Source organism: Lytechinus variegatus, chromosome 5 (genome assembly GCF_018143015.1).
Source record: "Lytechinus variegatus isolate NC3 chromosome 5, Lvar_3.0, whole genome shotgun sequence".
Classification (NCBI taxonomy): domain Eukaryota; kingdom Metazoa; phylum Echinodermata; class Echinoidea; order Temnopleuroida; family Toxopneustidae; genus Lytechinus; species Lytechinus variegatus.
Window position 1 is genome coordinate 28,913,684 of NC_054744.1, and position 144,179 is coordinate 29,057,862.

The 144,179-nt window shown below is 36.5% G+C and overlaps 7 protein-coding genes across 8 annotated transcripts; 3 read left to right on the plus strand and 4 right to left on the minus strand.

Annotated features, from left to right (window-relative positions):
* Nucleotides 1-8,009: 8,009 nt before the first annotated feature.
* Nucleotides 8,010-21,614, minus strand: LOC121415884. Its single transcript, XM_041609260.1, has 14 exons — nt 21,482-21,614; nt 19,422-19,590; nt 18,915-18,958; nt 18,174-18,273; nt 17,633-17,721; nt 16,920-17,034; nt 15,893-16,036; nt 14,892-15,125; nt 13,844-13,933; nt 13,040-13,105; nt 12,279-12,367; nt 11,174-11,232; nt 10,551-10,642; nt 8,010-9,822 (listed from the first exon to the last, which is right to left on the minus strand). Exons 2-14 carry the CDS (start codon nt 19,560-19,562, stop codon nt 9,550-9,552), a joined length of 1,536 nt encoding a protein of 511 aa, XP_041465194.1. The 5' UTR covers nt 19,563-19,590; nt 21,482-21,614; the 3' UTR covers nt 8,010-9,549.
* Nucleotides 21,615-23,120: 1,506 nt separating this feature from the next.
* LOC121415886 (probable 39S ribosomal protein L24, mitochondrial) lies at nt 23,121-36,433 on the plus strand. The gene is made up of 6 exons (XM_041609264.1): nt 23,121-23,194; nt 30,183-30,399; nt 31,590-31,685; nt 32,249-32,352; nt 33,887-34,023; nt 35,636-36,433. Exons 2-6 carry the CDS (start codon nt 30,205-30,207, stop codon nt 35,770-35,772), a joined length of 669 nt encoding a protein of 222 aa, XP_041465198.1. The 5' UTR covers nt 23,121-23,194; nt 30,183-30,204; the 3' UTR covers nt 35,773-36,433.
* Nucleotides 36,434-38,085: 1,652 nt separating this feature from the next.
* Nucleotides 38,086-47,161, minus strand: LOC121415885 (protein pygopus-like). Of its 2 annotated transcripts, none has more exons than XM_041609262.1 (3): nt 46,994-47,161; nt 45,029-45,132; nt 38,086-42,991 (listed from the first exon to the last, which is right to left on the minus strand). In XM_041609262.1, the coding sequence occupies exons 1-3, from the start codon at nt 47,028-47,030 to the stop codon at nt 42,443-42,445; spliced, it is 690 nt and encodes a 229-aa protein (XP_041465196.1). In that variant the 5' UTR covers nt 47,031-47,161; the 3' UTR covers nt 38,086-42,442. The 2 variants fall into 2 exon arrangements, with proteins under 2 accessions (XP_041465196.1, XP_041465195.1); XM_041609261.1 differs by having other exon boundaries at nt 45,029-45,135.
* A 14,675-nt stretch (nt 47,162-61,836) lies between these two features.
* LOC121414867 (monocarboxylate transporter 12-like) lies at nt 61,837-68,627 on the plus strand. Its single transcript, XM_041607920.1, has 4 exons — nt 61,837-62,054; nt 62,401-62,541; nt 65,678-66,634; nt 67,889-68,627. Exons 1-4 carry the CDS (start codon nt 61,853-61,855, stop codon nt 68,014-68,016), a joined length of 1,428 nt encoding a protein of 475 aa, XP_041463854.1. The 5' UTR covers nt 61,837-61,852; the 3' UTR covers nt 68,017-68,627.
* Nucleotides 68,628-73,321: 4,694 nt separating this feature from the next.
* On the minus strand, nt 73,322-78,518 carry LOC121414868. Its single transcript, XM_041607921.1, has 6 exons — nt 78,216-78,518; nt 77,204-77,376; nt 76,279-76,354; nt 75,498-75,713; nt 74,257-74,351; nt 73,322-73,422 (listed from the first exon to the last, which is right to left on the minus strand). Exons 1-5 carry the CDS (start codon nt 78,349-78,351, stop codon nt 74,266-74,268), a joined length of 687 nt encoding a protein of 228 aa, XP_041463855.1. The 5' UTR covers nt 78,352-78,518; the 3' UTR covers nt 73,322-73,422; nt 74,257-74,265.
* Nucleotides 78,519-87,448: 8,930 nt separating this feature from the next.
* Nucleotides 87,449-110,363, plus strand: LOC121415887 (T-complex protein 1 subunit alpha-like). Its single transcript, XM_041609265.1, has 12 exons — nt 87,449-87,660; nt 96,096-96,181; nt 97,246-97,374; nt 97,894-97,991; nt 99,448-99,558; nt 103,073-103,254; nt 103,732-103,858; nt 104,798-104,973; nt 105,842-105,965; nt 106,991-107,183; nt 107,667-107,830; nt 108,294-110,363. The coding sequence occupies exons 1-12, from the start codon at nt 87,591-87,593 to the stop codon at nt 108,529-108,531; spliced, it is 1,698 nt and encodes a 565-aa protein (XP_041465199.1). The 5' UTR covers nt 87,449-87,590; the 3' UTR covers nt 108,532-110,363.
* A 3,496-nt stretch (nt 110,364-113,859) lies between these two features.
* On the minus strand, nt 113,860-137,044 carry LOC121415888. The gene is made up of 7 exons (XM_041609266.1): nt 136,715-137,044; nt 125,933-126,106; nt 120,829-121,106; nt 118,549-118,630; nt 117,262-117,381; nt 116,414-116,501; nt 113,860-115,630 (listed from the first exon to the last, which is right to left on the minus strand). The coding sequence occupies exons 1-7, from the start codon at nt 136,797-136,799 to the stop codon at nt 114,133-114,135; spliced, it is 2,325 nt and encodes a 774-aa protein (XP_041465200.1). The 5' UTR covers nt 136,800-137,044; the 3' UTR covers nt 113,860-114,132.
* Nucleotides 137,045-144,179: the final 7,135 nt, after the last annotated feature.

The window sequence follows — 144,179 nt, forward strand, 5'->3', positions numbered from 1 at the left end:
TTAAGTCCAAACAAAATGGCTGTAGTGTATTTTACATGTCATATAAAAAATGAGAGATGAAAAAGAACTTATCAGTTTGTCTTTGTACCCCTAAAATCAATCAATATTTTTCTTCTGATGTTTCATCTTTTTCTTCACCATCCTTGTGAATCTTGTGTTTAACTAAGATAATCAGCCCATGGGCTGTGCAGACACAATTTTTGTTGTTTCGTCATTGTATTAGAAATCCATTTTTAATTTTTGAGTTAAGTGGATTTGGCTCCTGATATTTTCATTTTATGTTGGAATGAAAAGTTTTTCGTCACCTGACACTTGAAAATATGGATGATATTTCTATTCCTTTCTCAAAGAAATCTGTTGATTTAAAAGTTGTTGCATCAATCTCACTCCCTATTTCTTTTCATGTTTTACATCTTTCTTGCACCCCTCCCATGTCTCATTCTTTGTATCTTCCCCTTTCTCTCACAGTTTCTTGTCAGTTGACATTATCTCAGAACTGTCTTTAGCTCGTATATGAGTAACCCATTTTGTGTATTTTAACACTTCTGAAGAAAAAAGAAAATCACACAATTGTAATCCTTTCTTCAAATATCTAATTCTACTTTTAGCTTTATGCATGTGCAATCATGATTTGGGGTGTCAGACTCATCCTTTTGTTAATTCAACTTGTATAATTCTATTCTTCTAAAGATTTAAATACCAATGATCATGATAAGAGATTGTAGAGTTTTGCTAGGCAAGTGCAGTAAGGATATAATGAGGAGTTTTGATGAAACACTGGTCATCAAAAGCATCAGGTTGAAAGTTCATTAATGAATATGTATTGTTCAAGCAAATAATTTCAAACATGATATCTACAATTTTTTGGTAGTGTCGACTTCATTTGATGATCATGCTGACTGAGTGTCACCGATTTCACAAAGTGTTCCAACAGCCTTAGATATTGAATGATTTTTGTTAATGTCATGGGGTGTTGTGGCAGAGTAAACTAGTCTATGGACTTTCAAACAGAGGGTCGTCGGTTTGAATCACACCCATGGCGTAAATTTCTCTGCCAAGAAATTGATTCATATCGTGCTGCACTCAATCCTGGGGGGTGTTTCACAAAGATTAAAGTATGACTTAGAGTCGCACTTAAATGCCTAGTTGCATGCATTATAAAAGGCATATCATGGAAGGAGGATGGGCACTAGTGTGTATTGATCAATTAGATTGCATGTTGTACTTCAGACACGTGCTGGCGATTTAAGTCATACCTAAATCTTTGTGAAACACCCCCCACGTGAGGTAAATGGGAACCTGACAGGGAGTTATTCCTTAACATTCCCGCGTGGGCTGTAAAATGCTTGCTGGGGTAAAGCCAGAGTATTAAAAAAAAAGAAGTCCCTTTGAAAGGGCATGGAGACGTTAAATGGTACATATACTATTCTAAAACTGAATATCATTATTATTATTATATTAAACTTCAGTAGGCTGCCTTATGAAATCATATTGCATACTTTTGGCCGCCTTATTAGCTCCAGTACAGAAGCTATTAAAAGCATTTACCTGGTATTCAATAATTTATTTCTTTGTTTTCTTGGACAGATGCAAAAACAGTGACTGACAACAAAATGATTGGCCCAGAAAATGTGTTTTGCTTTACTGTTAGCAAGCACATTTTGACACTTCGTGTTACACATAAATCCCATACATTCTGTATCTCTGTTTTACTGAGTCATCAAAAGTAAAATCTCAGCTTGTGAGGACATGAATCTGATGAAAAATGTTCTACAAAAACTATTATATTAATTTGTATTAATTTTTACGTATGACTTTGAAAGTAAAAAAGTGTAATGCAAGACTTTGTGTAATATTTGATACTTGTAATGCAAGTGTATTTATTTTTACATATTTCTTGCCTATAACCATAGTAGTTACATATGACATCATTTATCCAGCCAAAATTGAACTGGCACAATCTAAGCTGCAGTATTTATAGGCACTGCCAAAAACAAAAGTATAACTTTAAGGAAATAAAGTTTGTCTATTAAGAATCCCATATTGTATATACATGATATGAATGACTACATGTAGGTTTCTACATGTATTTCATATATATAAAAAAATCATACTTAAATTTTTTGTTTGTATTACTATAATTTTGTTAGAGCTCATTTTAAAGTGGCAGTTATACTGTAAGAAACCTGAATAAGATGTATATAATTTTGTTCCATTTATTTACAAGTTGCTATATTTATTTTCATTTTTGTATTCCCGTGTAAATTTTGGCCCATACAGTGTACCTGGTAAATGTACTGGTATATCCCTGTAATATGTTCAACAATCTACAGATAGAATAGAATGTTGAATTCAGGAGGAAATTTTAATTTGCTTGATGGTCACACCACAGCTAATTTTCCTATTATCACATTTGATTCCTTTTTTTCCTTTGATGATCGGTGCCCATTTAAGTTGGACCATTGACCATGTTAATGGTTGAACACTCAACACTATGGCTGTACACGATCGTGACCACAGGTTTTAAAAGATTATTCATAGTTCAACATAAAACTCTATTCACTCATTTCCATATGTTTCTTGTGTATATTTTTCTCCCCAAACAACTGTAACATAAGACCTATAAAATAGTCCCCTAATTTGGGAATTTTAGATCACGCAAAAATCCACACCAGGTTCGGGGAAATGATGTTCAAATATAGATTAATCATCTTCAGAAACACTCCTTTCCCTTCATTTTGCTTTTCTCTTTTGAAAACACTCATTTGGGTCATTATTTTTTATGACACAGATTACAATTACTGCCCTTTTTTATGTATGCAAACAGACTTTGATACGAAAGATGTTGAAATTAAAGCAGTTCTTGATACCATCATACTATTTCAAGATTTACAAGCGTTTTCATGAGTTTTAATAAGTTTTCCTCCATTAATATGAGAAAGGTGGCTTTGCATTAAAGAAATTATTGAAAGATGTGTTTTACTTTTTTTTTAAATCAATATATTTGTTATTGGTACTTCAGTGTTAGCGGTGATATTATCATTAATTTATGATTGGAAATTCTTAATCTTCTTGCCCTTTAAATAAGTCTGATATTGGAATTTGTGTTCTTGATGTATTTTTTTCCCCTTCGTGTTGCGATTGTGTGTTTTGTTAATGTTTTTGCTGTTGTGTTCTCTTGACCAAACCCTTAATTTAAGATGTTGACCTATGTTTTGAAAAACATGTTGCTTACTAATTGTAGGTATCAGAAAACTTGATTTTCTCTTTTCAGTGTATTTTTTTAAAAGTAATTCCATGGAATTTGCTAATTAATTCTTGACCTCTGAATGATATCCTTAATCTGCTTTAAGGCCACCACACACCTTACGATTGTCCGGGATCCGATTTGGAACAAATCGCATTTTGCTCATTTTCTGAAAAAGTGAATGGAACATATCATTTTATTTGAGGTTAAAATTAATTGAAATAATACTAATATATAACCATTTGAAAGATTGCAAGCCTTTATTTTGAAACAAAGGCCAAATTAGTTTCAAATTGTAGCCAACTGCTATGACGTCATTACGACTAGATATTAAATTCGCTTTTATTCTAAGAAGGATGATAGCATAGTCACAGATTTGAACATGGGTATTTGTACGATGATATAGAACATTACACAGTGAGATATTCCATGATTCAACATTAGCATCAAATTCTACTACATTTTATTCTGAAATCGGGTCGCAGACCAATCGTAAGGTGTGCGGTCGCCTTTAGGATCTTTATTTTCATTATTTATACACATAACCTATTAAGTCCATGTCACTTGCTCCCGTGCAAGCCTTGCAGGCGAGTTGCTGGCAATCACCCGCTACTCACCTGCAACAAAATTTTGAGCATGTTAAACACTTTTCTGCATGCAAATCAGACTTGAGTGCGCCTCTGTGGGCAACTGCTTGCGAGATACTGTCAATGCCTGTGGGAAGCAAAAATAAGTCACACGAAAAGCTTGCACGGAACAATGTGACAGGACCTTGACTCTGTTGTACGTATATTGTAAAATCTAAGCCGACAATCATCGTAATGAAGATAAACATATGTGGGACAGTTTATATCTATTGCTTGGAATGACTGGACATTTGGCTGGAATGCAAGAATTTTGTCTGCAATTACACTTTTTCTTCCAGAATCTGTAAATTTTTTTTGTTTTATTGGATTCTGTTCGAAATCATTTTGAGATTTTTACCACAACTGGCATTTATCTTTATTAAATTAATATAATATTCTTCAACCAGGAAACTACTTTTGAACTGATTGTAGTCATCAAATGTAAGATGAGATTCCTTTTGATATTTCCTCATGAACTCGATACATGTACTTGACTTCACAGCAATTTGAAATATTCCTGTATAAATGAGGTAGAGGTTACTAGGCCACGTGCTAGCCATTTTCTGGCATTCTTCCTGTTAGATCTATGCTACATTCAAACCAGTGAAACCGACCCCTTTCAGGACTCTACATGTATATGCTGTGTGTTAAATGTTAGAGTGTAGGGCTGGTAACACAAATCTTGAGGATCGATCATACAATTGATTTGTATGCTTGATTGCACATAGAGATCAATGTTATCAGTCAATATTAGCCCTGTGATCAATTACTAAGCTTTGTGTAATGTAGCCCAGGTTGTGAAACATTTGGATTGCTGTTTTGCACTGTGTAGGGATGGCTTGGAAAAAAAGACACAATGAACAATAGATAGGAATACTTGTACATGTATAGTACAATACCTAGAGCAATTATCATGCTGAGGTAGAATGCGTGTGAGCTTGTATCGGTGAAATGTCTTCCGCACAGCCTATTAGAAGTAAGCTTGGAAATGAATGTCTGGAAACGCGTTTTGAATGTCTAAAAAATAAAAACAAGAAGCAATAATTTGGATGGTAAAAACCCATCAATTTGTTTGTTCAAGTCATGTAGACACTGTAAGGCACATGATTTCCAATGTAGAATGGCTATGTTTTTATTTTTCAATATCCTTTGCTTTCCTACCATATAAAGTGAAAATTGTGACAAAATGTTAATGTATTATTTGGGTGATTTGATGAGACCAGTGTGAATTTGTTTCCAAAGTGAACATATAATTTATATGTTGGGGAAAAAGCTTATAATTCCCTGCATGCATATCCTTCATATATTTATAGAATAAAATGGCATGCATTGATTTTATGCTAGTATTGTCTTGTGGGGGGGGGGGATAAAGTTATGTACCCGAGTTGATGAGTTATTTACATTTGAAAAACATATATATTAATGACTGTATTTATTTCTTCAAACACTCTATATATATATATTCTGATCAGAAAAAGCTGTTATTTTGCATACCTAGGGTGTGTTTCACAAAGATTTAAGATTGTGAAAACTTAAGTCCCAATTGTGTGTTGTGTGTGATAAATGTACATCACTCCACGAAATCGGATCATGCACACAGGATGTATTCAACGTAGTGTATCCATCAATCAGATTGTGCGATGAATAGTAGGTGTGCATTTTTGTTTAAGCACGACTCCAGGTCATACTTCACTCTTTGTGAACCCCCCCCCCCCCCCGGTATTCCAAACTTTTAACTACAACAGAACCTTTGATGTGCATGTTACCAATGGATAATTAATGTATATGATCTTTTCCCAGTAAAAGAATCCTAGTATATTCAACTCTGATCTTCGTTGGATTGTTAAAATACTAATCAGTGTTCTTGCCTCATACCATGCGGGTAGATCATTAGTAACTTACATAGGCTTTTCAGAGTATCGTAATTTCTAGACCATTTGAGGTGAAGTTTAGCTCGTTAGTGAGGTTGATTTAGAGTGAGGAAGATTTTTATCCGTTTCTGTTTTTGAAAAGTGAGTTAGAAATTCTGTAGAAGAAAACTGACTCAGTTTGGCCGACAATCACGTAAACTGGACATGGGAATGCATGTATGGGACAACTTTATTTTGCCTGAGGCCCTGTCACAGCATAATGTTTAGCATATCCACTGTAATGTCTGGTTTTCATTTGATATCAAAATTTTGTGTTGGGTCCGGTTTCATAAAGACCTGTTATCATAGCAAAAATATCACCCAGTTCAAGGATTTCAGAAGCTTTCAACTAATCGCAAATAATTAGTCATTATAACAGGTTTTATGAAACAGGGCCCTGAATCATAAATGTATAGCCCCACAGCTGCTATTTCAGTATATTTTATACCCATCAAACTCGCTTGTCTATATTTATATTCCTAACTGGCTTGATATATTTCTCATGGAGAACTTGAAGCCATTTCTCTTACGTTAAACAATGCTCTACACTATTAATCTGGTGACACAGTTCTGTAAGTGTTGGTGAGAATGTGAAAGAATTAAAAAAGGATCATGTGGAGTTAAATATCTTTTGCATATGCATAAATGGAAAATGGGGCAATTTTTTTGCCCCTTTGAATATTGTAAAGTATATACATGTATAGACAAAGCATTGAAAATGTACAGATATTTTATGTTGACGAGATAAAGACCATGTATGTACATGTACATACCAATGTTTTGGGGTATACTATATGCTGTACCCATATATGGTTTTTTAGTTTGGTTTTAAGAAAAGAAACCTAATATATACATGTATATCATATCAATGATTAAAATTGTTATAGCAATGTGTCTTTGAGTGTATAATTATTTGTTTGACAGTATGAATAAAGGAAAAAAAATAATCCCTTCAAACAACAAAAAAGTTCTAATGTGATTATTGGTGTACTCAAGGCTTTCTAAATTCAGAATGATTTGAGTTGTTGTTTTATTGAAATAAGTTCAGGCATTAAGAGGTACTCTAGGCTGAAAAAAAATATCTAGATGAATAAATGAGCAAAATGCTGAAAATCCCATCAAAGTCTCTAAAACAATTTATATTTCTTTAATTTGGAAATTTATCAATATATTGTGAAAACAGTTATGTAATAGACCTACGTGATAAAACTGAAGTACAGAAATAATGACAAATTTTCAAAACATATTCCTTGAAGTTTTCAGAGTTTTGTCTGATTTCATCTGTTCAAATCATATAATTTTTTCAACCTGGAATATATCCTTTAATATGAATTATAATGATTGAAGGTATATCACAATGCCTCACCCAATTATTACCTTTTTTTAGTTTCTTCACCTGTAAACATTAAATTTATCTATTTAAAGATTACATGCGACTCTGCCTACAAGACAAATCATTTGGGATCACTTTGGAAGTTAAAGACTTGATTGTATTCGTAATTGCACCCAAACAAAACAAAAAAGACAAAATCACTTTTTCCAAACATACATGTATCTGAATTTTACACACTTTCTTTATTCAAAGTATCAGTATCCAAGTATATAATTCTATACAATTAGAATAATATTTTTCAATTAGCATCAATAACTCAACTGCATATAAAATCAAGGCTTAAATCTGCATGTCAGTAAGCTGAGAAGAAATGTTATTCAAAGATTTTTAAGTACTAGATATTTCAAAAATCAGATGCATTGTAGAATAACAAAAGAGAATCAATTTTACATAATGAGAATGAATAAATTGCTGAGAGAATAATTTCATCAAGCAGGAATGCCAGTTTTCAAGCAAAAGCCTGAATTCAGGCTCTGGCCTTTTATTTTCAGGCCATGATTTTAGTACTTTTGTGTTCAAAATATTGTATTCTAGGTAATTTTCAGGCCCTCTGATCAATTCCAACTGGCATCCCTAATCAAGACTTTGAACAAACGTGAAAAAAGTTTCCTAAATTGTGTTAATGCTATTACTTCTGAAACGACTGGACTTGTACATACCCTCAACTATACATTTTTGGTTATATTGTAGAATCGATCATTAAAAAAAATCAAACAGAAACCAACAAAACGGCAATTAATTTTTTTGAAAGAATAATAATATACTGATTTTGTATAGCGGAGAAATCTTTGTGCATACATTCTTCTGCAGTGTAATAACGAGCTCCTGAAATGCTTTTAACAGAAAGGGAAATAAAAAGTTTGTATGGAAATTAATTGAAAAGATACTGTTTTAGTCTAAGTTTGAACATTTCTACTAATGGAGAAGATCTAATTACATATGGCAAGCCATTGTACAATATTGGGGCTGCGCAGGCGTAAGCATGATTCTCCCGAAGTTAGCATGATTCTCCCGAAGTTATCTTTGGGACATTGTGAAAGAAAACACATATGTGCCAAATAAGTCTGGTTGAAAATGGGTAATCAGCCAATGACCAGCAAAATATAAGCAAAGTAATTTGAAATTAGTCATCTTACAAATCAATATCTTTCCCAAAGACTTGTGGCAGAAAAGAGTTGCAACCGATCGCAGTTGATATAAAAATCAATGGCAACTTGATTTTAAACATATCAGAAGTGCATACTTGGATCTTCTGTTTGATTTTTTTTTAAGTTGCATTTGAAACATTTATCTTTTTGCAACTGGCTGTAGATCTTGCACTTCATTTAATTTTTGGAAGAAGGGCAATCTGCTTTCTAATAAAATTATCTTGCAATATGAAAATGGATTACTCATTGCTTTAGTAAAAAAAAATCAGGCAAAGTTTGTATCACACACAGGTTTTACATATTCTACATTCATTTAGAAGATAAACATACAAATATCTTTGTGACTCATTTTGAATGAGGCCTAAAAATATGATATTAATTCAAAGTTTCATACTTTATCTACACCACTTGTTTAAGGCAATAAAATGCAGGAAATTCTGAGTAAAAAATATATTATTGCCCTTGTCACTGCAAAAAGATGGTATTACTTACACATTTTGCATGCTGATACATACATGTAGGCCTATATTTCCCTAATTTTGAAGGGTTTTATTTTCCCATATCTGCTATGTATTCAATATCCGAGATGGTAATGCAACATTTGCTCCTGCCACAATTGCTCCTCTGCTAATTTCCCTGAAGTAAGTTGGTCCTTGTTGTTATGTTCAGAATAAAGCGAGGATCAGGGTTAACCGGTTTGAGGTTAGGATTTATGCTTGGCTTGATGAGTGGATATTCTGTAGAAACAATCATCGCAGGAGTCATGCCATGGAACCATCAGAGACACTCTATCAAAGTGAAGGGGTAGGCCTAAATACCTAGTTGTAATGAAAACTTTGATTATTTTTAAAACATAACAAAACATATATAATAGTTATATTTATATAACACTTAATTCAGGAAGGGCTTTAGATTATAATCGTTATCACCCCAGTCATCGGATCTTTGCTGCACGCAATATATGCTATTGTGCTCCCAAGGGAGCATTCCAAGAAGAGTTCCAAGACTTGATTGCTAGGCACACTACATAGGCTTTTTGCATCCTACCAGGTGCCCATTTAACACCTGGGTGGAGAGTGGCAAAGTATGGATTGACACCGTGCCAAAGAACACTAGACTGGAGTGAGATTCAAACACACAACCCTCTATTAATAAGGCGAGAGTCTGAACTGCTACACCACAACGCTTCCATATATTGCACAAATAATATTTAAGTGGTCCTCTGTCAACTCTTCTTTTCTCTATTATCCATAGCTTCAGATCCATTCCCAGCTGATTCCTCTTCGGGTTTAGCGACCCTTAAAACCTCCATTCCTTCCATGAGATGCTGATCTCTCATTCTCTTGACTTCCTCCAGCTCTTCAGCCAGCCGGTCCCTCTCCTTGGCCGTCTTCTCGGCTACTGCTTTGACAGCATCCAGGAACTGGTCTCCGTGCTCGGATATGGCTTCCGCTCCCTGCCCTCGAGTCTGTGTCAGACCTTCAACGGCCGTTTCCAACTGATAACACAAAATAGAATGTGGATCATTTAGAAAATAGTTCTCACCCTATTACCATGAACCAAAACACAATATATATAACTTGCAATAGAAAAATGATATCAAGATTATGTTTATGATGATTAAAGCATATTACATGGTACCATACATATATATCTGATTAAAAACATTCAAAGGTAATAATTTTCCAACTTTATTGTAATTCCTTATTTACAAAACAAATCACAATTCAAGTAATCTTGGAAAATTAGCCAAAGCCTAAATATAGCAAATGGAATATAAAAAAAATCTTATACATGTACCACATATGAAGGAGACTGAGACAAGTATTCATCTAAAAATAACTATCCAGACCTATTCAAAGGCACATCAGGGCCCTGTTGTACAAAGAGTTGCAATTGATCCGTTCAATCGCAACTATGGACGGCCAGCAACGTCAACATCTATTATGCATGTTTGTTCAAAATATTTTCTAGCTGTGATGTATATTCATGCATTCATTGTTTTCTTGAAAATTCACTGCGCTTCTCTTTGCAAAAAGAGGACATAGTGCAAATTTTTGTAGAAAAAATTATGACACTGATGGATTTCCATATAGTTACAATTGATCGGATCAATCGTAACTCTTTGTACAACAGGGCCCTGATATGAACCTCCAGGAAATCTGTTACACGATTAGAATAATGACATCCACAATTTTACGATTGCACACATAACAGAATACTCACTTGTGATTTGTGGAGCTTGAAAGATGTCAAAAACTCTCTCAAGGCCTCCTCCGATGCGGTCTGCTTCAACCTCTCAAACGATGACATAACTTCTGAAAATATGAAAAGGGAAGAAAGTGGTAAGAACTTCCATTAGAAAGACATTTCCTCTGGCTAAAATGTGACTGACAATTTCAGCATCAAGGAAGTCTCACAAAATATTGCTTAAACAGAGCTAATTAGTTACCGTGGTTCAGATCTAAGAAGCTGAGAATAATATGAGCCTGGAAAGTTTCTGACAATTTTTGAACAATATCACTGATTTTTACATAAACCATGGCAAATAATGATGAAAACGAATCTTAATTTCAAGATACTTTGATAACTGATTCCATTACAGTGGCCCACCATTATGCATGTAACTGCTAGGTTTTCAAAGCATATCTACGAGGCCTATGGCAGGAAAAGTTTCAAGATCATTTGAAGTCAGACCGAATGGATGATCATTGTCAGGACTTTGCAGACTATGAATATGAGTGTATAACAGTAGGAACTTTAAATAAATAGCATACTCCTGTCTTTCATAGAGTCACACAAGCTATTTTACAAAATGCTTTAAAAGACAGACCCCTGAATGGACTTACCTTTCATTGGGTCACACAATGTCTTCTGAATACTGTCTTCAAACATCATATATGCTTCTCTGAAAAAAGAATAGAAAAGGGAAGTTAGTCAGCATTCAATTTTTCATTTTGACAAAGTGTAAAGTGCTAGGTAGATATTAAATAAGTTGAAACTAGACCATCTGAAAAAATGACCAAATGGCAGTTAAGCTATGAAGGTATTAGATCAAGTAGAGTATAGACAAAACAAAAATTAGACAACATTAATAGTAGACCAAATGGGTTTGCCCATGTGGTATTACACTATCTGAGATAGGTATAAGACTGAGTGTAGTGTAGACCAAACAGCAACTGGACCAAATTTATTGTTTACCACACGGTAATTAGATCCAATAAAGATTAAACCAAACAGCTGTAGGCCAATGGTTTTGCCCTCGTAGTATAAGACTATCTGAGGTGGGTATTCAACCAAGTGTAGTGTAGACCAAAAGGAAAATAGAACAAATTGAGAGTGGACCAAATAGCTGTAGGCCATTGGCTTTGCCCTCGTAGTATAGGACTATCTGAGGTGGGTATTCAACCAAGTGTAGAGTAGACCAAAAGGAAAATAGACCAAATTCAGAGTAGACCAAACAGCTATTAGACTGATGGCTTTGCCCTTGTAGTATATTTTATCTGAGGTGGGTATTCAACCAAGTGTAGAGTAGACCAAAGGGTAATTAGACCAAATTTTCTTTTTCATTTTACTTTATACAAGCAGTTATGCTTTCTTTGACCCCTCCACGTGTAATATATCTTTTAATGTCAATGATTTGTACATACGTATATTTTTAATTGTGGAAATAAATTTGAATTGAATTGAATTGTTTCCGCAACTTTTCAAATACAAAACAACAAAGAAAATACATACTATATAACATAACATTTAACAATAAATAATATGAACAAAGTTGCATTTTTTATAACAATTTTAAGAAGGCTGTAGGGATTGCCACTATAAGCTTAGCCTGACAGTAGACCAAAGGATTATTAGACACAATTGATGGTAGACCAAAGGAGTTTAGCCCATGTGATATCAGACTATCTAAGAAGTGGGCCAACTGGGTGTAAACCGAGTGAAACTCACCTTACAGCAGCATAGAGTGAATCCATGTACTTAAACTGAACATCATAGAGGGCTTGGTGGAATCTCAACTCTTCTACACAAGCCTTCGCCTACAAGAATAAAAGTCATTCAAGGTCAAGTCCACCCCAACAAAAATTTCATTTGAATATTAAAAGGGGTAAAAAAATAAACAAGCATAACACTAACAAATTCATCAAAATCAGATGTAAGAAGAGAAAGTTATGAAATTTCAAAATCTTGTTTATTTTCACAACACAGTTACACTAAACACAAAGATATTCAAATGAGAAAGTAGATGATTTTCATCACACACTAGTTTTTTTTTTTGATGAAATAAACTATTATTTCAATATTTGCAGCAGAAATTAAAAAAAAAAACCTTTTCATTGGGGTGGGCATCAATCCAAGAATAATTTCATGCAGCGTACAGTCAGTTCTTTTCATCGATAAATATAGTATAATCATAAGCCATTACTTAAATAGCATCCACGTATGTGATTCAAATATTATTATGAATCATTAAATAGAAAAGAAAAGAATGATTCTGACCACAGGTCCCTCTTTGTAATGATGGATCACTAATCTAATCTAAACTAATCCCCCTTTCTTACATGAATAGTACAAAGGGCTCTTAATGCAAAGATGGCAATCAATATCTATGAAAAAACACCCGAAAGATTATTAAATTTCTGTTAGCACTATTTTTTCACTCTGTTTATATGTAAAGTAGATACAAAATGAAAAGCTTTCACACTTCATACCTCCATTTTGGAGACTCTTCTCGAGTAGTTGCTTGCCTTGATCACTGCATCAATCACAGACTTCACCTGAATATAATAAATACATATGTGCCATTATTTACAACTAATTAAACATACATTGCATTGTATGTTTTCCACTATGATAAGACTGCAACTAAATTTAAAAAAAAAGAAAAAAAACAAAACAAACCATACCAATCAAAAGGGATAACCCATGTCTGTATTAACTATACATACATGTAGCAAACAATTATTTATAAAATGTCAACATTCAAATTTTCAATAGACCAGTAGTCCTTCTACTAGTTATATGTGTACCTAATTTGGAACTTCAGGGAATAATGAAAAAGGAAAACCAAACATATTTGAATAAAACTACAAGAATAGTATGGAAAAGCTGAAGGATTCTACTTAAAAGACATGTGACTGAATGATGTGAGCATCATAACATAAATCTTTCCTTGTCATTTTACGCTCAATATTACACAAGTAATCACTCTACTCCATGACAGATGAAGAATACACTCCCAGACATAACGGGATGGAATTGACAAGGTATTTCATGTATTGCTGGTTACAGGAAATAGCTTTCCTTCACAGCAGAGTACACATGAAATATACAACAGATGATATGAAAAGAGGCCCTTCACACAAAGCTTACCAACGATCTTAGAACAATTTTCTATGATTGATTCCATTGACTACAATGTACAATCAATCGTGAAAATCTAGGGTACGATTAATCGCTACCATTCGTGTTACGGGACCCAGGACCAGATACATGAACACGTATAATCCTCTTACCTGCTGTTGTTTATTTCTTGGGAAAGTTGGAAGGGCAGTCATGACATCATCAATCTTGATTTCAGGTATAACAGATTTACTCAGTAAAGGCTAGATATAGAAAAATGATTTAAAATGATAACTGAACATCTAGATATAAATAAAACAAGCTGGGAGGGATTGTGTCACAATGATTCCAACTCTAACACAGGTACTATCACTCACCCCATGAAAGTAACCCCTTTAAACGTCTTTTTTTGGTCATGCGTGTGTACAGCAATATATTTGCTTCCATCCCTCCACCCATCCTTCCTTCCTTCAATCCATCCATCCACCCACCCACCCATCCTTCCATCCATCCTTCAATCCATCCTTCAATCCATCCATCCACCCATCCCTCCTCCCTTCCCTCCCTCCCTCCACCCATCCATCCATCCTTCCTTCCATCTATCCACCAATCCATCCATCCATTTACCCATCCATCCATCCACCCATCCTTCCTTCCATCCATCCTTCCATCCATCCTTCAATCCATCCTTCCATCCACCCTTCAATCCATCCTTCCATCCACCCTTCAATCCATCCACCCACCCACCCACCCATCCATCCTTCCTCCATCCATCCTTCAATCCATTCATCCACCCACCCATCCATCCATCCATCCATCCACCCATCCTTCACTCCATCCTTTAATCCCTCCCTTCATCCCTTCCTCCATCCATCCATCCATCCATCTATCCATCCATCTATCCATCCACCCATCCATCCATCCACCCACCCAATCATCCATCCATCCACCCATCCATCCATCCATCCACTTATCATTCCATCCACCCATCCATCCTTCAATCCACCCTTCCATCCACCCATCTATCTATCCATCCTTCCATCCACCCACCCATCCATCCACCCATCCTTCCATCCATCCTTCAATATATCCTTCCTTCCATCCATCCATCCACCCATCCATCCATCCATCCATCCATCCTTCCTTCCATCCACCCATCCATCAATCCATCCACCCATCCTTCCATCCCTCTATCCATTCCTTCCTACCACTGTTCCTTACCCATGGAGCTGCTGGCACCAAAATCGACAGTGACACCAAGTCCTGGCAGCATTCAACCAGCTGTCTCTCAGCGTGTTTAAGAAGGCTGGACAATCTCTGATTGACAGCCGATGGAAGATGCTGATTGGTCAACTGCTGTAGGGCATGGCAGTCAGGTGACCAGCAGGTCTTCAGTGTTTGGTGGAGTGTCTTGAGTTGTTGGTTCAAGGTGAAGAGTTTGGATTCTAATTTAGCCTGCAGACAGACAAAAAAAAACAGTAACAAGAAGTTACGTTCACTACTACCTCACTATATTGTATTTGCACTTTGTAATTTGGAGTAACAAAGCAAACATTTTTGAGGTGCTAAAACAATTAGTGTGTGAGGGCGTATATTCAATTAAAGCTAGTGAATCTCATTTTCATCCGAACTTCCCTCAAATGTCATCATAGCACTGTACTTTAGGTATGTGCTCGTTGAATGTGCTCGCCATGCATGGAGCGGCTACTAGTTTAATATGTAAGGAGTTGCGAAGCTGTACGTGCATCTCCCGCATGCGGTGCTCGTGCTTGACAATTTGGCAGGGCTGGGGAACTAAGATGTCACGTAACGGGTGTCTTGCGAGCGGGGCTGGGCGGCTACTGAACTGCAATTTTGTCATTCGGAGTATCTAGAGAACTGAAAATTAGGTCTGAAAGAGGGGGCTATCAAAGCGGCACGTTCCCCCTACCACCAATATATGTGAGTGCCCCCCCCCCATTTGTTACCTGGTCGCAAAAGAAAAAATAGTTCTATTTAAAAAAATTATAGTTTCTCTATACAAATAAAATGATGAAATCTCATTTCATAGCTCAATTAATTTGTTGACAACTTTTTTGCAACAAGGTAAGAATAAACTTTAACTGGTGAATAAGATGACAACTGGCACTCAATAAAAGTGGGGTCTAAGTAAACCCAGTAAGTTTGTTATCAAAAGTTGTTTTAATCAGGACATAAGAATACAACATTAAACCCAAACTCACTATATGTTTCAGGTTGAGATGTTCTATCTTTCCACTGCACACATCCATGATATCAACTGGCTTGTTGTCATAGCGATGAGGTTTGGTCTTAGCATAGAGGCCGGTGAAGATGAGGGGTTGTTCTAACTTTTCTTGGTTGTTGATCTGATAGTTCGAACATACAGGAAAGAATCATGGTTTCTGATTGCTGCCATAAATGAAGATCTATCAAGTATTATTTGCAACCTTTAAAAAAAACTCTGCCTCTTGGCTTAATAAATATAGGTGATTTGCTTATAAAGCCGTAACTCTGGGACCGAAAAAATCTGTCTGACTTAATTCAATTCACACATGTCTTATTAGCTTATGCAGAGACTACTGCAGAAGCAATAGGGCAATTCCAAAATGAACATGTCTGAACATCCAATGCCATGTGTAAGTGTGTGTGTTTGATTTAGTTTTAACAGATTAATCAGATATCATTATTCACATCTGGGGACAACCTTTAACATCACCATCCCAAAGATAAGATCAGGGATGGAACCTTTAACCTCTGCATTAGTTGAGTTCTCACCTTGCCCCATGTAGCCTACATGTATATTACAGGTGCATGCAACATCCTGTAAGTCCCTATGTTATGTGGGATCTTCCTGAAAAAATTGTTTCTGTTTCGAAGTTCATATGACAGATAATGCTCTCAAAAGATCATGGCTTGGACAATTCAACAAGTTAAGTGATCATGTAGAAAATGTGGGTCAGACATAGAAAAGGGTTGAACAAAAACATTCAGATGAACATATGAATCTCATACAATATTAGTACAAGCATACAGAGATTGTCTACTAAGGAAGGACATCCGACAAACAATATAAAAGATATGCCGAGTTTACCAACCCCGTATAGTCATTGCTGGCCAGAGGTGACGTACATGTACATGTAAGCAATCACAGTTGTTTCTTTCAATCATTGATAATCAATGTACCTTCACCACCAGACATAATGTTGCATAACTTAGAAGAACCTTCACTATCAAACTCTCTGAACTTACCTCCAGATTTTTGTATAGTCTCAGACGCGCTGACTCTACCGTTTCTATCATGGTCGTGAGCTGTGACCTTTGAACCTGGACAGATGGGCCTTTAGTTTCATTGGACAGCAGCTCCCTGGTACATAAACATGATGATTGAATTCAAAATTTGTTTTGGTAACACCAATATCCTGTGACATTGAAACCGACATAATATCAACACCAACAATGCCATCAAAGCTGACATCACCACCAACACTAATATCAACATTGGAACCAAGTCCAATATGAACTTCAATATCCACATTGATAACAACCCCCCATCACTAAAGCCAACATCAAATTCAAAATCAACACCAAAAACGAAAATTAACATCAACACTAAAACCAATATCCACCCCAACAACACTGACATAAGCAGCAACACCAACAGCAGTGCTTATAAAAACATCCACATCAAAATCAGCAATGTGTTAAATCCTTTAAAAGAATACTGGATCATACATAAATTTGGACATGAACTGTATGATGGTTAAAGAGTGCCCTCTTTCATGTTTGCTACAAGATAATGAACTTTGATTTTTTTGGCAAACTTGATAAAATATTCAGAAATACAATTTGATAGCAACTACTGGCATTCAAATCAATAAGTTCAGAGAGTAATATAAATTCATGAATATTCATGATAAAAAAAAATCTTACAAGAAAAGGAAACATATTTTTCTATCCATTACCTGAAATTATCAGCAATCGTTTGAAGATTATTCTCCACTTCAAAAAGAACGCCAGATCTAGAACTGAGAGCCTCAGCTTGCATTAGCACCTTGGGTAGAAAATCATACAGCCCAAATACAATATAAATCCAACATTTAATATCAACAATCACAAAACAAGACTTTGTTTCTCCAAGCACTTCTAGATATATCAAGTAAAATATCTATTTTCATTACAAAATATGTCTTCAAATGGTAGCATGTTTCCCTCTTTTCCTTTTTTTTTTAAACAAAGCATCAGTGATTTGATCCTGTCAAGCTTAACATGTTATTATACTTGTTTTCCAATTAAAATCTGCATAATTTCATTATATTCCCCCTCTTAGCAGTTGCCTCAGTATGACCATGTCATTGTTAGGAAATTTGATACCTGGGGAGTGGGGTGTAACATAAGGGATAGCACAGCACAAAACTTTTTTTTTTTAGGGGGGGGGGTGAAATTTACTGTTCATCTTATATAACAGCCAAGAAGCCTGTTCAAATTAAATTATACAGTACGTACCTGTCTCTCGAGTTGTATAACTTGTGACTTGAGTAGATTAACTCTTCTTTCACCATATTGCTCTACAGGACCTTCTGAAACAAGCTGATCATAGATGGACCTTGGAAAAAACAACAAATCCAATTAATTTGTATTAATGATGATGATGATGATGATGATGATAATAATAACAACAATAATAATTAAATCTGGATTTACACATAGCACAACTATTATCACCCTACAGCTTTATCCTTAGCTGCTGCTTCCAATACTCACTCTTTTGTTTTGAAGGAGTTTGTAATCCCACCTGCAGCCTGTTGCATAAAACTTTTTACCTGAAAAACTCCGGTAAAAACTGAAAACAATAAAGGTTAGTCTGATTTCTGCCATTGACTTTAACACAGAGCTAAAACTCAGGTAAAAAATACCTCTGAGTTTTCTCAGGTAAAAAATACCTGAGTTTTCTCAGGTAAAAAGTTTTATGCAACAGGCCCCAGATAGCTTTTAATAGCTATCAATGTGTAATAAGAGAGTACACAAAAGTAACAAAAATTTCATTTAATTCTTTAGTTAATGAGCTTAAGAGAATAAAAAAAGTTGTAGAAAAATTGAACATTCTGTAAACAAGGCACTTACTTGACATTATTGAAAAGTAACAACAATTTCATTTAATTCTTTAGTTAATGAGCTTAAGAGAATAAAAAAGTTGTAGAAAAATTGAACATTCTGTAAACAAGGCACTTACTTGACATTATCAACTTGACCGAGTCCTTCTGCAATTTAGCATTCTCTTCTTTCAAAGCCTGTAGTAATAGCAGACGGATGATGGTGAGCAATATCAAACCTCATTCATGATCAAGCTAAATTTGATTCTTGAAGTTCAAAATAATTCAATTTAATTTGAACAAATGGAGTAAAGCAGAACAGCATACAGTTCCATATAAATACCATCAAAATTGGATTCAAAATAAGAAAGTGAGGTCATTTTTAAAGTTTGCTTGTATTGAATTCTTACAAAATACTGCACATCATAGTCACTTTTCAATAAGCAAATGAGGGTAGGTATCACAAACCATTTCTTTGATACATACAAAACATCAATTCTTATAGATTATATAAGAGGATCTTCATACAATCATCACAAATTATGATAAAGAATTTACATTATTATGAAATAAATATGAAAAATCTTGATTTTTTCTAGCACTGCTTACACTTTCATAAAGTTATCCACTGCAATTAGATTCTAGGCCTAATTATTTTTACCTTGATTTCACGTTGTAGCTGTATCACACTAGCCTTTCCATTATCATGATTGATGCCAGGATGTTCTCTGGTGAAATTCTCTTCATTTTTCATCCTTCCAGTAATCACATTCCTCCCTCTCTTTCGAGGTTCTCCGGCCATTGTTCCATGCTACTCCTCAACCCTCAAGCTGTGGTGAAATTATATGAATATGTTCATTTCTTTAAAAGAGTAGGCCTACTCTGGACTTGAAATTATCATATCCAAATAAATACATTTAGTCTAAAATTCACTAAAATGCTGATAATTTTCGACCTAATCTTCATGATAACAAATAACAAAGTACAGTAGGGATCGTAACGGCCTTATCGTGAAATTAGTCACCTGTTACCTCCCTTCTTGTGTGTGAGCACTCGTATTCAAAGTTAATGGGAGAGAAAGAAGTCACACGGGCCAACAAAATAAACGGCAGTGAACAGACTGGTGACTTAAACTATGATAGTGCCAATTTCAACATTTTGCAATATTTTGTGAAAACAATTGCCGTCATGTAGGTGGGCTGACAATATATGATAATAATAATAATGTGACTTATAAAGCACCAAATCCACTCTGTAGAGTGCTCAAGGTGCATAAAGAGCTAAGACAAGAGATAAATAAAAAAGTTTAATAAGATTTTTGAAAGTTTCAACAGAGGTACATACTTTTTATTATGTCTTCAGGAAGGCTATTCCACAAAGTGGGGCATGCAAAAGCAAATGATCTTTCCCCCCAAGTTTTCGAAACTTTAGGAATAAAAAGGAATTAGCCAGCTAAGTGGATGAGCGCAAAGACCTGGTTGGTCTATAGTAATTGATAAATGAAAGACTGTATTGTGATGCTGGTCCAAGAATACTATGAAAAGCCAGCAACAAAATCTTTAAGATAATCCGATTTTTGATAGGGAGCCAGTGCAGCCAATTCAAGATGAGAGTGATAATGAGAGCGTTTATTTAACAAAGTGACGATGCAAGAAGCTGCATTCTGTAGGTCTTTCTAAAGCTTATGTAACTGAGCCTGCGATAAATTGAACAAAAGGACATTTACAGAAATCAAGGTGGGAGGAAATCAAGGCATGTACTCTTTTCGGTCGCAGACTTAAATATTTCTGGATAAATCCTATGTTGCAAAGATGGTACCAAACTGATTAAGAGATAATGAAATCATGTCCCCCCTTTTCTTTTTCTCACGTTAATGTACATTAAATCATCACACAAGTGTCTCTGATGAAAAAATAGGTCGCTGCAATTTTGCCAATAATGTATGCCCATTTTTCTAGATCTAGGATCTATATCTTAGAAATGTGATTTCATATAATATATAATAAAATACAATCAAAAGAATTCAAATGGGCATGAAGGAATGTCCCATTATCATCTTGCTCATTGCATTTTCATGAAAACATGCATTCATATAGAACTGTTTTCAACGATGAAAGACAAACCTCAGTCTTTAAAGTTTAAGTAACACAATTAGATTACCAGTACCGGTACTCAGTAGCCTAATTTCATTTTATTCTTTGACTCTTTCCACTCATCCTACGAACGAGGTTCTTGCCTTAGGTTTGGCTCTAGCAATTTTGCGGTTACCCAATTTTGCATGGTCTGAATTTTTATTTACATGATTTAGAGTCTTATTAATATTATTCAATGAAATAAAAAATATGCTCAAAACTTGCAAACTTTTTAAATAAAAAAGAACCTAAATTCATAATGAAGAAAAATAGGCCTATATACTTAGATCCCATCCCTAAACATTCACATGGATTGACATGTGAACTAGGCCTATGTTATTTTCAATGTATTTTTTGTTACCAAAGAGTGAAACTAAAGTGAGCACTCATTCAATTATTATATTATATTATAACCTTGTTCATTGAATGAGTGCATTCAATGAACAAGGTCCAGGCGCAGGCTTTACTAACAAAAAGTCAATAGATGGGACAACGTGACAATAAGGGACAAAATTTTCAATCAAAATTTTCTAGATGCTGTGATAAAATAGAAAATTATTTTGCGAATTATTTTGGCCAAGATAATTACCTAAGTTTAAAATTCCGAATGAATGTCAGGATTTTCCAACTTAGAGACTAAAAACGAATTATTTTATCACGGATCAGGACAAAAGTGAACAGCCGCTAGCTCAACTAAATCTATCGACTAAATTTAAGTACGGTATCTGGCACTGCAGATGACAAACGAGAAACAAATACCGGTAATTCATAAGACATTAATTCAAAATATAATTTTAAATTTTCACTTAAAAACTAAAATTTATAAACTTATAAATACACTTCAAACTTTAATAATGAATGCATAAATGGATGTCAAAAATAAAGGTATGGCAATAATTAGTCCACTACATTGGATTTATTTTGTCAAATCGTAAGCCTATTGATATACTCATCCAAATTAGGTGAGCAAGCTGAATGAGAGATCTAAATATTCGTCAATTCGATTCAATTCAAATCAATTCAATTTCGATTTGTACATTTCATTTTCAGTCGTTTCATATTTTTTTATTTTCTCTTTCGACATCTGTTTCACGTACAAAAAATTAAAAGAATATTGCAGACAAAATTAATGCAGTGGAGGAAAAGATGACAGATCGTGCGCCCTAGCTATATTTCACTTAGCTTAGCTAATGTTAAGAAAATTTTATCATGTTCCATCATGTTTCAAGCTTTTCTTTTCTATTCTGCTAGTCTTGGTCGTGCAATTTTGTAGGGGCGTTACGCAAGAGGACAGATGGAATGTATTATAAACATAATTATACTTCCTCAAGTAACAGGCAGTATACTACAGGCTTGAGGCAGCCGGTGAGAGTATATAGAGTCAATCACAAGCATTCTGGTAAACCCAAGGACACTGGCGGATCCGGGGGGGGGCATAGCCGGCCCGTATCCCCCCTTTTGCATGAGAAGCAAAACTAAAATTAAAACCCCTTTTTTTGCTTGTCAATTTTTTCTCTCGGAAAAATGTGCCCCGGCCCCGTTTTGGAAAATCCATAGTATAAATGATGAGAAATCATGAATACATAAAAGGGCAGTAATGAGCTAAAGATGAATTTTGTATTTATTTCATTCCTATTTCCATTTTTTCATATTACAAATGAGAAAACATAAATAGACATAGATACAAAAAAGTGCAATAATAAGCCAAAAGTTTTGAGGGGGCTATAGTTATGGTATGGCTCATCGCCTGAAATATATATCAATACAATTGTGACCGAGCGAGCAAAACTTTCTACATTAAAAAAAAATAAAAATCCAATATTTTTGAAAGAATTCGACATGATATTTAGAAAATAATATTATATTTCACCCTTTTCTCTTTATTTTTTCCCCCTTTTTTCATTTGGCTGTGATTTTTTTTTTGTACGACATGATGAATATTTGCACCACCACGTGCATGATCAATAAATCATATAGTACACAATATTTTTTTCAGGTCTACAACCAAAATTTATTTAATGAAAATCTATATTATTCCTGAGTTGCTTATAAAAATGAAAGATGACACCTTAAAAGAGCTAATAAACTCTGTTTACCTGGGGGGGGGGGGGTCGCAATATTATTATTATTATGGGGACTGCCTCTATTTTTCTCTCAGATTCTATCTTTCCTATTTTCTCTAGACTATGAATATTGGAGTGGGTGCATAGAGATAAGAGATGTATTACTATTTGCGTTATTCTCTGGAGGGTATGCCGTAAGTGGTCGATAAGTTTAGTTGATTGAACGTACGTGACGAGAGGTAAGTGATCCGTTCATCGTTTTACCTTTTTTTAGTCTTTTTTTGCTGAGAGGTTCATATTATCTCAGTAAAAATTGAATCGAAGGTTATATTATTGCCATTTTATCATAATATATTGTTGAAAATTATTTGTGTTCCCCGACAAAAATATTGAATGGAACTTGTGTCGTGTCATAACCTGTAAATAATAGTCCCATGTATTAATATTTTTGTTAGTGTAGTACAGGGTGACCAGATTTCACAAAATGAAATACGGGACAATCGACAAAAAAGATCAACAAAGAAGATTACACAGTGTTACACCTGTGAAAAATTATTATGAATTGGAAGGGAGGGTGAACGATAGAATGAAGGAGAGAAAGAAAAGACGAAAGAAAAAAGATGAATTGAGAAGAAAGAAAGAAAAAATGAACATGATGAAGGGAAAAAAAGAATTAAAGAAAGTTAGAATAAAACGATGAAAGAAAGAACAAAAAGCGAAAAAAGTTTCTGTCATTCTTTGAATGGAATACCGAAAGAAAGAAAAAGAAAGGAATGGAAGAAGAATACATGTGTGAAAGACAAAATAAAGGAGAGAAAAAAAGAAAGTAAGAAAAAGGAGGAGGAAAGAAAAAATGAAGGAAAGAAAAATGTTTCCTTCATTCTTTGAAAGAAAGAAACGAACAATTAAGAAAGAATGAAAACAGTAAGTGAGGAGGGAAGGAATTAAGGGAGGGAGGAAGAGAAAGAATAAGGGAAAGAATTAGAAGTGAAAATAAAATAAAGAATGAAAGGAGGAAAGAGAGGGAGAAAGAATGAAGTGAGGAGGAATGAAAACATAATGGAAGAAGAGAAAGAATTAAAAGAAAAAGGAGAGGAAGGGAGGGAGGGGGAGAAAAAAGTTTAAAGAAAGAAAGAAGGAAGGAAATAAAAGGAAATTTGATAAGGACAGGTAAGAAAAAGAAGAAAAGAAAGAAAAATGAACAGAGAGAGAAAGGATCAGGAAAGAAAGATAGATGGAATAAAAACGGGCAAGCAGGAAGGGTAGATGGATGAAGAAAGAAGGATAGAAAAGTAAGAAAGAGGAAAAAAGTTCAGACTTCAAGCAAACAAAATCCATCTTACAAAAATTCAGAATGATATTTGGTGTTTTTCAAATATGTTTTTAAAACTAAAATAAAAGTTTCAGAAATGAATAAAATTTCAAAGTGATTTTCTTTTTATTTAAAAATTAGATGAAGCATCGCGGCATCATACACAACAAGACTCAAAACGAAGGCTTAAACAACTAGATCTATAAACTCAAGAACTTGTTCCTCCGATCACATCTCCAAATCAGTAATCTGAGAACCCAAAATATCATACAAATTTTGTACATTTTTTGTGATTATTTTCGCACGTTTGATGGAGAGAATCTGCTCCGATCCTACATGCCTAGCTATAGTAGCCTGCCACACAATGGCAGGAGGCCAGTTCGTTTGCGATGTATTGGGGTTAGCAAGAAAATCACCGCAGAACTTGCATAAGTTTATTCATCAATTTCATTGTTGTCTCTGCTTCTTCATATGTTGGTTATTTGGATGAAAATTCGTCACTTTTAAATACATTTTGTTCAATATTCTGAAATACGGGACAAATAGGCGTCCCGGGAAGGGTTTGTCGGGACGCCGGGACAAAGAAGCAAAATACGGGACAATCCCGGGAAATACGGGACGTCTAGTCACCCTGGTGTAGTATAGAACTCCCTGTGGCTTTGCATTCTGCAGCTGCATCTGCAAAGGCAAAGTGCGAAAAACACGTTGACATGTCAGTTTGGGAAACGTTCCTATTGTGACAGCCGTCCAAAGGAAAAAAAATATGAGAATGTTGTATAAACTAGGCGTAGATCTAAATCGAAGTTTGCTGCTCGCTGCGGCAGCCAGGGTGACCAGCATGACCAGATTTCACAAAATGGTACTGTGTACCAGATGATCAACAAAGCATGATCCACAAGCAAATCGGCCGAGCCAGGTCTTAATAGAAAATAAGTAAAAAAAGACGGCTACACAATGTTGAAAATGTAAAGAAAAGGAAGGTAGATTGAACGAAAGATTCGAAAGAATGAAGGAGACAAAGAAAAAAAAAGATGAGTTGAGAGGAAACAAGGATAAAAGAAACAAATAAAAACAAAAGAAAAAAGAATTCTGTCATTCTTTGAAATGAACAAAAAAAAAAGAAAGGAAGGGAAGATGAATAAATAAAGAATGAAAGAGAGGGAAGAAAGAATGATGGGAGGAGAGAAGAAAGAAAGAAAATTGGTGCAGAAAAAGAATGAAAAGAAAAGGGAGAAGGAAAAACAAATTTAAGGAAAGAAAGAATGAAAGAAATTAAAAGAGGAAATAAAAAAGAAAAGTAAGAGAAAGAAGTAAAGAAAGATAAATGAACAGAGGGAGAGAAAGGATCAGGAAAGAAAGCTAGGAAAGATTGGAAAGAAAGATAGATGGTACAAAAAAAGGTACGCAGAAGGAAAGAAGGATAAAAATGAAAGAAAGAAAGAAAAAACTTTCAAAATTCAAGTAACACAAAAATCTAATCATCTAATAAAAATCTTAATGATATTTTGGGTTTTTGAAATATATTTTAAACATTGTTAGAAAACTAAAATGTTTTAGAAATGAATAAAATTTCAAATGTAACATTGTCAAAACTTTTTAAAAAATTAGATGAAACATCGCAGCATCACACACAGGCATCTCTCATCCCATTACAAGATCACAACAAGACTCAAAACAAAAGCTGTAACAACTAGTTATGAATATGAAAACTCAATAACTTGCTCCTCCGATTACATCACCAAATAAGTAATCTAAGAATCCATAATATAATTAAAGATTTCCCACTGATTGAAATCTTAACCAAGGTTACACGTAGGTTTTTTAAATGTCATCATAACTTAAAAAGTATATGGACCTAGTTCATGAAACTTGGACATAAAAGTGATCAAGTATTACTGAACATCCAGCCTGAGTTTCAGGTCACATGACCAAGGTCAAAGGTCATTTAGGCTCAATGCACTTAGACCATGTTGGGGGAATCGATATCAAAATCTTAACCAAGGTTAAGTTTGTGAAATGTTGTCATTACTTCGAAGATACATGTATATGGACCTAGTTCATAAGACTTAGACATAAGGGTAATAGTGTATCACTAAAGATCCTGCTTGAGTTTCAGGTCACATGGTTAAGGTAAAAGGTCTCTTAGGGTCAACAAACTTTGGTCATGTTGGTTTTTTTTTTTGAGGAATTGTCATCATAACTTTAAAAGTTTATGGATCTAGTTCATGAAACTTGGACATAAAGAGCAATCAAGTATCCTTGAACATCTTGTGCAAAAGTTTCAGGTTATATGACCAAGGTCATTTTAGGGTCAACAAATTTTGGTAATGTTGGGGGTATTTGTGGAATTGTCATCATAACTTTAAAAATTTATAGATATAGTCTATGAAACTAGGACATAAGAGCAGCAATGAATCCTTAAAAACCTTGTGTGCGTTTCAGGAACATGGCCAAGATCAAAGGTCATTTAAAGGTGAACTCTGGCAGTGTTGGGAGTATGTGTTGAATTGGCATTATAACTTAGGAAGTTTATGGATCTAGCTCATGAAACATTGACATAAAGGTAATCAAGTATGGATGATTGTTTTGCACATGTTTTTAGGTCACATGATCATGGTCAAAGGTCATTTGGGTGAATGGACATAATATTTCATCTTGTTAGTGTTTTTTTCTGTGAATGATTTAGCTGTCTACAGGCAGCACTGCTGTTATATCGAATTGTATAATGCAGGCGAGACTGCCAGCGGCGTTCCAGTTGTTTATTTTAGACACAGTCAAGTAAAGAGCATGCGATCGAAAAATATTTGAATGTCTCGGATCAAGCTCTAAATTTATATAAATTATTTTTGGATGTTAAATAATTACAATTCAAGTTGACCAATTTTCTGGTTTGATTAAAGCACAGTACCGCACACGCGATCGATGGCGATGACTTCCATTAATTAATTCATCATGCATAAATTATCTCAGCAAGACTCAAACTCTGATGGATATAAACTTCAAATTAATGGTGAATAGGCATCATGACTACACAATCGGCTTTCATTTTATATAAATCAAGTAACTAGTAGTCAAGTTAGACATTACTGTTTATTTTGAAGATTGTGTGAACCAAACAAAATGGCTGGTCAACGTATTTGATTTTTTTTTTTTCGATGCACCGATTTTGCAAAATCTGCACTGGTCCTCGATGACCTCGATTGAACACCGATTTTAAAATCGATTCGACTCAGGCTTGTCTGCAATCACACATAAATGACTAAGATTGGATAGAAAAAGGAATAAAGGAAATCTATACATACTCAGAGATTAAGCCGCACTATAGCTGTTCCTCAAAACTAGGCAGAAATGTTGGAAAAATTAGCTGGTGTGCATTAAAAGTTGTTCATACAGGAAGCGTGTGTGTATGTGTGTATTTGAGTTTTGTCAGACGTGTATCAATCAGATATGATTATTTACGTCTGGGACCGACCTTTAACATCACCATCCGAAAGACGTGACCAGGGCTCGAACCTCGAACCTCTGCATCAATTTGTAACTTCCCCACAGCTTGGATTACAGGCGCACGCCACAGCGCCCAGTTGTGAAGGATCGATATAGCCTTTAGATGAGGCTCACAAGTTCAATCATTTTTTAGCACCAAACGGGCAAAAACAGAAAAAAGACTAGAATTTTAATTCGTCTTACGGACGAATTAGGTGATCTGTCTGAATCTCCTGATCAAGATCTAATTTTCGATCATTATAACCATGTCAATGTAGATCAATATGATCATCATGAAAATAAACGGACTTTTATTAACGAAAGAACATGTCAAATACAGCTGAAAAAAATTAGGTTGTGTAAAAGATCTTGTTTTATTAGAGAATGGCAAATGCAATTTCACAAGTGACTACACAAAATAGTGAAAATAATGTTGCCGGAATCCATAAATGTAGTATCAAGTTTTGAGAAAAACCAGTACTAAAAGAGGTTACAGACAAATATATGAGCAAAAAAAAAGTTGTGTAGTGAGTTTTGAACCAAGAACCCTCGAGTTGCAAGGCAGGTACGCTATCCATTAGACCACAAAGCTTCTCATACTTTCATCGTTCAAAGAATGACTACTATGTCAAGTTGACGTATGGCAGTGAAAATTGGCATTGTGATATGCCTCTATAAATTCTCAATTTTGAGGATAAAAAATTTAAAAAAATGAAAATTTTGGAAAATATTTAGTAAGAGTATGAACTCAGCTACAATACATGTATATGGAAATCTGGGCGAAAAACGACCAACAAATACGGAGTTATAGTCATATTTGCAAAATTATCAAAACGTCATTAAACAAAAATGGAAAATTTGAGTTCTGACGCCATTTTGATGAGGTCATGATAAAATTAAGGGTCAAATGTGACATGAAATCACATCTACAACTCATACCCTATCCGAACATAAAAGAAAATTAAGGGGCCAACGGACTATCTGAAGATTTATATTGAATTTTGTAAAGGCATGTTTTTGCACATATTTGGCCTATTGTGAACGCGCACGTGCGTGTGATTTAAATTTTGATGGAGATAAATTCCTTTACTACTGGTCGTAGGAGGTTGGTTAAGGTATCAAATTAATCAAAATTTATTAATGAATGCATTGACGTAAAAGAAACGGCGATTCTACATTGCGTAACGACATTACGCGCGTGTACGCGCGCGAAAACGTGTGAGCGCGCAAATTCTTGAAATACTTCAAATGACCTGAAACGTACTCTACTTTGATCAAAAAGTGATTTTGAGCATTTTGAAATTTTGACGCACGCGTACATGCGCGTCGTGACCTGTACATGACCTTTGATGACATGGACAGATGACCCTTGATCTGAAGTTAATTTGATGTTAATATTGTTAATTTTTGATGATTGATAATGAAGATATTGTTGATAATGTGATTTTACAAAATGGCGCGTAGATGACGTCACGATGACCATTTGACGTTGAACTTGTTACGTACACATAGCATGATAACTGCGCATAATTGATAATATTTTGCTGAAAATTGATCATAGAGTTTTGATTATTTTAGTGGAACAAGAAAAGGGTGGAAAAAGAAAAATAAATAAAAAGAATAGATAAAGAAATAAATAAAAAAGAAAATTTGTAGAAACATCTGTCAACTGACAGATCACCTAATAAAAGAGAATAAAAGCATACTTATAAGAAATTAAAAAATAAAATAAGCATTGATTGTGCGATTTTAGTACGTTCATGTTATCATCAGATCCTGCCAATACCACCTAAGTCCATATAGAAAATACAAAAGAAGGCCCTGACCAAAGGCTATTATTTGATACTTGGAGAAAGATGTTATTAATATTCATGAGTCTAGTTCCGTAAGTTCTTCTTGCTTCTTCCTTCGTTTGGTTTCACTTTGTCTGGTAACTAGTCAAGATGACTATTTCATGACGGCTTTGTTGTTTTCTTTAAAAGAAATAAGTTATTTTTGTTTGAATCATTTGCTTTTCTTTTCTTCTTTTTCGTAATTTGTTCCTCTACCTTCTTTTCATTTTTTTGTCGGTTTTCTTTTTCTTTCTTCCCTTTTTCATTCTTCTCTTTTGCCTTTTGCTCTTTCTTCTCTTTTTTTTCTTCTTTGTCATTTTTCTTCTTTTTGTCTATAATTTTCTTCGTCTTTATCCTCTCCTTTTCTTTTTTGTTTTTCGGACATTATGCACATGGAATCGCAAAAGTTTTTTTATTTTTTTATATCTGATTACTAAATGGACGATCAGGAACATTTAAAGTTGTTTTGGGGTGCTAACAAGTAAAAACACATTTTATATACCTTCTGTTATGAACTCGATTGTGATTGCCTGTGAACAGATTCAAAATAAACTTCCATTATTTGTCACAATTTCTCTCTGAACTCTGAAAACCATCCAGATTCTAAACGCATCAAATTACCATGGTGCGCCTGACAGACCTGTTACTCATGGCAAGGAAGCAGATCCCTGCCTGGAAGAAGGTCAATCGACACTACCGCTATACCATGTCAAGGCCCTGGACCATCCAGGCCCAGATACAGAACCTTCCCGGGAGGGACCGTCCCAAGGTCCAGGTGGAACCAATCAAGGAATGGAAGATCTTTAGAGGTGACTTGGTAAGTAGGCCTATAGACATCCTAAAATGTGACGCATTTTGAAAACTAAAGAAGTGACAAGTTTAAAATTTTCTGTAAAAGATAAAAGTGTTTCTGTCTTTTACCTATATGTACACTGACATCAGCAGAGACGTGTTTGATTTTTTCTTTGGGGGGAATGAAGCTATGGATAAAAAAGTGCTGAAGTTTATAAAGTGCTGAATGTTATCAAATGTTTCTTCTCTTGCAAAATATTAATGATTAAGTAGCTGTCAGACCTAGATGTTTTGACTAGCATATGCTGACAGCCTTTGTGGCAAGCCTTTTTTATTCTTCATTCCCATTTATTGATCTCAAGAATGTCATTTTTGTAATGTTAAGAATTGCAATTTGTTTAACAACCTGAAATATAAAAAATTGAAATTTTACATCAAAATAATCACTGTGCTGTTAACAAAAGGCTATTCTCCGTATCAAGAAATGGGATAAAGAAAGTAGCCTTCGGACGGGTTTATTTTCATTTGGTCCAATGCCAATTCGTCCATTTGCCAACTCGTCTACTATCATTTGGTCTACCAGCAGTTCGTCCAATATCCACATGATCTAATTGCCATTTTGTCTTATAACCAGTTGGTCCAATAGCCATTTAGTCCACATACCATTTGGTCTAATTAGACTAAGTGTTAATTGGGCAAAGTGAATGAAAATAAAACAAATATTAGACCAACTAGTTATGAGACGAAATGGTCATAGACCAACTGGTGATTAGACAAAGTGATGATTGGACCAAATGGTTGTTAGACGAAATGTTAATGGATGGAATGGCATTAGACTAAATGGAGGTAGACCATATGAGTGTATGAGTTGGCAGTGGACAATTGGCAATTAATCCTTCATACATTGGCTTACGACAGCTAAAACAAGGTCCATTAGATCTTGCAAATTTGATAGCGGACTTTCCCGAGTGAGTGTTCTTTGACAAAGGGAATACTCAAATTAAACACACAGTTGGCAAGGACAATAAAAACAGTTGAGTAGCCATGTTTTATTTTTTTACATGGATTCTCTGTTTTGGGTTGTTTGTGTCTGTGTAAAATGTAATCAAATGACATGACTGTGTCTGATTATTTTCATTCAAGGGGTGGGGTGGGGGGGGTGCATACAATAATAGTACTTTTATGCATCCCATCTGTCTTGTCTTGACTGTTTAGGTTCAAGTCTTGAAGGGGAGAGATACAAGCAAACTTGGACTCGTCCTAGATATTGTTAAGCAGAGAAACTGGGTCATCGTTGAAGGTTTGAATTGTGTAAGTATATCAGAATTTTTGTGTTTTCTTTATGTAACTGTAAAGTGTTTAGAGATGTTTGCAATGATTTTGAACAAGTGTTAGTGTTCCAACCTCTGTCCAACCCATATTGCACCTTGTGTTGAAACCCAGGGTCTGTGTATACAAGGCTCCACACTAAACTTTTTTCTTGGTGGTCCTATCGGTCCACCAAATAATCAATTTCATATTCTTGGTGGCCCGAAAAAGCAAATTTGAAGGCCCTAAAACAATAGAAGACATTCCAATTTATCAAAACTTGGATTACCCAACTTGGCCACCAATTGCAGGCTTTTACAGAATTTTGTGGCTCAACTCTCATTTTTGGTTGCCCTGGGCCACCGGGCCACTGCTAATGTCGAGTCCTGGTGTATATCTTGTATTTCTTACATGTAAGGTTACAAACATATTTGATTTTTTCACACAATTGGTGGACATCTTGTACTGAATGGGATCTTCCAGTTGAGCTCTTCACCTTTGATCTGACTTGGAGCAAGTTGATAGAATTTGTTGCCAATTTTTTGTTCTCGATGATTTTTTTCCAGCATTACAGGAGGATAGGGAGAATGCCAGGATACTCTGGGACAATGATCAAAAGTGAAGGACCCTTAGATGTCAGGGAAGTTGCACTTGTGGACCCTTCAGACAAGTGAGTTCAGAAATACTTTATCATCCTAAAAGATATAAAATATGAGGACTGTAGATCTTGAATGCTATGTTTGCATTCTATTGCATCATGTTTTATGTTTTTGTGGTGAAATCTAAAAAAACAAAACCCTATGAGTAGTATACAGGGGAAAAATTACATTAGGGCCCGGGCAAATTTTTCCTGAAATGCACTACATAGCCTAAAATTCCCATAGGGTCTAATATAACTGTAATCTAATGTAGCAAAATTTGGGCTGCGAGCTCAAAAGGTAGCCATGGTAAAAAAATTATATCCCCCCGAGGTATATTTACCTGTGTAAGTAAACCATGTTTTTTTTTAAAAAGACAGGAATCAGGGCCTTATCTAACAAAGAATTATAATTGATTCAGTCAACCACAACTAAGGAAAGCCTGCAATGCCAGTACATCTAAAATGCATTTTTTAAATATTTTTTTTATTATGACACATACTTAAATATTTATACATCATTCTTTTGACAATTCAGTGTTGTGCTCCACTTAAATACAAAGGACATTGTGCAAATTTTCTGAAAGAAGAATTATGACAATAATGAAGGATAGTTGAGGTGGATTTGATCGATCACAAAACTCTTTGTAAGACAGGGCCCAGATCTCTGATGTCACTGGAATGCTTGGTTTCAAGTTTTAAGTTTTCATGAAAAAGATTACATAAATCAACTAATTCGTTAGAATTGATTTCACTCTCAATTTTTTTTCCTTCTCATTTCATGCTGGCATTTTATCACATTCTGTATTGATTTAACTATGTGTATGTGATTGGCGAGAGAATATACAGTTGAGGCCAGAAGTTTACATACACCCAGGAAATTCAAAGAAAAACTGACATTTGTCAAATGTCATAGAATTTACTGTATCTTATAAAATATTTGTGCTATCATGACAAATTTGATATCAAATTAATGAGTATGTCATGCCCCTTCATCACATTGCTTTGTCACCAGGAGATGAAAAATATTTGGGTGAAAAATTTTCCCCAAAAATCTTCATATTTTAGAAGAATTGAAAATAAAAACTTGACAAAAACATTTCATATTTGTGCTGGTTACTTCTCAAAACAAACATTTCAGATTACACATTTTTGTTCAGTGGTGACATATCATGATAGAAAATGTAATATAAATCATAGATTTGACATTTATATATTTTTATGAAACAATTCTTGAAAATATAAAAACTAACAATAGAATACAATGGCATTAATATTACTTTTTTTCTTCAAAGAAAATTCCACCTGAAATATACTTTGATCTCAACGGTATTCCAATCATGTGGAAGAGCTCAATATGCCCTTTCATTTGATACCAAATTCTTCATGGTAGTATTTATATTTCTGAAGATATCTCTATTAAATTTAACGATGTTTGGCAAGTGAACGAATTTCACTGAATTCCATGGGTGTATGTAAACTTTCGGCCTCAACTGTATGTGATTGGCATTGATAATTGCTCAAAGCTTTTATATAGCTGAGAATGTTTACCTGTGCTTATTTCTAGCAAACCAACGGACATTGATTTCCGGTACACGGAAGCAGGAGAGAAGGTACGGGTTTCCAGGAGGACAGGGAGAATCATCCCCATACCAATAGTAGACTCTGATTCCAGAGATTACAAGAGCAAGGAAAGCTATGTCGGTAAGAACAAGGAAACTCTTTCATTGTGTCGTTATTGTCTTGTTACTTATGTGGATACAAAGTATGCTTGATTCTAGTCTTTAGTCTCACTTGGTCTTCTTTCAGATTTTCCAAATGTTCATTTTTGGCAGATTTTATGCTGTATTTTAATGAAAATCTTGCATGTTTCATGGAAGATCCTTCTTTTTACCACAAATATGAAACACACACATGTCTATGAGAGAAAAGTGGAAAATATTTTTTTGGGGGGTCATCTCAAGTCCTTCATTTCATCCCTGGAAATTCTGAAGTTGTTTTACTAGCTTGGAATCCCTAGGCTCTAGCACCACATGGGCTAAACCCATTTGTTTTACTTGTTTTGTTCTAATTGTGATTTGGTGTATACACTTCACCTGGTCGATGCCCACTTCGTCTAATACTCATTTACATTCAGGTAGTCTAATACCCATGTTTTTCAATTTCCACTTTTTTGTGCTTTGTCAAATGTAATTTTGATTCTTGATCATTTTTTTGTAATCATATAGACTAAATGCTGAATAGACCAAATGGATATTTGATGAAATGGGTGTTGCCTAATTTTGGAAAAAATCAACAAAATGACTGATGGGCCAAATGGTTTGCAGGCAACTGGTTGAAGACCAAATGAATATTTGACAGGATTTTTAAAAGGGGAGGGTTTTCAAGCTGAATGAAATGTTGACAAGCCCCCCCCCCAAAAAAAAAAAGGTCTTCACTACAAATTTGACGCCATCATTTTGTACGACCGAAAATTTAACAAGCAAAAACAATTTTTTAAAACATTTTCTTAGGGGGGGTGGGGGTTTTGGGTAGAAAAAACTTAAAGGGGGGGTTGAACCCCAGTAACCATCCCCTTGTGTACGCTACTGTTTTGGTTTATCAACAGCTCATGTAATAAGATAGACCAAGTTTATATTAGACAAAATAGGAACCAATATTAGATTAAAACAGTTCATACTATATTTTACTAGTAAGTGACAGTTGGACCAAATGGTAGGTACACAATCTGGTTGTTGTCCAGAGGCCCGTCTTATAAACAGTTGCGATTGATTGATCCGATCAATCGCAACTATGGATGGCCAGCAACGTCAACATCTATTATGCATGTTTTTCAAAATATTTTCCAGCTATGATGCATATTCATGCATTCATTGTTTTCTTGAAAATTCACTGTGCTTCTCTTTGTTTTCAAAGGACATTGTGCAAATTTCCTGTAGAAAAAAATTATGACACTGATGGATTTCCATATAGTTACAATTGATTGCATCAATTGTAACTCTTCATAAGACGGCGCCTAGGTAGGTGTTTCATAAAGGTCTTTGTAAAGTTATTTACTAATAAATGGTGATCCTTTATTTTGGTAAATGATGTACAAGAAATTTTCATTGGTGTTAATTTAATGTCCAAGAAAGGATGATCGGTCATTCATAAAGTCGCTTGTCGCACTTGACTTATGAACAGCTTTATGAAACACCCGCCTGATGGGTTAATATCAAATGGTAATTAGACAAATTTTGTGTAGACTGTAGAATAAACCAAGTGGCAGTTTACCACGATGATCAAACTATGTCCATTTTGTATTCTTAAATTTCAGAGCAACCAAAAGACTCTGTTGCAGAGGACGTGTGTAAAAGAACATTCGAACCCTCGTTGAAGACGGTCGAAGAGGAGCTCATGGAAGCATATGATATCAAAGAAACAAGGAAACGTGGCAAGACTTACTGGTATTGAGGACATTGTAGTGCCATAGATGAGAGGACTCCACGCTGAGATAGACAATGCCAATAAAGACTTTCCAGTGTAGCTTTCATGGAGGGACTTGACTTCTATGCAGTGTTAACGCAGCAATAGGTGTTGTGTTCTCACCCAGGGGCGGATCAAGTGTATTATCCAATAGATGCTATGCATTTGCTATCTTCTGCTGTGTTACTCGGCCCCGTTTGACATTCAGTTTCTACTATAAAGAGATCTTAGGATGGTGATACTGATGGTTTTTTGTCGAGTACAGAAGAAGGATAAAGTGACTACAGAGAATGAAGCTGACAAGATTTCTGGTTACATTTTGTTTGATGAAATTCCACACTTCACAGAGTACTTTTTGTTTGTGTCAAAAATGAACAGGCTATGTTGAGGAGGCACATTTTATATTAATTTAATCAATGATATGAGGATATCAAAAAAAATTAATCCTGTATTTGATAAAATAAGATATTTATATTTCTGCAGAACTTGAAGTTACCAATTAACTTTGTCTCAAAATTGCCCAGTTATGTATTACCACTCTGATTAATACTATGTAATAAATAAAAGTATCTTATAAATATAAATTTTCTTGTGTTATTTCCAAATTTATTGTTTTCCAGTATTGTATATTCGCATTTTGATTTAAAAACAACTAATTAATGAGCCATATATGCTGTGTATCAGAGGTAGAAAAATCTCTGAAATATTTTAGTAACTGTTGTGTTTTCCAATCAGAAATCTTTATTGCTAACATGATCATATTACATTGATGAGTATAGTAGAATATTGATTTAATGCCAATTTGATGTGGTGTGATTTAGTAGACAAGTAGTGATGTTTTCCCAAATATCTTTGGATCTCAAAACATAGTAAAATAGTATAGGCCAAGGTCGTGGCCCAAAAAAGAAAGCTCATAGTGGGATGCTGTATGACAATATTATCCTATAATTCTCTTTAATATAGTAAAGAATTTTTGGTATTGTGGCACCTGAAAAGTATAGCTCATTTTATGAGCAATATGAAGATATCCATGTTATGAAGATATCCATGTAAGAGCTCCATACATTTGATGAGGATTTCAAATTTCTTAAATTATCTCTGACTTTCTTATGATGAATCAGTTGTAAATTTAGTATCAAGTGTTAAAATCATTCAGCTCACTTTTAAAATATTTACATGGCATGAAATGTATTTGTAAACAATGGTTTTCATTCACTTCTAAAAAAAGGCTCATACGGTGTCTCATGGGCGGTGACATGAAAGACCGTCCTTGCAAGATCCTTTCAAGGGATTGGCCAAAGATCAATTCTGGTGATCAGATACAAACACTTGGGGATTGTCATTGCATCAGATTCTCTTCAAATTATTTTACGATCAGTTGTCAAAATGCTAGTTGGTTTTCTTAGATTTTCCTTGAGATTAACCATTAGTTACACATGTACAGGGGAAATTCCCTCTGACAAAAAGTTGGTGTGAATAAGAGCAGAAAAATGAAAGAAAAATCCCCCCAAATGTCTTTCTAGAAATTGAAAGTGATTTTATTTAACAGGATGGAATATATCAGACACATCATTCTTTTGAATTGAATATATGGAATGTATATTGCATGTACACGATATAAATGAGGATCGCTTGCACGAGACATCACAAATCAAAAACTTGAAATTTTATGATTGTCTTATATTTTTTCCTCTGATTTCTCTGCTTTTATTACAACAAACTTCTCGTCAGGATGAAGACATTCAAAGTTTTGCAGAATTTCACCAAAAAATTACTAGAACATGAAGATGTAAATAAGGGAACCAATGACGTCACCCACTGACCCACTTATGTTTTCTTTTTCATTCTTTTATATGGAATATTGCATTTTTTCTTTACTATTATGTTAAATAAGGTTTCATTTCTCCATGAACATGTAGAGTTGTCTTTATTGTAACGTGAATAGGTTCAATACCGTCGGCTCTACAAAAATCAATATTCTACGACTCATACTGTAAAGAAATTTTTAAAAAGTGGTGGTTAGTGAGAGATGACATTTGCAAACTTGAAAAAGTCATGAAATTTTTATATTTAATCTGATTCTGATAAAATTTAATAATACTTGTTTGATTTTTCCTCTTTTTATTCGGAACAATCAACTTTTTGCTGGGTGAACTAGATCTTTAATTGGAGGGTGGGGGGTCAATTTGACCCCCTATTTTTTCCTATGACTATGGTTCTTACATACAACTCCATATATACTGCGTACAAATCATTTCAAACAACAAATAATGATCATGAATGCAATGAAGTTGGGTTATCTTAATTGTCAAAGTTGTAATTTCAAAACCTCATAAGAATTTCAATACTCTGTACAATATACAAAGATAACTTAGACAGTCACGACTGACAAATTTGCATTTGAGCATGTTTCTTCAAAATTGTCGGTTCCATGATTATAAATACAAAATGTATAGCCTTAAAAAATTAAATGAAAGAGGGGATGTTTTCAACATTAGCAAATGTAACATGAAACTGTAACATATCTCATCAACACAAATAAATACTGTATGTGTTTATTGATTCAAAAGCGGGTCTCACAATCTGTCATGCAACTATTTGCGATTATTGTGATCATGTACAAAATATACATTGTAGCAAATAGTTGCACAACTAATTGTGAAAGTCCTTTAAATAGAGCATTCAAATTCTGATGCTCTAGAACACTTTTCTTTTTATTTCTGTGCTTTGGATATCACATTTTGGCATGAAAAAACCATGTCCCAAATTTGGTTAGGATGTGCCGCAAGCATACGTACATGTACTTGGTCGCAATGAAACTGGTGTATTTTGGCCTGGTTACAAGAATAGTTCTGAACCATGCCTCAGGTCCCCATGCCTTATGCCAAATTTGGTGTCGTCATTTGCTACCAAAAATATCGTAAAAATGTTGTGACAAACACACACACAAAAAAATGTTCTGATCCACTTCATTTAAACACTCTACATACACATCCAAGGGCTCCAAAAAAAATGAGGATTTTTTCTACTTCATTTCAAATTGAATACAAAAACTTTCATGATTTTATACTTTTATATTATAAGAGGAAACAAAATGTCAATATAATTTCATCATTAATTTACAGTTCCCTAAATTACAATAAATATTCCATAGGCAACAGCAAATAAAACTTAAATAAACCACAAAAAGAAATATCGTCCAAAATCCTATTTTCCAGAAAAAGTGAATCAAACATTTCATATCAGGCAAATCCACAATGATAATAAATAAAATCCCTACTCATGAATCAGTAAGAAGAGGGCTATCTCTTGAAAAGTGAATTCTAGTATGGTTGAAGAAAATTAAGTTCTGCTTGAATGCACAGTGCATCAATATGCTTTATCATTACTGTGCAAACTGGAAGTAAAACCAGTAAGAGGTGCATTATTAGTTATAAAAAAGGCATTTTATTTTGAGCATTCCAAATTGTTGAAATATGTCACGTGACATTTTAATTAATTTGTACATTGCAAACAGGTGTGCCCGGAAAAGTGACATGCATGCTCCAGCAGACAGAATACAAAAAAAAAACATAAGACCTTTTAAAGACCTGTGTTCTGGGCAACTATTTGATAAAACAAATAATGCACTTGCTCTGGTGTGAGTAAAATAAATGCTGGGAAGTTTGATTTGCATTTACTGCCTTATTTGTACAGAAATGATATTCTGCCAAAGTGGTCTTTTCAAAGGTGACTCAAACCATTTTATTCTCATAAATGACCATTTGACATTTACCACTTTGCCTACATTTCAACAGATCTTATCCCACTTGGTCTTAACCAAATTCCTCTACAGTATTTCAGTTCATCTCCTAACCACTCGGTCCAAGTGCCATTTTATAGCCCATTCACAATTTTGTCTATAATCAACTTGTTCTAACTAGTCTATATGATTAAATTAACTGTTTACAAATCAAAATTCATTTGACGAAGTACCAAAACGATTAGACAACATGTAAATTAGACTATCTGAGAATGAGACTAAATGGGTATTTGACTGAACGACAATTAGACCGAATTAATAGTGGACTGAATGGGTCAAGCCCATGTGGTATTAGACTATCTGAGAAGTACTTTAATATAAACCATTGCAATATAAATGCTTTTCATGGCATATTTTGACAATAGGCAGGTGAAGATTCTCTTAACATAGTTAAGGTATTCTAATCCTCAGTTTTATAGTGCAGTATGTATTTGACAATATTACATAGAATCTTAAGGCCACCGCACACCTTACGACCCGACTGGTCGCCGACTGGCTTGCGACTGAGTGAGGGGAGATGTGACGTCACAGCTCTTTTCAGCTTGAGCGTCACAGACCGGTCAGAGACAAGTCGCAAGGAAAATCGGAAGGATTTGACATGTCGACTCCTTATGACTGGATCACAAGCTCAATCCAACTTCCAGCCAATCAGACAGTAGAGTTGCACGACGCGTATTATGATCAATAACGCGCATACGCAGTAGTAAGTGCACTTTCTCAGTTGCTCTGCCAAAAAGCAAAAAGCGCATGAATGAGTCGCAGATCGGATCGCAAGGTGTGCCGTGTCGAGGCTTATGACCACCTTACGTTTCATCTCCCCTCACTCAGTTGTAAGCCAGGCGCAGACCAGTCGGGTTGTAAGGTGTGCGGTGGCCTTTACAGTGCAACCTCTTGTGGTTTGGGAGTTCAAAACTGTCAAAGACAAAATATGAATATCATCAGTCAAAATTTCTTTTCATAAAAGATCTAGCCATTTTTTGAGATTTTAGAAAAATGTAATGACAAATATTACAGAACATGATATTTGTGTCGTTTTTTTTTAAATTTCTGATAAGAAAAATGCTCACAGTATAAAAGACAAATTTACTTCAAAACAAACATACTGCAATGTGGCTAATTGGCTATGCCTCACTACTAAAAGCTAAATACATTCTTGTAACTTGTTCACAATAAATCATCTTTACATCGTTGTGGGAAGACACTTTAATTTGGCATTTATCGTATTTCAAATATTTATTTCTACTTTCAATGAGTGAAAGAAATTGATAGGGTTCAAATGCTCACAAAAAGAAGAGAATATCTAATTACAATAATATGACATTATCAAAATTATTTCAGATTAAAAGTACAATACTGACCACTGCTTGTTTCTTTTTTTTAATTTTAACAATGCATTTGATTTTATATATCTTTTTTTAATTGTCTCTCATGTAAGACTTACTGATCACTTCTAAATTGTTTCATAAGTTCTGTCTTTTGTCTCCTGTCCAAACAACCCACGTTTATTAGTTTGCCTAATTTTAATTACTAACGTACCATAAGAGCTATTAACAATGACTTAAAATAAATAAGAGATTAAGATTCTAAATCACAAGAATACATAAAATGAATAGCGATTAAACATGTACCTGAAGCATATTTAATCCTTAACTGGAAGGAGGGGGGGGGGTAATTTTCTCCTTTCAAGTCCTATTTTGCGGTTATTTCAAGGATAGGACTCGAGACAAAATACTGCAATGTAAATGGGTTCACTTAATTTGTACACTCATTGCATTCTGTGATGTGTAAGGATCGAGTTTTCTCTAGTTATTCAAGTCAACTTAATGTTGAGATGGCCTCGACCTTTAACTACAAATACGTATATATTACGTTCGTGAACACGTACTTAAGAGGAGATATCTTACTCGATTTTTAAGTCAGCAGGTCATTAGCAAGGCTACATTCATCCTTATATTTCAAGGCAGTACGATTGTTTTTGTTTATTAATAGCTAAAATGTGAGTGATTAGGTTTGACTTTGTTTCATTATCAACCAATCCAGGGCCTGGTAACGCAAAGGTGAGTGATTAATCACTAAATGAAGTGGCCTATCAAGCTCATCGTTGCATGTGCAATTCACTCAGTAGACTGACTAGGAACCAATCAGAATTGTTCTTTCAAATTAGCGATTATTATCGCTCTCAACTTTGTGTTCTGGGGCCCAGATCAGTATTTAGACAAAATGTGCAAGGCTCAAGGATGTAGCCATACTTGAACTACAATACAAGTATTTCAAAATGCTGATCCTGGCTCAAAGAACTTGATCAATGTAAATGCACATATAGAGGTTCTTCCATACACTCTTTATTATAGCCATTCTGAAATCACTCCATACATGCAGGTGATGATGATGGGGTATAAAGAAGCGATGTGGAGAGCCTCTTTATTCACCACCAAGTCACAAAACTATAATAAATACACAGACATATATTGTTTCAAAAAGAGGAATTCGCACATGTATTCGGTCGTTTAAAAGAAATTTCATGACCCTACAAATTTCAACACAATTACACTTCATCAATTAATACCATAAATCATTAGAATTTACATTATGTCCTCCACTAATCAATGCCCAAGAAGAATCCTTTGCCAATAATGTAACTTCAAATGCTACTTGACTAAGCAGAGGAAGGTATGGGAATTCCTTTGAAATATTGTTGGTAAAAACAATTGCTTTCAAAGCATACAAGCATACACATAGATATAAAATTCATATTACCTATGTGCAATGGGCATTAACAGATCAGTGCATTCTGATATGTACAATGCCTCTGGTGATAATCCAATATATACAAAACATAAGCAAGAAAGCGTAGCTCTACGTGATTGGCTGTGTCTTCAGCCGGACCAAGGGAATCTTCTTCTCCCGTACGCACCGATCGCAAACCCATTCGGCCGCATGCTCGGAGTTGAGGAGCGTGTAGGCCGTCGTCGTCATACCCGTGCAGATGCGATGGAACCACGTATGGCAGCTACTGACGCAGATCACTGCATCTTCCGAATCCTGGACCTGCTGATGGCAGATCCCACAAGGGAAAAGAGTTTGAGGGTTATTGTACATCATGGGAGGCATGGGGCCATTGGAGTTGTGACTGTTGGCCATGTTGTTAGGGTAAGGTCCACCACCTCCACCGCCACCACCACCTGGTGGCATACCATGCTGGTGATGAAATGAGTTGCCGTAAGGTCCAAACTGATTGTTCATGGCCGCTGTGCGGCCGAGGCGGCGCGTTAGTAGGTTGAGACCCCGAGCGGTTGCAGTGGCGCCGCTCGGGTCGTCCTCGAACGGGTTGGAGGCTACGATGTTGTCACCACTTGGGGTAGGTGGGGGAGCCAGGTTGCCACCTCCAGAACCACTCCCAGGCCCCTGTAGGTCAAAAAAAAAAAATCAAATAAATACTTACCATTAACAATAATATCCCAAAATCAAAGTTGTTTGGGCATTACTGTAATTAAAGGGTTACTTCGGGCTGAAAATATTTACATCTATAAATAGAGTAAAATTCACAAAGCAAAATGCTGAAAATTTCATAAAAATCGGATAACAAATACCTTAAGTTATTTAATTTCAAAGTTTAGTAATATTTTGTGAAAATAGTTATATGCATGTCATGAATATTCATTAGATGGGCTGATGATGTCACATCCCCACTTTAATTTTTCTTATGTTATTACATGAAATCATAACCGTGTCTTTTTATCATGCATGAATAAAGAGGACAAGTTTGGAGCATAGGGATTCATCATTTAGCACAAGAAAGGTCACAAGTCTGTGTTAATTCATGTTTAAATTAAAATTTCATCAGCTTTATACACGAGCCTGTGGGTGTGATAGAACAGTTCCACACTTCCGATACATGTCATTCTTACTGGAGCCCTTGGGAGGGTATTATCTGTATACTCCCCCCCAAAAAAAAAAAAAAACCACAAAAAGTGATGTTGTGAGCAGTTAACCTACAGTGACACTATAAACCTAGTGAACAATGAATGGCTCTATTACAGAATTTGAAATATGTTTCCTGAGGAAGTTACATTATTATTTCTAACTTTCACCTAATCACATAATGACTGTGTCATGGACAATGCCACTTTCCTAGATCGCACATTTTAATGTTAAAGCACAAATAAGAAATATTAAAAAGAGCACAACAAATCTCCATAGCCAATGAGAGCCTTGAGAGGGGCACCGATGCCAAAACAGAGCATCTGAGACTATGGCCTTCTATGGCTTGGATTTATTGAAACCCTGCTGACAGGGCTACTGTTGCTCCAGCAGGTTCCAAGATTTTTTCTTGATCATATTCTAGATTTCCTACAGTATGAAGGGTATCCAGAAAAATATGCTTATACATGTATATTGAAAAAAGTTACCTCTCTTTAAATCATTCCTTTTATTTAATTGCTAGTCGGAGCTCTGTACGTTTTAGCGGGAAGTTTTCTTACCACTATCCCTACATGTTCCTATTAGCGGAATCTAGCCTTGGTCATAAAATGTTGTGTTGGAATGGAGAAAAATTAATAAGACAAAATGGTAAAAGTCTGACAGAAATCAGCAAGCAATTAGAAAATTATGGCCGTTTTAAAATTGAGATCCCTTAGACTGTAGTTTTCAAATCGGCAACTGGGTATATTATGTACGTACTAGTAAATTATGACAAATGGCAAAAAGACAACTTTCCAATAGGCAATGTACTCAATTATCAGAGATTTATGCTTTTTTCTACAGTACCTGTTCCCCTGGGGCAGTAATCTACATGTAGATATAACCCGTGTAGTATATTGTTTTATGTCCTAATGAAAGAAAAATACAATTTGAAGTAGAAATTTTGAATAAATAAATCACTATGACATGACATATGCAGCCAATTTAAGAAGTCTCCATGTGTGTAGTGATTACCAATATTTACAACTTTTAAAAATTCATAACTTTCTTATTGTTCATCCGATATTGTTCAAACTTTCACCTATCAACTTGTCTGATTTTTCTTTTTCCTCTAGAAACAAGTTTTTATTTTTGGTTGGATTCCCCTCTTATAAAATACATTGGGAATAAAGCGAAGCCAATATTAATGGTGAGTGGGATTCCTGCCAAAAGCGGTGCAGACTTACATGTATGTAAAGATGCCTAACCAGGGAATTATTTTGCATACCAAAATTTAATAAGCACTTTGGTCATAAAAGAAAAGCTTTCATTCATTTAAGTTCTGAACAGTCTTTGTAAAAAAAAAGAAAGACTTTTTTGTGTAGCAGTCTTTCAAAATTAAAAAAAATGGAGCATAATTGTCGTGTGTAAGTACCGGGAAAATTATTCCCAGCTAACCTCTCGCTTAAGTTGAAAATAAATGGACGTACACATGGACAGAATAGCTACATGTAACTTGCTTCAGGGATCAATAGAGATTACCTTTAGGCCGGGAGGTTTCTTGCGTTTCTTGGTGGGGCTTGGTGGTTGGCTTGTGGACGACCCCTTACTGCTATCAGTGTTCTCACGTTCACTGTCTGTTGATGCAGCTGGTATAGAAGGAAAAGGATCATAAAAAAAGACAACAATGCATATATTTAAGGACCAGTCCACCACAACAAAAAGTTGATTTGAATAAAAAGAGAAAAATCCAAGCATTATTAATACTGAAAATTTCATCAAAATCGGATGTAAAATAAGTTATGACATTTTAAGTTTCGCTTCAATTCTCAAAACAGTTATATGCAGTATGCACATACTGGTCGGTATGCAAATGAGGAGACTGATGTCATCCACTCACTATTTCTTTTGTATTTTATTATAGAAAAGAAGATAGTGAGTGATGGACATCATCGACTGACCTTCTTTGCAAGTCACTGAGTTATGAACATCACTGTTTGTGAAAAATAAGCAAAACTTTAAAATGCCATATCTTTCTTATTTTGCATCCGATTTTGATGAAATTTTCAGAGTTTGCTAGTTTGATTTTTCTCTACTTTTTTAAATATTCAAATCAACATTTTTCGGGGGTGGACTTGACCTTAAAGGGTAATGGGTATTAGTCAGAATTGTGCACACAAGGTACTTTTAGAAACAGTTCTAACTCGCCTGAAGCAGAGGACATTTGGACTGTTGCAAAGTAAAAAGCAGAATGATGTGTATCATTATATGTTTAAAGGAAAATGAAACCTTTGGAACAAGATAGCTTGTGTGAAAACAGAAAAATCAAAGGAACAGATCAACGCAAGTTGGAGAAAAATCAGACAAATAATGAGAAATTGATGAGCATTTGAATATTGCGATCACTAATGCTATGGAGATCCTCACATTGGCAATGCGAGAAATATATGTGCGTCACTGTGAACAACTCTCCCCATTACTTTAGTATCCACTTAAACTGCCTCTTTTATCACATCTATCATTAGATCATGTATTCTTTTTAGAGGAGGGCATGTAATACAGATTTTTAAGAATACATCATAAAGAGTTTGTATCACCATGAGAAAAAGCAAAAAGAGACATTTTGGGGGTACTTTAAAGTCTACCAAAGGGAAAGTTTTTCATATGTGACATCACACATCCTTGTCGCATTGCCAATAGGGGGATCTCGATCACATTAATGATCACAATATTCAAATGCTCACAACTTTCTCGTTATTATCATTGTGTAGCATCCTCATCTCAAAACCATGACCGGTTGATAAGGTCTAGTCATCAGTGCCGTCTTAAGCCTGTTTGCTAAAAAATGACTGTTTAATCATATGATGATTCATCCAACCATTTCATAAATATCCATGTTATACATGTATACAAATAAAATAATCCATGGCATTGTTGATGTGAATAGAGACCTATTCTTCAATCAAGCAACCTGTGGTCTGCCATCCATACAAGCTATTTTTGAAAAGGAGGAGGAGACCGAGTGTAAGACAAAACACCTTCAGTGTTAGAGAGAAAAATAACTGGAACTCTTTGCCAGCTGAGATTATCACAGACAGTACCAACAATCAATGCAGGGTTGGCATGTTTAAAACGGTGTGTTTTAAAATGCGTTAGTCATAGTCATTCACTCATTGCCTGTTCCTGTTGTAATTAGACGAATGAAATAAACAAATAAAGAGATAGGCCTAGGCTAGGGAGATAAGCACGAGACTCGTTACAAGTTAGGCGAGAATCTCACCCCTAAACACAAGCGCGAGACTTGGTTTTACTTTTAGTTTACTGCGACATGCATTCCACCAAATCAAAGACTTCCAAGTTCAGTAGCCGCATAAGCGATACACTCACTAGATCTACGCGGCCGGGCATGGCAGCGTAACAGGCCTCCGAATCGATCCGACGCTCAAGAAACCTACACTGCTGCAGTACATAAATCAAAATCATTTTGAGGAGATATGAGATACTTACTGCGGAGTCTTTTGGTAGTCTTTTTTTCTCTTGGCATCAGGCAGCTAGTTGAAGAAATGATGCTGGGCAATTGTAGACGTTAAGCTCATAATTTAAGCGTTTACAAACATCATTTAACCTTATCCGGTGCCTGGAAAATATCCGCGTCGAAAACTATAATGGATGTAACAGTAGATGGCGCTAGTAATCTAATTCGATCAAAGTCATTCTCTGAATTATTCAGAGAAATGACCCAGAAGGGACAGTGACGAGCGAAACTCTTAGCCCAAAAGTTCAAACTTCTGAAGAAAAAGAAGAAGAAGGAGAAGGAGAAGAAGAAGGAGGAGGAGGAAGAAGAAGAAGAAAATTATGCACCCATTTTTTTTCTTTCTTTTTGTCTTGCCTCATTGCACCATGTTAACACCCTAAACCATACGCTTTGTAAAAAAAAAAAGACCCTGAAAATTACAGCTGGCAAAGTAATTAAATTTCCTCATTAAAACGGCATACATTAAAAAAGTTGGACATTCTAAGCACTTGAACAGGTTCGTCACCTTACTAAAGACTGCAAGAGTTTTTACACTTATGTGAGATCTAAGCAAAAAGTCAAAGATTCAGTTGGCCCTTAAAAATGATAACGGGAATACTATTCCACCTGGACAAGAAACTGCAAATACCCTGAACAAGTTCTTTGCTTCAGTTTTTACAGTGGAAAGAGACGAATTAAGTACCAATACCACAGAAAATCTTTAAAGGACTAGAGAATGAGAAACTGAATTATCTTACTATTACAGAAGAAGATGTGAAAGAAAGACATGTAAAACTGGATCCATCGAAAGCAGCAGGTCCGGATGGTATCCCCCTTGTATTTTGATTCAGACCTTGGCAGATGAACTATGTAACACAATTGCCTTGATCTACAATAAATCGCTTGCAACAGGTTCAGTCCCAGAAGATTGGAGGATAGCCCATATTGTCCCTATCTTTAAGAAGGGATCACGTGCCAAACCGGGGAACTATAGACCAATAAGCCTCACATCTGTGATTGGCAAAGTCCTGGAAAGTATACTTAGAGACCAAATAACACAGCAACTAGACCAGCATAAGTTAATTCATGATTCTCAACATGGCTTTAGGAAGGGAAAGTCTTGTACAACAAATCTTCTTGAGCACCTAGAGATACTAACCAGATTTGTAGATGATGGCATTCGAGTGGATGTGATGTATTTAGATCTTGCCAAAGCCTTCGATACTGTCCCTCAGCAAAAGACTGATTGCTAAAATAAAAGCTCATGGAATTGATGGAAAGGTTTTAGGCTGGATCGAGGCTTGGCTTTCTGGAAGGAAACACTAAAAGTCATCACTCAGGGAGCAGAATCCGACTGGGAAAATGTCAAAAGCTCTGTTGTGCAAGGCTCTGTTTTGGGACCAGTCTGTTTCCTGATATGAACGATATGAATTGCTACATTGACAACGGATCAACCATCAGCATGTTCGCAGATGACACAAAACTTGTCCATCCAGTGGCCAATGAAGAAGATATTGATAGCATAAACCACTTAAATACTGGGGCAGAAATGTGGCAGATGAAGTACAATGCTGATAAGTGTGGTGTTATGCATCTAGGATTCCACAACCCACATCACACATATCATATGGGAAATGACAGTCTTCGAGAAACCGAGGAAGAAAAGGATTTTGGTGTATGGATACATAAGTCTCTTACGGTTTCAACCCAATGTGCCGCAGCTGCCAAGAATGGCAATAGAGTTTTGGGAATGATCAAGAGGAATTTCACTGACAGAAGTAGAGATGTAATCCTAAAACTCTACAAATCACTCGTCAGGCCACATTTGGACTATTGTATGCAAGCTTGGTGCCCATATTTATCTAAAGACATTCAAGTCCTTGAAAAGGTGCAGGCTAGAGCTACTAAACTCATACCCGAATTAAGAGTTCTACCTTATGAATCCAGATTGAAAAGACTAAACCTTACAACATTGGAACATAGGCGAAAGAGGGGTGATCTCATTGAAGCCTACCGTATAATGTCACAGATCGACAACATCAATCCTGACTTCATGTTCCAGAAAGCAACGTATCAGAGTACCAGAGGCCATTCTCAAAAGCTCAAAAAACTCATTCCAGACTGGACATAAGGAAACACTTTTTTAGCAAAAGAGTAATCGATAGCTGGAATAAACTTCCTGAAGAAGCTATCAAATCGTCCTCACTCCTCAGCTTCAAATAGAGACTATCCAAATTGGGTTATTAATGGGCTACAAAGCCCCCCCAAACCCTGCCACACTAATATCTACCTACGTGAAGATGGAAGTGTGGCACTTCAAGGTATGTACAAGGTATGTTCAAAGTAAACAATAATGCGAGCGCGAAGAGCGAGATGAAAATTTTTGATATTCTGACCTAAAATTTAGACTTATAAGCACTTTTGGCAATCGTGAACAGGATGGGCATCTAACTAAGCATTTGATGAGAGCAAACATGAGTTTGGCGCCCCGGTCAAACATCATATTGGCGCCCTAAAGGTCTTATATGATTTTGGAAACCCCTCCCTATAGGTTGAACATGAATTTCGCACCTCAGGACAAACATCAAATCGGCGCCCCTATGTCGAACATCAATAATTTTGCGCCCGTATGTCGAACATCAATTTGGCGCCACCAGCTAGGTCGAACATCGATTCGCCGCCCTAAGAAAAAAACATGATTCGGCGCCTCCCCCTATGTTGAACATCAATTTGGCGCCCCTTGGGTACGTCAGAAATAATTTTGGCGCCCCCGGTTTAAAATTAATTCGGCGCTCCTTTGTCGAACATCAATAGGCGCCCCCTAGGTCGAACATCGATTCGGCGTCCCCCTTCCCTTTTTTCCCTTAATTCTCTCTTTCTTTCCCCGTTTTTTTTTTCTCTTTCTCTTCTTCTTTCCCTCATTATTCTTCCATTGACGAGTGGATACTAGTCTGCTGGGCAAACCCTTCACTCGAAATAAGGGTCTGAATGTGCAGCCTACTCATGCCTTGTGTACTAAAGGCTCTCAAGTTTTATGTGCTAGTCTTTGCGTGGAGGCACACTTGTTGATCAAAGTTCCAATGAGGGTCTGTGCCTGCAGACTAAGTGGATGCCATGCTTGATTAAAAGGGCAAGTTAATACGTAACGTGGTCAAAACACTTCATGTTACCCTGGTTAATATTTATGCACCCAATAAAGATGACCCCGATTTTTTGTTACATGTGTTTGCAGAAATTGATAAATTAAATAGCCCTATATTGATTGTAGGTGAAGATTTTAATTCTGGAATTAGCCCATTAGATTATCAAGGAACAAGATCCCAGCATTCAAATAAGAAAAACAGTGAAATGCTTTCCCTTGTTATGGAAGAATATGGTTTGGTTGATGTTTGGAGACACTTTCATCCCAATTTACGGCAATATACAAGACACCAAAAAAGTCCTAGAGTTTTGTCCAGATTAGACTTTATTTTGATTTCTAGTAATTTTTTTTTTAGATAATTGTGTATCCTCCAAAATTCTCGCTGGAATACAATTGGATCATTCCCTTGTACAAATTGCATTTAACGATAATCAACCATAGAGGGGTATGGGGTTTTGGAAACTAAATTGCCATTATTTACATTATGATTCAGAATTCGTCAACTTAGTTAAAGATACTATCAAAGAATTTAAGGAAAACCATGTAATCCCAATACTATATAGGATGCACTTAAGTCTTACATTACAGGGGTATGTATTGAATATTCTTCGAGAAAAAAGAAAGAAAGAAATAGTGAAAAAAAAAAATTGTAATTAGATATCGATAAAATTAGAACAGAAATGTCTAATTTATCCGCTGTAGATGACAATATACTCACACAGTTAGAAGAGCATGAGGAAAAATTGAATAGAATTTATGATTATGAAACAAAGGGACGAATTATAAGATCCAGAGTTCGGTGGCTAGAAGAAGGAGAGAAAAGTTCTAAATATTTTTGCAATTTAGAGAATATAGGTTGGCATAAGAAAAAATTTAGTAGACTCCAAGATAATGAAGGCAAGTTAATTACAGAACCTCTTGGAATTTTAAGAGAAATTCAATTTTTTTTATAGTAATTTATATTCTGTTCAAGAGGATGTTCAAGGTGTAATTGATGAAGACGATATAAATGAATCTCTTTTTGATAAACTTGATATTCCAAAATTATGCAATGAACAAAAACAAGCATTGGAGTCCCCTCTTACCAAACAGGAAATATGTGATGTAATTAAGTCCATGAATATGAATAAAACTCCTGGTTTTGATGGTCTTCCTGTAAAATTTTACATTGTGTTTTGGCCAGACATTTGTGATTTATTGATGAGCTCCTATATTTTTTCTTTGCAAAGTGGAATGTTGTCATCCTCTCAGAGTAATGGAGTAATTACTCTATTACCTAAGAAGGATAAAGATCCTTTGCTTGCTTAAAACTATCTCCCAATTACAGTGTTAACTACAGATTATAAAATCTTGGCCAAATGATTAGCTAATCGCCTTAATCGCAGTATATGCGATCTTATTCACACTGACCAATCGGGGTTTATGAAAGGTAGGAACATCGGTTCCAATATTCGTTTAATTTTGGATATTATACAATATACTGAATCATATGATATTCCAGGCTCTATTTTGTTAATTGATATCGAAAAGGCATTTGACAGTGTTTCTCATGATTTTTTGTATCAAACCTTAAAGCAATTTAATTTTGGCCAGTGGTTTACTGATTCAATTAAAACTCTATATTCTGCTAGGCAAACTTATGTCATGAGTAATGGTTTCCTAACTAGCGTATATTTAGGTATACATTTTTCTGTCAATGTTGATTCAATTTTTGATATAAATTACAAAGATAAATTGAAAAGAATTGAACAAACCATAAATTGCTGGAGAATGAGAAATCTGTCTTTAATTGGTAAAATATGTGTGATTAAAACCCTGGTGCTGCCTCAGTTGATATACCTTCTTTCAGCACTCTGTATCAAAATACCTCTTTCATTCTTTAAGAAGGCAAACTTATGTCATGAATAATGGTTTCCTAACTGAACATATATCGATGAAAAGAGGTATTTTTCAAGGCTGCCCCATTTCGCCCTATCTTTTTTTTTTTGCTTGTTATAGAGATCATGGCCCTATCTGTACGTCAAAATGATTATATCGAGGGTATTCCGATAAAGAACGAAGAGATCAAAATATCTTTATTCGCTGATGACTCTGTGTGTTTTTTGGATGGCTCTGATAATTCTTTTGATCATCTTTTTGAAACTTTATTTAAAAAGTAGAAATATATTGAAAATTGTAAAAATGGAAAATCATATATCACAATAAAGGAGAAAATAAGGAGAACACGATGGTGTACATCATTTATCATGGAGACTGATGAAACTCAATTAATTGATAGTTTAAAGTTCTCTCTCTGAATGCTTCAAACACGCAGAATTACGTCCGCGAAATTGGGGATTTTTTTATGACGTCACTGTCTGTACGAGAGGCGTGATTGGCTCTCCCACGTGAAGCTCCACTTGCATGCAAAACCTGCAGTGTTGCAAGGGTACATTTTCTCCACATTGTCACTGAATACTTCGATCCCGAAATGAAAGAAAACCCAGAATTTTATCTAGATTTTGATTTTCAAATTGATGATTTTGAGATGAAGAGAATGATGATGAAGTGAACAACACAGTGACGTAGTTGGAGGTAAATTGGGGGATTTACGCCGATGATGATGATGAAAATTCAACTTGCCTGACGATCACAAGTCATGTACATGCCGATTATTCGCTACCAATTCATGCTGCTGGAAGTGCTAGCTACACCGCGCGGGCCAAATTGAATTCATGCTGAACTTGAATAACCACATCCAGACAGAGTCTATCATAAGAAGGAAAATAATGATATAACTGTACTTACAAACAAGTGAATAATCCGAACCTGAAGGCTAATCAACTCAACGAATAGTAGCAGACGATATGGCATATGCACTGACGATAAACTTCATGTGGCTGGGATAGATTGTCACTCGTTCTGTTATATGTAACTTTTATCTCATTAATTTGACAAAATTACGAAACTCGGGGGATTATTTATCTATATAAAAATATAGTAACATCTCTTATCATTTTTTGAATTACGATAAAACCTGTTTTGAAGGAAAACGTTGAGGTAAATTAAAATTAGATGTAAAAGATCATCCCCATCATTATGTGATCGTAAACAAACCATCACAACACATGCCGTATTGTGTGCTCGCCTTGGCTGAGAGAGAGAGAATAGATCTATGCACGTGTTGCACAGCTCTCAATCAGCAAGGCGAGCAAGGAGGGAATACGTGCATGTTTGAGATGGTTTGTTTGCAATGAGGGGGATGATCTTTTACATGTAATTTTAGTTTACCTCAACATTTTCCTTCAAAACAGGTTTTATCGTAATGCAAAAAATAATAAGAGATGTTACTATATTTTTATATATATAAATAATTCCCCGAGTTTCGTAATTTTGTCAAATTAATGAGTTACAAATTACATCTAACAGAACGAGTGACAATCTATCCCAGCCACATGAAGTTTATCGTCGGTGCATATCGTCTGCTGCTATTCGTTGAGTTGATTTGCCTTCAGGTTCGGATTATTCACTTGTTTGTAAGTACAGTTCTGTTAGCTCCATGGTTATATCATTATTTTCCTTCTTATGATAGACTCTGTCTGGATGTGGTTATTCATTTTCATGGATTTAATTTGGCCCGCGCGGTGTAGCTAGCACTTGTAGCAGCAGCTGCATGAGTTGGTAGCGAATCGGCATGTACATGACTTGTGATCGTCAGGCAAGTTGAATTTTCATCATCATCATCATCATCGGCATAGTTCCCCCAATTTACATCCAACTACGTCACTGTGTTGTTCACTTCATCATCATTCTCTTCATCTTTGAAATCATCAATTTGAAAATCCAAATCTAGATATAAAATTCTGGGTTTTCTTTCATTTCGTGATAGAAGTATTCAGTGACAGTGTGGAGAAAACGTACCCACGCAACAGGTTTTGCATGCAAGTGAAGCTTCACGTGGGAGAGCCAATCACGCCTCTCGTACAGACAGTGACGTCATCAAATTCCAGTGAATTCAGAGACCGATGCGAGGCATATTTCGGAGGGGCATTTTAGCGTTTTTTAATCGGCGATTTTCACCTTTTTGTATTATTTTCGGTATTTTTGAATGACCCACTGATGATCCCCACATCATTACCTTTCCATTGATATATAATAAGACCACCTTCATAATCAATATAGGTCAATATTCCGGGTGTAAAATCAATTTCAGTAAAACCGAAGTAATTTGGATTGGTTCTAAAATAGGTTGCCAATATTTTCCTTATACTGATCGTGGAATTTTTCTGTCAATGTTGATTCAATTTTTGATATAAATTACAAAGATAAATTGAAAAGAACTGAACAAACCATAAATTGCTGGAGAATGAGAAATCTGTCTTTAATTGGTAAAATATGTGTGATTAAAACCCTTGTGCTGCCACAGTTGATATACCTTCTTTCAGCACTCTGTATCAAAATACCTCTTTCATTCTGCAAGAAGTTGAATACAGTTTTTTCAAGTTTATTTGGAAAGGAGGTAAGGATAGAGTACGAAGAAAGGTTATGTGCAATGATTACAATCAGGCTGGTCTGAGAATGACTGATCTTCAGGCGCGGATCCAGGAGGGGGCCGAGCCGGCCCCCCTATTTTTTGACAACCTGCAGAAAAAAATGTACTCTTTACCTTGATAGAAACTACGAAAAACAGAAAGAAAAGTAAGAAAAAGGTATTTTACCCATGATGTGTAATTTACAGCCTCGTAACGACCGGCCCGACCCCGAAAGGAAAAAAAAAAAAAAAAAAAGGTGAGGGGAAGAATTGAAAAATAGATTTTTTATATAATTTTTTTTTCGCTCGCGCTTCGCCTGTGTAATGAATCTCATTCAAGAGGGTTAAATGACACTAATATATAACCAAAAATGTACGATATATCCAGTTCTGATATCAATTTACACATAATTTTCTAGCACATCAAGCTTTCATTATTTTGTTTGATTTACACAAATTGTTAATGCGTATCAAAATGTTCGGCTCGCGCTGCGCGCTCGCGCTGTTTAATTTGTGAGATACCTATTTGGAAATTCTTACCAAAATTTGTCAAAATGCTCCTTTATCATGTCAGTATATCAAAAAATTAAGCTCATGCTTCGCGCTCGCATTTAATTGTTTGAGACACACAGCTTATTTATTTAAATAAAAACACGCTTATATATATAGAATGTTCATTTTTTTCAGGTCGGAATATCAGAAATTTTGAGCTCGCACTTCGCACTCTCATTATGTATTCGGTGATAGTTGTATCATCTTCATTAATCACTAAAAACAGTCCTAATTGAGTCACTTTTCACGTTACTATATGCCAAAATTTCGGGTCGCGCTTCGCGCTCGCATTGTTTAGTTGGATACTTAACTTTGTTCATGATTATAAAAACTGCTCTGAATCTTCAGTTCTAAGGACATAAGATATTAAAGATATTTAGCTCGCGCTTCGCGCTTGCATTATATATTAAGACCACATGAGATACCTTATATTGTTTATAGCAATAAAAAGTAACATATACTTAAAACTTCAGTCTTTAGTAAGGACTACCCCGTGAAAAACCAACAAAAAAGCAAGATTGTAGCGGCCATTTGAGAAAAATGTTGATTAAAATCGCCCCCCCCCCTATTGGCGAAAGCTGGATCCGCCCCTGATCTTTTCTCCTTTGCAGTAGCCCAGAAGATGATGTGGGTAAAGAATCTTCTTGATGAAAATTTTGAAGCTCATTGGAAATGTATTGAGATAACAATTTTAGAAAAAATTAATCAAGATCCTTTATGGAAATCTTATGCTCCAGAAAGTGTATTGAAATCACTGGGTAATGACTGATTCCTTACGTTCTTGGTACTTTTACAGAGAAGAGGCTACAAAAGAATTTTACGATCATAAATTCTCTGAATTAAGTGCTTGTCAACTGCTTTGGTATAACAGGTTAATTCATTCAAAAAGCAAACCTTGTCTCTTCTATACATCCTGGTATGATAAAAATATAATTACTATTTCAGACTTATTTAATCCTCCCTTCCCAGGTCATAAAATCTTTGAAGAGTTAGTATTAGATTTTGGAATTTCTCCTGCAGATAGACAAAAGTTTAATTTTTGGTCAAGTGTATACCCGATGAGTTGATGGAGAATTTTGATGTTGACATTGTGGGAGTTCATGAAACTGTAGTTCATAAATAGTTGAGTTTCAAAAAAGTTCCTAAAAATGTGTATAATTTATTACTTAGATCTCATATTCCTGAGAAGAGGTATGCATACTGGAGTGATAATTTACCTGTACCATTAACCGTTAATTGGGAAAAGGTTCACAATACAAATTATTTGTGTACTATTGATACCAAACTGCGGTCCTTTTACTTTAAAATTTTTCATAAAGCTATCGCCCTAAATGATTTTCTCTAAGAGAATAAAAGAAAAGACTCGCCTTATTGTACTTTATGTGGTAAAAAGAGGAAACAATGGTACATTTATTTTGCGACTGCGAAAAAGTTGCTCCAATCTGGCAGGACCTCATTACCTTGATAATCCAGAAAGTTAAAAATGTTACCTTCAATGTAACCAATTTTGAAAAAAATATTTGGGATTTGTACTGACAGGTTTGTTACATATTATTTTTGTTATTGAAATATCATATTTATATCTGCAAATTCAATAATAGTCTCCCTAATATTGTTAAATTTAAATCTAAATGTAAATCCTTTGTTAAGAAATAGAAAGAAATAGAATATTTTTCATCAAAGAAGAATCACAAACTGTCTACTCATTTTAAGAAATGGCGTTTTGAGATTTGAACCCCCTTGTAATTTTATAGGACCATCTTTCGATCATAGTAGAATGTAACATGTACTTGTATGTTTATCCCCTACCCTTGATTATAACTTTTACTGTATGTCTTGATGTCCTTCATGCCTGAACAATATTCTATTTTGTAATGCTTCTTTTATTCTGCCACAACCATCCCCCATTTTTGTATAATTATGTACATTTATTATGATTGTTTCCAATTATGGATCACTTGTAAATATTTTGATTGATTTGAGATTGATTTTATACCAATAAATACATAAATAAAAAAAAACGTGGTCAAAACACTTAAATAGTGAAAAGGGTATATATTTCGCTAGGAAAACTACGTGTTTACGTTCCAATTTGCAAGGGTATATAAAAACACTAAAATGCTTTATTAAGGATGTACTTTTTGTCCCAATACTACGTGTTTAGGTTCCGATTTGAGCGAGGTGTGTGCATGGAGTACTAAACCCAATGAAAGTAAAGGTAAAGCCGACGTCCGTGATCACGTCCGTGACATAACAATCAAGATATTGTTGTACTTGTTGATAGGGTCAATTCAGGTATTACTTGTCAAGGGTACCGTTTTGTTTCCAATACTTGTTAAGGGGAGCATTATTAGGACATGGAAAATACTTGTTTAAGGTGCTTTTCGAAATCCCATGGTCATGGTATCCACTCGTCAATGAAATTAAGTAGCCCCGGTCCGATATTGTTCAAACTTTCACGTATCAACTTGACTGATTTTTCCTGTAAAACAATTTTTTTATTGGATTGGATTCCCCTTTAAAATGCCAATTGTATACAAAACTATGTTTTCTTTGAATTTAGAGTTTTGACTAAAAATGCACATATCTGATTGCATGCTCTACTCATTTCTTGTTAAATTCCTAATGTACACACGAATGCCTATTGTGCGTGTGATTCCTTTACCATGAGTATAGTAGTGACAATTCTTGGTTTTTGCATCACGTTTCTGTCCATAACAGTACAGGAGGCAAAAAGTGGTCCTGATACCCCTAAAGCCTTTAAAGCTGAAAATGAACTCAAATCTAATTACCATCGATTCTTCAAATTATGTTTATTCATGGTAGAGCCACTTATTACAGTCATAACACGGTAGATACATATATTTTATTTGATTTTATAGATGTAAAGTATTATTGTGTGTAGAAATGTTCCGCCCCGTTTATTATTGTCTAGTGCTTGTGCTGAAGACGTATTATCAAACCGCATAAAAAAAAACGAATCGTCATGGGGTTATGAATTTGTAAAGTGCCTATAAATTTTTGTGCTCCGAAACTTTATTGTATCAACGGTTTACTTTGGCAAATATGTATTTTCTTTCTTCTCTTTTATTCTATTCCCATATTAATACAATCTATGCTCATGGTATATAGATGAATGCATAAACATAATTATGTTGCAATATACAGAGCGAGTCAGAAAAAAATGTCCCATCAGTTAAGTTGTCTTTTCTGAAATACGAATTTACGAACAATTAAATATTAATTTATTGATATGTCCTGATCAGTCAGTCGGCAAGCCCATGTGTTAATGAGCAAATGGGCCAGATTTATCCAAGTCCTCTCGTGGCTGAATTCATGTCCCTGCAAAATCTCGTGAATTGTGAGACTTTCTTTCTCAAAGAATTTAACCACTTTCTCCTGGAGTAAAATTGATTATTTTTGTACCATTAGGAAGAGTAAATGTTACTCTTTCATATTGGTTATTTCTTTTGAATAAAATATTTTGATAAATAAGTGATTTTTTTACGAGAAAAGATGCATCAAACAGAAATTTCTTCCTCTGTTTTCACTTGCAAATTGTGCAACATTTTGTGTTTTCGGTACCAACATTATTTATATCATCAGAAAGCTCAAACTCTATACTTTCTTACAATGTCACTCTTGATATGTGGCATCTTTTAGATGGGTCAGCAGCCAGCTTTTTCCATCAAGATGCAAGACGAGATTTCTAAAATTTCTGAGTAACATAAAATCCAGAGTTCTGATTGGCTGAATAATGTTTTCACAACAACAGGCGCGGGTTATTTGAAGAGTTACATGGTGAGTGTGACCTTGCAGAGGCCCAGTGTGGGGAACATTGGAATTTGCCTGGGTGTGTGGTCTCTGTGACCAATCAGAGCGCAGTATCCTTGTTTTTGAGCTGCTAAATGTACTTGGCCTATGAAAAGCTGGCTGCTGACCCATCTAAGATACATCTTCTTATACAAATTATATCATATTAAAGCGTAGATCTTCAGCTTTATTATGATCTGAAAATCATTTGTACTCAAACAGAAATCAAGTGTGAAAACAACAACATTTGTTGTATGAAAAAAATCATTTTGTTTCATGTTTTATATCAAAAGTTTTCCTTATACTACAACATTTTTAAAGAATTCCAAACACATGACCTGAAAGAATGATTCATCTTCTTTACAAAGATATACCAAAAACATGAAAATAATTTGGTTAATATTTAGAGCAGCAATGGCAGAATAAAAAGAGGTGTTTTGGTTCGCACCAAGCTCATTAACTATGCAAAAACCCTATAGTCATGAATATCACTTGGATAAAAGAAGCTACTTTTTCAGGGCTTGCCGACTGACTGTGATAGAGCCATTCTCTCCGCTTATTTTGGAACCATTTTTATTTGGATCTATGCATTCATAATTGACTATGAGACATTCTCCTGAAGGTTGTAAAATTTCAGTTCCGCCAAGTTGATGGGTGAAAAAGCAGAGTGTAGATAAAGTTATAACTTCTGTGCATCAAAAAAGCTACCCATCTTTCAACACACAGACGCACACGCACCTCCACACCCTCACACACCACCACGACACCACCACACAGGGGCGTCGATCCATTATTCAGTTTGGGCAAAATCATGAGTCATAAATCAAATTATAAAGGCGCTCGATCTCACAAAACAAACTCACACACACGCAACACACACACCCACACGCACACACACACACACACATATATATATATTCCAATTTTTTTGTATTCTCGTCTTCGCATTACTTTTATTACACAAACACCCCCACAGACCGTCAAACCATTCATCTCCTCACACCCCAACAAATCCCCTTTCTTATGATGCGTATAGGGGCATAATATGGCGATTTAACATGACTCGTATGTATGTATTATAGTATATAACACAAGTATTTCCATATATTTTTGTTTATTTCATTCCGAATATTGTGTATACAAAATGATATATTTATAGGTCTACATAGTTTTTATCTGCACCTATATAACGAACCTTTACACTAAAGTCCCCCACATTTTATGACACCCCCCCTCCCAGCCATTCCTCCACAGCATCTTCACACCCCATTGCCCACCTTTAGAAACTGTTCGGGTGGTTGAGCTAAAAAAAAAACGTTTCCTTCAATTATTATTAATTTTTATTTATATTACACAACTATTGTTTTCATGTGTTCTGTTGTTTGTTTTTTGTTTCCGTTGCACGCTTGTTTAGATTGTGTTTATGTTGCATCACATCCTATTATTTTCGTTTATATTATTTTGTGTTCCTCAAAGCCCTGAGGAAGACCGGTCACACGGTCGAAAGCTTGGCCTAATAATGGAGTTGGACAATATTGTTACGTCTTGCAGCCTCTCTCTTTTGTCAAAGTCACACTTATAGATAAAAAAAAAATTATATATATATATATATATATATATATATATATATAATATATATAAACATTGCACATTCTGAGCAATGTTTGTGATCCTAAAAAGGATGCGTATGTAACTATGTTATCTAATAAGCCTAATGAGAGCGCGAAATTTGTTGATATTAAGGCCTGAAAACTTGACATTTTAAGCACTTTTTATTATAAATAGAATGCATGGATTGATATATTTTTAACGATTGATGCGAGCGCAAATTTCGAGCCGATTTTTTTTAATCAACTTTCATGGAAAGGTTTTTTTTTAAAGTAGTTTTTAAGAATTAATTCAGAGATATACATAACTCACACGGATCAGCCTACGGGAAAAGGGGGGTTTGCCATTTTCTTGTTATTCATTATCAGAAAAGAATTCTATGCCTGTGATGAGATTCCTGCGTAAATGTAGGGCTGACCTTAACAAAAGTTGCAATGATAGATGGAATAATTTGGCGTGCGGAGAGCCCGGAGAAATCATGATTTTGTACTGTACTTTAGATGTGAAAGCTAGATTTTATATTGTGTTTGGTTAATTTGTTGATTTCTGTGTAAAATTACAATTCTATTTTATTTTGCACTGGCGGAATTATGAGGGGGGGGGGGGGGCCAAAACGATATGCTTGCCACCCCAATATTTTCACTGGTGGGGCGATCGCCCCCTTGCCCCCCCCCGGATCGACGCCGGGCTTAACATGTTATTTCCAAATCATTTTGAAGATAGAATAACAATACGCCAATTTTCCATAATTGGTCAACAAAAGACATAACCATCAAGATTAAAAGGGAAATTTAATCACTGCTTTAAGAAGTGTGTGTGTGTGTATGTATAGGGGTGAGTGAGTGTATATACGAGAGAGAGAAGATGTGTTATGAGGGGAATTGGGTTGGTGTATGTGTGCGTGGGTGGGTGTGGGGCTGTATGTGCGTGCAATGATTTCACTCTTTTTAAAAATTAATTCTTCACCCAAAAACTTGGCACAGGTGAGATTTTGCGACCTCCAGGAGATTATCTCATAGTCACGCTTGCACAGATCCACATGAAAATGGTACCAAACCATGAAGCGTGGATTGCACTAGCAGGACATATATATATAAATAAATAGATGATTAAGTGTTCATACTTCAGACAAAAGACTTCAAACTGATGGGACATTTTTTCTGACTCACTCTGTATTTAAGCCATAGGCCTATGCTGCTTGTTTGCTATTCATGCAACCCGGAAAAAATGGCGGAAACTCTGCATGAAGATTCTTCCGATCCCTGGAAATATTTCATCCTTATGAGTAAGTCCCTGTTACTATTCATCGACGGCGGGATTACCAAGTCATTTGGGGTCCTCATCCCCGACGTCGTTGTCCGGTACGACAGCGACTACAAGACTGCAGCCTTTGTTTTGAGTCTTCCCAGCACGATTATGAATTTCGCTGGTGAGTACAGAAAATGGGTAACACCATAATAGCCTACACGTACGTACGTATACGAGTATCGCAAAGAAATTTTAATGGGGGTGGGTCAGAACTGTTCTTGTAATTTAACGATAAACTTCGACCTGCCATGTGTGCAGGTGCGTATGAATATACGAGCGAGCTCAGCGAGCAAGGAAATGAGGACTTGCAGTTAATATATCCTATATTTCGATTCAAGTCAACTTGCTGTTCGGATAGAATCGTTTGGGTTCGCTACAAATATGGCAAACATAAAATGATCGACATTATCATAAACCAGGTCTGAAATAATGACTAAAAAAAATCTATTTTTTTTTTCTCTTTCAAGTTCCCATCACGATGTTACTGGTGAAATTGACAACACCCCGGACAATGGGGATGGTCGGTGGACTATTATGTGCCCTTCCAATAATATGCGCCCCTTGGGCTCCATCTATCCATATTCTTGGTATAATGCTCTCTGTTACAGGTATATATATGTCTCCTCTTTTTCGTTGAAGTAATTCTACATTTTTCTTGCTCATCTCATTTATTCATAAGTAATGTTCTCAGGTCAATATTGATTCTAGTCGGTCGTGAAGAGATATTTCATTCTTCAAAATTTAGTAACAAAACCTTTAGCTTCGCCTATCCATCACGCGAATAAAATCTAGATGCACCCCGCCCATAGATATGCAACACACACCCACATATATATGTGTGTGTGTGTATATATATATATATATATATATATATATATATATATATATATATATATATATATATATATATATATATATATAAAAGGGTGTGTATGAGGGTGGGTGGGTGTTTGTGTGTGTGTACAGGAGACATTTGAGACAGAGACATTTTTCGGCATCACCACTTTTTCCAAAGGGCAGATATAGCTCTGGGGGAACCTTGATTTAAGCTACGCCTACCATTGTTCTCTTTAGTCATTTCCCTAACAACATAATTAAATGCAAGAGTTGCCAAAGCTGTTTTACATAATTTCTCACATTAATATAAACATGCATATATATATATATAGGGACAATTTCATGAAATATATACATCCGACCCCCTATATGTGGGACCTTCACAAAATTTTTTGTCTCTTGATTTCTGGTTCTTTTGACAGTCTGCAATGCATACAACGAGAGAGGTGTGAATATAATTATGTGCCAATCGATTTGATCATTGTTTATAATATATTATGTGTGAAGAGTAGAATATAGAGTAGCAAATAAAAACTGAAGAAAGCAAGGGCCGAAAGCTTTGCAACATACTTTGATTCATCCTTGATTCTACTCTACTCTTCACACACACACACGCACACACACCCTCACCCTCACACATAAATTATATGTATATCTAGGTTCGTTATTGATGGTGTAGACATGAAAATTAACGGAAATGAATGGGAGTTCCAAAACAGCGTATGATTTTCAAGGACAAGTACACCCCATCAAAAAGATGATTGGAATAAAGTAAATCTAAAAAGCTCAATACCGAAAATTTCATCAAAATTTTATGTAAAATAGGAAAGTTATGACACTTTAAAGTTTCTCTTTATTTCACTAAAAAATTAATGGACATCATTGCCAGTAAGCAAATGAGGGAACTTATGACATCACCCATTCACTGTTTCTTTTGTATTTTATTATATAACAAATGCTGTAAAATGGAAATGTATTATGCAGTGCAATATAACAATCGAAAAAAAAGTAATTAGAGAGGGACTTCATCTTCTCTCTCATATCACTGATTTGTGTATATGTCTTGTGAAAAAAACCCGAAAGTTTGAAATGTCATAACTTTCTCATTTTACATCCGATTTTGTTGAAATTTTCAGCGTTATGCTGGTTTGATTTTCCTCAAATATTTTTTTTCTGTAGTGAACTTAATTTGATTTGATATTATTTGACTGTTTTTTCTGCATTCATATCATTCGTATAATACATTTTTCCATAACATAACAAGCATAACATATTAAAAACGGTTTTAAGCTTGAATCATAAAGAAAACATTTTGAAAACAGAGTATAATTCTATACAAATATCTACCAAATTATTACAAACACAATATACAGGAGGATTGTGATCATAAACAGATTGCTTGAAGGAAGAATGACAACCCATATTCAAAACCCATAAATGTTTTTTTTTCAACCGATATATATATATTTTTTAATCTTATATTTCGTGACGATCATTAGTATGATTCATGATGGTTTTCACGTAGCCCCCTCTCCTGGCTGCTATTGCTTCAAGCAATTTTTTGTATTTTTTTTATCGTGGATCGAAAATATATAATGAACTCCCACTTAATCTTCGCAGACCCGACACACTCACTTTATTTAAAACTGGCCTTGATAAATGGATAGAAACCTTTGATCTGTAAACGTTTGATTGACGGGGGGATTGGGGTTTAAAGTATCCTTAAGTATAGGAAGGGTTAGGATATATATATATTTTTTTTGTAATTGTGTCTAATAATTAATTATTTTATTTACCACTCGTTTTTGTGTATATATTTTTTGTTTTGTTTTTAATTAATAATATTTTAAATACGTGTAATCTATTATCTTTTTTCATGTTACCTTGACTAGACCTCTAGGAAGAACTGGGGCCTGTTGCAGAAAGAGTTGCGTTTGAACGCAAGTCAAAAAATCAAACGCAAGTCCCAAATGCGCGCTGTTGATTGGTTGAAAATCAAGTTGCGCATGATTTTTAGAGTTACGATCGATTGCAACTCTTTCTGCAACGGGCACCAGAGCCATTATATCAATGGCTCTGAATAGAGTGATCCATCCGTATATTTTTATGTGCATGTTTATATATTTATATTTAATATCATATCTTGTGCATTGTATTTTATTGTGATTTTTATACGGTAAATAAAACCAAACCAAACCAAACCAAACCAAAGCACCTCTGGGCTTATAATAACTGGCCCCTGTATTTTACCGAACTAACTGATTTAACTATCAGTCTTTTTATGAATTATTTACAATGTATCTCTTTAGTTGTCACATTTAAATTGTATTCATTTATATGTTTGTAATTACGTGAACATGTTGATTTATCAGAATAATGAAGATGCAGATGAAAAGGATGATGGTGATGGTCGAGCTATTAAATGGTGATGATTATGTTGATACAGAAAATTCATTTCAAATATTCTGATAATAACATGGATTTAACGTTAGCCTAAAATGAGTAAAGAGAGGAGCATTTATTATAGACTCTGGCAGAGAGTTCCACAAATAAGGACCATGGTGTCCAATAGATCTCGGTGCAATAATCAATTTGGGGTTTATTAAATGAAAATTTGAAGAGTTACGGGTAGGGTATGAATGAATAGATGTGTTCTTATAGTATAAAAATTGTGGAATGAAGACTGGAGCATGTTATTTACGACTTGAACATAATATATTATTTATGTGCTTGAACATGACTTGAACTTTAAGCATGGGCCTATACTTTGGACTCATTCTTAAAATAAAGATGTAATTTCAATTATTTTTTGAGTGTCGGAGACCTTCAATATCATTTCACGACTGGCCATTTCCTGGATGCATCGTCTAGATGTTTTTATTTTCTATTTTCGTTTTTATCTATAAGGTTTCGGCATGGCTCTGACGTTGTATCCATTACTGCTGTATCTCAACGTCTACTTTTCCAAGTCCTTCATCTTTTCAAACGCGCTGACCTTCTTCGGGTGGACGTGTGGTGCTTTCCTAATTCCTATCATCGTTGAGAGGTCTCTAGAAGCCTACGGATACACTGGTAGCTTTCTCATCCTCGGTGGTATCGCTTCCCATTCCATGGTTTGTGGTGCTGTCGTCAGACCACCTCGAGACAGGAGAAGACACGACTGCGAAAAATCCACAGACGATGGGGAAAAAGATCCACTGTTGCTTGATACTCCAACGTCTGAGCCAGTCGACAAACATGGAGATCAACACCATCACCAACCAGGAAACGTTGAGAGTGAGACATCAAAAGTTTTGTCAGCGCAGCTGTCGGGGCAAAACTCGCAATCATATAATGAAATGAAGTCATCAGATGGCAAAAGTTCTTGGTGTTCATGTGCTTCATTCACGAACAAACTGAAATCAGTCGTGTTCTTACAAGAGCCCCTCTACACCCTTGTTGCTCCCGCTACAATCCTGCAATATTTCGCGATGGCAGGCTGGATGCTGTTTCTTGTACCCCATGCGGTAGGAGCCGGAATCGACAGATCGAATGCTGTCTTTCTGTCAACTATTGCAGGTATTAGCGGGATATTCGGTCGCATCCTGTACCTGGTGCTTTTGCACTTCGACTATGACAACACAGTTATTTTCTGTATCGCTTGCATGATAAGTGCTTGTACGTTCTTCATCGATTTTGTCAGTTCAAGCTACATTTTCCTAGCAGCAATGGCTGGCGTTCAAGGTGTTACCTTGTTCATATTAGACTCCCTTCCACATGCGATGATGAAGCTTTCAATTCGGAACGAAGAAAATTTTCCCGGAGCACTTGCAGCAACTCCTTTCCTAGGCGGAGCAGGTATTGCAACGGGAGACTACGTATCTGGTATGAAATCAAAGTTATAGTCAATTTAACCATGATGCGATAAAGATTGTGATTATACAGATTATATATAGAAAAAGTAAACTAAAAGTTATGAAAAAAATATATGAGTGACGATGAAGACCTGAAGGCAAGCAATCGTAGTAAACTCGAAAAGAAGGCAGTTTCAACATAAAAAAGGAGAAGAGAAGGATTGGCCATAACACCCCTATAATTTGATTGATGAAAATGTGACGCCATCTTTAAGTGGCCTTGTTCCCTATCACCCCCCCCCACGCCCCTGCATCCGCCAATACCACGTAGTTGTCTTTCTTAATTCTTCTACGGAGGAATTACTAAACGGATATTTCGTAATTGATACCAATATTATCGGCTAAAAGAGGGGTCTCCCCATTTTGTAGTGCATTTTTTAAACCTCTTTAGAGACATGCCACAGAGCACGACCGCTGAAACATGCTGATCGAAAGAACATGAGATTTGCGTAATCTGCCAATGCCCTTCATTGAACTTTCCATCATTTCTAAGATTTTTCACTGTCACTCTTGAGCGATCTTTCGGTGACCAGCGGCCATTCAGGAATAACATCCTTGAGTGGTCTATCACATTCTTTTATTATTTTGTATCCCAACATGCACTTTCAAAAGTCTTATTAACGTGATTAATCTTCTTTGGTCATGCTGTCAGTGCCTCTTTTTTCTGCAGATACCACTTATCTCCTGAAAGGACATTGAAAGGCAAGTGGAATTCCACAGAAATATTGCTGAAAGATCATTTTGTTGCCTACAATTTCCGAAAGACTACTGAAATAAATACCACTGAAAGATCACCACAGGACTAGTCTAACTTCACTAAGACAAGACGTATCAGACACGCCCACAGTTCTTTTAGGGTTTTTTTTGCGCCATTCCACAGATACCTCCAATTTCAGTGATCTTGAGGAGTGCTGAAAGGCATTTTTAACATTTTCCGATCTTTCAAGGGTCCCCGTCCTGTGGAACAGAGGTCTATCCTTTTATTGATCGTTCGACAGTTTTATAATTCTTGGGGATATCACTACAAGGTTGTTTTTTTCAAAAGAATCATTTAAAGAGAAGTGAAATTCAATCATGGAGATCGGCAATAATGACTGTCATCCCCAAATAAAAGTCATTTATCTCGAGCACTAACACCAAACATTAATGCAAAATGCAATGCTATAGAATATATTTTTTTTCTACATTAGTCAAATCGAAGTTTTGTCTTCTTTCTTCATTCCAGGTTATATCTACGACGTCACATCATCGTTCACAACTTTGTTTACGCTTTACGGGATGCTTCATGTCATCATTACAATCAATCTGGTTATATTCAAGTTGATTAGTCAACAACGCAGGACTAGTGAATAAAAAGAACAGTAAAAATCTGCAGCGGTGGTGGGGTGGATCAATCTACAGATAAGTTTGTTAATGGGCTGGTCAGATATTCTTACATTTTTCAATTTGTTTTTATAATAGATAATAAATACGTACATATCGTTCAGAAGGCTGTAACTGATAGTGCACTAAATGCCATTATTTTCAGTTGCTCCATTTTCCAACTGTATGCCACTAGTGTACAAGTATATACGATATTTTTCAAAAATTGAAATATCATCACGTGTTTTAAGAAAATTGTACAAAAAGAAATGATATGTTCGTCACTTTCTCCCTCTTCCATTCTAGGCTTGTCAGGCCTGCTTGTACATAGGTCTCAGAATTTGTTACTGTTTTGTCACTTTCGTTACAAAAATATACGTCATGTACTATAACGTCATGCTTCGTTTCCACATGATACGTGTATATAGGCCTGCCTTATCAGATCTTTACGATTGTGACAAAATTTATAATTTCTTTTCAACACAAATTCACTGCCCTTCGTATGTCAGTATCATTCACTCTTTGGACAGGTCACATTTGCTACACAATAAATGTCACTATCATTTGCCTTTCTTAACATGACCAGGGGGGTGTTTCACAAAGATTTAAGTATGACTTAGAGTCGCACTTAAATACCGAGTTGCGTACGGTATGAAAGGGTTGACCGCATTGGTCAGTTCGTGTGATGAGGACGCGCACTAATGCGTATCTATCAATAAGATCGCGCGTTGCATATCATGTACGCGTCGGCATTTAAGTGCGACTTAAGTCATGCTTAAATCTTTGTGAAACACCCCCCTGTATTTATTGTCATGGTTGTGAAAAAACTTGGGATTTCCTTTCATCACACATCCAAACACGCAGATAGTGCACATATCCGTGACATCTTCTTTTTTCTTTTATCATATGATCTCTATTCCATCAAATTTTGACACTCGAATTATAGAACAGTGCATTATTTCGATGCATAACATAATCAAGAACACAACATAGATATCGTTTGACTATAATTAGAACGTGGTAATGAATATATATCTCCAAAAGAATAACACTCTTCTAGTATACCTTTTTTGAATTATACGTATTTGTTACTTAGAAAAATATAAGACCAAACAGATTGATAAGAGTTGAAAATCGATATTATTTCCTAACTGAAGCATGTATAATGATTTGATATATTATTGAATATTTGAAAATTGAAATAAATTAACCGAAACTGAATAAAAAGAGAGTTTTTTTTTGCAGGATTTTCTGCATTTATTGAAATAATATACATAACAAATTAACAATGCTTGAAACATAATCATAATAGAGCATAAAGTACATAACCAAGTGACAATCTTATATGTAGTGACTGAAGACATGAATACATTAAAAAAATATATATATATAATGAGTAAAATGCAGAGGCAAATTATATAAGCAAATACATGCTTGAAACATAGCAGCCAAAAAAGGGAAGGGCTACATGGAAACCTAAGAAATTAATTGTGTCTGTAAAAAAAATTAATGTCACGAATCATCAAACCAAGGGGAAAAAAAGTAGAAATTGAAAAATGAAGTGTGTGCTAGTGGGTGCAAGTGCAGTTGGGAGATTTATGAATATCTGGATAAAAGGTATTTTTTGAATGAAGCTTTAAAAGAAAAGACAGATGCAGTGAGTTTGATATGATTGGGTATGTTGTTCCATATATCTGGGCCGTGGTGTCTAATTGTTTTCTGTGCTAAAATTATTTTCGGGTTTGTCAAATGAAAGTCTGATGAGTGACGTGTAGGATATGAATGAATGTCCCTATTGTAAGTAAAAATGTTTTGAAAGGATGTAGGTATAGCATTGATTGAGAATTTGTACATAAAAATGGCAGATTGTAAAGTATGGATATCGTTTATTTTCAACGTTTTGAGTTTCCGAAAAATGGGATCAGAGTGAGCTAAATATTGCGAGTGGGAGCAAATACGGAGTGCCTTTTTTTGAAGGCGCAGAATTGAATCTATTTTTGTTTTATTGCTGTTACCCCACAATATATTGCAATATGAAATATGTGATAAAATAAAAGAATTGTACAACATAAATAGTGATCTTTGGGAAAGACAATATTTGAGTTTATATAATATACCAATACCTCTGGCAACTAGTGTGCTAACATTATGAATGTGGCTGTTCCAAGTTAAATTAGAATCGATTATTACCCCTAAAAATTTTGTCTCTTGTTTTTCAACGAGACTTATGTTATTAATTTTAATGGAACCACGAAATGTATGTTTAGAATTAAGGTGTTTAAAGTATATGAAATTTGTTTTGTTAATATTCAAGGAGAGTTTATTCGACTTAAACCACATAGACAATTTATCTAATTCGTGATTAAATATTGTTTCAAGCATGTCTAAGTTTTTGTGAGAATAAAATACATTAGTGTCATCAGCAAAGAGAACATAGGTAAGTACAGGTGATGCATTAATTATATCATTCATATAAATTAGAAATAATAGTGGGCCTAGGATGGAGCCCTGTGGTATCCCACACTTAACGGTACAAACTTGGGATGATTTATAATGAAAATTAACATACTGACGTCTGTTGGATAAATAATCAGTAAACCATGATAAAACAATACCTCTTATTCCGTAAGTCTTTAATTTATACAAAAGAATATGGTGATCCATAGTGTCAAATGCCTTTGATAGATCCATAAAGACCCCAACGGTGTGTTCATTTTTAGAAAGTGAATCTATTATTTTGTCATGTAGTTGTAAGATTGCATAGTCGGTTGAATGATTTTTCCTAAAGCCATATTGATTTGAGATTAACAATTTATTTGTGTCCAGAAAAGAGTATAATCGTGTATAAACAATTTTTTCAAGTATTTTGGATATGCTGGGTAATAATGAAATGGGACGGTAGTTAGAGATTTGGCAAGGGTCTTCTTTTTTGTAAATAGGAATTATTTTTGCAATTTTTAGTTGATCCGGGAAAATTCCATTTGAGAGAGATAAATTGAATATATAAGAAAGCGGAGAAGCTAAAAAATGAATTATTTCTTTAAGTAAACATACACTGATACCGTCATGGCCACTGGATTTGGTAGATTTAAAAGACCGAACAATTTCTATGATTTCATGAGTATTGGTAGGGTTAAAAAATAAAGAATGTTCGGCATGATTACTTAAATATGTCGAAAAGTCATTGGCATTAGATGCAATTTTAGATGCAAGGTTAGGACCAACATTGGTAAAAAAAGAATTAAATGCATTAGCAATTTCGGAAGGGTCTTGCGTTTTATGCCCGTTTAAAAGGAAATCAACATTGTTAAAAACACGCGTATTTTTATTTAACATTTCATTTACTGTACGCCACAATGTTTTGTTATTATCCTTATTGTTTTCAATTTTATTAGAAAAGTACGATCTTCGAGCCAAGCGGATTATTGAGGTTAATTTATTACGGTATTTCTTGTATTTGTTTTGATGTTCTTGAGTTGGTGATTTAAGCGATATCTTATATAATCGATTACGGGTGAATATTGATTGAATTATACCTTGGGTGATCCATGGTTGTTTATTCTTATCTTTATGGGGTCTGATTCTTGTCAGTGGTACATTTTTGTCATAATAGTAAAGAAGTTTATTTAAAAATATGTCATATGATTTATTGATATTGTCTTCTCTATAAACATCTGCCCAACCCTCTGCACTCAAATCAGTTTTGAGAGATTGTATGTTACGTTTAGTTTTCTTTTCGTCGAGTAATTTTTTCGTTATTTTGTTGTTTTGGTAAGTGTTTGTCATCTTGACATATCGTGAATATGGGTAAATGATCTGAAATGTCATAGTAAATTATACCGTTGTTGTCTTTATCATTCAAAGTATCTACATTGGAAAAAATATTATCTAGTATTGTATGTGTTGTGCTAGTTATCCGCGTTGGTTTATTAATGAGTGATTTAAAAGAAAATGAGGAAAATAAATCAATAAACTGTTGACCAAGTGGAGTGTAAGGCTTTGAAATGTCTATATTGAAATCACCCATGAAATAAACGTCCTTGTTTTCGCGTGATATCTTTTCGAGGCATGTTTCCAGTCTGTCCAAAAATGTGTTAGTGATGTTATTTTGTGGTCTATAGATAATACCAGCTATTTTATTTTTTTTTTTTGTCCTCAACAATTTCTATGAATAACGATTCTATACCTTCAAGTTTAATATGATAAAACGATTCTATACCTTCAAGTTTGATGATAACGCGCCGGCTTTTGTATACGGAATAATGGAACCAAATTGTACTCTATATACACCTCCATAGTATTTAAATAAAATTGGTATAATTCATTCTCGTAGTACCATGGAGAATCCACGAGGTCGAGTATTACGTAATTTTGTCTACATGATGCATCAACAGATTTTCCGCTTAGCCTGATTTTCAATGTATACTGAAATAATTATACGCTCTAGAAAACAACATAGTTATTTTAACCAAGTAGAAATATATATATGCACCTCCGTGGCATGTTTTTGAAACTGAAAGCAAGGTTTATAAGGATAGGGTATAGGCTTAGTAGAAAATACTGTTGAGAGGACAAACTTTGTCATCGACCTCGTTGAACATGTGGAAAGATCCTTCAGTGACATATATGTTTTGTACGAGGACTTAGAGACCTTTATTTAATATGACATTGCCACTTTTTGTACGTTAAAATTTGGTTGATCTATAAGCTATTGAACGATTGCTTCCGGAGTACATATTACGTGTTTTGATAAAATATTGAATTAAGTGGTATGTAAGTGGCAACACAATACATAGCAAGCTAGCATTCCATATTATCGTACTTTCATTCGAACGCCGCTATAGCATTATATTACAAAATTACATTTAGAATGTATAGATCTGTCATAGTTTATTATTAATGATCTGCAGGTTTAATTTGGACACATTAATACTAAAAGGTCACCATTCATCCCTAGCAAAAATGTCAACCATGGAATCACCAACACTGTTTAAAATAATTATGATTATTATAGTTTAAAGCAATAACAAGTTCATTTGTGAACCTATGTCATGGAACCATGATCTGATATGCTACCCCATGCATAGGCGAAAAACCATATAGGAGCCTACGAGAAGGATAGCTATCATAAGAATCTTAATCTTATATATATTGTTTGTTCAAACAAAATAATGTCTCTAATATACGACAATATTGTATGAAACTTTAAAATGATATTATTGAATAAAGAAGATGATTAGGTTCCCCTTCTCGTAGGCCCCTATTTCGACTTTCGTCTCTGCATGATGTATAGCATCATGGATATAGTTTATAAGCCTCATATACTGATCCAGTAAGAACTGCCTTGCTGGGAAATCCCCGGATGTCCGTTTAAAGTTGTCTTCTCGAGTCATCCGTCTGCAGCAGTCATTGAGAAAGATAAAGATTCATCTTGATTTGATTACCATTTTAAGTCACTGATTGATATTTGATGGTCAGATTGCGAAATATCGTTAAGTAACAACTTTTCAAACTCGGGTCAATTTTGAACTACGATGCACCCTGAAAATAAAATGTTAAATCAGCATTTTAAAGGTTGCAGGAGTGACAACCTTTACCAAATATTATATCCAGCCTTGTATAGAGATGAATTCAACACTTTAAGTGTTATGTCGAACCATTTAAATTGGTAAATGCATCATAAAGTAAGAAAAGTACATGGCGTCCAACCTATTAAATTTCATTTTTATTTTAGTGTGACCTAATGAGTTTTAGAGGATCATAATCACTATAGGTCGAAGGTCAAGGGGGTCATTACATATCAGAACTTAAGATAATATCATTCGATCTCGTGATATCTTAATGAGCTCTATCAACTTCAAGATTGACCCGAGTTGAAGTGACAATGATTTCATCAACATTTGGTGTCACGAGATCAAAGTCCAAAGGTCAAAAGGAAGCAGAGCACATTATGGTTATAAATGCCGATACATGAAAATCTTTTGCTCCAAGGATTGTTTGATTGAGGTTTCAACTTCAATATCCGCCATTGGGTGCGAAGGTTAACTGACAACTAAAGTGTGTGATTTTCATACGCATATGATTCGTGGCGGATCCAGGGGGCACATCTTCCCCCTCCCCTTTGATAACCATTAAAATACTTTCAGTGGAAAGTGTCCGGCATACGCAAGTCATATAGAATGACACAACTTAAAACACACACACATACCCAAACGGACCAGAATTCAGTACCTGATCGTTTTATGAGCAGTCTTGGGGAGCATTGAAATATGTTCCATCGTCCAGTGGTTCGTAGCCATCGAAGAAGGAGCTAAACACAGACGATCCTGGCAAGGGATAAAAATAATCGCGGATATATTAGTAAGTAGGCCTGTATTTATATAGCTTCTTGTCGAGGCTCTGCATGGCGGATGATCTTATAGCCTGCACGCGAAGCAGCACCATCCTCATGATCCTAATCTCAAAACCATGCACCGGTCAATATAACTACAATGAGTATAGGCCAACTAGTCCATGGCAACCTTTTCTGTTAGCTCAAATAAATGTCTGGTCACGTGACAGAAGGGATTTAAGCCAATCATATGACAAGGATCCATCACCATTTTAAAAAGTATGAGGCATGCAAGTCCAACTCTCCCCTTTGTAGGTATTCCCCAAAACATAATTGCTCATAGAAAAATCTGCCTGTCGATAGATATGCTAAAAAGTGATAATTATGTATAAGTAAAGTAAAATGATTAAAAAAAAGTATTTTGGAGTTTGTGACATATAACAATAGTTGGTCGCATTGCGAATGCGAAGATGTTCAAATCGTTAGCATCTCAACATTTAAATGCTCATAGCTTTCTTGTTATTTTGTTGAATTTATCTCAAATTTTCAGTAATTTTACTTCTTTTATCCCCCCCACAAGCTAACTTGTTTCCATGGTTTTATATCCGGTGTTGTAGCTAGTGCCTTGATGCTCAGTCTTGGCCACGTGTGGCGGAAGCCAGAAAATTTAGGGGGTGTCCACCTGAAATTTTGGGATTGGCACAGGTAAAAAATTTGACAAGCGCCCCCCAAAAAAGATTTTGAACCTAAAATTTATTGACAAGCAAAGAAAAAAAAAAGGTCATAAACCTAAATTTTAGGGGGGGGGACAACACACGTTTCAGGGGGGGTCCACGTGAATTTAGGGGGGACGCAGAAAAAAAAGGTGACAAGCAAAAAAAAAAAATTAAACAGTAAAAAATAAATTAGGGGGGGACCGTCCCCCCCCCCCCCGCTTCCGCCGCCTATGGTCTTGGCCTTAAGGCGCCGTAAGCCCCATGCATTCTTTAAAAGCCTTGGCCTTACATGGATATTCAAGCCTTTGCTTTGGGATTCTATGATTTGCCCTTGGGTATTTTAGCCTTGCTCTGGGCTTTGAGGGTTTGGGCTTAGACTACAACACTTGTGTCATCTACTCCAACGGCAACATTGCTAGCAATACCTGTTTTCGACACCAGAGTTATCTCTTCCCGGAGCATATGGTACGAATATGGTTGAAACTCTGGGTTTGGTTCCTGGACGAAAGTCACCACTCGTTGTTCAGTCATACCCATGTCGGACAGTTCAAGGTTCACGGTGAACGTCACGGCTTGTAGGCCGTCATCGGGATGTTGCCCGTATGCTGTGATATCCCATGTACCTGTGTACTTCATTTTGTCTTCGAAAAAAAAGAAGACATTAGCCTATTTTAGAATCTATTTCGCAGACACTTTCTGCAACGTTGATAATCTATTGAAAATGCCCGTCAAATCACAACGGACAGATTAGAAGTAATTGTCGAAAGTTGGTGGACTGGGCTAGCACATCATCTTAAGATTCGGACAGGGCAAAAAACCCTGCAAAATTAATATGTCGTTTGTCCAGAGTCGACCACGACACTGCTGTTTTTATTCACAGATTTTCGACAAAGGCTGCTGCTTGTTATGACGGGCTTTCGACGAAAGATTCTCTGCGAAGTGAATGCTAAAATGCCCTATTGATTATCATTACAAAGGCGTTCTTAAAAAGAAAATTATTCATTTCTTATCCACTCCATAACAGATTGAGGACACACATATTTTGTAGTAATAGGCTCGAATAGTGAATACTAATTTGGTGGAAATAAGCAGCAACCTAAGAGAGATTGTAACAAATTGTTGAAAACCTGCTACCTATAGAAAATGAAATAAAATATAATAAAAAATTATTAAAATCAAGGATATTACATTATGATTAAAACTTACCATTCAAACATCTTTCGGGAACTTTGGTGACTGGGTATTTCTTACAATCTCCATTGGTTATCACGTAATGAGCATTCTGTAGTTGAATAAAACATAACGCCGGTTTTGGGTTTTTTTTTTCATTTCTGAGTAAAGCTTCAGTATATTTTCCTGATGATTATATAAAGTAAGTTACAATAAAATACATGGTACTGATCAAATCGTACAATAAGGGCAGTAGCGGACCGTGACCCGGAGGAGACAAAGCATTGGGGGGGGGGGCACTGCATTGTCTGTGAACAATGCTGTGCCCCCCCCCCTGCTTTGTCTCCTCCGGGTCACGGTCCGCCACTGCATAAGGGTGTATCTAAATAGAATCACGCAACAAAGTGACTGAACATTTAACACAGTGACTGAACAAGCAAGATAGTATATTCATGCTCAGTACAATCTGACAGTGGACACAATTAAAGAAGACCATTAATCACTTCTCCATGTCTCATGATCTCTTTTTATCTTTATTTTTGAATTTCAATGCAAAAAAGCCTAAACCTTTGCCTGGATATAATTTTCGTCCATTAACAATCTGAGCGCTCATATACTGTCCAATGTGTTTCACTGTTCACCATTTACCCTGTTAATTTGGAGCATATTACCCCTTAATTTAGCAAAAATAGATTCTCTTGCCCCGCCCCTCTCTTCTCAATGTATCCTGGCTCCGCCCTTGTAAACCGATAAATGCTCACTTTCCCAAACTCGAAATCACAACCATGATTTCGGAATCACAGTCTCCAAATTAATGATAAAAAAATCCATGTTTTTCCCCTCTTTTATGTTTTTTTTTATACATGTATATAAATCACAATGATTGTTATTTCCAATAATGGCGGGGTGCAGTAACGAATAAGACTTGGGCTTTTGTAGAGAAAATATACCCTGAACTTACATTTGCTTTGTCGATGATATCTTGCCTTTCCTCCACTCTCGGTTGTCCACTTGCGTCGAGAATCGTTAGTGTTTTGTTGGTGTAGAACTTTTCATGGACAAAGTCCACAGCAGAGAAGATACGATGTTTGCTCCCTACAGGCTTCTCTCCCATCATGATGGCTTCAAAACCAACTGAGGGAAAAAAATCAAATAAGTCAAGCAAGGAATAATCCGCAGGGAGTTGGGAATGTACACTGACTGCGTGTTATTAATTTTCATTCCTCAGATTTATTTGTTATTACACCACCCCCACAGAAAATTTCCGATGTTTTGACAAAATGAAGACGGTTATTATATAAAACAATATATCGTGTGGGTGTTTCATAAAGCTGTTCGTAAGTTAAGAGCGACTTTAAGAACGACTGGTGATCCTTTCTTGTGGTAAATGTAGTCATTGGCGCACGTGTGGCAATGGTTAAGCGCGTATAAGAAAGGATACCAGTCGTTCTTAAAGTCGCTCTTAACTCTCCTTTCGTAGCGAAACAGAAGAAAAGTGACAACTACATTTATATCGCCGAGAAAGTGATTTTTTGCCACATTCCCTGAATCCATGAGATCAGCAGTTTGCTTTATAAATTATATTCCTCATTGGAAATTATTAGCTATATATACATAATATAGATAAAATGTATAAAACCAATCTATCACTTTTAAATTTACAACAAAAATTTGTCATTGATTGCATAAAATCGGACTTTAACTTTAAGAAACATCCCTATAGGGAAAAAGGTCCGTTGCAATTCTCTGGGTAATAACTTTTTAAATCAAAGGTTGATATACCTGGGAGATCGGCTAACAGCAGAACATCAGATAGTGTTTGATGGCCAATCAATCACGTGATTTCACTTTCCACCAATCAGACATCAACATTTTAAGTATGTGAAATATTATAGAAAGTACTGTCCTTTGAATTAGTTACAAAACGGACTATAACACAAAGAAATATATAAAGGCATTGTTTTTTATCTCACCTTGAGTGGATCTGTATTCACGCGGTAAGCAATATTTGGTAGGGTCGGGTCCAGAGTCGGGTATGCCATCGTTCCCAGCAACATGAGCAAAGAGCATGAAGAAAATAGTTATTGCCAGAGACATACTTGGGATCATTTAGACTGAAATTATGGACGATTAAAAAAATATATATATATATATTCTTCAAGTGAGACAATCATCAACACAGATGTTCCGCTGTCGATGGTAAAGTAATTTCTAAACAGGGCAGATATATTTCACCAAAATGATATATCTGTTACGCTCGATCCAAACATGTTAAATTGAGAGGTCGTGGCTCCACGGTGCCCGCGTGAATGTGGAGGCATGGGGGCGACCGCCCCTGTCATTTTTCTAGTGGAAAAAGGGTGGAAATTCGATTTTTTTTTAAAATGTTTAATTGGGGCCGATAAGAATAAGGGGTCTGAGCCATATAACTTTATTACCATGGTTACCTCTGTTAAAATATGACGTCATTCGTCTTACTCCCTGTACACACACCACCCTGGCGCCGCCCCTGGTGAACTTATTCAATATTTGTTGTCACACTATTCCTCCCTGTTGTTATGGTTGAAGAATAATATAGAGGAGAGCATTCACCATAAGACACGGATCGGTTGATGAGCAAATAATAACCATTTGAATAGATTTATATAGTTCACCATAATGATGACTATTATATATCGCCAAGATATTTTGGCGCCTTTCAAGGTGATGGAAAGGGAGCCGTGGAGGGGTTGGTATGGTGGCCGGGGGACACACACACACAGTGGCGTAACCACGGGGGGGGGGGCATGGGGGGCACGTGCCACTCCCCCATCGGCTGGCAAAAAAAAACCGGGGAAAAGGAGAAAATGAGGGAGAAAAGAAGAAAAACGTAGCGGGAAAAAAAATTATTGTTCATTATAATTATAATAATAATTATGTCATGTTATATTACATAATAATTTTTTTTTCATAACTTTATGAAAAACATATTTGCTCTGGGCCTATGTCTTCATTGTTCCGGTGCTCGCATTGTCTGTTTAACGAGATATATGATCCTGTTGTGCTAAAACCTCCCGTTTTCAAGTCAATATACATGTACACCAAATATATTTCCTCGCACTTAGAATTATTATTGTTTTATATAGTGACATATACTTCTTTTTCATGACTACTTAAAGTGATTTCCCCATTTTAAAGTCTGAAAATGTCCCTTTTTCTAATCTAAATATCAAAAAAATTTCAGCTCGCGCTTCGCGCTCGCATCATTCGGTTAGTGAAATACGTATGGTCTCAGTGAATTCCTAAAAACAAGCCTTAGAATGCCCCTCTTCAGGTCTGAATTTCCTAACTATTCATCTTGCGCTTCGCGCTCGCAATATTTGATTAGTGAGATGCGTATGATAATCATGATAACAAAGACTACAAAAAGTGTTTCGTGGGTTTAGATGTAATTCTAACAAACTCAGCAGGCGCTTGCCACTCGCATTAGAGGACTATGGTGAGATATGTATACTTTTAATGGATTTCTTTAAAAATTGTCCTCAAAATATTCCTGTTTGGGGTCAATATATTCAAAACTTTCAGTTCGCGCTTCGCGCTCACATTGTTTGTTTAGCGAGACAGGTATATATTATGATTTTAAAAAAATTGCCTATAATGTCCCTTTTTAGGTCTGAATATCACAAATTTTCAGTTCGCGCTTCGCGCTCGCATTATTTGATCAGTGACATACATTTCCGTTTAATTGCACTGTCCTCAAAATGTCTTAGGTCAGTAAACCTAGCAACTGAGCGCGGCTTCGCGCTTAACTAAGTGACTCAATTTTTTGCTGGTGCCCCCCAATGACGTGACCTACGGTACGCCACTGCACACACACTCTCAAACACACACACACGCTCACTCAACACCCCCCCCAAACACACACACACACAAAATCGTCCAACTGAATTAAGGCCACCATGAATATGCCCTATCCTTTTTTTCTGAAATATGAGGGAACATATCCGTCGGAACGATTTTTAAATTGGTGCATTATGATTTGGTTAGGACCCCTGGGGGCCGTTTCATAAAGCTGTTCGTAAGTTAAGAGCGACTTTAAGAACGACTGGTGATCCTTTCTTGTGGTAAATGTTATGTTCATTATGGTCGTTCTTAAAGTCGCTCTTAACTTACGAACAGCTTTATGAAACACCCACTTGGTAACAATGTACCGGGGGGGGGGGGGCACTTCCATTCATTAGTGGATACCATGCGCGACCATGGGGTCTCGAAAAGCACCCTAAACACGTAATTTCCATATTCTGAAAATGAACCCCTTAACAAGTATTGGCGTGTAAAACCCTACCCTTAACAAGTATTGGAAACAAAACGATACTCTTGGCAAATATTCCTTGAAATGAACCCCTAAACAAGTACAGGAATGTTTTATTGTTACGGGTCCTTCGGTCGCCGGCTTTACCTTATGGTTATAAGTAAGATCCCACCTCCTACACCTCGCGCAAATCGGACTCTAAACACGAAGCTAGTGTTGGGGCAAAAAGGACATCCTTTATAAAGCATTTTAATTTTGTTTTATCATCCCCGCAAATTCAACCCTAAACACGTAATTTTCCTAGCGAAATAAATACCCCTTTTTCATTATTTTTGTGTTTTTGACACCCTTATCACGTTACGTACGTAAAAAAACATCCTTTTTACGTGTTTTTTTGGTCGCGCATGGTATCCACTCGTCAATGTAAGTGCCCCCCCCCCCCGGGCAATGTACACATTATGAAAGATTTCTGCCTAAATGAGACAGAAAATCGTGTACAATTCTTGAACGCACACACAGGTCACGGAGTGACCCTGAGTGCAAACAGCTGACTGTGTTACAACTTAGGGGTGATACATTTTCACAATAGGGGTGAGGCAAACTCACTGGAGGGACTTTAATTCACTTATAACAAAGAAATGTGTACTACAGTACTCCTGTTGAATGCTCTGATGGAAATTATATGAGTTTCACATTCATTTGAACGGGAGGACAAGATTATTGTATATATCGAGTGCATTATGCATAAATCATATACCATTGCGACCCCTGCCTGGCCGATGGTCCAGGCATGACGATCCTGAGTGACGTCACCGATAGAGACCTCAAATGCCAGGAGAGCCTATTCGATAACTGACTTCATCTAAAAAACACGTATTGAAGATAACATCCAATGGGGAAATGGCTTTCATTTTCATGAAATATACATTCCATTCTTCAATAAATCTTTAACCCCGTCGTTAACTGCCCATTCATTCTCGAGCAATGGGGGGAATGATTACAGAGTGTCTCAAAGTTTGTGTGAAAAAAGGTGCATTTTCCATAGAACTTCTGCCAAAAAGCAATGCGTAAGGGAAAGATTAGCCCCAAAACACGAATAGATGAGTTAATCAAATGGTATGAATCATGAAAATCAGTGAAATATAGTTTCTCCTGTACTCATTACTGAATACCCCGACTTGATACAATTAATTTTTCCCCCTCTCCATCAACTTTTAAGAAAAAAGGTGCATATTTTCATAAAAATATTATGTGTTATATCGACGGACGCCCGTACGTACGAGCAGGAGGAAGTCAAATGTCTCGTATTTTTCATAATGGAACAACCTTCCATGGCGAGGTCCAAACATGCAAAACGGGTAGGCCTATAATCACTTACGGCATTCCCCAAACGTCCCAACTTCAGTGCCCAAGGTCAGTTATACTGCGGACACACAAAAAATTAACAATCCAGATCAAGGTTTCGATCCGTCATTCTTTGATATTTGCTGTCACGCTGGTTGCCTCTGTTATTCACAAATGAGAAACGGACCGGTTGATAATAAGCAATAACAACCATTTGAAAAAAAATATAGGTCACCATAATCACTAATAGCTAGCCACGATAGTGACTTTGTGCCTTGCTTGGTCGGGTCGGTATATGGTGACGGGGACCCCGGGGAAACAAACTCACCCAACCTCCTACATCCACCAAACACAAATTGACTGAATTATACGGCCATCAAAACAATCAACATGCCTTTAATCCTCTTTAAAAATCGATATACTGAAGAATGAGGAGGGGTATATACAGGCCAGATCGACCATCGGAGCAAATTTTAAGTGGTGATCTGTTCAGAGGTGGATCCAACATTTAAGGGACCCACCTCAATTAAGCACCCATGTCCTCAAACGCTGCATCTGCCCAATTATCAATAAATATTACACAGATCAAAATTCTTGATCATCACGCTTTGCCATATACTTGCTGCCACACCGGTGGCCCCGTTGACATGGTTAAAGAATAAAATACAAATGAGCATTTACCATGGAGATACGGACCATAATATGAGCAAATAATAATCGCCCATAATTTATTACACGGCTTTGGCTTGGCCTTCCATGGTGATGATGGAGCGTTGTGGCCCGGTGGATTAGTCTTCGGACTTGAAACAGAGGGTCGTGGGTTCGAATCCCAGCCATGGCGTAATTTCCTTCAGCAAGAAATTCGTCCACGTTGTGCTGCACTCGACCCAGGTGAGGTAAGTGGGTACCTGGCAGGAATTTATTCCTTGAAATGCCACCGCGCTGTAAAAGGCTGCGGGGCAAAAGCCAGGGTAATAATATCCAATGAAGCGCATAGGGACGCATTTGGCAGTGATATGCGCTATATAAGCATGTTGGTATTATTATTATGAAAAGGGCCGGGTCTAGGTGCAATTCCAGGGGCGCCGGAATGATTTTCATTTGGGGGGGGGGGCATGGGTTTAAACTACATACGCCTATAGTGCAAAGAGAAAAAAAATGTGTCTGAAGTAGTTTTGTGTTTCGTATAGCCTAAGTTGAGCAAAACAATTTCAAATAGCTCTCTGATTGTTTGGAAAACTTGAGAAATTTCAAGTTGTAAAACTCGCTTTGTGGTACCGTATACAGCGCGTCCCAAAAAAATGTCCCTCTGCATGATATGCGGCTTAATAACTTCCAAAAATCAAAATTATTCTCAATGAAATGCATGGATATAGGAAGCCCATCTCATGTTCTAACTTCTATAAAAATTTCATTGGTCTTGCTTCACAGCCTATTATGTAACAGTGGTGCTTTTCAACCCATTCCAAGTTTATATGCATGCAACACTGCTTTGTGTTCTGCACTTTCTTGCATATCAACCCCCTTTGACCATTCTGACCAAGGAGATATCACCTCTATCTCCTTGTTCTGACCAAGGAATTCCCTGATCTGACCAGGGAAATCTCCTTGATCTAACCAGGCTCATCAAATCACAACCTTGAGCATGTTCAGAAGGGCAAAAACAGTATTGACAATTCATTTCATGTTTGATAAACGGGAGATGCACAATGATTGAGACAACGGGTCATGTCTGTTTCATGCATAATTCCAACAATACTGCATTTTTGTTTTCATTACTTTTTTTTTAGTTAATTAGCTACTGAGGTCAAGTTCAATAATTCAGTGTAACTTTTTAAAAGAAAAAAGGTCAAAATTTTCTTTTGTATAGTTCCTTTTTGCAAAGGGTGATTAACTTGTTGATTCCCCCTTTTTCAGCTTATTTTACTCATCCATCATTCACATTTTCTTTCAAGTTGGTGCACTGATTCCCCTTATCAATCATCAAACAAACTTAATTTTTTTATGTTTCTTGTCCTTCTGAACATGCTCAAGTTTATGATTTGATGAGCCTAGATATGATTAGGGAATTATCCCTGCTCAGATCCTGGATGTAAGAATGGGGGTTAACATGCCATAGACAATGAAGAAATGCATCAATGCTGCAAACTTGGAATGAGCTAAAATGCACCACTGTTACGTAACAGAGTGTGTATTCAAAACCGCTGAAGCGCGACCAATGAAATTTTCATAAAAGTTAGAACATGAAATGAGCTTTCTACTCATGAACATTTATTTGAGAATCCTACCACATTTTAGAATTATAATTCAGTCCTATGTCAGAGGGACATTTTTTTGGGACGCGCTGTACATTCTGGCGATGATTACGAACTAAATTTTGTTTGTTGAATGAAATGTGACTATAGGAAAACCTCCTTACGAAAGATACTTTTAGCTTTTTATCACTTAAAGAGAACTTAAATAAAAATAGAATGTATAAACCATGGAGTGTGTTAATAGCTCCATGCATAAACTGTGCAGGGGCTGGTTCAGTTTTTGTCAAATGGTGGCCGGACGGAATTTTTTAGCCATCCACAAGATCGGCCGTTTTTAAAGGATAATTTTGTTGTTGATATTTTAGGAGCATATAAGGATGGAAGTTTTAAGTACACCTAATCTCATATTGTATCTCATATAATGCCTACATTGATATTGCAAGCGCGAAGCGCGAGCTGAAACTGTTGATTATTACCGTAAATTTAAACCTAAAAATTAATCATTCTGAGCCATGTTTTGTATTCATGAACAAGATGTGTATTTTACTAAACTTTTTTTTTCATATACTGACCTAGCTGATAAGGGAGCTGTAAATGATTGCATTGACTAATGACATTAATGAGGAGGCGCGATAGCTCAGTCGGCAGAGCGGGGGATTCGTATTCCGGTGACCCGGGTTCGATTCCCACTTGGTGCGCAAGTGCCCTTTGGTAAGGCATTAATCCTCAGTACCAGGTCCTTCGGAGAGGACCTTAAGCCGTCGGTCCTCTGGTTGCTTGCTTACAAGCATTCCAATGCTTTCTTAGCAATCAGGTAAAAAAAATCACCATCAAATATGATACATATATCACCAATCAAAACATGCGAGTGTATAGCGCGAGTTGTGAATATTTTTACATTCCGTCCGCAACCGCGTAGCCACGATTTTATTTTGGAGGGGGCGGTAATTGCACGCGAAGCGTGCCAACACTTACAGAGCGCGCGAAGCGCGCCTTCTAGGGGGTGGGTGCAGGGAGGGGGAGTTTCCCCCTTCCTTGCGAAGCTCAAAGCTTTTGGTGTTTCATAAAATAAAATGAAAAGGAGCCGTCTCTCTTGTCCCTAGTACCTATATCAGCTCCAATTCAGTTGACTATATTGTGATTTTGAACCTTATTTTCATGAACCTTGTTTTCAAAAGTGATTGTGAAGGCACAAAAAAGGCAATGGAGGAAATTGAAATAATAATAATAACCCCGCGCGAAGCGCGGAAGCTTAAGTGTTTTATCATTTTTTTCCATCATGACAAGGGTCCCGAGAAAAGGGTATTCTCAAAGATATATTGAATACTTCCCTTGGAAAGATGACAAACAATTTAGCGACAGTGCATCTTTAACTCGCAAAACAGAGGAGAAGAAAGGTATATGCCGGGAGGAATCCTCCCCGCGCAGAGCAATGAAACTCTGAAATTTGAAAGGGCTGACGTTTCTTTAAATGCAGATATCTCTAATACCCCATCGGCTCTGATTCAATTGATTTTCTAAGATTATTGAACTTCATTACAAGGAAAATAATGCTCAAAAAGTTGACATTTCTGTGATTTATTGAAATTATATTAAAAAAAAGGTTGGCTAAATTCTTTGACTTATCCTGAAGCGCTTCATTTTGAATTATAAAGAAACTTAAGTGTCATTCAAAATTTCAAACAGGACAAGAGATGAATGTGCAGGGAAATGACATAAATTTAATAGAATTTGATAAAAAATATTGTACTTTTTTATTTCATACGACACGAATTTTGTACCTTCCTCTTTTTAAATTAGGAACCTGTTTGCCCCAAAACTTTGTTGTTTAGTAATGAGTTGAAAAGCAGGAGAAGTTGTCCGACTTTATGGAGGTGACGGCAGAAATTCATACAAAGATTTTACCCGCCCGGAGCCGACCCGACCAGAAGTTGCGCGATCAATTAAAAAAAGATAACTTCATATACTTCGGCCTAACCTAATTCCATGCCCTAATGTATACATTTGAACTTTAACTGGTAAGAAACACATATAGCTGAGGTGGAAAAACAGGGTGAGAGAAAGGGTGGGCGAAGCAATGGAGAACTTCAATATTGTCATTTAACCGCGCGCAGCGCGGAAGCAAAATTAATTTATAAATTTAGAGAAGAAAAAGAATAAAAAGAAAAAAGCTACCTTTCTTCCATTTCCTCCCTTCCCTTTTCCTTTTCTCCTCTCTTTTCCTTTTTTTTTCTTTTTGGGGACTTTTTTTTTTTGGGGGGCGACCGCCCCCACCGCCCCCCTGGCTACGCGCCTGTCCTTCCGGTAATGACATTCTAAGCACTTTCAAGATCCATATATCACGCTCAACGGGCGCCACCGACTCATATTTCCTGATTAACCTTATCATAAACTGCGGGGAAAAACCTACAAGGTAATATATTTTGTGTAACAAGATACACAACATTTTTGTTAAAGTAGAAATTAATACGCCCAAATTACTGTACCTGGAACATTATCTTGTTTAGTAGAGAAATCAAATGAGTTAATGTAGTTTTCATAGGTGGATCCGTGTTGGGGCCGAAGTAGACACGCCTGTTCCCCCATTAGCAACGCAATAAAGAAAAATACCGCAGAAGACAAAAATAATAATCAAGGAGAGTGTGAAGAAATACAAAAGAGAATAAGGTTGTGTCATGTGTATGAAATTATAATGATGATGATGATTACTAATATTATGATAATAATGACCATAATAATAATGATAATAATAAAATAATAAACTATCATAATTGTAAAATAAACAAGAAAAAAATAAATTTATTCTCATATTTTAAGGATTTAACAAAGAATTAATTTGCCACCTCAGTAATAAAATCCTACTTTTGAATTCAAAACAATTTTTTTTGTATTTTGGGGTTAACTTTTCACACTGCTCACAGTTCTTCTCAATGATTTATTAGAAAATTCTAGTAGGTCTACAAAGACTGATCATTCAAAGATACAAAAGTCTAGCTGTTTCCCTTGTAGTACATACGAGGTGCAAATGATTTCGACACTCTCGGCTTTAACCTGACAATTATCTTAAAATAAGTTATTAAAACACCTAAAATATTTCTTGTATAGTATTAATGAATTAATCTTATGATGATGATGACTGGCATGTCATAGAAAGAGTAAATTAATCACCATTTTACGATAACCTAGTAATACGCTTTTGAAAGAGCAGTTCTTTGATATCACTATCATTTATAGTACGTTGCTCATGTGCTGTAAACCGCCATCAACGACCAAATATATACAGAAGCATGCACGCTTTCAGAGCATAATTTTCTCTATGGGAAATTGTGCAGCAGATCGATCCTAGGCCTAATCGAAATCGTGCATGGAAACGAACCCGGTAACGTTGGATCTACTGCCGAAGGAGAAGTACAGTAATTTATTCGTCGTTGAATGAACAGTAATATAAAGCTTCTATCATGTCTACCCTAAAACCGTTGACTGTCAGTGGGGAGAGGACATCGGGAGATACAGTGAGGACACAAAATGGTGAGTTTTATATAGGAATTGACATGGATTGAAATTGCAATCGACATGATCGAGACAAGTCAACTGATGACATGATTGACACACATGAAACAGTGGGGGACGGGACAACTCGGACCACGGGACATCTCGGACCGCGGGCCGAGTTGTCCCACCCAATACGAGATTTTTTTTCCACAAGTTTGCGTCTATTTTTCCGTCATTTCGAAATTTCTTGTAAAGATTTTTTAGAGATATGGTCTGATGGTAATGTTCTTCACTTTCTATTACTTTTTTTTCGCTGAAATAAAAAAAAAGTGTAATTTTAGGCGTTTTTCGACAGCTCGCGATTCCCATAGGCGCGCGTGTATTAACTGTGTCGGTGCTCGGCTCGGCCCCGCTCAATAACTGACTTGATTTTGTGATCATTTCTCCTCAAAGTACCACTTTTATCGCAGAAGATGGACTTTGTTGTATTCCATTACCTCCATTTTCTCATCACAAGGATAAAATTTGGTGTATTTGCACGATTTTGTTCAAGTTTTTCACCTTTTTCTCTCTGGTCGCAAGAAGCGAACAACCGATGAACGGTCCGCTGCTCTTCATCGTAATTCTCCGTAGCTCGGCCGCCTAAACTGGCGGGGTGGGATTTAGCCCGAATCCACAATGGAAGTGGGCGTGCAGTCAAAGCGTTGAGTTGCTCAAAAATAAGTTACGTGGGTGGGGGCTCGGGGCGATTTCACTCTTGCCCCCGAAATGCGAAAAAAATATATTCGGGGTGTAGCTGTGTGGGCATGCCGGGCTGAGGCTAGCCATCAATAATTTTTTTTTTTGGAGAGGGGGGGGCTTAATTTTTCACTTTAAATTGATCATTTTTAGGCCTTTTTTTCCATTTTATTTTTAATATTGAATTTCCGTGGTGTAGAGTTGAGTTTTAAGTTGCAATAATCAATATGCTTTAATTTCTTTGACTTTAAATGTGACTGTGGTGTGGATGTTTGAGTCGAACAAAAAATACTTTTACGTGGGTGGGGGCTCGGGGCGATTTCACTCCTGCCCCCTAAATGCGAAAAATATTCGGGATGTAGCTGTGTGGGCATGCCGGGCTGAGGGTAGCCCTCAATAAAAAAATGTGGGTTTTTTTGGGGGGCTTAATTTTTCACTTTAAATTTATTATTTTTAGGCCTATTTTTTGTACATTTTATTTTTCATATTGAGTTTCCCTGGTGTAGAGAGTTGAGTTTTAAGTTGCAATAATTAATATGCTTCAGTTTCTTTGATTTTGAGTGTGACTGTGGTGTGGATGTTTGAGCCGAACAAAAAATATGTGGATGGGGGCTCCGAGCATTTTCACTCCTGCCCCCGAATGTGAAAATGTTCTAGGTGTATCTGTGTGGGCATGCCAATTTCATTTTTAATTTTTATATTGAGTTTCCTTTGTGTAGAGAGCAGAGTTTTGGATATAGGGTAAAAGGGACGACGATGTGAGGGATGGCGATGATAGCATACCGGCGATAACGAGGGGTGGGCCTTGATGAGAGGGACGAGGTGAGAGATGGTGATGATAAGAGGATCTTGATGACTCTTGATAGGGGGGGGGGGGATGATGAGAGGGACAAAGGGAAAGAGATGGAGATGAGGATGTGAGGGATGGCGATGATAAGGGGTGGGCCTTGATGATGAGAGGGAAGAGGAGGTGCATGAGGGATATAAATAAGAGAGATGATGATGACTCTTGATAAGAGGGGTGCATGAGATGGTGAGAAGGACGAGGATGTGAGGGATGATTATGGGAGGAAATCGGGGGGGGGGGACGTGTCCCCCTACCAAAAACATGGGGACACAATACCAAATGTCCACCCTACTATTTTTCTTCATGGAGAACAAAATAATGAATCATTCACAATTGAAATGATACATGTGTTTAGGACTAAATGACCTTTTATTGAAAACCCCCTCTTTTTTCTTGTCAATTGTTTTGGGGTTAAAAATTACCCTACATTTGGGCGATAACCTTTTTTTTAAATGTTTGTCAAATTTTGCAGCCTGTGGTCCCCTCTAACTTTGCGGACAGTTTTGCACCCAAGGGGATGATGATAGGGACGAGGATGATGGGGAGGGATGGGGATAAGGTGAATAGATGGCAGAGATAGATTTAAGAAGAAAAATCCGTCCCACGAATGCCGCCATGTAGATTCCGTCCCACATAACCCAAAAATATGGCTTGATTTTTGTTCAAAATCATGTCATGTGATGAAAAATCATATTAGGCCCTACAAGTATTTTGGTTACATTGAAAGAAAATAGGGGTAATCCTTTTTTCCAATTATAAATAAATTAAATTCTTCATTCAATAAAAATGACGAATTTATGATTTTAAATTTAATTTATTTTACATAGCATGTGGTTTTTCTTTTTGATTAGATTCATTTTATTGCTTTATTTTTCATCACTGTGCATGTCATGATTTTTGTCTCACCTGGATGGCAGAGTGAGACTATAGGCGCCGCTTTTCCGACGGCAGCATCAACATCAAATCTTAATGCTGTCATTTAATAACCGAAGGTTATTAAATGACAGCATAACTTATATCACTGAACATCCTGCAGCGAGTTCCAGGTCACATTACCAAGGTCAAGGGTCATGTAAGGTCAATGAACTTTGGTCACATTGGGGGTATTTGTTGAATTACCATCATATCTCTTTAAATGTATTGGTATATTTCATATCTACATGGAAATAAGAGTAACCCAGTATCACTGAACATCTTGTGCGAGTTGTATTAGTTTTCAAAGTCAGCACTACTGTTATATTGAATCACGTGATGCAGGTGAGAACGCCAGTGGCATTCCACTTGTTTTATTGTAGAGACTATACTCTTTCTCGAGAAAAAGAAATAATAAATAAATCATTTAAAGGGATGCTCCGGGATGAAAATATTTATATATGAATAATGTAGACATAGCAACATTCACATATCAAAGTGCTTATTTCATAAAAATCTGATAACAAATAGCGGGGTTATTGAATTCAACTTTAAAAAATTAATCTAATTTCACATAATAAAATACAAAGAACAAGTGAGGATATGACATCATGTATGAGGTTGCTGATTAAATATCCATGAAGAAACGCCAGACCTGTTTCACCAGAAAAATACAAATCATTCTTTAAAATGCAGCGATAATATTGTTTTTCCTTATCCGATTTTGATCAAATTTTTATTGTTTCTTTGCTCAAATCATATCATTGTCAGCCTCGGGTTCCCATTGTCACTTATATATAGCTCATTAATCTTGCCACAATTTGGTCCAGTTGTTCAAATTATCTAGTAAATACAATATATTTTATTAATTGCAGAAGCTTGTCTTAAGAGTCATTGAGAAGGTGATCATACCTGCAACTTGCATGATTAATGTAAATATATACCAAAAGTCAACAATTTTCTAACTGGTACACCTTAAATGATTTCATCCATACATGATACAAGGAACTAGAAAATGTAGATTGGAAAACAACACTAGGGCAACTTAGTGTTAGATACAAAGTTCACTTTCTAGAATGGGTGAAACAAAAACAACATCACTCCAAAGGAACTGCAAAAATTATTTGATAAAAACCAAACCCTCTTCATAGTTGCTATTTGCAATATTGTATTGACGACTCTTCTCCTGTTTTTAAAACCCAGACAAGAATGACTTGTTGTTACCCCCCCCCCTCCTTGTACCTGTCATTTCTTTGTATTTTCCCTCTTTTTCTTTGTTTTTTTTTCTATTGATCGATGTTTCATTGTTGAGTATTGTCTTTTTTTATTCCAGTAATAGAATATAAATTTAATTGAAATGAGAGTGATGAACATAATGAGAAAGGGAGACAATGATAAGATAAGAATGGAGATAAAATATGATTTGAAAATATTACAATTTACAGAATATAACATATTATTTTCTATTTATTCAAAGTTCATAATTCATTTTTATTCAGGTTTGCATTTTAAATTCAAACAAGTTAATTAGGTGATGCATTTTGGAACAATACTAAATTAAATACATTTTACTTGAATAAACAATAATTGGTAAAAATGCAAAACATAAAACTTATTTAATTTGGTATTCTTTCCTCCTGTAAAAATTAAAACTAAATAATATGGACATAAGTTCTAGTGGCGAATCGGGGGAGGGGGCACATTCGCCCCCTTAAAAAGTACTGAAAAGGCAACTTACAACATTTTTTTCTTTTTTTTTTTTGCTTGTCAAATTTTTCCTGAGAAAAAATTACTGTGATTTGGCAGTAAAGACCTTTTGTCAAAAATTCCTAGACAAAATGCCCCCCGGCCCTGTAGGGAAATTTTTGATCCGGCCCTGATTATATTTCAAATGGGAATAAGACTGAGTGGCCTAAAACTTGATTAAAAAATATTCTAAGCTGTAGGGCAAGGCTTCAGTCTCCAAGCTCACGACTGTACAAGTATGTCCACTTCCATTGGCAATTGTGGCTGAATTCCATCCCGGCAGCCTGACATCCACCCTTGAGACCAAGAAATGAAATTAAAGAAAGTAAATCAGTTTTATTTTAAATCCTGTAAAAAATACAAATAATTAATTTAATTAAAAATCAAGCCCCCAAATAAAACACTTTTTTTAATTGATGGCTACCCTCAGTCTGACATGCCCACACAGATACACTTAGATCATTTTCACATTTCGGAGGCAGAGTGAAATCGCCCTGAGCCACCACCCTAGCTCGTAAAAGTATTTTGTTCGACTCAAAACATCCACACCACGGTCACACTCAAAGTCAAAGAAAATTGAAGCATATTAATTATTGCAACTTAAAACTCAGCTCTCTACACCAGGGAAACTCAATATGAATAATAGAATGTACAAAAAATAGGCCTAAAAATAATAAATTTAAAGTGGAAAATTAAGCCCCCCCCAAAAAAAACCGACATTTTTTTATTGAGGGCTACCCTCAGCCCGGCATGCCCACACAGCTACATCCCGAATATTTTTCGCATTTAGGGGGCAGGAGTGAAATCGCCCCGAGCCCCCACCCACGTAAAAGTATTTTTTGTTCGACTCAAACATCCACACCACAGTCACATTTAAAGTCAAAGAAATTAAAGCATATTAATTATTGCAACATAAAACTCAACTCTCTACACCAGGGAAACTCAATATGAAAAATAGAATGTACAAAAAATAGGCCTAAAAATAATAAATTTAAAGTGAAAAATTAAGCCCCCCCAAAAAACCCCCCACATTTTTTTATTGAGGGCTACCCTCAGCCCGGCATGCCCACACAGCTACATCCCGAATATTTTTCGCATTTAGGGGGCAGGAGTGAAATCGCCCCGAGCCCCCACCCACGTAAAAATATTTTTGAGCAACTCAAACATCCACACCATAGTCACACTCAGTCAAAGAAATTGAAGCATAATTATATCATTACAATCTTAGAGCTCGAAACCAGGGAAAATCAATATAGAAAAAATTGAAAAATATATATTTACAAAAAAAGGCAGAGCCTATACGACACTGCCAAGCTTCAAACTCGAGTTCACTCTCTCAGTCAAGCTCAGCTCTTTGCTGTGCACGCCCACTTCCATTGTGGATTCGGTCTGAATCCCACCCCGCCAGTTTAGGCGGCCGAGCTACGGAGAATTACGATGAAGAGCAGCGGACCGTTCATCGGTTGTTCGCTTCTTGCGACCAGAGAGAAAAAGGTGAAAAACTTGATCAAAATCGTGCAAATACACCAAATTTTATCCTTGTAATGAGAAAATGGAGGTAATGGAATACAACAAAGTCCATCTTCTGCGATAAAAGTGGTACTTTGAGGAGAAATGATCACAAAATCAAGTCAGTTATTGAGCGGGGCCGAGCCGAGCACCGACACAGTTAATACACGCGCGCCTATGGGAATCGCGAGCTGTCGAAAAACGCCTAAAATTACACTTTTTTTTTATTTCAGCGAAAAAAAAGTAATAGAAAGTGAAGAACATTACCATCAGACCATATCTCTAGAAAATCTTTACAAGAAATTTCGAAATTACGGAAAAATAGACGCAAATTTGTGAGAAAAAAATCTCGTAATGGGTGGGACAACTCGGCCCGCGGTCCGAGATGTCCCGTGGTCCGAGTTGTCCCTGATTCAAACAGTGAAGCTTAGGATGTATGGTCAGTTCCTCCATGTCTGCGCGGTCTCCCAAGTCTGCGCACCTGCATATCTGCGCGATTCTAGTAAAATATACGCAACGAACACAAACTTTGCACATTCAATGCATAGACAGGTATTCATAAAAAAATCCGACTCAAAATGGTGGAAAAATAATGAATTCAGGGCATTTCATGTGACGGTCTCAAAATGCAGCCTTTTGTCATCAAAATTCCCGAATCGTGTGCAAAGTGAATGAGTGCGCAGACATGGGGTACCATTTTTTTTTTCAATCTGAAAATGAATGCCCGAGGTTTTATCCAAGAAAATCATATATTTCTTTCAAATTTTTATGAGATATTTGGCACACTAACTCATTATGATGTAAGGAACATTATCAACTTAAAGATATTGTGAAATAAGAAGAAATTCATGTTAAATCTTAACTCAAATTGTTAGGTGCGCAGACTTGGGGCCCACCATCATAGACCTAGTAAACATGCATGGGGCAAAGGAAATGATTTCCCAGTTGATTATGACACCTTGAAATTGATAAGAAAAAGCACAGAGCCTGGGAAAGATAGAGACAAAACTGTAGAAAAGAAGAAGAAAACATAACACGATCATGTCTTCATCATGATAAAGTGAAGGCGGCCACTCCACTCGAGTGTTCATTTACGGTACATACAGTTACATGCCGATGCGCATAGAAAGAAGTTGTGTGTTGTGGACACCGGAAGCATGCGCGACCCACTCTAGTTAGAAATCCACTGCCAAACACGGTTCATGGTCCTGATGGCATGGATGGTGCGAGTTTAGTTCATTGAATGAGTGACTAACTAGTGCAAGGCCAATATGGAGACTCTCCAATAATATATCGGAGATAATCTCCCATATTGGACACTTGCTTTGCAAAAGAACAAAAGAAACAACACCAACAAAAGCATAATTTTTTCCTCCTAAAATTTTGTCTCACTGATGTCAGGAGCCCATTTGTTTTGTGTGTGGATGACAGCAAAAATCCTTATCAAAACAAAAGTAGACAGTGAAAAGGGGTAATTTTTTCATGAGGAATCTGCCTATATTTTTATTTGCCGCTAAGCTACATGTATTCCTTTTGCAGCAAATGTAATCAAAGGAAATTGGTCTCACAAACTGCAGACTGTCTCTGAAAATGGATACCCAAATTCTTTACAACAGTCTCCCATATTGGCCGTGCTACCTCGTAATACGTGTGAGTGGCGGCAACAAGACATTGTCAAAAACAATATGAGTCAAACGCGAACATTGCCAAAGAAGTATAATCTAATCATAAGAAATTCTGGCAGTATGCAAAATACAAGACAAAAGTAAAGAGTGGAATACCACCACTCTACCAGGATGGAACTGGAAGTAGTAAAGTATTGACAGAATCAGATGTAGGGAAATCAAATGCACTATTGAAACGTTTTTTTTTTTTTTTTCTAGTGTCTTTACTAAAGATCCTGATGGACCTCTCCCATCTGTTAAGCATCATGATGTTCATATTCTAGACACAATTGTTATTACTGAAGAGTGTTTATTAAAGAAATTAGAGAGTTTGAATATATCGAAATCACCAGGGCCAGATGGGTTTCATCCCCGTGTATTGCGTGAACTGGCACATGTTTGTGCAAAAAATTTAAGCATTATTTACGCAAACTCTCTTGGATGAGGCTTAGTACCAAATGTGTGGAAAAAGCCAATATCAGTGCCATATTCAAAAGGGTGATTGTATACTCCCTTCAAACTACAGACCAATAAGTCTTACATGTATTGTATGTCATGGAGTCTATCCTGAGTGAGGGATGAAATATACATCTAAGAGCACACAGTGACAAATCGTCCATAGACTGTGTACATGTACAACGGATAGATCGTCTCCGCACAGCGATTCAGATACCGCTGATTGGTCAATCGTCCAGATCACGTCATAACTGACTTGCCGTGGCCAAGTGGTCTAAGGTGCCTGGCTATACATGGTAAGTCCGTAGTTGGATCCCCGGCCGCGGCACTGTCCTTGAGCAAGGCATTTAATCTACAATGCTCTTTTATCCTGCTTTCAAATAAATGGAAATGCTATATGCATTATTGGTAACTAGGTGTGCACTTGTTTAAAAAAAAAAAATAAAAAAATAACTACGTGGTCACCAAAATAATTCCTTCGGACTTGATAGACTTACTAGACTAGGTTTAATTGATGATGTTTTTTTTTAGATATAATTGTGTGTGTATATGGGAATTACATCACTTTAATATGGGTATTTTTTCTTTTCCCTTAACAGTAATGGCTGCTGCTGCAATAGCCAACATCGTCAAAAGCTCTCTTGGTCCAGTAGGATTGGATAAAATGTTGGTTGATGACGTGGGGGTAAGTTGTACAATACATTCCTGGAAAACATTATGGGTTCAAATGTTGTATTTACTTGGGTTAGGGCTAGGGGAGGCTGTCGCAAAAGGAACTCTTTCCGTTTATAGTTAAAAAGGTGTTGGATGAGATGCACAGTTAAATCCTGTAGCCATCAAAATATTGTACAACCACACAGTTGTACACAGTTTTAGCATGATTTAAAAGAAATTAACTTGTTATTCTTGTCAAATGGTGGAATCACAGTTTATAAAACTCTTCTTTTACACACATTGAAGTTTTATAGTTTCATTTTCTTCAAGTTCAATAGTCTTATTTTTTTTAATAAAAATCAAAACAAAACTTGTTTACTATGGTATTTTATTAGACATGTTGATACATGTATGTCCTCAAGATTATTATAGTGAGCAAAGCCATACCTAATTTAAATCATTTACCAAACCCATCATTTATCTAGTTACAGCTAGCTGTTTAATTGCCAAACCCAATAGGCCTACTGCACATAAACATATCATTTATTGAATTATTTTAACCCTTTATCAACAATTTTTTTTATTTCAAGCTATATAAGAAGGTTTAAAAAGTTATTCAAGTTTAGAAGTGAAAGCTGATTTAAAGATCTTCAAAGATCTTTCAAAGTTCTATCTGTACATTTGTGTCTATGGTACCATGCAAATTCTGCAAATTCCTCACCACCAACTACTGCCACTATATTAGTCACCAATCACCTTCATAAACATCACCACCACCACTTCTACCACCATCATCATCCTACATGTACCTCAGCAGATCTTCATCATTACTTTCAACACCATCACCACCAACATTACAGATGCAACCACCACCATCAATATCATCACCATTGCTAGTCTGCTACCACCATCTCTACCACTATCACCAGCAACAACATCACCATCATCACCAGCAACAACATCACCATCATCACCACCATCACCATCATCACAACCACCGCCACCAACATCACCACGGGCACCACTACCATCACCACCACCACCAATAATTTTCATCAACTCCATTGTCATTATCTTTATTTTGTGATTTGACAGGATGTAACAGTAACTAATGATGGTGCGACCATCCTCAAACTTCTTGAAGTAGAACATCCAGCTGCTAAGATTTTGGTAGAACTTGCTGATCTCCAGGACCAAGAAGTTGGAGATGGAACAACATCAGTGGTAAGTAGAGTTAAAATTCATGAAAAAAAAATCCATGAAAATGTATTGTTAGAAAAAGTGAAAATTTGTTTTGCCCAATTGATCATGAACCCTGCAGCCACTGTGCAGTACCAGATCAACGTTGCTATTTCCCTTGAAAATATGTTCTTTTCTGATTATACCATGACTGGTTGTGGCCGGTTGAGGGGGGGGGGGGGGGCTTTGCAAGAAGAATTGCAATCCAGTACAACTTCATTTGATCTAATCAGGAGCACATGCATTTGTAACTTGCATATTGTTTGTGCTAAAACTCAACTCCATCTGGAATCGGCTGCAAAACTAAAAAGTTATTAATTTGAATCAACCTAAAAACATATCGTCTTGCACTTCCTTCAAAACTGGGTCATCAGATTATGAGGGGTCATTGCTCTACCAAACAAGCTAGCCATTATCCTCTTAGTATACATGTATATATATTTTTTTTTCAATCTATTTGTATAACTGTAGATGTATTAATTTTTATTTCTACACATTACACAGGTCATTATTGCAGCTGAACTTCTCAAGATGGCCGATGAGCTTGTCAAACAGAAGATTCACCCTACAACAATCATCAGTGGATACAGATTAGCGTGCAAGTAAGTCACTTGAGGGCGGGCTTCAAAAACCTGGGTCTTATCTTCCATAAATTTGTCAATTACTCAAGAAAGTTGGGAAAGAGAATATGAAAAAAAAAGAACAGGATAGTTAGGAAAAAAAAGATGAGTTCTACTACCTCAGTTATATTTCCCATACGGCCACCGTACGCCGAGTCAAAAACAGCTGTTGTAACACTTTTTGTACCAGCTACATATGGGTGGTATGAATAAAATTAGATAAAACGGCTGTTTCCAACTCTCCTTATGGCACCTGTGGGAAAGGTGAGGTATAAATGAGAAGTCATATACCCTGTTACATGTATTTCATTGAGAAAGAAAGAAAAACATGTCTTTTCAGCCATTTGTCTTGCAACTCAAAATACCCAGGCACCATCTGTGAAACTAATTTTCATCAGTAATTTACATGTATGTTAATTTCTATTATAAATTAGATTAGGCCAATCATATGCAATAATTTTCAAACCTTTTAACTCTTATCACAAATTTGTTGTAACAACTATTTTGCAACAGGTCCTGTCATTTGACACTTGATAAATTTCAGAAATTTTTCACAGACCGGTTATCTTTTTATACTCTTCATCATCATGATATCAAAACTGTAGCCATATTCATAAAAGTAGATAAATCATGGGCTATGTCACATGAAGGATAAAGTCACTATTCTACAAGCTACATGTACTAAAATTGTAAGTCTATGGCAATTCATCTATTAAATTACAATTCATGGTTTGTATTGCTATCATGGTGGTTGTTATTTTAATTGACTACAAAAAGGGAAGAATGCTTGTAAGTTGTCCAGATTGGACCTTGGTTTTTGAAAGTTCCCTTTCCCAAAGCTAACATAGAGGGCACAATGTCTCCCAATTTCTAATCAGCGCCAATCCATTCATCTTGGTGGGGAGGGAAGATGAGTGGATTGGGGCTGATTAGAGATTGGGAGACATTGTGCCCTCTATGTTAGCTTTGGGAAAGGGAACTTTCAAACACCAAGGTCCAATCTGGACTAGTTAGTAAGGGACCAAAGGACCAATGGCATCATGTCCTATCCAGTGGACCTGGTAAGGTGAATAGATGCATTACCAAAGGGAAATAGCTCTCTGACTAGTTCATTTTTAAACCATAGTTGGGGGATTGCAAGACTGTCCCTCTACAAACCAGGCAAAAAAAGTTTGTTTTTTTTATTTCCAAGGGCTACTTTTCCCAACCTACTGTCTAAATTTGCAACATTTGATAAGCATTGATATTGAAGTGAATGGACATTTTCTGAGGCCCTTTTTATTGCTTTTTTTTTATTTGCTTTTTTGAGCATTTCATAGGCAAAATCGTGCTCAGCTCCCTTGTATGTTTTGCTCTGCTACTAACTGAGCTATGGCACCTGACTTGACCCTCTGCTGAAGATCTGTTTTAATTTCTTTTCTTTCTTGTTTGTTAACAGGGAAGCATGTCGATACATCCAGGAACACTTAACAATAAGCACAGATGATTTAGGCAAGGAGAGCATCATCAATGCTGCAAAGACATCAATGTCGTCAAAGCTTATAGGAAGGTATGTTTTGAACTGTGTAGTATTTCAAGTAATGGTTAAAAGATAAATGAGTCCCTCCTATGTCTCCAACATGATTACACCCTGTGTTTCACCATGCTGCGTCAGTTCTTTTGAACAACATCTCCTACATGTTCCCCGTCATTCAACTTAATCCTGGCAAAAGATCCTTTGGCGTAGCAGTCCCAACATACTGGCATTCACTCCCTCTGTAGATCCGCCATGCTTTCTCACGACAGTCCTTTAAATCTTTACTTAAAACTTGCCTGATTCTTTCCTAAATCCTTATATCATTTATATAACAATGTTAAAATAATTCCATATATCGCTAGTTTATCCCGATTTTACAGTAATTAATAAATATTTACATATCCTCATTGACAAATGTCTTATGTTTAACTTTGATTTAATTATGCTTGGTTTTACTTTAATGCTGTAATTTTAGCAATTTCTATCATTTAGCTTGTTTGCATTCGTAAGATTTGTTTTATATTATGTTAATATTCATGTCGTACACTGTAAAGCACAGAGAGAGAGCTTTTTCTATTATGCGCTTAATAGATAATCTTTATTATTATTATTATTATCATTATAAATGAATGTAGTTCCAGTAAACATACTGATTTCATGAGAAAATCCATGCAGGTGGTAAAACCAAGGACAATTTTCACTACTAATCATGGATCTAAATCTAGTACAGTTCCATAGACTGAACTTCATAAAATTATGAAATTTTTGCTGAGAAAATGATCATACTGAAGATTGACAACACAGATAAGCACATGTGGGACAGTGTATTATTAATATTATTGATAGGAAAAAGACCCAACATCATTCCAGAATGTGATGCTTATTTTACTCATTTTTCAGCAATTACTCAAGTTCATCCACAATCCTTTGGCACATACATGGGTCAATCCATGTCAAATCAACCAATGCTTGTCACCCGACCCTCTTCGATTTTCTTTAAACTCGCACCAAATGTTGCCCCAAGTGTCTGACGGAAAAATCTGAAATATTTTGCCCCAAGGTCAAATGGTTGCTAAGATACGGCCTCCCATAGCAACCAATGCGCACTCAAAGAAATTATTTTAAATAAAATTGCCTATTTTTGATTGACTACTGCAGCAAAGTTTGATTGATTACAGCTTTCATTTTAAGTAAATTGGAAGAACTTTTTGGTCTAAACATGCAGAGTATACTGTAGCGCGGACCTGTCAACCGGATTTCGCACACGAGGTCACCGAAAATGGCGTTAAGCATCCGTGTCAATGATTTCAGAAGCATGTTTGGAGGCTCATAAATCCAAAACTAAATTAGCTTAGAACCAAATATTATGCACATTTATGGACTTTCATATACTCAACAGAATTACAAAAATTGACCCAAGAGTGCGTGTCGTTTTCCTGTAGGGCGCCCTCAAAGTTGGATTTTTTTCAAAAGATGCCAAGTTCAAGGTCACGGATCACCTCACGTCCCATCGAGGAGGGGGACCAATTTCTGTGTTTTGATAGAAATTTACCCATATTTTCAAGTGTTACATGAGAAATTTTGCTACCGGAATGTTTAGGGGCTGATTTGCGCATTCCAAAATGGTCGTAAACACCCTAAATTTGACGTTAATGACACATACATCCTTTTCAACACTTTTCAAATTGTGATAACTCAAAGATGAAATGCCAAAAGACATTGATATCTTCTGTGATGATAGTCTGTAATTGGTATTAAAAGGATATATCTTCAGAAATAGTTTCTATTGTTGGTAATGACCTTGAAAACACACCTAAAATTCAATAAAAACAGTAAATTGGCTAATTTTCCAGAATCATATGGCATTCAAATGGTGTTTACATTGACTTTCAAATGGGTGTCATTTCAATACAAAGGGTGAGCTTAAGCCAAAACTTGAAAGACATGTTCAACTTTTGGTCTACTTTGAGCAACATAAAATATTTGAACTGAAAAACCATTTCATTTGACCTTGAAATTATTCCAAATATAGCTATTTGTTGCTTCATTGTCATGAGAGAATAGGTACTTAAATTGTAGATCCTCCAAGAACTCATTACAGACTACCAATACTGCAAATATCAGCCTGATCAGGTATTCTCTCTATGAGAAAATCCATTTTGAAATGTGTTGCAAAGTGCAATGTACACGCGCGATTTGAATATGATACTTATGAAGCAATAATTAGCTATATTTGGAATAATTTCAAGGTCAAATATTATAGCTTTGAGTTCAAATATTTTATGTTGCTTAAAGTAGAACAAAAGTTGAACATGTCTTTCAAGTTTTGGCTTAAGCTCACCCTTTGTATTGAAATGACACCCATTTGAAAGTCAATGTAAACACCCATTTGAATGCCATATGATTCTGGAAAATTAGCCAATTTACTGTTTTTATTGAATTTTAGGTGTGCTTTCAAGGTCATTACCAACAATAGAAACTATTTCTGAAGATATATCCTTTTAATACCAATTACAGACTATCATCACAGAAGATATCAATGTCTTTTGGCATTTCATCTTTGAGTTATCACAATTTGAAAAGTGTTGAAAAGCATTTATGTGTCATTAACGTCAAATTTAGGGTGTTTACGACCATTTTGGAATGCGCAAATCAGCCCCTAAACATTCCGGTAGCAAAATTTCTCAAGTAACATGTGAAAATATGGGTAAATGTCTATCAAAACACAGAAATTGGTCCCCCTCCTCGATGGGACGTGAGGTGATCCGTGACCTTGAACTTGGCATCTTTTGAAAAAAATCCAACTTTGAGGGCGCCCTACAGGAAAACGACACGCACTCTTGGGTCAATTTTTTTAAATTCTGTTGAGTATATGAAAGTCCATAAATGTGCATAATATTTGGTTCTAAGCTAATTTAGTTTCGGATTTATGAGCCTCCAAACATGCTTCTGAAATCATTGACACGGATGCTTAACGCCATTTTCGGTGACCTCGTGTGCGAAATATGGTTGACAGGTCTGCGCTACAGTATATTCTGCATGTTTAGACCAAAAAGTTCTTCCAATTTACTTAAAATGAAGACTGTAATCAATCAAACTTTGCTGCAGTAGTCAATCAAAAATAGGCAATTTTATTTAAAATAATTTCTTTGAGTGCGCATTGGTTGCTATGGGAGGCCGTATCTTAGCAACCATTTGACCTTGGGGCAAAATATTTCAGATTTTTTCGTCAGACACTTGGGGCAACATTTGGTGCGAGTTTAAAGAAAATCGAAGAGGGTCGGGTGACAAATTGTCTGAAAATTGGTTGATTTGACGTGGATTGACCCAGGAACGGCATATAATTCTTTATTTATAAATACATGTACATACAGACAATTGGATGGACATTTTCTTGGACTCTGAACATTATACTCATGTTGAAATCCTTACCACAATTTACTTTTATCTTTAATGATCAGAACACTTTCATACAATTTGGAATAACAGGAAAAACCTTGCCAAAGCTTCGATTAAATCTAATCACCATATTTTTGGTTATTTTCAGGGATCCAGAGTTCTGGTCAGAGATGATCTACGAGGCTGCTCAGGCCGTCAAGACCACAGATGCGAAGGGCGCCATCAAGTGTCCCATCAAGGCTATCAATCTCCTGAAGGCTCATGGGAAGAGTTCGAAAGAAACTGTCCTTGTTCCAGGATATGCTCTTAACTGTACTGTAGCATCACAAGGTAAGCTAATCTTTATCTTGTGTGCAAACCTGATTAATGTTAACTAGGGGCAGCGGGCAACATACTTTGATTAGGAGTCGGGGCAAGTTGGTGTAATGTTTATCATTACTTTCTTGATGCAGAAAGAAGGGCATTATGTACGGTTTATTTCCAATTGGTCTAATGCCAATTCGTCTGATTACCAACTCATCTACTATCATTTGGTCTATCATCATTTTGTCTACTATCTACATGGTCCAATTGCCATTTCGTCCACTCACCTTTTTGTCTAATAACCTGTTATTCTGTTCATACGGTGAGTCACACAGTACAAATTGACCCTTACATCCATTGCACCCCTTTTATAATTGTCATGTAGTACAATTTATAGAAGAAACAAATATCCTTAATGTCACAGAGTATCAGTAAATGCAAACACATTTTATCTACATGATCTGAAATGTTGAAATATGTAATTTATGTATTCCCCCCCGGTAGCAATGACCAAGAGAATTACAGGTGCGAAGATTGCATGTCTAGACTTCAGCCTTCAGAAGACCAAGATGCATCTAGGTGTCCATGTCATCGTAGACGACCCTGAGAAACTTGATGCCATCCGTCAAAGGTGGGTGCAAAATAAGACTGGATTTTTATGAAGTTGCAAATACCGGTAGACCTTTTGCATATGATGTCATAATATCATAGCGCCCAGCCTCAGATGATGTAGGAATATGCGTAAACGGAGTATTTATAGATGCGCCAGCTGCAGATCACCAACACATGCAAGGCAATGACTTCAGCCTCTAAGGTGGTGGCGTGATGACATCAATGCATAAGGTCTATCCAAGGGTAATGTAGTTGCCGGAGGGCAGGCCTTGGTCTTGTTTAGAAGATATGTTACAATAAAAAAGTAGCAAGTATTAGAAGCTAGGGAAAAGACTATTTGTTTTGAATATAATTTTCTTTGTCTTTGCCTTTGCAACTTCCTTGAATGAACTATAAACTGTCCTGATTTCCTCCAGATGGCAAAACAGAATGTTGATTCAAGCATTTACCTGAAGTGTGATCATGGTGGACTGTGTGTCCGAATCAGCGTGTTGTGTTCACATGTATATATGTATGTAAGGCAAGAGCACAACGGTACACCATACATTTACAGTACTGGGGCCAGTTGCAGAAAGAGTTGCAACCAAACACATCTCTAAAAATTACTTGATTTTCAACCAATCAACAGCGCGCATTTTGGACTTGGCGATCGATTTTTTGACTTGCGTTTAAACGCAACTCTTTCTGCAACGGGCCCCAGGGGTCATGATTGTACATGACTGTGATGCTAGATTCAAGCTAGTTTTGCTCTGTTATATATAACAAAAATACTGATGAATCCATAAATTCATAAAAATAAAGATCCATACTTATCTACTGGCGTTTAGTAAGAATTATGAATGCAAACAATATCATAATACCGCTGAATTCATAGCAAGTTTTAGGCTTGCAAAAGTTTATCCTCTGTAAAACAAAAAAAATTGAGATGAACTTATTGATGATCCTGGTAACTTTTCAGAGAGTCTGACATCACCAAGGAGAGGATTCAGAAAATCTTGGATACTGGGGCCAATGTGATTCTGACCACCGGTGGTATTGATGATCTCTGTCTCAAGTACTTCGTAGAAGCCGGAGCGATGGCTGTAAGGAGGTGCAAGAAACAGGACCTGAAGAGGATTGCTAAGTCAACGGGAGGTAAGAAACGTTAAAGGGGAAGTTCCCTTTGTCGAAAGTTGTTTTTGATAAAAGCAGGATAAATTTGAGAAACAGAAGAATCCTTTAAAGAATAACAGAATTTTTTACTCAGTGAGGTCACAGACGAGCAGCTACTCCCCATGTTGTGTGATATAAACGTCATTACCCATTCTATGAAAAGAATATATCTATTCATCATGTTCCATTGAAATCTTGAAATTTATGGAATTTATTCAAGCCGGCATTAAGGAAAAAATATCAAAAATTATGAATAAAAATGTAGGATTTTTTGGGGGTAAATGTGTGTGATAATTCCTTATGATCTTATGAATTTCATCCATACATTTCGAGAGTATTAAAAGTAAATCAAGAATAGTAGGAAATATTTCACTTCCAGCAGTAATGATCAACAGTTATAACAAATGAAAAAAAATGGGCTTTGATTCTTAAGGTATCTTAGCATGACAGTAGAAATGATGTTCCATTTATATTTTTTTTTACCTTTTAGGGGCTGTTATTATTCTTTACAGTACCTTGGAGCAATTGCTAAATTTTGGAGGCCATTTCTTCCATTTAAAAGGCTACATTCTTGCTCAACTAGCAGTTATGCCGTAAAAAGCATTTCTCATTTATCTGCTGTATTTAAAAAAAAATATTTTCAAAACTTTCTTGCATATTGCTTGTGCCAGATATTTGGCAACTTTAGACAGGATGATCGCCCCAAATCCTTCAATAATGCAAGTTTTAGGGCTGCTTGTGGCTTCATGAGGTTGAAACTTGTCTTCGCCCTTACTTATTTCCTACTTATCAATGCAGTGAAATCAACTTTCCTAATGACGTTATATTTTGTTGTTTATTTGCCATGTAGCTCAATTAATAGTCACCTTGGCTAACTTAGAAGGTGAAGAAACATTTGAAGCTAGTATGCTGGGACAGGCTGAGGAGGTTGTCCAGGAGCGTGTCTCAGATGATGAACTTATCCTCATCAAGGGGTAAGTTGACATTTCTGTAATTAGAAATTGTGCAATTCCAAATCAATTAAGCCTAAAATAGTAATTTTTGAAGGTTTCCATGGCAATGAAGAAGATACCACTACACATAAATTGACAAGAATCTTTCCTAGGATACTGATAAAATGTAAAGTGAAGTGAAATGATAGAATTACTCTAGAGAGGAGGTTCAGACTTTAGAGCATACATTTTGCCATCAACTGCTTGTGGTCTAGTGGTAAAGTGACCGGCCAAATCTGTTTGCCTACTGACATTGTGGCATGTGTTTCACCCTTGATGGCTAATGTTAAAATGATTTTTCAGTTATAAATTGATAAACAAAGCATTTATTCCATTGAAATTGATGTGATGGTAGTGAATTTTAATGATTAATAAGCAGAAACTTGTCGCGAGATTCGCTTGTTCTGGTGAATTTAATGGTGGTTGGGCATAATAAAGAATTCGATCAAATCAAGATTGTGTATGTCCTCTCGCCTATTTCTTTTTGTTACATGAACATCTCTGTCCTTTTTATAGGCGTTGCAATCTACATGTACATGTAGTATTAGTGATTCTGCTACATGTGAAGCCTTCCGGCCGAAATTTGCAAATATGGTTGAAATTTTGAATTCAGGCTGTCGGAAAGCTTTAGAAATTTTAATCTGTCTTTTCACCATTCTTTTATCAAGGTGCTCCCTATTTCCTGTCTTCCAGTGTTTCTCCTCTAAAAAACTAGTGCATTATTGTTCAAATATTCAATCCGCTAGGCCATTATCCAATTCAAATGTGCAAAATAGATAAAGCATGCAATAAGCAGTGCAATTCAACACACATTAATTCTTGTGATAAAGAGCTACATGCAATTTCATTGATCAAAATGATTTTGTTTCTCTTTTTTTTACTGAATGCATTGTTGTTGTCATGGACAGTGGTTTGTATTTTCTTTAATAATGGTATTAGATTTTTTCTTGGAAATAGCATTCATCAGCATGAATATTGTATGATTTTTTCTAAACTGTATTACACAGGCCCAAGGTCAGGAGTGCAGCATCCATGATCCTGCGTGGAGCCAACGACAACCAATGTGATGAGATGGAGCGATCTGTCCACGACGCCCTCTGTGTGGTCAAGCGTGTCATCGAAAGCAGGTCTGTGGTCGTTGGAGGAGGAGCCGTGGAATCCGCACTCTCCATTTACTTGGAGAATCTAGCAACCTCATTGGTAAGTTGATAGGGAGAAGTCAGGTATGGGGGAGATGACTTAAAGGCAGATCATTTGTGTTTTCATTGGGGATTAACACCATTTGGACATAAATCACCAAGAGTAGAACAAGATTTATGACCAGCAGACGTTATTTAATATTGCCCTATGGTGAAGTTATCATCTCACTTTTCCCCAACCTGACAGCCCAGGCTAAGCAGGCTTTGCAGGAGAATATCTCGATGGTAGAGTGAGTTTGCTTTCCCCTAAAGATATCTCTGTTAAGGTATTTCCAAGGCTTTTCATAAAGTCTAGGGTTAGCAAATACTCTCTCCCCATGGAATATGATGCTCATCTGACTTTAAAGTCCTGTTTAAGTATGTCCTTGTCATCTTCAGGAGAATGAAGGGGAGGGCGGTGTGATGTGCATTGTGGAATTGCTCTCTCAACAGTTCAACCCTGTTGACCAAATACCGCTATATTCACTTATGCTTTCCTCTGCAGAGTTCACGTGAGCAGTTGGCCATCGCAGAGTTTGCCAACTCCCTTCTGGTCATTCCCAAGACCCTTGCAGTCAACGCTGCAAAGGACTCTGTTGATCTGGTGGCTAAGCTCAGGGCGTACCATAACACATCGCAGCTTCAGGCCGATCACTCGCATCTTAAGTGGTAAGAGACTTGTAGTTTATTATGCTAATTCTTTCCAAGATGAGGTCATTAATGCAAGAATATTAGTACTTTTTTTAAGTGGTCTTTTATTAACATTTTCCTTGAATTATTCATAGTTTAATGAGGAGATCTGTTCATGATTAACCAAATTTTTGGTCTTCTCATACAGGTTGTTATTCAATACAAGTAGTCAATAAATTAAGAGGTTTGAAAAATATAGATATCCAACCCACTATACATGTGTCTGTTTTCTAGTTCATTTGAAAATTTATAATGCTCTCAAATGGTCATGATTTGGCAGTTCAAGTGAAGGCAAGCAAGATGGAGAAAAAATTGGGGTTGGAAGTACAAAATACTGATTATTTTGTGGAATTGTTACGTTTAGTATCATATTGGTTGAGAGTAAATGTTCCCAGGTTTCATGCTTCAGTTTGTTGAACAATTTCTATTTTTGTGTTCTTAGGGTTGGTCTGGACCTGGTTGAAGGAATCGTGCGAGACAACAGAGCCTTCGGTGTTCTGGAACCTGCCATTTGCAAGATCAAATGTCTGAAGTTTGCCACAGAGGCCGCCATCACGATCCTGCGTATCGACGACCTCATCAAGCTCGCACCCGAAGAACCACCCCAGGGTGGCCCAGGAGGTGGTCACCCTGGAATGGGCGGCATGGGTGGCATGCCAGGTGGTATGGGTATGATGTAACCTCTGACCTCTTAGCTGATGTTCATTTCGGGGATGCCCCTTTTCAGGCTATAGTCTGAATTCAGACAAGCAACTTACTAGGGAATATATGCTACTGCACAGGAAAGTTCCTAAGGATGCAAAATACTACAATAGGATTCCACGGAAGAAAACAGATCATCCAAATAGATTTCCCACCACACATGTGGCACTAATACTATTTTCCCTTTTTCGCATTGTCATGGCTTTACTTAAACTAATACTTAGAACAAGGCAACACAAATCCTGTTTACCTTGTGACTGGGAAAGATTTCCTTTTATACAATAGCTGTATGTGGAAGCTCAACTGAATTCTATTGAAGTATTTATTGTCCTCAAAGACCTTGTTTGCTGTATCATAAATTCCCTACATTTATGCCATAGAAAGCATTCAGTGTGCCAAAAATGGCTCATTCTAGCTGATTTTCAGGCATTTGTATCAATACGAAGTGGCATCCCTGAGAGTTGACCTTTGACTCTATTTGAGTGAATGGTTATCTTCTCTGTATTTATTGCAATGAGTGGCATGTGGTCCCTTTGTTTTACAACCATCTCCAGGATCCCTTTCACAAAACTTGTTAACATAAAAAATGGCATATGATTGGCCTGCAGCAAAGTTGTGATGGAAATGAAGCATTTGCTATCGATAACAATTTTTGTGCAATGGGACAGAGATTTGGGAGGAGGCAGTTTTGTATTGTGCAAGATATTTCTTAATTTAAGTCATTGCTTTTAACCTTTGATGGTGCTGTTTCATTCTTTGCAATCACATCCAAGTTTCTTATTGAGATTGAAGAATGGTTGAAATAACATCATTATTGGTTCAAAATGTGAGATTTATTGCTAACCTTGCAAAGAATATTTGATATGAATTTTATGATATGCCTAATGGTAGGTTTAAAAGAATGAATGCCTTTTCTATTAAATAGTAAATTGAATGTGGTGTCAAAATCTAGAATTTGTCCTGGACATTATAATTTGGGATATATCAACACAAGGGGAGCATTTCACAAACAAATAGTCATTTTCACTGACATTTGTTATAAGCTACTGAAATGCTTGTGTCTGATTGGCCGAGAGGAAATTTTTCAGTAAATATTACAGACAACATTCATGAAACATTCCCTCTCTGAAAGCAGATTGGTGCCTAATCCCATTTTCGTTACAAGGAGCATGCTTTCAGAGAAAGTGGTCGAAAGAAAATTAAGTAGCCACTTGTGCTTGGAATTTTTGCCCCTTATTTGATCGATCCTGTGGCAACATCCCTTATCCTTGATTGTGTGACAGAATAGTTCATGAGTATGAGCGCATCTCAATGAAACTTAATTTGCCTTTCCTCTTCAACTTGAATCACATGTTTGTTTCTCAAGGTATTTAACTGGAATGTATCATTGACCACAAATCAAGTTTCCTCTTATGTCTCTCTCTTTTTCTGTGTCTCTGGTTATTTGTCTCTGTTTTATCTCTCACTCTCGTCTCTCTCTCTCTCCTTGTAATTGCCTTCTTCCTCTAACCATCTTCAGCTCCTTCTCTCTTTCTCTGTCTTTCTTTTTCTATCTTTCAAGTCTCTTTATCTCTTTTTCTGTTCCTCTTTAGTCATCTCTCTATCCTTGTTTATACTTGTATCCCTCTCTCTGTCTTCAACACTATCTTTTCTTTGTGTCTCTGCCTGCTTGTTTAGCCTTATTATTCCTGTAAACTCTCTCTCTCATGAGTTGCATTCACTTGACCTTAGCTCTGTCATTCAAAGGCTTGTGGTTATAATGATGATTAAGATCACACACCACGGGGCTAAGATGACCTTAGCAACGCTACTCGAAGAAACAAAACAGGAGGATATATATGGAGGGTCATATAATAAGGTCTTGATTATGAGAATGGGATCTCATGGAGACTGTTTTATTCTCCAGGGGGTGTTTCACAAAGTGTTAAGTCTGTCTAAAAATCCTTAAGTACAACGAGCACATGATATTTAAAATTAATTTTGTTGATAAGTAAGGGGGAATGATTCCCATGATCATGATCTGACCAATGTGGTGACGCATTTGTTAGTAGTATTATTCACCCACAAAACTGGATTAAGTGCGGTTTCTAGTCAGATTTGAATCCTTGTGAAAACCGTCTATCATATATAAACTTGTCGCTATTAAGAACAATTTTGTGAAAAGTCACCCATCAGAGCAGCATAACCTATTGCACATTTTGATATGAGGATCCTTGCCAACGAGACTGGTTGTCCCAGTGGCCGAGTTCCAGTTTGGTGATGACCATTCGGTGTAGGTGTTTACATCAGCACAGCACCGAAATAGCAACGAGGCTGGTCTTGTGATGAGTCTCACTAGGCGTAGACTAACCAATAATAAAATTTTAACCATTTAGGGGAACTCTTTTGTTTGTGTGTGGGTGTTGGAGCATTGGAAGGCAATCAAAATTGCGCGTCCAGCACCAACACCGAACTTGAAATTGCCCATTGTGGTATTTAACCGTAACACTTAGTTTTATTTCAGTTACATGCAAACCATAAATGTTAACTGCTTTACGACTGTTTGCCCTCTTTTTTCATATTCCTTATTGAATTAGATGAAGGAAAGAAATATGATTGTAAGGTAATGCAATAATAATTTGTTTCCAAATGATAATCTTTGAGCACATGCTATATCTGCTTTTGTGAAAGCATTTCAAATATACATTTCGTAGAGAAATAAAATAAATCCTTGTTCTTTAAATTAGCTCTAATAGATAGTGCTGTGAAAATATTAATCAAAATTTTGTGAAGTATTGATGTCGTTTGTACTGACATTTTGTGAAATGCATTTGAGTGAGTAGACAATGTACAAAAGTGCACATGATTTTTTTTCTTATTTGTTTTTGTACTATTAAAGCATAAATGTCTGAACACAGTGCTCTGTTTGAATGGGTCTGTATATTGTGTTGTTTGGAAAGAAGATTTCTTCAGATTTTCTGGTTACAAACTGAGCTATTTTTTTTTTCAAATGCACAATCGGTATAGGATTTACCTTGTGAACTTTTGCCTCCTAATTTTGAATACAAACAAAATAAAATAATGATATCATCTTTTTTAAATCGCAATTTTCAAACTTTTGTGAACCATTCATGGCATTTTTTCTGGCTTATTTTCAAACCAATTGATATTAAAGGAGGTTTTTCAGGGATGAGTACTTTCTGTATAAATGAACCATGAAGAGAGAGAGAGAGAGAGTGACCAACCCCTCATGATTTTCATGATTAGTTGCGTAAAAACAGGAAAAAGAAGATGAGAGAAGGAAAAAAGGTGAATAAAATGAGAGGTATTGGTCATACAGTTTGGGAAAAGATCAGAGGACAACTTTTTTTACTTAAGCAGTTTGATTTAATACTTATTTCTCAAAATGTATAATGCTTTAATACCTCTATTTTTCACTTTAGAAAAAAATATGACGTCATAATCGGGTTAAATTGCGTCCCCACTCCCTATCAAAACACCCTGGCCAGTGGCGACATCCCTGCAAAAAATAAAAAATAAATAGGGCCCCGGCTTACTCTATCAACCACTATGGAAAGCCAGCAATGCAAAGTTTTGTTCAAATTATTTTCTAGATTTGTTGTATTTCCGTGCGTTCATTTTTTTTTGTAAATTCAGTGTGCTTCTCTTTGTTTACTTGGGACATTGTGCAAATTTCCTGTAGAAAAAAACTATGACATTGATGGATTCCCATGTTGTTTAGGTTGATTGGGTCAATTATTACTCTTTGGAAGATGGGGCCCAGGTACTAAAGATGTAGATTATGAGTATTACTATTACACACATAGGAGTAATGCCGAAAATTTGTTACAAATTTTGTAAACAAATTTTCGGCATTACTCATATGTGTTTAAGATCCCATGCTTGATCTGTAATGAAAATCATTACTCAGAAAAAGTTGGAACTAGTTGGATTCGAACCTGCCACCTACTGCTTGCCGGGCAGCGACTTAACCATCAGGTTATTCTGGTTCACGGCTAAGTCACGTGTTACTATCCAGTCGTGCGTAATTTGCGAAGAGCTTTATTAAACACCATCAGACTTGACACTAGTTCCCTTAATCCTATGTTTTTTTTTCAAGAATTTGCTTGAACACCTTAATGCTTTATTGTAATAATGAAACACAATCCAAGAAACAAGTCAAGAAAACATCACAGTTAATTTATCAAAGAAATGTTAAAGAGTTTTACTCTTTTAATATCCACATTCAGGCACTAAATTATCGAGTATTATATTTCATATTCTAACTCCATATTATAGAATGTGCTGTATAAACTATAGTAAGAATATACAAATCACAACATATACATATATTTTCTTTCTACATTATGTACAAACAAATACAAAGTAATTAAAGTACAGACACCCTGCCTCAGTTTATGAGAAGCAGCTCTTAATTTATCTACAAACGTTGAATTGCCCGAAGTATTTTCAGGCACTTTACTTCACGAAAGGTCGTTCGTCATTTTCACAGAAAATAACTGAAGCCTAATACCGAGTCTCGTACACGGCCTTGCGTATTTGATTGCATCCCACACTTAACGAAGTATGAATGACAATCGAAACATCATAACTATGACTTTAGTATTGGATCAACTATAAGTCGAAGATCGAATTGACAAATATGTCCTTACTCAATTAAAGAGGATCGATTAGCCCTGAAGTGATGCATTAAATCAGAAGTTTCGTAGAAAAAAAGAAAATCAAACAATTCGACTATATATACATATATATGAGGCGTCAATCCGGGGGGGGGGGGGGGGGCATTTGAAAATATGGGGGGACATCAATTCCGAAAATGATGTTGACAATTTGAAGACTCCATGATATGCAATGCAAGTCAATACCTTTGGAAACCACCACACCATAACGGTATAAAAGTCATAAGAGTACTACGAAACAAACAATTTTACATTTTTTCGGCGCGCAATTCTGTATCATACATTTTGGACATTTTCACTTTACCCCCCCCCCCCCCAGTGAAACTTGGATCGCCACCCCTATCTGTGTTTTTACCATGGAGATACCAAATATATTTTCTATTTGAGAACGAGTATGATAAGCAGTGTCACCTTTATATTAATCCAGTAGTATTTTAACATAATATGTACCAATTTTGAAGGAAAACATAAAAAATACTGACTATCGATTTGAGCTGCTTTGAATCTTTTCTGAAACATTTCTGCTAGTATCCAGGTGGATGTTTCATAAAGCTGTTCGTAAGTTAAGAGCGACTTTAAGAACGACTGGTGAACCTTCCTTACGCTCTAAATAATCACCAATGAACATTTAATGGTCAATATCATTTACCACAAGAAAGGATCACCAGTCGTTCTTAAAGTCGCTCTTAACTTACGACCAGCTTTATGAAGCGGCCCCTGGAAAGAAAGTGGTATTCTCAACGATCCAACATATAATATACAGATGAAAAAATACATTATTGCATAGGTGAACCTCTTCGTTTCTTCATGACTTAATTAGAATAATCATGCTCTCATTAACACTAAAATGAACATCATCCGCTGTCCATCATTAGAAAATACACAGACATGATTGCATTTTTAGATATGCAGTTCTTCATAGTCCGAGTCTGCATCCCATATGGTGGATATTTGCATTCGTTTTGGAGGGGTTGTAGCCATTATTACCGACGATTCATACTGCGGATGGGATTTATTGTTCGAGTGACTAAGATCATGGTATTCGTGAATGAGTTTCCTGGTGCTTCTTTTTGCCCGTTCCCTCGCAAACTTCACGGGATCTGCAGACTCATAGAAGGGGAGACCCGTTGATAGTCCTGATGGCGTGAGGTAGCCAGTCTCGTCTTGGCTGACATTTAATGAATTGCTCTTTGGTGTTGTGTTCTTATCGCTTTGGTCTTCTTTACCGAGCTGTGCATTTTCATAGTCCCTGCGGATGGATTTTCTGGTATGGGATAGCTCTGTGTATCCTGGGGACGACCAGACATCGCCGCTGACTTGTATTGTTGGGGGTATGATGCGAGGAATATCGGGAAGTGGCATTGTAGGTGTCTCTGGAGTCAGAGATTCCTTGCGCCTGCCTGTTGGTGGCACAGGAGAGGGCGCTTCTGGCGTGAGGGACTGCTTGCGTCGGCCCGAAACTAAAATGGTGGGTTTATCCGGCGTCAAGGATTGTGTGTCGGGTGTTAATGATTCTTTTCGTTTACCAACATCTGGAAATGCTTCTGCGTCTTTGGGTATCAACGATTCCTTCCGTTTGCCAACCTTCGGTGCAACTGGTGTTTCTGGGGTTAGCGATTCTTTGCGTCTGCCAGTGACTAGCATGACGGGGATCTCTGGAGTCAGGGATTCCTTTCTTTTGTACAGTGGCAAAGGGATTTCCGGCGTCAATGATTGCTTTCGTCCACCACCTTTAGGAGACAGTGGCAGGTCAGGGGTCAATGATTCCTTTCTCCTACCACCAGGATTAAAAATCACAGCCTCCGGAGTCAAAGACTCTTTCCTACCGCCTCCTCTAGGAGACAATGGCAACTCAAGAGCTAAGGATTCTTTCCTCCTACCATGAAGGTTAAATATCACAGAGTCTGACGTCAGTGTTTCCTTGCGAAGATTCGGTATCAGTGGTGGTTTCTTCGGGGGTGGCGAATCGGGTTTTCCGTCATCAGAGCGCAGAGACAACACTGGTTTCAGAGGTGCTTTTCGTTTCACGGAATACTCCCTTGGAGGCTGGTCTTGCTCCAGAGAGCTTATCGTCTCACCTCCCTGTTGTCGGTTCTCCCATGACCCTTCTTTCGAGGACGTCCGAACAAGTGACAATCCGGTGTAGTGCGTCTCAGAAGATCTATTGGTGTCGCATGAAGTGGATGTGTCCATGAAGGAATCGCATGTATTCTCCAAGTCGTCGGTACAGAAACCTTCATCGGGTACGATATAGTTGTCTTCATCGATGTAGCGCTTCTTCAGATGATCTACAGGGATGGGGTCTTTCTTGATAGCCGATTCGGTATCGTGCGGCTGTTCGATTTGGGCTTTGCTCTGGCGCCTCAGACTTGCCTGTCTTCTTTTACCATTTTTTACCCTGAAAAAAAATAACGACAGTTACCGTTATGAAATATGTAACAGGAATGTTTCAGTTTTTTTAATAGAAATAATGTAAATGCATACGTAATTTGGTTAGTCTAAACGGTCCAAGGAAAAGCTTGTCTTAAATTCATTGGCTTTTCGCATCCGCGTTTTTGATAACTTTGTTTGACCATTTAACGTCATCGTCAGTCTAAACTTGAGATAATTCCCTTTCTGTTTTACTACTAATATCATAGTTTTTCGCCATTTGACGAATAAAAATGTAAGATATTCCTATTTTCGCATGATATAAAAATAATATTCTCGTTATTTGAACTTTGTATAGATCATAACGTGTAGCACTGGGGCTCTGGCGTTGGTGATTGGAAGGGGGATGAGGGGCTGCTGCACTTACAATCTTCACAAAATCATAGTTTCTTTTGTTCGTTGATTTATATTGCATAATAAATATTATTATCTTTTGAACTGCCTTCCCGATTTAAAATTTCACCGTCACAATTTCCACGTGCAAAAGCTAAACATAATTTCAACGATCTTCTTGCTCGCTTATATTGTTTAATATTACACCGTATCTGTCTTTTGCCTACATCATTCAACTGTCCATGATAAGCTGATCCGTGCTTTTCCAAACTCCAGCTTTTCCTCATATTCATCCAAGTCACTGTTATGAACTCACCACCATCAATGTAATCAAGATGACTTCATTCGAATCTGATTATAAACCCTAAAATTATACCAGTCACCATGGCAACTTATGGCAGTATAATCAATGACTTACTTGAATCTGAGGATGATGAAGATAAGGAGATTGAGTAGGAGGATGACGAGGATGATGCCGACTATAGCTCCGATAGTTGGACCAGATACTGCAGCATGGGATACAAACCAGTTGGGAATAAAACGAGTATTAGTTACCGTTCTTGGGGGCATTTTGTGAAAAGCTTTGTCAGAGATCTTCACTCACCTGACAGACTAGAAAACTTTGCATCCGATTAGCTGAGAGAAAAGCAGCTAGTGAAAATAAATTTCTGACTAAACTTCTCATGAAACTCTCCCCCGAGTATAATAGGTCCCTGATTATACCTACGTGAAGTTTCTTTAGGATTCCTTGAAAATTAAGTTGGGATTATCTATCAGTTTAAACATTAATGTCCTTATTAGGAGACTAAAATAATCCATCGAGCTTAATATTTTAAAATTGGATATATTGTCCAACAACAATTTTTCACTGCAAAATATATCATTATGAGGGTTGAATGGAGGGGAGGGGGGGGGGGGGGGTTGGGAGCACCCAGGGGCGGCCCTTGGATATTTTGATAGGGGGAGGCGATTAAAATATAATTTCTTTGCAATGTCAACAACCATCGTGATAACTTACATAATTTCATTACTCAGTTCTATTCTTAAAATTCGTCTATTTAAAAATTATTTTCTTTGGTTTTAATTTTGTGTTTTTCCCCGTTTCACTAGGCCTATTTGAAGGGTGAGGTGGGAGCGATGAAGACGATTCGCATCATGTCCAACTGCGGCACCCTTGTTCTTACTCCGTATGCCATTTTAGTGGCTTTGACCGATTATAAAGTGAATATAGGTAGAACAAATATATAGGTAGAAAGCAATGTTTACGTGTGATAAGAAGGGACCTGTCGACCGTGTTTCCCTCTGTCGTTGTAGTAGGAGGTGATGTGAATGTTTCGTCATAGTGGTCGAAGGAGGATGACGTCACTCTGTTCTGAAAATGGTCCTCTATTTCGCAGGAAGGGGATGGGTGAGAGAAAAAGGAGCAAAACAATGTGAGATAATGGAATTAGACCAAATGAAGATTATACTTGTTGGGTGATAGATCATGTCTACACTGCAAAAACTCCGGTGTTGATTTAACATCAGCCCGGAATCTATATGTCCACACCAGATAAATATTGAAACAACACCAGTTTGTAATCAAACCGATGCTATTTTAATACATATTGGTGTTGTATAAACACCTTTCTGGTGTTAGACCAAAACGAAACTGGTGTTGTTTAACACTTCGCTGGTGTAGACATATATAGATTCCGGGCTGGTGTTAAATCAACACCGGAGATTTTTGCAGTGTATTGTAGACCAACGACACTTAGTAGGCCAAATTGTGGCCTACTAGTTGTGGTATTAATTGTGGTATTAGACAATCTGAGAAGTAGACCGGCTGCTTGCCAAAGACCAAGTTATCTAGACCGATAAAATGACTGCATGTATAATGATTCTTTTATAATTATGAATGATGAACTTGGACATTGACCCGTCAATAAAATTAGCTAACACTGACAGGAAAATTTGCTAATGACTGTTACTAATGACTAGTCATGACTATAGTCATTAGTACTAGTCATGGTTATGGGACAAGGATGGTGCGATAGATAACAGGGATCTCATTAGCATTATCTCAAAAAACGTTTACACATCATTTTTTTTCAGGGGGGGGGGCGTTATAGAATCACACACATTTGTTACCTTAGAAACAGTCAATTTGCCCTCGGTTATGCTTCGGACGTGTTAGAACAGTTCCATAGTTATCTCGGTTATATCCTTACTAATAGCCTCGATGATTAGCATTTTGTATTGTGGGCACGTCGTGGTCTAGTGGTTCTGGCTCTCGCCTTTAAAACAGAAGTTTAATGGTTCGAATCCTAGCCATGGCGTATTTTCCCTCAGCAAGAAATTTATCCACACTGTGCTGCACTCAACCCAGGAGAGGTGAATGGGTAACTGGCAGGATTAATTCCTTGAATGCACGAGCGCTGATAGGCATCTCGAGCTCAGGCCGTGGTAATAATGATAATGACAACGCGCCTCGGAATAGATTGTTTCTAGATAAATGGCGCTATAAAAATGCCTATTATTATTTATTTTTATATTATAGGGAATTTAACTTACTCAGATCAAGCATACTTGTGACCCGGATATCGTCCACAGCTACACTTGACCCCGGCATCCGGTGAATGGCCTCTAACACCAACTGTTGCAAAGGAGGAAAATGAAATTAATCATAATATATCATGTTGGCTTTATTATTTCAAAATGTTGAGTGAAATAACAGGAGGTATATTTCAAGAATAAATGTTACAGTTACCCACTCTTTCGTATCCTATTTATTTCACCATAAAATCAATAGACTTAAATTTTTTGTCAATAGTAATATTAAACCGAACGTTGACCAATGTGGTTCAAATATTGTTTCACATGCTTTGTAATTACCAATTGGTTGCAACAGGTTATAATTGTTCCATAGGGTCTATAGCCGATCTATAGTATGGATAAAGAGAGTAAGGAAAAGCCTCATAGAGTATTGGGTTACGATTGTGTCTCATATTGAGTTGATTACTTGGTTAAGTTAGCTACTGGGCAGACGTTATTTAAACTTTTTACTAAATTTTCTAATAGTAGTTTATTCTCAGTATTCTAGATAAATGTAAGTAACAGTTTTTCGTATCATATACGTGTACTTTGAACGTTAACATAATTATGATTATTACACAAGATTATTTTTTAACATAATTATGACTGTTTCTAGCAATATCGTTCGTTAACACTATTCTATGTTATGTTATAATCATGTAAATCCTTTGTAAATGTTGTAATTCTTGATGATACATTTTAATAAACACTTGAATATGAAAAATCATCGCTCGTTAACGAGAAGATTAATTACAGGAAAAATACCAAACTGATTTAATCACATTACGCAATAGACCGCTGATTTAATTTCCCTTAATAAAAATCTGTCAAATTGGGATCGGAACTCATTCACCCCCCCTCCCCTATGTCTTACATAAATCATCACGGTGATAACGATGAAAGAGTGACAAACACACTATTTGTCACACCTGGGCCACATCTTACAAAGAATTACGATTGACCACAGCCATGGAAAGCCAGCAACACCAACATCTAAAATGGACATTTGTTTAAATTGTTTTCCAGATATGATGCATATTAATACATTCATCAGTGTCCTGATAACTAAGTGTGCTCCTCCGTGTTTACAAAAGAACATTGTGCATATTTCCTGAAGAAAAAAATATGACATTGATGGAATTCCATACGGTGGATGTTGATCGGATCCGACTCTTTCTAAGACGGGACCCAGGACGTTTAGCCACCGTATGTCTAGTCTGTATTGGTGACCAGACATTTCTCATATCAATCTTTCCATTCTTAAAATCAACGATTGCATTTTATTAATCACATTAACTATCGATAATTCACCTTTTATATGAAAATCCGCCTGAGTTGTTCAATAACAAAAGATTTGATTAAATAATCGGCTTGCCATAGCATACGTGCGTCGGCATAGGTTGGTTAAAACGTTCGAAATTGACAGCCACTTTAGTTTGCTTATAAAAAAGTGACGGGATCGGGAGTTTGAAGAGACCGCATTTATAGGTTGTTTAGTCTAAATGCTATACCACTGGTAATAATTTTAAGCTTATGACATCTACGCCTCTGATGGGTTAAGAGTAGATTTTGAGTGAAAAAATACTGACAAGACGCTTCATGGCATTATATTTGCACCGATTGTATCTGCTATAGGATATTGTAGCAAGGATCATTAATTATTCACTTAATTAGATAAAATATTTTCATGTAAGTGAGGGGTAGATAGACTATCATAATGGCAAAAGTTACACGGAATTTCTTATGAAACAGTCTCCCTGATGATAGAAACAATAGGTAGTTTTTGCTCAACAACGCACGACAGATCAAAGAACATAAAAAATGTATTCTCAAAAGCTCTTCAGGACAAAGTACAACCAACAGGTCTTTCTCGAAAATTGGTGAATCAAATCAGCGTCCTGGATTCTAGACAAACGGCAGATTTGCATTCCGAAATTTATGACGAAACTGCTATTACGGTTCACCAATTTTTGACAAAGACCTTCCAGCTGTTCTTTATCATTTGACGGGCATTGTCAATACAATAACTGTGTTATTGAATCCGTCATGCGCCGCGATGTGTGTAATTGAGTTTTGTCAGACGTGCATCAATCAGATATAATTAGTTACGTCTGGGACCGACCTTTAGCGTCATCATCCGAAAGTCGTGACCAGGGCTCGAACCTCGAACCTCTGCATCAATTTGTGACTTCCCCAAAGCTTGGATTACAGGCGCACGCTAAAACGCCCAGTGTGAAACTCGATGTTTCCTTCCTTTACCTGAAACGTCTTGTTGCAGTTTATGGTTATGTCCACCTCCTGCCAGGCTGCGGTGCGTCCCTGCAACGACCAGCTAATCTCGTCGCCACACCCTCGCACCCGGAACGTTGGTAGGTTGTCCGCTTTCCGTACGGGGTGTAGGTGGGTCCAGAGGTAAGCGCTGAAGCTCAGTCGACCACGCCCACTCGACAGGACCAGACTCGGAGACACAATCATCACCCGGAAGCTGTAGAAATACCTTCCGGTTTGGTTCGTCGCTTTGGTGTACCCATAGGACCCTGGGGATATGTAAAACAATGTATGTTAGAAATGCCAATATAAAATGGATTGTCCAGCTCAGAGTTTATGAAATCAAAATATAAAAAAAATCGAGTTTAAATGCATAGGTATTTTAAAGACACAGATAATACACTATCAAACTATCTTTTAAAAGTTATAGTGCACGGTGGAGACAAACTGAGACAAAATAAGTTTTGGTGCATTTTTCATGCTAATCTCTGACAGGGGGTGGGGTGTGATTCAACTATGCCAAACGAAATATAATTTATGTACTGGCATAGCAACGAATGTGATACATAATCATTAAATAAGAGACTGGATGTACCTCAGCAGCCACTTCAGTGAACAAAATTGTGTATTAGTAAAACTCTTTGACCTATCAAGGAATATAGAACAATGGTAGTAAGTGGAGCATATCATCATTGTCTTGTGGTATTCTGTGAATGTATTGTTTACATGCGGCTCAAATCCATAGCCTGAATAGAGGGGCTTTATCGAGGGGAAAGCTGACGATCTATCCTGTTTCAACGTATCGTATCGTATCTTGTACGGCGTTTAGCGACTTTTGAGAAGCAAGATATCCCAGGAGCATTCAGAAACAGTCGTCTGTCAGTAAATTGAAACGAAGTAGTAATATTACAGCGATCTGACGCGGAAAATAATTATGTCCGCGATCCATACCCATACGTCGTGAATGTATGCGTCGTTTATCAATACGTCGTGTATTAATACATCGTGTGTCCATACGTCGTGTACCAGTACATCGTGTTTCCACAATGTCGCGTATCAATACGTCCTGTATACGACGTGTATCGTTTTCATGTACGACGTATATATATCAATATAGATCGTGCATCTTTATGTTGTCCATCAATATATCGTGTGCCTATACGTCGTATATCAGTACGTCGTGCCATACGTCGTAGATCGATACGAGAACTTTGATTAGTCGATGGTGAACTGCTGTTCTTGTTTACCTTATGGAAAGCCTGTATGTTCTAGATATGCAGTTTATATTATACGAGAACTCTTTCAATTCGGACGAATGCAGAGAATGATGATCAGCTTTTCTTCTGATCAGATGCCTTCCAATTATAATGGAGGATCAAGTTTCTACGGATTCCTCTATGGCACAGGTAATTGAACACTTTCTTTCGAACTGCATACATGTACAAAATATCATCATCATCATCACCATCATCATCATATTTTAACCTTGTTCATTGAATGAGTGTTATTATCATTATTTTTGTTATTATTACTATCATTAACATTTCTATTATTTTTATAATCATTATTGTTATTATCATTAATATTATAATTATTATTATCATTTTCATTATCATCCTTATTATTATTATTATCATTGTTACTATATTATTATTATTATTATGATGATGATGATGATGGTTATTATTATTACTATTATTATTATGATTATTGCTGTTGCTGTTGTTGTTATTGATGTGACATTTTTGTTGTTGTTATAATTATTATTTTCTAACAAACATCGATAACTATATGCATACACGCTTTCTCAATGGGGCAGGATCTCGGAATGATTCATATATTTCTTTAAAGGAAATTGCATATTATTAAGTGAAATCAGTGCCAACCAAAATAAAGAAGCACAAAAAATATGTACTGGAAACCATACATTATGCACCCGCATCTAGAGTCGATGTACTTTGCATATATTGAGATTCTGTAGAAAGTGAAGTACAGGTCTAGACTATAACTCTCGTTAATGTAGGACTCGGTTATTTCTAAAGGATATTACAATAAATAATTCAAAAAAAATAGAAGGAGAATAATGATAATGACATTCAAGAGGGAGAGTATTAAAATTTATTTAAACAAATGGAATAAATTTGGAAGGGCATTACTGGATTCGTCAGACATAATACAGTGGAACATCAGAAACAGACACATTGTATAAGTGGATAATGTAAATCTATTTTAGAGTATTGGAATGCAATATACGAACTTGCTTTTAGGGTCTGTCATGACTCATTATATTCCACCGTTAAACAGTGTTGCATTCTCAACTGGCGATGCGCTAATTTCAACAGTCATTCTGAAACATGACATCATTATCCGTGTTCATCATTTAAACTGAAGGAGCTTAATTGACGGGTTCCCTTCTCTTAATGAGGCTAATGGATCCGACATACAAACCTGATTGATTTTCAGATTGGATGGAAATCATGTTTTAATGGCCCATTTTTGTAGATTGATAATTTCTACTTTCACAAGCATAACGCTTCGCCGTGAGATAAAGTGACAATGACGAAGCAATTAGCGTCTGTTTTGGCACCTTCCACGAAACACGGGCTAAGGTGATTCACCAAAAAGGAGCATGGACGAGGGAGGGGGTGGGGGATGGGTTGACTTACCCCTTTCCCCCACGATTATCTTTTTAAGTTTGAATAAGAGACGTTGCAATAGTATGAAAACTACGCCATTTCTAAGTGTTAATATTTCTAGCAGGGTAGGAGGGGGAGGTGGGGAAGTCATAATCACAGGCGTCCCACTCCTTTTGCAATATGATTGTTTTTAATAATGATAAATGATTTGGAATGAATAAAGTGTATGATTCTGGGCACGAAACCATGATACCAGTGAGGAACTCCCAAATCTATCAAAACAGATTATACTCCATGAGAGATCGAAATAAAGAGACGGAGAGGAGGGAAAGTGCGTGTGTGAGGGTGTGTGTGTGTGTGTGTGAGGGAGGGGGGGGGGGAGGTAGTGCACATGAGTCAGAAGGGGGAGATTTATTTTATTGAAATTTATGCTTCAAAATTTTAAGAATATCTTATATTCTCAACTAAAATGCACCTTTTTTACATTTCAAATAAAAATTATATCGACTTCAAATATCATTAATTACATGCAGCTAGGGAGACTGGCAGCAGGCAGAAAGTCCATCAAAATCAGCTATTTCCTTCAACTTTCTCATAAAATGATTATACAATTTCCCATGTACTTGAGAGTCCCCCAAACTCACTTTAAAGCTGTCAACAATTACGTATCTTCTAGAGGGATTAATATTTATGCTCTATATTAGACTTATTTTTGCATTTTGCAATAAAATTACCGTATGGAATGAGTAGATAAGGTCTCTAAATGTATAACTTGGATAATAAGTACTTAATTATGACGGGATATAATTCCCATTTTATTGAATAATTATTTGGGCAATTTTGAGATTGTGTTAGGCAATTGATGCTATTTCAACAAATCATGGACCTGCATGGTTATGAATAATCCCCACATGCCCCGGTGTGTTTGTCCTCGCCCGCGTTTATGGCGACTTCCTCCCAAATATAATTTTGTTTCTAAATACGTTTCATTTGAAGTACCGTGCTGCAGTCATTTGGTCTATTTGAGTTAGATAGATTGTTTCCTTCCCCTCTCCCATATTTTCTTCTCTCTCCTTTCTATCTTCCTCCCTCTCATTTTTTTCATATTTTCATCATTTTCTCTTGGGTGTTTTTTATAGTGTAGTTTGAACACCTACAATGACCTACATTTCTTCTCTTATTCTCCTAATTCATCAAATCCTTCTTCGTTTCCTCTTTCTTTCTTTCTTTCTTTTTTTTTCTTTCTTTCTTTCTTTCTTTCTATCATTCTTTTTTAAATTTCCATCCTTTTTGTTCCTTTTCTTTCTCTTTTTCATTTTTTTTTAAAATTAATTTCTTTCTTTCTTTCTTTCTTATTTTCTCTTCCTATTTTAATTTCATTCATTCATTATTTTTGGGGTTTATTTATTTCATTTATCTATCGTTTATTTACCTTTTAATCTAATCATTCTCTCTCCTCTTTCCCCCCTCTCACGCACACACCATAATACCCCTTATTATCGCTCGAATATTTTCAATATCGCTGACTTTTTTGTAGCTTGTTTATTAATAACCCAAGTATGTGTCATATCCATGGCAACTAGAAAGCCTTCGAAAACAGTAGTTCTATATCCATGCCAAACAATCTACTTCAATCACGGGTCTAAAAATGAAGATGTTCCAGGGCTTTACCCGACGAGTGTGCGTCACGAGTGATTTAAGTTGTCACCTTGTGCCCTCGAAACAGATTAGTAAGACTCTAAAAACTTTGCCGATTCTTTGTAAAGATCCCCGCTTGACCTAGACACTTCGCCTAGATTTATTATCTAAACGTCGTTGTCTAAGGTCTGATATAGTCCAACTTTGAATAAACAGATAGCTCAATTCAATGTCAACAGCAATGATAAATAAAACTGCATTATCTTAATAATTACATGCGTGTAGATGAATAAAGACGTAACACTTACATTTAACTACAAGTGAATCTACAGGTTAAACAACAAACAAACAAAAAGTAAATATACTTTAGACTAGAATTTACAATGCTTACCGTTTGGGCACGATTTTTGCAACCAATACACAATATCAATTCATACTTATACAAGTATGACTGAAATGTTAACTATATTAAGAGTTAATTAAGAATAGTGATTTTTAGTAAATCTATATCTAAAAATACCTTATCGATTACTGACGACCCCCATGGATCCCTAAAGTCAATCATATACTCGCAAATATACAAAATCACTCTGAAGTCACTTTCCTTTAAGAGTTAATATTTTCATTCTTTCAAGAGTGAACATGTGACTCTTTTCTGAGAGAAAATAATTAACTACTCCCAAGAGTGAAATTTTTCACTCATTTAAGAGTAAATATTTTCACTTCCTATAAAGAACTAAAATTTTCACTCCTTTAAGGAATTAACATTTTCAATCATTTTAAGAGTGGAATTTCCCTACTCGTCTTTTAGAGTAAATTACCTTGCGGGGTGTTGAGTGTAGTATCGGTAGTGGGCCCATCTCGTCCACCCCTGCTCGCCCAGGCACGCCTCACATCCCACTGTTCATCTCGATGCTCTAAGCTCTTCTGGGGGAATTGAACCCTAAACCCGCAGAGTGACGAGCGTGGGTCCTCAAAGTCGCATCTGAATATCTCTGGAAATATACAAAAACAAAAGTCGTATTGATTTTCGATGAATGTAAAGTAGGTATAAAGATATGTGATAGAAAGAAAGAAAGTGAGGAGGGAGGCAGTGTGTGGGTGTGTGTGAGAGAGTGGGGGGAGAGGATAAGGGCGGTGGGGGAGGGGTGTAGAGTGGTAGATAACTTGTTTTAATTATTCAATTATTAATCAATAATAATCATTGTAATGATAGATCCATAGTGATATCAATTAATTGTGATATTTTCCAGTTTTCCCATCGGGCCTTAAGTGGATAAGTTGCGAATTCCTTTAAATCCTTTAAAATATCTACCCTTACACCACTATCACGTCATATTGGGGGCAGGGGCACATCGCTCACCCCCTCTTCCTTACCTGAAGAGTGTAACTGACAAAAATGGGGTAAGAGCCCGAACGAAAGTAACATGTATGGAAACAGGTCTATTGCCCCCTCCCTGCTGGCGCCTGGACATGGTTTCCACAACCTCTGTCCACACCCGCGTTTCTTTTTCGTAAACACTTGTTGACAAAATGCTTGAATGTATGCGTGCAATCGGAACATAACAAGAACAATCTACTTCGCTTCATCTCAACTCACGGTTTGATACGTGAAAGGTTCAGTCAGTGTATGTCGGGCAAGGCAAGCCGATGACTGAATCCACGTTACGGTCACACACTAGCGAAACCGACCCCAGCCCGACCCATGGCGGGCCATTGTTAATAATATAATATCTTTGGTCGGTCTGAAGGCGATTGCACATAATGTGACTGGGGCATTAACGATAGAAAGGGAGTCTTGGCTTGGGAATAACTTTCAGGTGAAACACTTAATCTAATCCGGAAGTGTGTGTACGCTGAATAGTTCGTGCGTGACGCCATTTTCCGGCAAAGAGTTATATGTTTTAAAGCATGCTTCATAAATACCTATAACTGACCTACTTAAGGTGCTAGTCACACCGACGAAACGAATCCAAACCGACCCAACACATGTCATTGGTTATAACGTATACTACAGTGTAGCTTTGATCGGTCTGGTGTTGAATTCACCTGTGTGACTGCACCGTCGAGATATATTTTCTATGGACTGCACATACTGCAGGAGTACATGGATTACATGGAAGTCATGCAGTCGCATGCTGTGACTGGATTAATGATTATGTTTGTCAGACGTTTATAAATCGGATATAATTATTGATGTATGGGGCCGACCTAATACATCACCATTTGAAATATAAGATTTCGGCATGTTTGGACCACTGCTTCAAGTTGTCACTTTCACAAGTCTCTGGATGTTGGGTGCATGATATTTCGCAACTGCAATTTTAATCACACTGAATAATATTTTTTGATGATATCAAGCATACTTGGAAAACATTATTAGATTCATGCTTTTAGCCAGTCCTCCAACTGACTACCTATGCTTGTTGCTAAATCAACTTAACGAATCCCAATTCAAAATTTGGATAGCATATGAAAAATGCAGGTTAGTCCAAACAATATAACAAAAACCTTTGCCAGCTTGAGGATTGACGAAATGTCGGGCAGAGCTCCCATCTCGACTTGCCAACTTCGGTTTCGTCAACAATTCCATTTGACGAATTAATGATTTTTTTTTCAGTTTGCCCAATATCCTGTAAAGTCAAGAAGTTGATGCGAAGTAACACTCAGTTTTATAATGATAATTGTCAAGTCAGACTATTTTGTTTAGCTTTGATTGCGCTTTACCCGGTATTTAGTTTCATTACTGTGAATGAATTTGATGTAGCCTTATTTTTTTGTAAGTTTTTGTTTCGCTTGGGAATACTCCATCACATTTATTCTTCATATCTCACACTGTTTATTCTGTTATTATTTGGGTTAAATATCGTTCCGCGGCGTCACATTCGTGTTGACGAGGTGCACAAGCCAAAGGGACCCGCCCCGCCCACTCGCGGCATCTCAGCTGAACTTGTGACCAATCACAAAGCGGAAATGCGGTGGGCGGTGAGTGCACGTCGGCGAAATGGATGAGGGCTCCGATAAAGAGCGAGTCACCATCAACGGTCCCATTAACCCTCGATCGGGTTTCCCGTGATGGGCATTCGGCCAAATCCGCAAGCTCCCCGAGTCTTTCCGATGACCGGGACATTTACGCAAGAGAAGTGCACCTTTCTTTTCTCAAGTCCTACCTACCTCCCCCTACTTCATCATTAACCCATCCCCTTCCCGCATCTGCAGTTGTTTCAATCATAGACTATTTTGTCGTGATTGTTTTGCAATCAACGGGCGAAGAGCCAAATTCTGGTTTAAAAAAAAAATCCCGATCGAGGACGGGATTGGTTACAGGGCCACGCGGAGTTCAACGAGACCGGTTTACAACGGCGATAACTGTTCGGAAGACGCTAGGCAGCGTCTCGGGAATACCTTGTCCGGGAAGAAACCCTTTAGATGTATTGATACTGTGTCCCCAAAAGACAGATCTTGACTAATTAGGCCTTGTTTGGGGAACTGCCTTGACGTGTTAACATGGTTAAGGACTAATACTGTCATGTTATACAGAGGCTGTTTAAACCTGTTTGACCCTTACAAAGAACAGACGGTCAAATAAATTTTGGGTCCTGGATGTTTCGTTAATTAATGCAAGACTTTAGGAACGCCTGCTACGTTTATTGTAAAGTGAGATGTCCCCAATATCCTAACCAATTGCCTACTGAAACCGGTTGGTTGCTGTACAAAGCCTATAGAAATTACAAAATTCAGTCAACAGGTTAATAATGGCAATCATGGTATTGTGTTGGTGTATTTCCAATTATCCAACTAAATCTAACTATTGGTTCCAATTACACCCATGCATCAACAATAATTGTTGAATTTGGTGTGACGTAACAAGTCAAACGTTAGACTAATTTGTTGTCAAAACGTACACCGATAAGTTACACATTTTTATAGACAATATGCATAATATGAAAACCCTTAAATCACGTACGTTATACAGTTGTTTTTGCTTTAAAAACCATACATGTAAAAGAGTTGTATATATAGCTCACCTATACATACATCTTGTTATGTGCTCAATGTGCACCTATATCACCCCGGTTATAAGCTAGTCTACCGCATGACCAATTCCGGTGCTCACAGCTCTTTGAAGAATTACTCACTGCCCGTACCCATTTACCTCACATGGGTTGAGTGCACTAAAAGATGGGTAAATTTCTTACTGAGGGAATCGAACCCACGTTCCTCAGATCGAGCGACTAAAGTCTTAACCACTAGACCACGACACCTCCACAGAATTAATGACAAATGCTGGAATGACAAACATTGTGTAGCTTTAAGCTGTTCAACAGCAAAAGGTTGACTGATCCATTTACTTGGCGACATATTGTATCACATTCATTAATAGGGAACATGAAACAAAGGATTACAGTAATCAAATCGCGCAGACAAGATGTAGCACTACCCGTCTGAATGGAATAAATGTAATTTGAGCCAGTTTATTAAACTAGATCTGAATAAAGCACGTTGTGAGTTTTTTTTATCTGAACTACATCTAATTCCGTGGAAACTTTGAATTACTTGGCAGCGAATTCATTTTTTTAAAAGATAGGCGGCAATCTTAATCTTTACTAAGAAGTTCTAATATAGGACTTTAACAAAATCGTGTAGGTTTATAACAATACGTGAAAAGATTTAGCAATTTGTGGTCAATGAATAATCAGACCCTATGTGGGTTGTGATACCGTGTAAGGGGAGGGGGGAGGCACTAATGAAAGAGTTTCGAATTTTTAACAACCAATGGAGGAGCGTTAAAAACAAAACAAAACAAAACAAAACAAATAAACAAACAATATCTCAGGGCCTCAGCCCTACACACGTAAAACATGTAAAATATTGGGCAACATACTGTCAACTTTGTTGGGTAATGTATGTTGGTATATATATATCTATATATATTCTGGGCAAATATTATCGAATTGAGCAAATATGTTACCTAATTTGGACAGATTTTTACCAATAGTTGTGTGGAAAATTTTGCTTATTTGCCTTACCTTTTACAAAAAAAGCTTATCATGCTTCTGGTAGTCTCAAATAAAAAGAACGACAGTGTTCTGATCTCTTTCGTCAGAATGGATTAGAACTCCCGTATGCTTGTCATTACAGATCTATAATGGTTGTTGATGTGCAGTTGGCAAAGTCAGGAGCAAAGTCGAAACAGTTGCCCATTCAAACAATAATTTGTAACAGCCAGTGCACAAATGCTTATCTAATTTTGAAAGAAGTCTGTTGTTCATATTTCTTTCCAAAACTGACAGATATATAAATTACATTAAACAGTGAGAGTCCAGCCTATTGTTTGAAAATGAAGCAAGATATTTTTGAGGAGGGGGGCTGTCGGCAGATTATTTCGGTTCATGAAGATTTGTAAGCAAATCTTTATAATATTAATTGATATTCAAAATATACATAGAGAGGTGTTCGGGTGAGGAATACAAACGCAATACTGCAATATGAGATTTCAAACACAGCTAGTGCTTTGAATATGGAAGAATAACTCAATGCTTTGAGAGTTTAAGATTTTTCGGTGAATAGCGTTAGACCTATTCAGTTCCTGAGAGAAAATGGAGATTTTAGAAGTTGCATCTTTTGCGAGACCCAGAGCCTCGTCGCGGGCAGTTAAAACAAATAAATATGAATTGAGGGTCTATGTACTATGAGAATTAGAATTAAACCATCCACGGTATCATTGTACCCTGCACGAAGCGATGGTGATATATTTTATTAATTCAAACAAAATATATATGTATATTCACGAAAATCGTTTTAAACACGAGTCTCTTACGACATGCCATTGTAAAAGTAATGATACTGAATATATTTTAAGCCATCTTCAAAGGTGTAAAAAAGACAAACACATCAGACAAACATCACCACGCGCAAACACAATTTTCCTGCTTGTTTTCAAGCCGTGATGACAAATGAATATAGCAATGTAAACTTCTGGCACGTTCTGTGTAATCTACCGCGGGGCATCGAGACTATCCTTGTGTCAGACAATAACTTTGAAAGAAAATTTGGCGCGAACTTTGCAATATGATACAGTTGCACGAGAATCAGACCGATTATGTGACAAACGAGATGAAAGAGAAGAAGAGTTTTTTTTTCAAACTTTGAAGGAGATTATTCTGATAGAAATTGTCTATGTTTTTTTTTAATTCCAATTCAGCATGTTCAGTGTTCTGCCTGTGTACCCCTCGAATGATACACCTGATAGACAGGAGTATGAAAACTTATACAAAAATTGAATATGTACAATGACACAAACCACACGAATGCAATCATCTTATCATATATCTTAAATCATCTAATATCTTCCTTGAAAAACAACTTTCAGTGGCACTTATTAGGTCTATGAATAATGAAGATTGTATTCTTTAAATGTAAACAGTACTTTTGGAAAACAATTTTTAATAACCCAACATACCTCTGTTTAAAGAAAACAGAAAACAAACAAATAAATAAATGAATGAATAAATAACTAAATAGATTAATATTTAAACAAATTAATCTAAGACTACGTTTTGCTACAAAGTCCATGTAAATTATGAATCAAATTTTCATCTTTATCACGGGAGACCACCTTTTTGTAAAAAGAGTGATTTCTTTTAAAGATGAAATTTACGGCAGTTTTATTGAGATCTGTTTTATTTTGACAAAATAGATAGTTCGAAATATTTTTAAATCTCATGTAAGTGCTTCAAAAATACATATCAAAATCCAAGTGTATTTAACGTTTCAGTGTCATAATGTTATGAATGAAATCATCTACCTGTATCCTTATCTATATTTATCGACAGATTCTTATCATTTTGCTTTAAATAATACAATTATGATGCAGCTAGTCAATAACTATAGCACATAACCGAATAAATCATCCTTATTTGCATAGTTACTTGTCCATTTCAATGTTCAAATACGTCACAAAAATAGTATATACCTAACAGGACAACAGGTAAATTAGTTTAACCAACCCCCCAAACTGGTTGACAAAATATGAATCTACCAACTGTTGGTTAAGAAAATCTCAAATCACTTTGCACGCAATTTGTTTTAACAAACAATTTGTAAGTTCATATTTGACAATTTCATAGTGTTATTGTCAAATACGTTACACAATTCAGTTAGTCAATACCACGTAATGACAACTGTTGGAGACTTAAACACGAGTGGACAGAGAGATTATCTGCAACTTCTAAACCAAATGTCACCGCTTGCGTCAAGTTCATAATACACGGAACCAAACAGGGTGCGTTGTCAGGCCGTTAATCATGTCTCTCTCGTTATTGTTTTGAATTGCACACAATGCGACTCTGGTGAACTTGGAGAGGGATATATAATTTGGTTGGGGGTACCGCAGAGATGCTATCTGGTTTTGTTTTCTAGAAAGTCTTGAACATGTGCCCATTAAACGTGGAAATGATCAATGAAAGCCCTGACTCTGTGCGATGACATGCTAGGTACATCGTCAGCAAGGACAGGCCAGGTTAGGCAGCGGCATTAGATTTAAAAGAAATCTGAGAGGGCACAGACGGGAGAAGTGTTTGAAAAGCGTTCTTTTTAAACAAATTGAAAATAGTGGGTTTGTAAGTCGAAAGGGAAAGAAACGAATTGAAAGCTACAATCACAATTTACGAAACCGACTCCAAGCCGACCGATGACAGTTACAATGGTTACCATTCGAACCGATTCAATAGCTTTGACCGGTCTGGAGACGCGTTTGTTTTGAACCAACGACCATACACGATGACTACCAGTCAGTGGCCGATCCAGGAGAGGGGGGGGGGGGGGCACATCTAGCCAATGCCCCCCCCCCTTTGAGAGCCATAATCAATATTTTTAATGTAAGTTTGCCGTTCTTATGAGTGTGCCATCCTTTTCAAAGTTACAACATACAGTATATTTTTTAATAGGAATATGTCATTCATAAACAAATGAGGACCTTTTCTGCTTGTCAAATTCTACATAATATTAGAGAAAATAAAGTTTTTTTTTTGTGAAAAACTTTTTTCTTTTTGCTTGTCAAATTTTCCATGGGCAATAATGCCCTTCTTGGAAAATCCTGGATCCGCCCTTGCTACCAGTCTTTACCCAATTCTCTCTTAGACGTATCAGGAGTTTATGAGATTTGATTATGTTGATCAGGGAAATTAATTGCAGACGGTGTCTCACAAGATCTTCCTCATGATTATGTCATTGCAGGGGTCGTGATACAGGGGGAGTCCGGTGACTCGGTCACAGGCCGCCATGATATCCATGTACTTATAGTGAGGAAAGTAAAAAAAAAAGGTAAAGACGAGGGGGGGGGGGTAGAAAGAAAAAGATTTAGAGGAAGTGAGAAGAAAGAAGAGCATGAAATAGCTTTTTTATTCCTGTAACCCTTTTACCCCTGTAATCAGATTAAGTAAAAAAAAAATAAAAAAAATAATAATCTCACACCCCCGTCTTGCACCCCGTCTATTAAAATATATATTAAAAGTCATTGTGGTTGTAAGCTTAGATTCATGAAGACAAAGGTCTGTTACTACTTTGAACGATCTGACGGTCGTAATCTTGAATTTTAACATGTCTTTTAAGTCTTATTTTGCAATATACAGGGGGAACTGTATAATAAACTCAACTAAAGGTAAACATTCTATTTTTTATCGTAGAAATAGTGCAATCTAAAATAAATCAAAGGACATATTGGTATCCAAGCAATTTTTTAATTATTTTTTTTATCAAATCAAATTGATGAAAATTGTGCTGCACTCAACCAAGGTTAGGGGAATGGCTATACCCGACATGATTGATTGATTCTTTAAAAATGCCCCCACCCCACACCCCCATCATCTTTTCCAAGCTGCAACTGAAGCAATAGCAATACACAATGCGTCATGTAATAGGCAACTGTGATTTGGTGCCTCATAAATGCCATATATCATTATCATTAATGACCATGAATGCTAATATTATTTTTTCATTCGTCGTATTTACGTCAGCCTATATAGGCTTTCACTCTTTCGCCAATTTTTACTGAAACACCACTCTTTTCGCCAAAAATTGAAAGCCTGCCACGTCAAATTTTGGTAGACAGACAGCAAGGTTATTAATTTGTGACGGTTTTGGCAACAATCATTAGGCTTTGAAAAACGTTTATGAGCTTCGTATAATGATTGGAGTGTAGATTCGTTAAGATTGGTTATATATATTTATTGAAAGTCATGATTTACATGACATGATTGATATATACCATGGAAAACAGGGGAGGAAAACTATTGCAAAAGGTAGAGGGGACAAGGGGCTGGAAAATTTGACAAGCAAAAAAAAAAGGTTATCACCCAAAATTAAAGGTCATTTCGACGAAAATACATGTTTTATATCGATTTTGAAAGATGTATTTCTTACCATCACAAAAGAACAAAAATAGTAGGGGGACATTTGATATTGTGTCCCCCTACTATTTTGAGTAGGGGTGACACGTCCTTCTGCCCCCCCTGGGATTTCCGCCCATGATGGAAAATGATGTGGCTTGTGCAACAAGCTAGGGCCCTATGGTTCTATAGGTTATTTGAATACGGGATATTTTCATGCATCGTGAAGAATCGGAAAATTTCCGATGAAAGTTGGATGAGATCGGTTATTAATTCCATGGATATGATTGAGGATTTATGACACATTGGTCTCAAAGTTAGGAACACAAAATCCATATGGAGTGCGGAGTAGACTACTATTAGAAAAAAGACCATTGTGTCCCATTTTTTTTTAAAGCTGCCTTCCCTTCTGAAATTGATGATACGGTCCATTGGCTGTTTAATCAGGTTAAAAGGTAGGTAATAAAATAGTTTTCCATATAGACATTCAACAGGTGTTTAAATCGGCATGCAGCAAGTTTCCATCGGTCGTTTTGTGTCATTTAAAAAAATGAGAGCATCCACTTCCCCGTCAAAATACTAATTGATGTGAAAGATATGGACCGTCTGATTAAAGCAAACACGTGTGCGCCAAACTGAACGTTAGTCACTACGGCGACTAATTAACACATTGCCGCAGTTGTTTTACCGCATGGATCGCGGGAGTGTGCAAGGGTATGAGTAAAACAAGTCATCGTTTAATAACTCAATGAATGTTTCCAATATTAATTGATTGGGCAGAAAGTAGGAAATTATAATTTTTCTACTTAATTCTCTGAACTTATCGTCACTTATACATTGTGGCTGCGTCTATACGTTTCCAGCAATATGAGGGTGTGGGGCACTTTGAACGAAAAAGTGGGCCAACCACACGACCCGCCATGTAGGACAGTGCCCTTACACAGCAAAAACTGTGGTGTTTACCGGTGTACATAGAGAACCACACCAGTTATTTTACACCGGTGTTAAATTGACAGTGTTAGTTTAACATTTATAGGTGTTATTGCAACACCTTTGGTTCTTACATTTATACTATGTGGCGCTATGTTCATTCTCTAGGTGTAGTTGTAACGCCTCAGGGTGCATGTGGTCCTCTATTAACACCAACTGGTGTCAGTTTCAGCACCACAGTTTTTACAGTGTACGTTTCTAACTCTCACTGGAGAAGAAGAGGGTTGTGGGTTCGAATCCCATAATGTTCAATGTGCTGCACTCAATCAAGGAAGGCAGGATGTAATTCCTCAAAACAGTTATGATGACCGGAATTGATAGCCTTTATAGCTTAGCCTGTGTAATATAGGAGCACCTCGACCACCTTACAATGTGGATATGTGCGCGAAACAAATGTGATGTATATTCGTTACGCTCTAAACTGCAGGGATTTGAAATAAATCCAGTTAGACTGTAATTAGAACCAATAGATTTCTGGATTTTGTTTGAATCCTAAATTCTCATTTTCAAATTTCAATGGATATGAATTCAGATCCTTCGAGATTTCAAATAAGCTACAGTCTACCTGTATTTATTTTAGATCCCTGCAATTTAGAGTGTAGTACTGTCATAATTATCAATATATCATCTGAACTGTGCGGGAGATTGAGCAATAAACCTAAGTATCTACATACATGCTCCATCATCAAACTTATCGGCAGACATCCGTTTTTTAGTGCATGAATACGATTTAAAAAAAAGAAGAAGGAAAATCTGCAGTCGTGCGAAATACGATTTCAGAAATCTTAATAATGATTTAACTTTACGATTAGTAATAAGGATTGGGGATAACAAAAAATCTCCGTTATTATTGTTGGATCGTTGTTTTTTTTTCTTCAAAATATTCTAAACACTTTTATTTGATGATAATTTTATTTGCACTCCAATGACTATGATTACTATTCAAATTTTATATAGAACGCTTTCAAAAGATCTTGATACTAAACGTCTTAATATTCACAGCTTCATTCATTTTATTAAAATGTATTAAAACACAAAGGGCCACATCGGGCTAACATTCAATCGAATTATGACTACGTTGCTCTAACTGAAGCAAATGACTAAGAAATTACATGAGTTAATTCTTCGTAACTATACTAAAAGGAAATTTATTGCAACGTAATATTCACTGTTGGCTCCACTAATTTGGCTCGGTAAAAGAGATTGCGCCATTTTTAGCCTTACCTCTCTTGGCGGTAACATTCTGCACAAACAAACAGAGAAAAACAACTGCAAACACGTATTGAGACATCGTGGATTTGGTCATCATAGCGAACAAGATTAATCCATAAATGTCTTCACAATAAAGTTGCAGGAGGTTGGTCACATGGATTGAAGTAAAGATGAACAGAGTTTCAGAACATTTGAGTGAAAGTTAATCCAACTCAATTTAATTGCGTGTATTGTAGCATCCTTTCTGTCCTCAAAACGTTTCGCCCCCTGTCGGCTTGAGAAGCATTGGTGAACATCCAAACGATACAGGCTGGATCGAGAGAGGGGGAGAGTTTCGAAGAAGAAGGGGAATCGTTGGCTAGCAACCCTTACAATGAAACTAGCCCGCTTTTATGACTCGTGTGCCCCCCTCCCGTTGTTGGCTTTTGAAGGGGTGACGTCATCCGTTCTGGCGGCCGTGTTCCCACGAGGACCATTTATAAGTGTCTCGATTCTAAACACGTTCTAAATGGTTTGTTTATGAAAATTTAAATTCTTCCATATTTGACTAAAAGGTTGATTTTCGATTTTCACAGCTATTACTTTAATATGAATTCATCTATATTAAGTGAAAAAAATATTAATAATAATAATAAACACTGATAAATTTTAAAGCAATATTCGGTATTTTATGATACAGACTGATTTATATGCCTGTAAAGACACAGTGAGAAGGCAAAAGCTAATTGAAATCAAATATTAGGACAATAAATGAACTTTTAGTTGGTCTTTTTTGTATGATTTAAACATACCCTCCTGAACTTAATCATATGATGTTAATTTGATGTTGAGCTACTCTCTCTAATAATAATTCAGGTATTCTATAAAAATTGCATTTTCGTCAACCGTAGCATGAAAGTATATTTTTGGTAGGAGGCAGGAATAACCAGAAGAAGAAGATTCACATTTCCACGCGATTATAACCCTTTTAGGGGCGGATCCAGCATTTTGCAAATAGGGGCGTTTGACCAGTTGGTTTGACATAACCTAATCATGAATGGCGATAAGCTGCGACGCGACAGACTGCGTCCTAACCTGGTCCTAATAACCCTCCCCTCCCGTAGTCCTTACATACGCCACTGTCCTGCTTGCTTGATAGCAGAGTAGGGGACGTGGGGGGGGGGGGGGGACGGTGATCCCTCTCCTTTTTAAGACAACATGCCAAAAGAGATTTTATAAGTGTTATGTATCTCAACAGGTATTCCAATCTCGACAAATTCTACCTTAATTGCTGGTTTTGAGGCATGTAATTGCAAAACAGTACATGGCAACCTGCTATTTTATACGACGGTTATATCTATTATTAGTTTTTGGTTTATATTTGGCGCTGCACCAATCAGAAGGCCGGAAAGACGGTTGAAGCTCTCATGATGGGTGAAATCAATTTGATTTGAAGGCTATTAATCACCTGATTAAAGTCAGAGATCTTTAAGGAAACCACAGACCCTGTTAAATTGAAGTCACCATTAGTAGCGTACCTGAGACGGGGGGGAGGGGGGGGGGGGGGGTGCGATGGTATGTGGAGGCAAAGCGACCCTGGCATATTTTCTATTATATACATTTAAAATATTTGCTTGATAATTTTTTTTCAGGGAAAAGTGCATCTCTGAATGGCGACCACATTTAACCGCTTTTTTCTGTTAATCGCTGCTTGAAGTAGTTCTAGACCTTTTTTTTTCTTGTCAGAAAATTATGTATGGTTTAAACATGGATCCCGCTTATTTAATGAGAATAAGCATTTAAAGGGCACAGATAGTTTGGCACCTGTATTTCTTAAATATAGATCAGGCAGTCGCCTTAGTTCACCAGCTGTTTTCCGAGTAAGAATTTCAAGTCACATTTCCCCCAAAAGTCTTGAAAGAGTTCATTTCCCGCCTACAGTGTATGGGATCGTTATTGCTTTGTGTTGTCTAGAAATCGGGTAATACGCAATCTACATCTTCTTTACATGACTATGAAAGTAAAATCGAGGCCTTTGAATGACCTTTTTCTAAAAAAAATCATAATTAATTTTGTCTGGAGGACATGAAAACCGATTACACTGGATACATTGCCCGAGCATGGCCCTGAGAATTAGCGGGATTGCTTGGGGGTGTTGATCATGTTATACACCAGATGCAGCTCCCCCTGGAAATCAGGTTGGTACGCGAAATAATAAAAAAAAAACCTGTCCAAAATCACTGTCATTTTTAAGCAAAATCCTCTTTTTAATGCTTTTCGATTTTTTCTTAACAAAATCCCCTCAATTTGGAAGTGAAAACCTTAAAAAAATCCTTTTCGGGGCTTATAAGATTACTTCCAAACTAGCAACGCATTAAAAAAAATCGTTCCAAGGTCCATGTGCCTGAGCGATGTAATCATTTGTCACCTTTATGTACCCCTTCCCACCATAAGAAACAAACAAACATACAAACTAAAAAATAGAACAAACGAAAAATAACAACCAACAGAAACAGTCACCTTAAAAAAACGCAATCAAATTGACTGTTGATGAAAGCAGGTGTGGTAAAATATTTCTAATTATTTGAAAATTAAGGTACGTATACAAAAGTAGAATTTTTGACGCTTTTAGAGTGTGGGATTTTTAAGGGAGTGTTACTCAAGTATCTCATAATTAAGAAGAATAGCAAAACTTAAACTTATTTTTATACAATTGCTTTCGAAAAAGGGAAAGTCGTCAACAGTGCCATCACTCCTTCAAATTTACCTTTTTTTGCAGTTTTCCTCCTGTTGACGTCGACTTGGTGTTAAAGAAAAATTGAGAAATGTGGATAAAAAATGATTAAATTTTCTGAAATCTTTCAATTTGATTGACGATAAAAGTGTTATAGAAATTTTGCATTTGTTACAATAACAAATCTTTATGAAACAAGACACAGGAACTCATATTACATGGCATACTATATGCATGCTATTGAGAGCTGTGTGTCGTCCCAATTCAAAACTTAAAAAAAATCTTAATACTCTTTGATGGGGTATCAACGAACTTCCATTGCTATTTTTTTCCAAAGCAGTTCTGTGTCCCCATCTATTAAAGAAGAAAAATTATTCTGTAAGGTTTAGCCCAATATAACGATGAATGCATTCTATTATACAATGAAAGTGCCGATCCAAGAGTATTTTTGTCTTCGAGCGGTTACGTGAGAACTAATTCTTTGGAAAGACCTCGCGCTCGTGTTTGGCGAAATCCTCTGTTATTTTACACTGACCAAATACAGAACTCGATCAATGTCAATAGAAGCCAACCATCCGGGGCTCTTGAACAGTCACACCAACGAAACCGATACCACACCAACCGATAATATATCACTGGAAATAATGCAATGGATTCGGCTGTTTGACGTCAGCCTAGCTGGTGTGACTGTGGCCTCTAAGTGGTTATTTTTAGAGGTTTGGACTCGACGAACTTGGAACAAAAACTGATGAGAGATTGAGTTGTCTTGTCTGATTCAAGATCACAAGATGAGAGGTGGAGGATATCAGTGATGTCTGTTTCCGAACGATCTTAGCTTGACCCTTCCTAAAACCAATTAGCAAGCTCGATCGAGTGATCTGAGCTTTCATTTGAGCCAAGTGACATGTTGGAAGACTGAGGGACCCATATTGGAAAGAACAAAGTGTTCTGGGGCCCGTTTCATAAAGCTGTAAGTAACGAATGACTTTACACACGACTGGTTACCATTTCTTGTTCTTAATGATATCCCTATGTGTGTGATTTAGCACCTAAGAACGGATTCCAGTCATGCGTAAAGTTGTGCGCAACTTTACGAACAGCTTTATGAAACACCACCATGCAGTGTATTCAACAGTGTATTCACAGTGTGTTTGCGGTGTGGAACAAAATCTGAAATCACATTCCCGTATTTTGTAATATATTAACGCAGTGTGTGTAAACAATTTTTCACATGACTTTCTCCCAATAGTCCACCATGTGAATACTGTCAAGTTGTTCACGGTGTGAAGTCAATCTCACACTGTTCTGAATCACACCCTCTCCCACAGTCCTCTATGTAAAGACACTATAAGCACACTGTGTGTCACCGTGTTCTGTCCACACACCGTATGACTCTATTCTGTATATACACTGTCTGCAGTTGTATGCTGTCCACATACTGTGACACAGTGTTCTGTCCACACACCGTTTGACAGTGTTCTGTATACACACATTGTGATGTAGTATTCAGCCCACGCAGTGTGTAACACATAATTCTATCTACACACTGTGTGATATAGTGTTGTGTCTACACACTGTGCTCAGTCCACATACGGTGTGACATGGTGTTCTGTCCACATACTATGTGACATAGTGTTCTAACCACATACTGTGTTACACAATTTTCTGTCCACACACTGTGGCACACAGTGTTCTGCCCACATACTGTGTGACATGGTGTTCTGTCCACATACTATGTGACATCGTGGTCTGTCCATATACTGTGTGACATGGTGTTTTGTCTCCATACTATGTGACATGGTGTTCTGTCCACATACTGTGTGACATCGTGGTCTGTCCGCATACTGTGTGACACAGTGGTCTGTTAACATACTGTGTGACATGGTGTTCTGTATACTGTGTGACATCGTGGTCTGTCCACATACTGTGTGACATAGTGTTCTGTCCACATACTATGTGACATGGTGTTCTGACCACATACTGTGTTACACAATTTTCTGTCCACACACTGTGGCACACAGTGTTCTGCCCAAATACTATGTGACACAGTGTTCTGTCCACACACTGTGTGACACAGTTTTCTTTCCACGCACTGTGTTATATAGTGTTTCATCTAGACACCGTGGGACACGGTGTTCTGTCTACACACCGTGTGAGATGTTCTTCTAAACGCTCGCCTTTAATGTTTCTGTAATTTCTGCAAGGTGATTTTGTCAGTGACATTGATAATTTTATTGATAGTTTTTAGTTGATATGGGAAGTAAATTTATGTGTGGTTTGCCATTTTACTCAGCAATTTTCTTTCTTCATTCAATTCACAATTTCAACATTGTCTGCGTCAATCTTTCAAGGCTGGGGAAACGGCTTACATATCTTCGGGCCCGGTTGATCAGAAGGAGTGCCGGAGAAACAAGGTTTGTTCTTCCGCTGGAAGCACACTAGAAAATCCCCTCATAAGTATGTGTCTGGCCGTTGACACCCGGGACAATGAACGTGCACTTTTTATTCCAATTTACTTCCGGTTCATGGGAAGTTGACTCGGTTGTCTCTTCCCTTGGTTCCTGTAACTAAATTTTTATTTTGCATTCTTATTGTCAGATTTTTATTTCCTGTTACTGTATGTAATGCAAGTCTAAGAAGCATGAATTCATACACTTAGATAATGGTTGGTTCTTGAAATTTAAAACCGGACTTTTCACATTTACTACGGGCAAACTGTCTACAACGCACCAATTCCTTTCAAAATGCAAGTCAAATCACAATGAAGAGCTGAGAGGCTTTTTGTTGAATAGTTAGTGTACTGGGACAGCATCGGAATCTCATGACTCTGGACAACGACATATTTGCAGTTGTTCGTCCGGTGCAAATCTTCGGATGATCTGCTGTCCCAGTCCACCAACTGTCGACAAATGCCTCTCAGCTCTCCATTGTGATTTAAATTGCATCTTGAAAAGAATCGATGCGTTGTAGAGAGTTTTCCCGTAGTGGATGCGAAAATTACCTATTAAGAGTTAGGGTGAAGGGGGAGGAGTGGGGTACTAGGTCAGCGACAGTAGAATGGACTCGCCAAGCATTTATATCACTCTCCCATGATAAGGACCTTTTTGATAAAGTCGTATTTTAGGAGTTCATTATCACATAATATGTTACTGATATATCACCATAATTTATGACATGTTTAATTTTTTTCTGCTGGGTGCAATAATTGTATCAATAATAACTTGTTACAAGTTTCGAAGCATCAGATGGCGAGTTTTCTGGTGCAATTTTTCTTGGCACGTTGTTTCATTCCGTCATTTTAAACTTTAAATAGTTGTTAGAATGACGGGCTTTAACAACGTGCTAAAATTTTAAACAGCGTTTTTACATGTTATAGCCAATGTCTCAGAGTGTTTTTTTTCATAAGTCAAATCGATGCCATTGATTATACGAGAAAATGGATGAAGAGGATAAAAAAGAAAATTGTATGTGTAAAGAATAGGGGATGATCTTTATCGAGGTCAGTCTATTTTCATCACCACTAGCGTACATACGGAGGGGGGGGGGGCGACTGCCCACCCCCTGACGAGTTACCACCCATGTAAAGGACCTATCCCTGCCCCCCCTGACGAGTCACAACTGATTCCTGAGGAGCCAGTGACACACTCCTTTTAAGTTGAATACCTTTTTTCCCCTTTTTTTTGCTTGTCAACATTTTTGGCAAACGATTTTGTCCACCCCCTGTGGAAAATCCTAGGTACGCTACTGGTCATCACTATAGAATGAGTCACTCATTCTTAACAAACTGGGGACTTCCCATTTTCGACACCCCTGGCCGAAGTTAATTCACGCCGCGGGTACATTCTTTTTATCTTTAAATGACTTGCCAATCATTGTACACCAACAATGGTGTTCGATTTGATGAGCGGATGAGTAGGAGTTAAAAAGCGGAATGTATTGTTATGAAACAATATATCGTATCGCTAAGTAATTTAGTTTATTTCAACAATAGTGAATCCAATTAGAGTCCCTTATCCACTTAGCGAGGTAATGTTTCCCCGTGGCACTTCGTTAACTCTGTTTAACCAATCACCATGATTGATTTGAGCATGACGCCATGCACTTGCGTACAGATGGGGGCTTTGGGGACAATGGACCCCCAATTCTTCATGACCAAGGGGGAACAAAAGAAAAAGAAAGGGAAATATAATATTATTTTTTGAAAAGTAGGCCAATGGTTTATAGAAATTTTGCCCCATACGTCACGTGTGCCCCCCTCAGAAAAGATTCTGGCTCATAACGCTACTGAATGAAGCTATTCTGTTGATAGTATATCCATGATTTGGGCAACTTCTTCACTGCTCAAAGTCTTATGACGTGGCAGTTAATATACAGTAGATTATTTGGATATGGTAATATAAATGAGTTATCTTTAATTTGGTGAAAGGTAATTTCCTCTTTTTTTTGGGGGGGGGGGGGTGGGGGGTTAATTTATACTTCCAAAATCAAAGGGGGAGGTTGTCCCCTGCCCCCTCCCCCTCTCCTTGACGCCGACGAAGTATATAGACGGAGATCCATAAACATGTATCCGTATCGACCTAGCGAGTTACACAACGCATTTCCCCCGGAACCCACCGGTTACCCCACCAGTATGGGTCATTTGCGAGTGACAGAAACATGAAGAATATATCATCAAGTAATGATTATTGAATATGACTAACTTCAACTCACCTTCACAGGTAATCTAATTTGTTCCTCCCAAAGTCGAATCCCAGATACTTGTAG

Bases quoted from the DNA above. Each gene is read 5' to 3' on its own strand.
- LOC121414867 (XM_041607920.1), top strand. From the start codon at position 61,853: ATGGCGGAAACTCTGCATGAAGATTCTTCCGATCCCTGGAAATATTTC. The intron at 62,055-62,400 runs GTGAGTACAGAA...TTCTCTTTCAAG, and splicing joins CACGATTATGAATTTCGCTG to TTCCCATCACGATGTTACTG. The intron at 66,635-67,888 runs GTATGAAATCAA...TCTTCATTCCAG, and splicing joins AACGGGAGACTACGTATCTG to GTTATATCTACGACGTCACA.
- LOC121415886 (XM_041609264.1), top strand. From the start codon at position 30,205: ATGGTGCGCCTGACAGACCTGTTACTCATGGCAAGGAAGCAGATCCCT. The intron at 30,400-31,589 runs GTAAGTAGGCCT...TTGACTGTTTAG, and splicing joins AGATCTTTAGAGGTGACTTG to GTTCAAGTCTTGAAGGGGAG. The intron at 34,024-35,635 runs GTAAGAACAAGG...CTTAAATTTCAG, and splicing joins GAGCAAGGAAAGCTATGTCG to AGCAACCAAAAGACTCTGTT.
- LOC121415887 (XM_041609265.1), top strand. From the start codon at position 87,591: ATGTCTACCCTAAAACCGTTGACTGTCAGTGGGGAGAGGACATCGGGA. The intron at 97,992-99,447 runs GTAAGTCACTTG...GTTTGTTAACAG, and splicing joins GGATACAGATTAGCGTGCAA to GGAAGCATGTCGATACATCC. The intron at 103,255-103,731 runs GTAAGCTAATCT...CCCCCCCGGTAG, and splicing joins CTGTACTGTAGCATCACAAG to CAATGACCAAGAGAATTACA.
- LOC121415884 (XM_041609260.1), bottom strand. From the start codon at position 19,562: ATGGCCGGAGAACCTCGAAAGAGAGGGAGGAATGTGATTACTGGAAGG. The intron at 18,274-18,914 runs GTTGATAATGTC...GTTTTTTCCAAG, and splicing joins TTGCAGAAGGACTCGGTCAA to GTCCATCTATGATCAGCTTG. The intron at 9,823-10,550 runs GTGAGTATTCTG...TTGTGTTATCAG, and splicing joins TCAAGCTCCACAAATCACAA to TTGGAAACGGCCGTTGAAGG.
- LOC121415888 (XM_041609266.1), bottom strand. From the start codon at position 136,799: ATGATGACCAAATCCACGATGTCTCAATACGTGTTTGCAGTTGTTTTT. The intron at 126,107-136,714 runs GTAAGGCTAAAA...GTATATTTCCAG, and splicing joins GAATGTTACCGCCAAGAGAG to AGATATTCAGATGCGACTTT. The intron at 116,502-117,261 runs GTAAACATTGCT...CCCATGCTGCAG, and splicing joins CAGGTCCCTTCTTATCACAC to TATCTGGTCCAACTATCGGA.
- LOC121414868 (XM_041607921.1), bottom strand. From the start codon at position 78,351: ATGATCCCAAGTATGTCTCTGGCAATAACTATTTTCTTCATGCTCTTT. The intron at 77,377-78,215 runs GTGAGATAAAAA...TTTTTCCCTCAG, and splicing joins TGAATACAGATCCACTCAAG to TTGGTTTTGAAGCCATCATG. The intron at 74,352-75,497 runs GTATTGCTAGCA...ATCCCTTGCCAG, and splicing joins AACTCTGGTGTCGAAAACAG to GATCGTCTGTGTTTAGCTCC.
- LOC121415885 (XM_041609261.1), bottom strand. From the start codon at position 47,030: ATGCCAAGAGAAAAAAAGACTACCAAAAGACTCCGCA. The intron at 45,136-46,993 runs GTAAGTATCTCA...CTTCTATACCAG, and splicing joins GACTACCAAAAGACTCCGCA to CTGCATCAACAGACAGTGAA. The intron at 42,992-45,028 runs GTAATCTCTATT...TTTGACCTACAG, and splicing joins AGAAACCTCCCGGCCTAAAG to GGGCCTGGGAGTGGTTCTGG.